This window comes from Notolepis coatsorum, assembly GCF_963971535.1.
Source record: "Notolepis coatsorum genome assembly, chromosome: 16".
In the NCBI taxonomy this organism is placed as follows: domain Eukaryota; kingdom Metazoa; phylum Chordata; class Actinopteri; order Aulopiformes; family Paralepididae; genus Notolepis; species Notolepis coatsorum.
Window position 1 is genome coordinate 113,018,787 of NC_140180.1, and position 144,179 is coordinate 113,162,965.

Sequence of the window (144,179 nt, forward strand, 5' to 3'; positions counted from 1 at the left end):
GTTGGTCTAGATGATCAACTTCTCTGTATTGGCTCAGAATACTGAGCTCTCTATTTATCTATTTAAGAAAAGAATATTTTGGAGCCACTTGTGCATTTTCATTTAGTGTCCACATGGGGGCAGAGCTCGTCTTCCTTTAGTATAAAAGTCACAGCTTCCTGTGTGACCAAGGCGGAAGTAACTCAGAGATAACGACGGAGCAGGCAGCGAATTATAATGATAGAAGGACCTTACTCCAGTTAAATTAACTACCCTTGGTAAAGCGGAATAAGTTTTCAAGGTGCAAACGAGGTGCAAACGAGGTGCAAACGGGGTGCAAACGGAGCAAATGAGGCAACCGTCACTACCTGTACAAACGACAAACTACCAAAGAAAAGCTACAGTACTGCTAAGCTGAAATGCAAAAGAGAAAACAAATAAAAGCATCTGTACGAAACATAACCGCATCTTTATTTCAACACCAAGCCGGGGGGCAGTTACAATGATTATACGCAAAAGTAGCCTAGTTTTAAGTTAAAATATTATAAATCTACATGCATTGAGGATGTCATTCTTTATATAGCTCTCAACGTGCACCAAATTGAATTATTCCTACATTGCAAAAAGAAGAAAACGACTACAAGAAGGGGGATTCGAACGCGGGTCGTCCGCGTGAAAGTCAAAACAACCAACCGTCACACCACAGTGCAGATAAGTAAAACATCCACCATACATCAATCAATGGGTAAGAGAGCCGTATCCTTATTCTGAAACAGTTGAACTAATTATTTTCGCTAGCAAGATCTCATTTGATTATTCAACCCATAAACCTACTGCCAGCAGGCACATTTAAAGAAATATAATCTGATTGATTGGGGTAATGAGGGATTTAAAATTAGCCTATAGATTATGCATTTAACTTGTCGGCGAGGCTACTGAGCCGCCTGCAATCTGTTAATAAAGTTTTAAATCAATCAATCAATCAATGCCGTTAGAAAATCAGGATTTCTGCTATCGACACCTGCTGTCTTTTCAACTGAAGCGGCCGCGCGCACTTATCCTGGGTATCAAGTCTGGTTCGAGTTAACGAGACTGAATCAGCGTTCGGGGAACAGGAAAATCCCGGCTTCAAACATCGGGTTAATTGAATCTGGATAATGGGACTCTTGATCGACTTAGTTGAACCAGGTACGGGGAATAGGGCCCTAGGTCAGAAGGTTTGGCTCTCGTCTCGAGACCTCCCCCTCAAATCTGTCTCCCGGAAACTCTCACCCCGTTTCATTGGTCCATATGAAATCCTGTCTGTCATATTTTTTGTTGTACATTTGTATTGTATTTGTTTTGTCCAGGACCCACATGGGCAAAACAGAGTCCATTCTCTTCGGTTCAAATAACAAACTCAGCAAGACCGACGGCTTCTCAGTTACAGTGGGTGACAATATTGTCACAAGGAAAGAAGATATTACCTACCTGGGCTCCATCCTAGAGGCAAATCTTTCCTGTGACAAAACTTTCCTGTGACAAAATGGCATCCAATGTAATAAAAAAGTCAACCAACGAACACGATTCTTGTACCGGATCTCCTCACTGGTAAACAAGAATACCCTGAAGACTCTGGCAGGAGCACTCATTCAAGGGTACTACGACTATGCGTGCACCTCATGGTACCAAAGCACCTCAAAGGCGCTAAAAACAAAATTACAAACATCTCAAAACAAACTGGTCAGACTACTGCTTGACCTTACCCCTAAAACCCACCTCACCCCTGCCCACTTTGACAACCTAGGATGGCTTAGAGTAGACGACAGAGTACAGCAACTTGCAATGGGCCTGGTCTACAAGATACACTACACAACCAAGGTACCCATGTACATGTCAAAATACTTCCCAACGGTCAGTGAATACCACAATCACAACACCAAAGAGAGCTCCACAAATCATGTTAAACCCAGATTTGGCTCAAACAAGGGACTAAACACGTTTCGCAATTATGCCACATCAATGTGGAACGCCCTACCCAAAGCTGTAAAGGAATGTGAATCACTACCCACTTTCAAAAACACTCTCAAAAAACACCTACGGGAGACTGCAATTCGAAACTGGCCCCTGTAAATGTCCTAACACAACCCCCTCCAATGTACAGTAAATGACCAAGTATGGTCTTGTCAATATTCCAATGTACAGTTTTGCTTGTTCAGTTGTACAGTGTCCCCCACCCACCCCTCCTACCCACCCCCCCCCCCCCCCCCCCCCCACCCACCCACCCAACCACCTCCAATGTACAGTCCCCCCCACCCCCCCCCCCCCCCACCAACCAACCTCCTCCAATGTACAGTTTCTACGTCAAATGTATATACTCTCTTTTCTGGACTCTTTTTGTATCACAAACAGTACTGTATTTGCAAATCTGGTATGTCATAAATGTATAGATGTAGCAGTACTGTCTATCTGTATGTCATGTGTGTCATATATGTTATGATGAATTGAAAATGGGGGACCCTGATGTAAACAAGACGAAAGTCTTTCTCAGGTCTGCATCCCCTTAACAATTGTATGTATTGAGCTGTACTGTACTGTACCCATTCTGCAATCTGTTAATAAACTTTTCAATCAATCAATCAAAACCCCTCAGTAGTCAGACTCACGCTCCTGTCTCATATGAGAATACATCCTTCGTTTCATGTATCGCAGTTGAAACCGGTGGTCTCTAGCCCTCTATCCCCTCCAGCTCTGGTTCCTCCTCCCCCTCGGATCATTGATGAGCACCCCGCCTACACCGTCTGGCAGTGGCTGGATGTATGCCGCCGCGGCCGTGGATTCCAGTACCTGGTGGACTGGGAGGACTATGGTCCGGAAGAACGCAGATGGGTCTCCCGCCAGCTGATCCGGGACTTCCCCCGGAACAACCGTAGCAAACCTGGAGAGTCGCCAGGAGGCGCCCGTAGAGGGGGGGGGGGGGGTCCTGTTACAACCACAGCCAGGGCCTCTCTCTCTCCTGTCTGGCAGCAGGCCTCCACGCCCTTATATGGGCTGCTTCCTGTCTCTTCATTCCCACGCTGTCTACCTGGGTCATCCTACACACCTGAGACTCATCATGTCATCACCGAGCCTGGATATGAGGCCTGCGCTCCTGCCACTCCTCGTCCGAGTGTTGCTTCACCTACCGTGGATGGCACAACCCCGGACTACTCCCCACCCGTGGACGTCTCCAGCTTGGACGCTGACTGGGATCTCATGGAGAGACCTGCTTCTGTACATTTCAATATTCAACCTTGTCAAATGCCTGGTACCTAATTAAATACCCTAAACCGCCTCATTCTCCTGTACCTTGTGTTCTGCTCTTGGGTTCAACCTAGACGGCACCCTAACAGTACATAGATCTGTAAATCTGTACATACTGTAGATATGTAAATCTGTACATTATTATGTACATAGATCTGTAAAACTGTACATACTGTAGATATGAAAATCTGAACATTATTATGTACATAGATCTGTAAATCTGTACATACTGTAGATATGTAAATCTGTACATAGATCTGTAAAGGAGTACATATATCTGTAAAGGAGTACATAGATCTGTAAAGGAGTACATATATCTGTAAAGGAGTACATAGATCTGTAAAGGAGTACATAGATCTGTAAAGGAGTACATAGATCTGTAAAGGAGTACATATATCTGTAAAGGAGTACATAGATCTGTAAAGGAGTACATAGATCTGTAAAGGAGTACATAGATCTGTAAAGGAGTACTGTTATGGAAAATGTCAAAGGACAAAAAGATGAGCCGTTTGTATAAATCATCCTGAGTCGTTATTAAAAATAGGAAACATAGTTTATTTCATCTGTGGCCACAAATTAAAGTTCAGTTTACAATCAGAGACCTCATGTTCGAGAGTCTGACCAGCAAAGTGACCAAGAGGTCTGGGCAGAACATAGTTTATACACACTTGCAAGACGTAACATTATACATTAGATATGATGATGAAAGTATAAGCAAACTGGGTTCTCAGTAGGGGAGTAATAACACGACCTTGCTTTGGCTAGCTGGGTACTTTGGACCTTTTAAAGAGACACACACACATTATACTAGCTGGCCATAACCAGTCAAGCTGTACAAAGATAAAATGATATCTCAACACAGATCTATAATGACATGATGATATTTTCTACGACACTACATAGATCTGTAAAGGATGCTTTACATGTGCTGTATAATGACAATACATTTGAATCTAATCTAATCTAATGAACATTCTTATTGAGACGGTATATATTCTTTGATTATTTTATTTTATTTATTTTTTACAATTTGCATTTCTATTCTATTTTATTACCTACTAAACTACCAGACTTACCAAAGGGGTGACAGACTCCTGGAACTGTTATTTAAAAAATATCTCTGTGGAAGAATCGCTTTTGTTTTTTTTAGACAATAGCTTAAATCTCACACTTCACCCGCTTCCCCCTCACTAGCCCCCACCCTTCTCAGACCACAAGGGAGCTGGGTGCCTCGACCTCTCAGTGTGGTTTCAGTGCCACCATGAGAACACACTCCTCCTAGCCAAGCTCATTTGACCTACATGTACGTTGGTCCATGTGTTGCACTAATAAATCTACATTGATCATGAAGATCTGTCCACAAGCGTAAATGATTAATACGGTTCCAGCACATTTCCTAGCCGCTAAAAATAGATGGTAAAAAAAATAAAAAAATATAGATGCAGTAGCCATGCATGCCCCTAGATGGCACTGTGTACAGTCATCCTATAATCTGTAATAACCCTACAGATGAGTAGTAAATCGTCCTCTGTGATTCTATTACATATATTATGGTAAAATCACGTCAGTGTCCTCACATCACCCTTCTGCCTAGTTTTGTTATGGATCCCTTTTCCTGTGACGTTTGGCCACAACACACCCCACACAGCACAGCACAGCACAGAGCAGCACAGCACAGAGCAGCACAGAGCAGCACAGAGCAGCACAGCACAGCACAACACAGCACAGCACAGCACAGAGCAGCACAGAGCAGCACAGAGCAGCACAGAGCAGCACAGAGCAGAGCAGCACAGAGCAGCACAGAGCAGCACAGCGCAGCACAGAGCAGCACAGAGCAGCACAGAGCAGCACAGAGCAGCACAGAGCAGCACAGCACAGCACAGACTGGTTGGACATCTCAAGAAGACTGTATCAGACCTTTTTAGACCACGTTTTTTTTAATACTCATTCCTTGAAACATATCCCTGAAATCAAAGAAAATATGAGTAACATAATAACATTGTTTATCTTAACCTTTGTCATCAACACCATTCACGGTAGGATCATTTTCAATGTAAAGGAACATGCCAACATTATGGGAAATGCAGAAGAGAGAAAGAAGATAGATACCAATTTCCTCTGTGCATTCAGTAGGAAGCTATCCGGCTGCAAGCTAACCTAGCTTAGCCAAAGTAATCCGTGTGTGAACCTCAGTTTCATGTGTTCATGTTGTTAAGTGAGACACAGTGCCTGCAAAAACTTTCCTCCACTTCATTAGACTCTATTATATCACCACTTCATTAGACTCTATTATATCACCACTTCATTAGACTCTATTGTATCACCACTTCATTAGACTCTATTATATCACCATGTCATTAGACTCTATTGTATCACCACTTCATTACTCTATTGTATCACCACTTCATTAGACTATATTGTATCACCACTTCATTAGAATCTATTATATCACCACTTCATTAGACTATATTGTATCACCACTTCATTAGACTCTATTATATCACCACTTCATTAAACTATTGTATCACCACTTCATTAGACTCTATTGTATCACCACTTCATTAGACTCTATTGTATCACCACTTCATTAGACTCTATTGTATCACCACTTCATTAGACGAGACATTTTTCTTCTCTCCGATGTGATAGAGGTGAAATGTGAAGCATTTGTTATCGCCTAGGGAGGTCCCACCGTAACTCCTAACGAGTTATATGATCACAGAGATGTGGTTGAGTACCGCTGTGAGCAGCTCACACTCATCAGCCCCAGGTTCTTAGTCAGCTCTTCAACTGGGAAGTGTGAGTCAGATCCACCTACATACAGGTGCAGTAGATCACAAGTCAACTACAAATCTCTGCCAGGCGGCATGATATATCTCTGTCATTTATATGATGAATATCTGTTAGATTGTGAAAGAACACATTTTCCTTGAGCGCACACCGTGCCTCCCCCACCCCCCACACATGTATATTACATACGTGACGCAGACAGATGGGACAAGATGGAAAAGAAAACCCCTTCATATTAAATCTCCTGTGCAGCTGCTTCACAATAGAGCATGGAAACATAATAATAGGACAATAAAATACTTGTCCAAAGAATATTTGAGGATTCAGATACTTAGCCTGCTGTCTGTTTATGTGGAACGTTTCATCCAAACCGACCGTGTAGTTTGCAAGATTAGCTGCGGATACACACACACACACACACACACACACACACACACACACACACACACACACACACACACACACACACACACACACACACACACACACACACACACACACACACACACACACACACACACACACACACACACACACACACACACACACACACACACACACACACACACACACACACACACACAAAGACACACACAGAAACAGACACACAAAGACACAGACACAGACAAAGACACACACACACACACACACACACACACACACACACACACACACACACACACACACACACACACACACACACACACACACACACACACACACACACACACACACACACACACACACACACACACAAAGACACACACAGAAACAGACACACAAAGACACAGACACAGACAAAGACACACACAGACACACACACACACACAGACACACACACACACACAGACACACACACACACACACAGAAACAAACACATACGTGTGCGACTAAACACATCATCTCCCCAGGCATATGCCGAGAACCAATTTATCCTGCCACACATAGACTTACACAATTAGACTGATTTATACAATATAAATTCTATTGATACACAAGTCTCACTGAAGGACACAATTCTCGCTGTTGCTGATTGTGAGCCACAGATGTGACGTGCAGCTCTCTCTCCTTTGACACTAACACTGTGTTGCTGACTGTGAGCCACAGATGTGACGTGCAGCTCTCTCTCCTTTGACACTAACACTGGGTTGTGGGAGACAGGGCTCCTCACAAACACAGCTCTGTAGTTTCCTGTCAACGTGACAAAGTACTGGACTGAGGGGCAAGTCAGTGTTGTCACAGAAATAAATAGAAACTGGTCAAGTCCACATCCAAAATGCACAGTCAAGGATTTTTGTCATCTGTTTCACAAAGCCTTTTTATTTTTAAATGGTAAATGGACTGCATTTATAATTGTTTTGCACTTACCTTGCACTCTGGTTACTCAATGACACTACATTTTAATCTAATCTCTAGCGTCGCATCATGTCCACAATGTACCTTTGAACATTGTTTGGTTTTCACAGAACAGCTCCAATGCACCACAGTCCACAACTCTCACAGACAAACAAAGTACAGAGATCAGTAAACTGTACCGCACATTATCTTTGATATTGTTTTATTGTGATTGTTATGGATTACATTTAAGCATTCATTATGGGTTAGGTCTCTGTATTCTATCATATTTCCATTTACCTGGTCATTTATTTGGTTATAGATCATTTCAGATGGCAGTCCACACCAATCAATATTCTAAACAAAATCACAAAATAATTAATTTGTAATAAGGAACAAGTGTTCTTGCTTTACCGTCATTTCAGACATTGTTTCTGGTTCTCAACACAAAAAGCTGACCTACTGATTGCTATAAATACATTTTATAAATCTATAAATAACTGAGTTATCAGCCTACCCAGATCAGGGGCTCTCATACTCCCATTCAGTTTGCGTTTATATATCAGCATTATTTAGTCACCTCCCTGTTAGGAGGGAACAGTTGATAAAAACAACAAATTGGAGAATATATAGGTTTTGACTTTGTTAACTCTTGATTTGTCATTTGTATCTTTATACTCCACTTGTCAATCTCCTCTTTGATTAATTTTTTATTCAAATTTAATTCACTGCAATCACAGACCCATCATCAAAATGTCATATTTAACTTAATTTCTCATGTTATATGGGCCAATCCAAACTCCTTCAGTTTTAATTAGATTAAGTTTAATTAACACCTGCAGCCTGCTTCTACCAGACATCCATCTCTAGCTGGTTCCTTAAGGGGAGACACTGCAGGTGAATAGGCAAATATACTTTTTTTGTTGATTTTGAGATTTTGTTATATTTTGCTTCCTAAACATGTCTTCTATGAAACTAGTGACAATAAAACGTCAATAACACACATTTAGTTGTTTATTTTACTTCATTTTGCCTTATTGCATCCATAAATGTGCACATATTTAATGGGGAAGTGCCTCATTTGCATATATAAACATAAAATTCTGAAAACTTGCAATATATTTTTTCTTAGTTTATATGTACATAACAAACTGGGAAAGTTTCATAGTGATATCTATTCAAATATTTTTTGCCTATTAGGGGGTACTACACTGTACTACACTGTTTGTAGCCTGTGTGTAGTTCTGTTCAGTTCAATAACATCATTATTATTATTATTATTATTATTATTATTATTATTATTATTATTATTATTATTATTATTATTATTATTATTATTATTATTATTATTATTATTATTATTATTATTATTATTATTATTATTATTATTATTATTATTATTATTATTATTATCATTATTATTATTATTATTATTATTATTCAGTTATCAGGCATGTGTTTAGGTTGTCTATTACTAATGGTTTGATTAGGTATTGTGTTTGTAAATATCTGTTTCAAAAAAAGAAGTATGGCATTTTACAATACAGAACTTTAAAGGCGTTTTCCCAAAAATGAGTTTTAAGAGTTTTTCCTCATACTCTGAGCCAGAAATCTCCACTTCAGTAACACTCACATACACCAAACCTTCCAGTTCTATTCATATCTATGTTCTGAAGGTATTTACAGAAGGGTTTGTTGATATCGCATTCATACCCTGATTTATATCACATTTTATTCCTAAAAACATGGCGAAATATGGAATTTTACCATAAAAATGGACTGAATGGAGTATTTTCTGATTTATGGAGTGATAAAAAGAGATATCCAAAATCCCCTCTGTAATAACCTTTGGCTCTAATATGTCAACAAAATGAAACTATAATTTTGAAAATGGCTTTATCCAATGTTCAGATTTCTGTCCCGGAATTATATGCAAATTAGTGCATATTTAAGTAGATCATGCCTCATTTGCATATTTAAACATACAATTTCAGAAAACTTGTAATACAAAAAAGTCTTGTCTTAATATAAGTAATCAACTGGGGAAGTTTCATTGTGATATCTATTAGTTAAATTCTTTACCCTATTCACCTGTAGTGTCTCGCCTTAAAACGATGACATCATCCTGAAAGGTAAGTGCTGCCACCTAGTGTCAGCGTTCTATACTTACACCGTCCATCATCATTTATTCTCTTGATCAAGGGACTAATGCAGGGCTATTCAACTAAATTGTTCAGGGGGCCACATTGTCAGAAACCCAAGGGGCCAGGGGCCGGACTGCCACGGCGCCTCCCCGTGCTATGAATATATGTACACTTGACACAACACGCAACCACATTTTCACAACTTTTATTTAAAGGGGAACTATTTTACTATTTCTTTCACTATTTGGGCACTTTTACACAATTCCTGTGGGTTTATGGAACACCTCTGTAATTTTTTTTTTTTTTAATTCATTGTTTTGTATTTCTAATCAAGTACTCAAAAACAGCATTTTTCTACCTCAAGATCTTAAGCCGTTTTGAGCCTGGGCTCCAACCACAGTGGGAACTGTGTGGAAACTCAGCTGATTATCATGCAGCGGTGTCTCTCTGACATCACAAATCAGCACATTTTCAGATGACTCAGTTCAGTGAGGGTGAATATTGTGAGAGGAGAATTGGAAGAATGTGCCAATATGAGAATTAGAGACATAGATCATATTAATATAAGTCCACATAGCTAGGAAACAATGCTAAACACTGAAAAAGGCCATTTATAAGATAGTTCCCCTTTAACTACATTGCAAAAGTAGTATACTTTTCAAAAAAAGTGCTTCATTTATGTGCCACATCTGCAACATCTCCTGCAAAAAGTGCTTCATTTATGACTGTGCAACAACTGCAACATCTCCTCTTCAACATTTCAATATAAAAATAAAATAAAAAACAAACAAGTGCATGATGTGCATCTGAACATTCTAACATCAACACTTGAACAAAAAAACACATTTATAGTGCAGCTGAGCTTATGAAAAAGTGCTTCATGTCTGTGCAACAACAGCAAATCACAGCATCTTATTAGCACTTATTGTCGACTCTTAACGCTCAAACATCAGGGGGGTGGGGGGCAGACAGGCCTAGCCTACATACACACATCTAATGAGAGCGATTGCACTTCTTTGACTGGGCAATGGCAGAGAAAGAGGGTTAGGAAGTGAGGGCTACCCGCAAACAGTGATGCAAATGCTCATTTGTCAAGGAGGCACGGTTGCTTGTTTTAATGGCATTCATGTGAGAGAAACTGGATTCACAGGTGTATGTTGAGCCAAACATTGTTAGCACAGATATTGCCAGCGTTTTTATTTTGGGGAATGTCTTGACATGAATACACTTTATCCAAAATGTTGTGGTGGATTCATTCTCAAGTGCCTGCTTCAGAGCAGATGATGCTTGCATGTCAATTATTTCAAGTTGCAGGAGACCTTCATCAATGTGAAGTGATGCAAGGAACTCTTGTCCTTTTGTGGAAATAGCAGCTACATTGGCAAATGGGTTGCTCACAAAATGCATCAATTCTCTGGACAATTCATCAAATCGACTTGCAAAGTTTTCCCTCAATTTATCAATGAAATCTGTCATTAATTGAGTGACTTTTGGCTCAATTGTGCGTGTTAACGTTGACATGAAAAGAAAAAAGTAAAAAAAAAAAAAAAAAAAAAAAAAAATTATATATATATATATATATATATATATATATATATATCCCTTGTGCTGTCCTAGTCGCTTTTTCTACTTTTTTGAAATATTTTGAGTGTGTGTGTGAGCACAGCGGTGTCTGTGTTTATTATTATTTCATGAAATTGGGTAAATATCTTAATTTTACATATATGTTCATTGTGTGAAAAGCTTAGAACATGAAACACAATAGGAGAGACAGATTTAGTGCCTTCTTCACCCCTAGTTACTATTTCTACTCCCATCCACTCCAACGTTAAAATGGCATTTTTAAGCATTTTTAAATCTGCTCTTATTCGTTCAATTCTCTATATATCTTGCCATGCATTGAATATTCCACGAGACAAGGACCCTGCCATTGCTGGGGTGTGCTGTTACCGATGTAAAACTCATGGTGGCGTCATTGCTCCACAGATAACTTTGCCACAAGTCAGGGGAGGTGAATAGACTGTGGCGGGCTGATAGTGATTGAAACTCGGCACACAGGTTTTGTGGTGGGGGGGGGGGGGGGGGCGGCGAGTGGATTTTCAAGACAGAACCAGAGGCGACCGGACCGCACAGTCTGCAGCGCGCCACACGCCGAAAAAACAGGACCCCCATAGGCGGCACGCGCCAACGAGGAAGTGTACTGCGCGGATCACCTCTGGTCCTTGTTTCACCAGCGAGCCGAGCCGAATATTCTGGCCGGGGCAGTACATCGAGCGCCCGGAGGATAATGCAGGTCAGTGGCCCACTTGGTAAAGTTTCGCCTCAACTGCGTTTGTGGTCGAACTAATGAGCGAATCTTTAATATTTTTTTTTATTCATATTCAGAGGTAATTTGTCGAGATATTCCTAATTGGTATTTATCAAAAATAAATATTAGAAATATGGTCAAACAACATTTCGAACCGCTGAGCGCTTCGTAACGTTCGCCTCAACTGCGTTTGTGGTCGAACTAATGAGCGAATCTTTAATATTTTTTTTGATTCGTATTCAGGGGTAATTCGTCGAGATATTCCTAATTGGTATTTATCAAAAATAAATATTAGAAATATGGTCAAAAACAACATGTAGTCGTTTCTTTTGAAACGCAATTCGCAGTTGCCCACTTGGTAAAGTTTCGCCTCAACTGCGTTTGTGGTCGAACTAATGAGCGAATCTTTAATATTTTTTTTGATTCATATTCAGAGGTAATTCGTCGATATATTCCTAATTGGTCTTTATCAAAAATAAATATTAGAAATATGGTCAAAACAAACAAGTATCCGTCTTTTTCGATGAAAAGACATATTTTTTCAATAAAAACTGACGTGGTATCAAACAAACACTAATTTAAGTGGTTAAAATTCGAAAATATGTGTAATTTTTTACAGATATCTTGAGAATAGGCTATGAATGTTAAACATGGGTAAAAAAAATTTTTTAAATAGTAAACAGTTAAAATGATATGGCTTTAAACATGATGTATCTTTTCCTCTCCCTAAGCCCAGTGAGCTCCCTCATCGTTAGGACAGCACAAGGGATATATATATATATATATATATATTTTTTTATTATCATGTAATCTTTGGCGGGCCGGTCAGAATCATCCCGCGGGCCGGATCTGGCCCGCGGGCCGCCAGTTGAATAGCCCTGGACTAATGGCTAAAACATACAGGGCTGTAATTAAAAGGCCCCATGTGAAAATTCAAATTAATCTCTTTATATTTAATTGTACCTATGATTTGGCATGCAATAACTTATTTATATAAATTAGATTAGATTAAAATGCATTGTCATTATACAGATTCAGATTCCTTTATTGTCACTTATTTCAGTACTTTACAGCAAGAACAGTGAAATTCTATTTATTGTGGTCCCTCGACCATAGCAGCTTCTATCTTAATAATAAGATAGATTCTTAATGATAAAATAAGATAAAAATACAATACATTTAGCATAGAATAAAATAAGATGACTAAAATAAAGATGACTATATACAGTTCTAAAAGTGTGCAGTGCAGATCAGGATGTAGATATTATACATTTTAAATAACAAAGATGGCTATGTACAGTTCCAAAAAAAAGTGGTTTTGATTATTCACTGATGCATTATTACAGAAGCCTCGCAGCACAATAACTGTGGTCATTTGGGATGGAGACACATTCACTGAAATAATCATTCAATTAAATAATAAATTAATGCATAACCAGTAGTAATTCAATGTTATGAACTGTGCTTTTTTATCAGTAGTAATTAAATGTTATGAACTGTGCTTTTTTATCAGTAGTAATTAAATGGTAGAACTATGCTCTTTTTACCAGTAGTAATTAAATGGTATGAACTGTGGTATTTTTTTTTAAATCTCAGGTAATGTCAGCGTTTGTTTCCTTCAATATCCCAAAACGTTGTGTCTTAATGGAGAAAAGGCCAAAGCTGCTGCTGGAAGTCTGCAGGCCTGTGTACATTACCACCTGCTGTACAGAGCCTGGTGGAGCCACAGTGTCCTGCCTACAGCAGGAGGAGAGAACGGGTCAGGGAGCAGCAGCCAACCAGCCAACCAGCCAACCAGCCAACCAGCCAACCAGCCAACCAGCCAAACAGCCAACCAGCCAACCAACCAGCCAGCCAATCAGCCAACCAGCCACAACAGATTAGGTAGCAGCCAACCAGCCAACCAGCCAACCAGCCAACCAGCCAACCAGCCAACCAACCAACCAACCACAACGGATCAGGTAGCAGCCAACCAGCCAACGAGCCACAACAGCTCTACAGCTGGAGACGAGGCAAAGAGTGAAGCAACTAACGGCGATCCATCAGCGTCCAGAGTATCTGAGAGCGCAGTGATGCCGGCTGGTTGTAAGATGGGTGATGCGGGTGGGAGGAGTGATTTCGATGCCTGGATTCTGCTGTCCGAGGCTCATGCCGGCCACCAGGCCACCCAGAGGGCCATGGCGGAGATCCAGGAGAGACTGGCCTCCATGCTGGCTGAGCACAGCCGAGCCCAGGGAACAGAGGCCAGGACTGGGGAGAGCCAGGCAGCGGATGCCCCCATCCAGACCTTCTCCACCACCACGTCCACAGACGGCCCAGGCTCTGCTGATACCGGGAGACGGTACGAGCTTCTAGCTCCAAGTTTGTTTCTTCCTTACATTCTTTTGGAAAAAGTACAAAATGGTTGGGTGCCACACTCACCATAAGAATGAATGTTTAATTCACTAAGATATACGGCGTAATGACATATCATGACATGTCAACAGTGGGAGGGACACAAAGTCAGACACAAATCCTGTTTCAGCATTTAAATAATAAATGAATGCATAATAAATAATAAATTCATGCATTTCAGCATTTGTCCCACAAATCCAGTATCGGTCAGGCTCTTGGTGTAAAGATGACAGCCATATGTCAGTGACTGGGAGGGCACCACTGCATGTGTAAAAGGCCCAGGTGAACACATGCACATTGATCAAATAGCAAAGGTCCATTGTCCATTGTTTGTGTTTTTCTTAATAATAATAATAATAATAATAATAATAATAATAATAATAATAATAATAATAATAATAATAATAATAATAATAATAATAATAATAATAATAATAATAATAATAATAATAATAATAATAATAATAATAATAATAATAATAATAATAATAATAATAGATTCAATTTGTACCGCACTTTATATTTGTGAGAATCTCAAAGTGCTACAGGACTCGGGAGATAAAGACAAAAAGGTAAATGAACAAAACAATTAAAATGAATAAAACAACTAATGAAATGGAAGAACATAAAAGTTAAATAAAATAATAATAAAATGAATAGAAGTAAAAAATAAAAGTAAAGGAAAATTTCAGGCAAAAAAGTAGGTTCGTGGCTGCCACAGGCTTGCGGCTCTGCAGATACCCCGGCCTATTGGAGTGAGAGGATTCTACGGCGCTGCAGCTGGACCCTATTGCCGTGAGCTCAATGATGTAACGCGGAAGTGCAGTCAGTGGTCTATTGCGTTTCGTAGTATTCGTACCGCGTCTCTACAATTCGTAGCCGCATTTCTGCAGACCCCTCTCTGATTGGTTGAACTCCATTTTTGCAGACCCCTCCCATTTCTGCAGACCCCTCTCTGATTGGTTGAGCGAAGCCCCTCTCTGATTGGCCCCCCGCATGAGCCGAGACAAGCTCCTCTAGCCAGGAGTCGAAACTCCGTTAACTCCAGAGAGAGAGGCTGAACGCAATTTATACGCATGGAAGTATTGATTACGCCATAACGAATCATTAAAAAAATATACCGTTAACTGGAATATGTTGTGTGTGCCTTTACACATGTTGGATAGGATTATGTAATTGGTTTGTATAGCGTCGCGTATAACGTTATTTCGCGTGACTTCACGGTTTATTCACATTTCACAACACAGCCAGCGGTCAACTTGTTTACACTCCCCACTTACTGTACAATGTAACATTTAGATTAACCCAGTTGTCTATCTGTATGTCATATGTTACGATGAATTGAAAATGGGGGACCCTGATGTAAACAAGACGAAAGTCTTTCTCTGGGGTCTGCATTCCCTTAACAATTGTATGTATTGAGCTGTACTGTGTACTGTACCCATTCTGCAATCTGTTAATAAAGTTTTCAATCAATTCAATCAATCAATAACTAGACAGTTACAATATAACATTTAGATTAATTAACCCAGTTAATGCCTTAAGAGAGAGAGGCTGGTGGTCAAGTCAAGTCAAGAGTTATTTGTCACAAGTTGTTTATTAGCCTAGACATTTTCAATTCATCATCTTGTTTACATCAGGGTCCCCCATGTTCAATTCATGATAACATATATGACATACAGGTAGACAGATGGACAGTACTGCTACATTTAGACATTTATGACATACCAGATTTTGAACTTGTGGTAGGCCTAGACATTTTCAATTCATCGTCTTGTTTACATCAGGGTCCCCCATGTTCAATTCATGATAACATATATGACATACAGGTAGACAGATGGACAGTACTGCTACATCTAGACATTTATGACATACCAGATTTTGAACTTGTGGTAGGCCTAGACATTTTCAATTCATCGTCTTGTTTACATCAGGGTCCCCCATGTTCAATTCATGATAACATATATGACATATATGTATGGGCCACTCTCCAGGTGACCTGAGGACCAGAGAATACCCTGAGGACTCTGGCAGGAGCACTCATTCAAGGGTACTATGACTATGCGTGCACCTCATGGTACCAAAGCACCTCAAAGGCGCTTAAAACAAAATTACAAACATCACAAAACAAACTGGTCAGACTACTACTTGACCTGAACCCCAGAACCCACCTCACCCCTGCCCACTTTGCCAACCTAGGATGGCTTAGAGTAGACGACAGAGTACAGCAACTTGCAATGGGCCTGGTCTACAAGATACACTATACGACCGGGGTGCCCATGTACATGTCAAAATACTTCCCAAAGGTCAGTGAATACCACAACCACTACACCAGAGGAAGCTCAACAAATCATGTTAAACCCAGATTCGGCTCAAACAAGGGACTAAACACGTTTCGCAATTATGCCACAACAATGTGGAACGCCCTACCCAAAGCTGTAAAGGAATGTGAATCCCTGCCCACATTCAAAACCGCCCTTAAAGAGCACCTACGGGAGGCTGCAATTCGAAACTGGCCACCGTAAATGCCCAAAACCCCCACCACCTCCTAATAGACAGTCTCCTCCCCACCGCATGTATATATTCCCTCCCCGCCGTATGTATATTCCCCTCCCACCCACCCACCCCCTCCTAATGTACAGTCCCCTCCCCATCATATGTATATACTCTGTCAGGATCTAGGGGTAACAGTACTGTATATTTGAATACCGCCTATGTCACAAATGTATCAGTACTAAATACCTATATGTCCCTATGCCATAAATGTCATGTATGTTATGTATGTCATAAATGTCTATATGAATTGAAAATGGGGGACCCTGATGGAAACAAGACAAACGTCTTTCTCAGGTCTGCATCCCCTTAACAATTGTATGTATTGAGCCGTACTGTATTGTACCCATTCTGCAATCTGTTAAATAAAGTTTTCATTCATTCATTCATTCACCTGCATCGACCTTGCCCACACCAGGATCTCCTCCTCAGACTGGTGAGTCATTCGCACAGTGGCCTCAAAAGAGGTATGGTCAACGCAGGTCCAGGATGGGTTCACCGCACGTCTGTACGTGCAGACATGATATGTGTAACCCTTCGGTAAAAGTCCTTCAACACACAAGCAACAAGATGTTATTTTTTTGAAAGCCAGTAAATACTGACAAAAAAAAGCATAGACACTTAGAAGAAGCAATGTATAGTCCCCCCCACCCACCCAACCTCCTCCAATGTACAGCTTCTACGTCAAATGTATAGCCTTTCTTTTCTGGACTCTTTTTGTATCACAAACAGTACTGTATTTGTAAATCTGGTATGTCATAAATGTCTAGATGTAGCAGTACTGTCTATCTGTCTACCTGTATGTCATATATGTTATCATGAATTGAACATGGGGGACCCTGATGTAAACAAGACGATGAATTGAAAATGTCTAGGCCTACCACAAGTTCAAAATCTGGTATGTCATAAATGTCTAAATGTAGCAGTACTGTCCATCTGTCTACCTGTATGTCATTGTCATATATGTTATCATGAATTGAACATGGGGGACCCTGATGTAAACAAGATGATGAATTGAAAATGTCTAGGCTAATAAACAACTTGTGACAAATAACTCTTGACTTGACTTGACCACCAGCCTCTCTCTCTTAAGGCATTAACTGGGTTAATTAATCTAAATGTTATATTGTAACTGTCTAGTTATTGATTGATTGAATTGATTGAAAACTTTATTAACAGATTGCAGAATGGGTACAGTACACAGTACAGCTCAATACATACAATTGTTAAGGGAATGCAGACCCCAGAGAAAGACTTTCGTCTTGTTTACATCAGGGTCCCCCATTTTCAATTCATCGTAACATATGACATACAGATAGACAACTGGGTTAATCTAAATGTTACATTGTACAGTAAGTGGGGAGTGTAAACAAGTTGACCGCTGGCTGTGTTGTGAAATGTGAATAAACCGTGAAGTCACGCGAAATAACGTTATACGCGACGCTATACAAACCAATTACATAATCCTATCCAACATGTGTAAAGGCACACACAACATATTCCAGTTAACGGTATATTTTTTTAATGATTCGTTATGGCGTAATCAATACTTCCATGCGTATAAATTGCGTTCAGCCTCTCTCTCTGGAGTTAACGGAGTTTCGACTCCTGGCTAGAGGAGCTTGTCTCGGCTCATGCGGGGGGCCAATCAGAGAGGGGCTTCGCTCAACCAATCAGAGAGGGGTCTGCAGAAATGGGAGGGGTCTGCAAAAATGGAGTTCAACCAATCAGAGAGGGGTCTGCAGAAATGCGGCTACGAATTGTAGAGACGCATTCGTACCGTCGGCGCGTTCAACGTCTTCCTGGATTCCTACAAAACGCTTTGTGTGTTTACAGTGTACATATTCTCTTATAGCAGAACTCTACTGGACCAAGACTTCACTTCTGGATCAAAACGTTCTTCCTGAGAAAACAGACTTCAGACTGTGGACACCACAACATCTGTAAGTACATTATGTTCACATTGTGTTCCTCTCTTGTGCCGCGACGCCATCTTGTTGGTTTCATTGTGTTCTTTGTTCACTGTGTTCAGCCAGACCGACGTTACGGGGAGCTGCTGCCATTCGGTAGCTAAAGTCAACGTGATATTAACGTTAGTTTGATTGAAATGTACGGGGGCAGGTTTCGAATAGCAGCCTCCCGTAGGTGCTCTTTGAAAGCACTATGAATTGAATGGGAGAGACCCTGATGTAAACAAGACGAAAGTCTTTCTCTGGTCTGCATCCCCTTAACACTTTCGCGGCCACTTGGATCCGTCTAAAATCACTCTAGACGGCCAGCATTTCTAAACCGACTTGCATAGTCTGGACTCTCGATGCTCCTTGTGTTCAAACGTTGCTATTGGTACATATGCATATAATAATAATAATACATCTATCTTATATAGCGCTTTTCCAGGTGCTCAAAGTCGCTTTACATGGGCAGGAGAGACAAACTATGGCAAAACAAAAAACAGAACAAAACAGAACAAAATAATACATGACAAAATTAAATAAAACCGACAGAATTGGAGGTCACAAGCAAGATTGAAAAAAGGTGAGTTTTGAGGGCTGATTTAAAAGATGTCAGGGTGTATGTATTGGGATTGCCATCCTGTCAAGACTTTCTGGGAAAATGTAACCAATCAATTATCAGAATTTTTGTCTCTGACCATACCTACACTGCCTTCTGTATTGTTGTTGAATGATGTTTCTCAGTTATCAACCTCTGTACATGTAAAGAGACTCATTTTGGCGGGTCTTACGGCTGCCAAAAAGTTGATAGCGTCACGCTGGATTCAACCGGATAAAATGTGCCGGAAGTTATGGGTTCTTACCTATCTCGATGTGATTTATCTAGAAATATCTACTGCACGAATTTTAGGTGTTAATGAAGCCAGCATAGCAATCTGGTTAGCTGTGGTGGAGAAGATAAAGGAACGCATATAAATTTGTAATTTTCTGATGTTAAATGAAGTAGTGGATGTATAGTCCAAGTGGGGGTCCTGAGGGGGGAGAAGGGGGGGGGGGGGGGTGATGAGCGAGCAAGAGCCCATGTATTGTATTTATTATTTTTATGTCTTTTAATCTACTTTCATTCTGATTTAATGACTGGACTGTTATTATTTCTGTTATTGTCCTGTGATTTATCGTTGATTATTACTGTTATTTTATTGTTTGTCTTGTTTTATGTAAAAAAGGGAAAATAAAAAACATTTGACAAAAAAAAAAAAAAGACTTGCATAGTCCGTGGGGCTGTTGGTACAGCTAAATCTATACTTTATAGTATTGCTATCTGTCCATTCTCATTGTCAATTGACACCATAAACCGTCCCTTCAAAATGAGTTAAAGAAATCATTTTTTCATCAATACGTTCTCATTTTATAGCGTCTTGAATATAAGCGTTATAAGGGATTTGGACTAGTATATTTCCTGGAAGGCGAGATACAGGCCGCTAAGCTACTAACGTTAAATCCAATAGCATTTCGGCACTACAGAAGCTACAGTTAAAACTCAAACTGCATATGATCGGTATGATGGTCCACCATGAATGCATGAAAGGGGGGGGGGGGCGGGGGACGTCGTTTCTGATTATTGATTACCAATAACCGCGCTAGCCTCAGTAGCCACATTCGCTGATCGGGTGGATGGCTATCATAACAAGCCGTGATCAGCTTGTAATTTACGTGAAAAAGATCTTACCGTGGGCCGGTTGGATCCCCCAAAGGATTTCCCAGTTATCGATCGCCATCTGGTAGATCGATATGTCCATTGGCTGATGATATATTCCTTTACTGCACACTGAAATCCACGTCCCAAAACGTATTCCAAGCTACAGGCTATAGGCATCGCTTCATGTTAGCAGAAAATTACATTGGAGGTCCAGAAAAAACAAGACCACTTCTGCCACAGGGAACACTGCATTATCGAGATGGCACCCCTAAGAGGATCTGGCCGGTAATGCACTTTTTCGAATTCAAAGAGTAGGGTACTTCTGCAGTGCTGCTCGGTGACATCGAGTAGGTTATTACAATGGAATAAAAGCCAAAACAACCTCAACCGTTGGATTCGAAACACGGATTTATCCGTGGTCGGGCGCCATTGTGTTAACAATTGTGTGTATTGAGCCGTACTGTATTGTACCCATTCTGCAATCTGTTAAATAAAGTTTTCATTCATTCATTCACATTATTTTACGGCTGTGGGCTATGTGAGACTGTTGTTCATTGACTACAGCTCAGCGTTCAACACCATACAGGGCTCTACAGTGCGACCATATTGCTTGCATATGCCCCTAAAATATGTGTGTGCGAACCTGAAAAATCAATTACTCGCACGGCGTGCGACTGCAGATTACAGCCTCATTCGTTCTTTTTTTTCTCCGCTGCGAGAATCGTTACAAAACTACAAGTCCCACAGTTCACAGCCGCATAAACGTTCCAATCACAGGCAAGAAAAGCCCCAGACAGTTTACTAATTATATCTGTGTCTATCTGTTAGAGCCATATGAAATCCGCGTTCACGGAATCGCGGATGGAATCACGGAATTTACCAATAAAAATGGAAGCAGCTGTAAAACATGGAATATTGCAGAATGTGCCCTAATCTGGACTGAAATTCCGTTTTTGGGTGGAACGTTTGTTGCAAGGAGGGAGGCGGGGACCACTGCGTGTTACACACAACACAGGAGAAATGTCCAACTCCAAGCGTCTAGCTGCTTCGGTGCGTCGTTAACGTTGATGTCGGAAGAAATTCCCCACTAAGCCCTAAATTCAGAGCAGAGCAGTATCCTAATGATTTTTATGCTTCAGTCGATAAGGTGTTTTGCAAATTCTGTCAACATACCCCGTGGACTGGACCCGCAAAAACACATGCGAATATCACTTCAAAAGCCATGTCACTAAGGATGGAACAAGGACTGTGCTTCCCAAAACACACCAGCTCTCTAACGATGATCTCTGGTGATCACAATAGATACAGCTAGAGGGCGAGGCTAATCACTGACACTATTGTGATTTAAATAGCTATGTAACGTTACAGTACATAGGACTATAGATGGAAATTATAGCTTCTTGCTAAATCTGGTGCACCCATCTACAGTATTTGCTAATTATTGTCAGTAGGCCTAAACTGTCCTTTATAAATGAAATAAACTAAAGGTGCATAAATTATGCATTACTATATTCCATCACAATAGAATATATATAGCTAGGCTACTGACATTGTGATCACTTGAAATGTGTATTTTAATTGTCACAATATTATTTGACTGTTATATCTTATTAAATTGTGGACATTTATTCATTCCCACTTATTAGACACCATTTCTGATGGTAAAATGGGCGTAAAAGGCAAAATACAGAATTCTGAAATATTAAAATGGAAAACTTAATTTGGGAAAAAAATATAATGGAATTTGGAAAATAATACAAATGGATTTCATATGGCTCTACATCTGTGTGTGTCTCGCTCTCTCTCCCTCTCCCTCTCTACATCTCTCTCTCCTGAACCTATTTAATTCAAAAGGAAGACATTGATGGACAGTAGCTATAGTATAAATTATAGCTCAGTTGTAGCTGTAACTAGAGATGTTCCGATACCATTTTTCCCTTTCCGATCCGATTCCGATACCTAAGCTAGGGTATCGGCCGATACCGATATTTATCCGATGCCAGTGCATTAAAAAAAAAAAAAAAAAAATTATATAAATTATACTTTTTTTTTTTTTTTTTTTTTTTAGATACTGTTATACTGTTTTTTAGTAATAACTAGAAAGTATGGTATTTATTCAACAACATGTGATTGTATAGATTTGTATTAGTATCATTAATCAATGAGTATGGGCTGCAGCACTGCAGATATACCCTACTCCAATGATCCACACGGACATTAAACGGTGTTGCACTCGCTACTCAGTGGCTCTGCAGATATACCCTATTCAGTCTGTAAGCTAGTGGCAGATAGAACGTTCATGTTGTGATTTTTGATGCAAAATAAATATTCAACATTCTCTTTTGAAACTCCGCCTCAGACTCTTATCCTTTGGCACTTGCTGTACTTTGCTTGCAGGTCTGCAGCCATTATTGCTGGATTATGAGTAGCACCAACTTTAGACACGGTAACGTTATCAAGCTAAGCTAACTGACCTAGCTCGTCTTCCCGCATTGACATTTGATAACGTTAGTAATAGTCAGCTAACGCTAGTCCGTAGCTACTTAACTTAAATACAATTCACAGTGGGTGCATTATTGTTGATAGACGGTCACGGACAGTGTTAGGTCCTGGAGAAAGGACAGGCGATCATCTGATTTGATGTAACGTTAAAGCGGATGTTGTTCCAACTAGCTATCTTTCCAGCTAATGCTATCATAACACCAGCCAAACACATCCCGATTCCCGTCCAAGCTCCCCGTCACACCGCACTGTCGGGGACAATGGAATTTAAGAAAGTGTATCTGCTGTTAAAATGACACAGCATCACACTTTAAAACATGTTCATTTTATAATCCTCACTCTCCGCAGGACTCGGCAGGAGATAAATTACATCATGGGATCGGAGGCTAGAATTTACGTGTACTCGCCGATACCGATACCAGCATTTTAGGCAGTATCGGCGGCATTTCCGATACTGGTATCGGTATCGGAACAACTCTAGCTGTAACAGAATAATTGTATTAACTATTAATGAACTATTATTCAATAGTGTTTCAATTATAATGAATTAAAGAATTTTATAAAGAATTTTCATTGTTCTGTCATCTAATAATATATTCCATTGCCTTTCCTATCTGTATCAAAGTCAAAATGTTGGTATCGTAACAACACTACAACATACAAAAGCAGCTTGACAACCGATATCCTTTGCGTCTAGTAGGCATGGGCCAATTTATGATTTTGGTGGTATGTGCTATTTGCACAGATGTTTAGCCCTTGAATGAATGAATGAATGAAAACTTTATTTAACAGATTGCAGAATGGGTACAATTAGGGCTGGGCGATATGGCCTAAATATGATATCACGATATTTTCTGACCTTTCGGCGATACACGATACACATCACAATGTTTTTCTTTTTTACCCCAAACAATTCATTATGAGGCTTACCAAGACAGTATTTGAGTTTGCAAGCTAACATTAAAGACAAAATAAAATACCCATGCATTTAGCATTTTTATATTATATATTAGATTTAGATTATTAGATTATATATTGCATATGAGATATTATATGATTTAGATATGAAATATGATTAATTGAAAATGGGGGACCCTGATGTAAACAAGACTAAAGTCTTTCTCTGGTCTGCATCCCCTTAACAATTGTATGTATTGAGCTGTACTGTACCCATTCTGCAATATGTTAATAAAGTTTTAAATCAATCAATCAATCAATCAATAAATAGCATTTTAATGAAACTACTGTATATATGTATGTCTCTAAATGTTTTGATGAATTGAAAATGGAGGACCCTTATGTAAAAAAGCTGAAAGTCTTTTTCTGGTCTTCATCCTCCTGTACTGTATTGTACCCATTCTGCAACATTTTAATACAGTTTTCATTCATTCATTCTGACGGAAACATAATCATTTTGATTGACAGTCGAGTCTGCCAATGACGTCACACCGCTTGCACCCGCCCTGCTGTTCTTAGCACCAATCGGCAAGCGCTTAGTTTTTGACTTCCTGAATGTCCTGTGTGCTGAACAACAACAAAGCTACTAACGTTAGCTCCCCGCGGCCGTCGAGTAGGAGACCAGTGCTCCACAGGATGACTAAATGAGGCATAATGATTTTACTACAACGAATGTTATAATAAAAGCCTTTCCATACATCTGTCTGATTGAAAACTTTATTAACAGACCGCGGAATGGGCATATCTCAGCACGGGCTGAGATATGAACGAGTAACGTGTGGACAGATTGACGCGACACAATCCTTTTGGGCAAAACATCACGATATCCACGATACGTTGAAAAAGTGTATCGTTAATGAACTGTACCCGATATTTATATAATATCGTCATATCGCCCAGCCCTAGGTACAATACAGTACGGCTCAATACACACAATTGTTAAGGGGATGCAGACCAGAGAAAGACTTTCGTCTTGTTTACATCAGGGTCCCCCATTTTCAATTCATAGTGTGCACACGCACAGTATAATATGCATGTGATAAATAATTTGTTAATAAACTCTTTTTTTTTGTATTTTATTTTTTTATTCTTTTTTAAACAAACATATAAACAAACATGACAACACACGATAAGATATACAAGCATTAATTGTCAGGGCACATCCAATGAGATCACCTTTTGGTTAGTTGTTTTATATAAGATATACCCATAATACCTGTTATCTAAAAAAAAAAAACCCTACACACATATGCTCAGCTCGAACCCCCCCCTCCCGGACCCCACCTTGAGAAGTACCTCCACTATCCCTTGCACCTAACCAGACACTACCATTATAAGCTAGCTTTTATTCTCTCCACCACTTCTAACCACATTGACATTTTGGATTCATTGAGACCCAGAATTCTTGCTGTAGATATTTCATGGTAAATTACATAGAGATATGTAAGAAACCAAACTTTACGGCACATTTTTTCCGGTTGAAACCAGCGTGATGCGATCAGCTTTTTGGCTACTGTGATACCCGATAAAACCAATCTCTTTAGCTGTGGATTCACTGCAAACTCAAAAACATCATTCAACAGCAATACCGAGGGGTGTACAGGTATATTCCAAGATACGAGTTTTGATATTTGTTGGGTCACATCTTTCCAGAATGCCTTAACTGGTGAGCAGTCCCAATACATGTGCATAAATGTCCCTTCGTCCCCATTTGTACATTGGGTGCATTTGGAATCTTGTTTGAGCCCCATTCGGCACAGTCTTATAGGAGTCAAGTATGTCCTGTGAATATAGTTAAGATTGATTTGTTGATGATCCGGGTTCCTTGATGTAAGTCGGACATTTGCCCAGGCTCCTTGCCAATCAAAGTCATTTTCCAGGTCTGGTATATCCCTCCTCCAGACAGAGTCAAGTTGGAGGGTTTCATACGAGGACGTTAGTAATTGATGATAAAATTCTGAAACAAAACCTCTCGATGTCTCTCTTGAGTAGAAGAATTTGTGGTATCTGTGGTGTTCAATTGGTCTGTCTAATGGAACACCGTGAGACTTCAAACATAGCTCTAACTGTTTGTGAAAAAGCCATGTGGACTTGGTGAGATTAAATTTTTTGCGTATTTCTTTATCACTACAAAAACCCTGTTTGTTAAAAACATCCCCTAATGAGTGTATGCCTTGCTCTTCCCATATAGGGAATCTTATAGGTCGTTTTCCAATTAAGAGAGCATTGTTATTGAATAAGGGAGTATGATTGTGCCATTCTTGTGGGTTAGGATTTTTTTTTTGTGATTCACGCCATATCCGGATCGCATGAGTAATTATGGGGCCAAATTTTCGTTCACAGTGCTTGATTGGTAGTTTAGTGTATGCTATGTCCTTCAGTCTATGTGGGGCTACTATGTTTTCTTCTGAGTTTGTTAATAAACTCTGTTACTTGAACAATTTTCACTGTGCTCCTAAATTTCTTTGTGTGCTCCTAAATTTTTATTTAGATTTTATTTATTAACATTTTATTTAGGAGCACATGTGCTCCTTGGGAAAAAGGTTAGCGTAGAGCCCTATATATGGAGACATTAACATTACGTTATCAAACATAGGGACGAAGACTGTAAAAAAAGTGTCGACAATGTTTTATAATCTTTATGTTAATCTTCATCATAAAAATGATGTGCCCCCGAAATACAAAAAAAAGCCCCCGAAAATCAATTAAGGGGGGCAAAAAAAGCCATGAGAAAAAATGTTAATTTCTAACCCTGCGATATGCCATACTCTGTTACTTGATTTTATTGCACAATGTCGTTCTATTGGATTCTATTATATGTTATTACTATTGTATTATGCACATCGTTGCGGGCAAGACCACCCGCATTTCATTGTATACCCGTATGCCGTGACAAATAAAACTCTTGACTTGACTTGACTTGGTAGGGCAGTGGTTCCCAACCTTTTGAGTACTGTACCCCCAAAGCATTTCAAGCCAACCTAAAGTACCCCCTACTACACAATCAATCGTGGTGATCCCCAGGATATATAACTAATAGTCTCTATATTGTGTGTGTGGGTGTGGGTGGGTGGATGGATGGATGACCTGGATAAAGTCACATGGTCACACAGGTTGGCAGTTTATTGAAGTAAAGTTTTAGTTCTGAGGTCTGACATCATCACCTCATTCCCATTGTAACATTAAGTTAACAAACCACTGAAGACTCAAAACTAAGATAACATGAGATGAGATACGATGCGATATGATACAATCAGAAATATTCCTTTATTGATCCCCTTGGGTAAATGTGGGTGTCATAGCAGCATGGGGGAGGGGAGGTATAGGTATGGGCAGGGTAATAGCAGAAAGACATAAATATAGGCAATAGAATTAGATCTGAATATAAAAAGATGTAAATGGGATGGTTTCATGCTATTATTCGAAAGCATGTCGCCACAGAGGAAACACATTTGCTGTGGTTGCTCTGTAGTTGTGACAGTAAATCCAGAAAGCACATAATGTTCACCAAACTGATGATTCTTCACTTTCGCCGTTTTGTTTTTCGTCTGAATGAGTTCTCCTGATTCAGCAGTATCACCTGTGCTGTTGTTGCTGGATGAACCAGCTCGACTCAGCCATTGATCCATAATGTTAACAGAAATTTTGAAAGAGGCTTGATATTTTGCTAACTAGCTACAATGATGATGCTCGGTGTAACACCTGACAGTCCGGTGGGAAGCTGAACGTTACAAGTATAGCCAATAATAATATTATATCCATCAAATTATCACCTAATTTGAATTCCCCCAATTTTGGCATGCATTATTCTTTATTTGGGTACAGTTTTCCTGTACATATATATATTTTTTTAATTAAGATGCGACTGCTGTTACCTCGAGTATCGGAGGGGACTCGTGCAATGTATGACTTAGTCCACATTGCAGCTGGCTTGTGGGAGGCATGAAACGGCGTTCAAAGACAGGGGAGGGTTGAATTGGACGATACGAAAATTGGGATGGGAGACAAATAGAAAATGGGAGTAAGTGGATTAAAAAAAAACATACATTTATAAATCTGTTGAAGTGTGTCGCAAATAGGGGTGCACGATATTGATTTTTTGACCCCGATATCGATAACTTTCTGCTCCTCAAGGTCGATACCGATAACCGATATATATTTATTGTATTATACTTTATTTTTTTTATGTATATTCCTGTAGTGTTGACCTAACCAGATTTATCATGACATGAGCGTTACTACTATGAACAAAACAAAGCCAAGAGAACAGTTTTGACTCTTCAAATAAAGTGACTATTTATTTTTCCAAATAAATATAATTTGAGTCAATCAAAATTCACAATCCGTCAATGTCATTAACAATGTGTTTCCCTGAACAATGAGTGAACTAAAAACCAACGGGTATTGTGCTTTGTCAGTAGGGATGGGTACCATTCACATTTGTTGTTGAATCAAGTCAAATCCTAAGTAAGCATATATTGTGCGTGTGAACGTTGACATAAAAAAAAAATATATATATATATTTTATCAGAGCTATCAATCATTTTATCGGGTTTACCGGGATGACATCATAATTGCTGATATCGGCCCGATAATTATCGACCCAATAATTATTGTGCATCCCTAGCAGGCCATGTGAGCGGCGCGGGGCGCGGAGCGGGCGGTTTTGACGTGAGCGAGGAGTGGGTTTTAAAATGAGTCGGCGCGACGTCCGGAGCGAGAGTTCTCTTCCACTCCAGGCCGCTCACAGTGGTTTAACACTGTTGATGTAATATACATGTAGATGTAGTACAATGCCAAAGCAACAGATGGCGATGTACAAACATGAAGGCCATTTTCAACCAATGAGAAGGGTGAACCTGTGATATCCTGTTCAGGCTTTGTCACTCACATCCTGTTAAAAAAAAGTATCGACGCCATTGTTGTTGTCGTTAGCTTACATGCTAACGTTAATGGCAGCGACCATAGCATTGTGGCTAGGCTAGCTATCATCGCTTAATAGAGCTAGTGAATGGATAAACAACGTTATTTAACATTGCAGAATGGGTACAATTACAATGCGGCTCAATACAAACAATTGTTAAGGGGCCCAGGGGGTGTAGACTGTTGTAGTTTGAGCTAATTTACACCATGATCAAAAAAAAATTAAAATCTGCCGAGCGATGTGGAGCGGGGAGTGCTCGATTCAAGGTGAGCGGTGAGCGACTTGGGGGCGGGGTCAACATGAGCGATTAGCGGAGCGGACCAAGCTTTAAAGAGCGAAGAGCGGATTTCTCGCCCGCGCCGATCCGCTCACGTGGCCTGATCCCTAGTCGCAAATGCTACGAGGACCTGAGGGCGTCATGATCCCAACAGCTCAAGTTAGTTAGCGTTACAACTAAACATGTTTTGAGTCCGAATAGCGGTTTCGGCAACTGCTTCGCACAACAGATCCAGTGAAAAAATGCTCACATGTTTTAAATCCATAGAGAACACTATTATAAAGCAGTAAAAGAAAACAAAACTCACCGAGTTCAGTACTAAAACTGTCAGCATTTTGCTGCTTGCAGACCGAGAGAGTAAGGTAAATCTGCAGTGCCGCAGCCCGGGGCCTGTACTGTGCGTCGGGGCCTGTACTGTGCACTACTGCGCATGCGAGAAACAAAGTAACACAATGTTTCCCCTGAAAAAATATTTAACAGCGGTGCTGTGCTGCGCGCACTCTACCGGAATCCATATATTTGTGTGTGCGCACGTGCCGCCGGAATCCATATTAGCGCACGCTGCTGGAGAAATAACTTAAAACTACCTTCGAATTGTTTGAGATAGGATGGAGTCATGTGCGTGTGAATTTGCTAGGATGTTTTTGGTGTGTCCGCTGACACTAGAAGTGCTCTGGAGGCCCAGGTAGCTGCATATTTGTACACTGCAAAAAACATAATCTCATCAAGTGAAAATATCTTGTATTTGGTACAATAAGTCCAATATTGAGTAGAATTATCTTGAATTATCTTATTCCACAGATAATTTTGCTTATTTTTTTCTTGATTTTGGTCAATTTAATCGTGTTTTAAGAAAATGTTAATCTTGTTTTCTTAAAACAAGATTAAATTGACTAATCGGAAAAAAGCTAAATTATCTACCAGTGGGATAAGATAATTCAAGATAATTCTACTCAATATAGACTTATTGTACCAAATACAAGATATGTTCACTTGATAAGATACATTTTTTTGCAGTGTAGTTGTAATCAAAGTTAATGTCAAGATTAATGACATGCCTCAACACTTGTACACTATTTGTATTGAACATAGATATAGATAATTTAATAGATAATATAAATACTAACATACTAACTAGGGCTGGGCGATAAAACAATAACGATAACTATCGCGATAAATTATTTCCTCGAAATAAACATGAAACGTGGTCGCAAAGTTTCGATATATCGATTTTCCAAGCTTGGATATGAGCACACGCACTAACAACCAATCAGTGAAGGAGATTGCCGACAGCGAAGGAGACCCGCGCTGCACCTCTGGGTAGAGAGGTAGGACTCTAGTAGTAAACAAGGCTGGCTAGGATAATTAGCTTGCACGCCGCTATTTTATAGTTTACGTGCCGAGTGGGTGTGTGGCGTGAATTCTGAGGCCACGGTTAGAGTAGTGTGGGGTATGCGGTGGACGTTGTTGCAATGTATTGGGGCGAAACGGAGTATTTTAGGGTGATATTTAGTACATTGGAAACAAGGCTGGCTAGGATAATTAGCTTGCACGCCGCTATTTTATAGTTTACCTGCAGAGTGGGTGTGTGGCGTGAATTCTGAGGCCACGGTTAGAGTAGTGTGGGGTATGCGGTGGACGTCGTTGCAGTGTATTGGGGTGAAACGGAGTATTTTAGGGTGATAGTTAGTACATTGTCATGGGATACACCGCTTGCTCTGGCTAACTGCTAACGTGCGCGCACTGATGACGACATCAACTCGAGACATTCGCAGCAGCAAAACAAGTCTATTAATAGCCCGTCCATCGGCGCCGGGCATAAGAAGTTAATTAAACTTGACAGAAATTATATCGATGATAATTATCAATATCGAGTTACCGGTATATGAAAATAATTTTCTAAATTTATCGCGATAACGTTTTTGGCCATATCGCCCAGCCCTAATACTAACTGTCTAACATACACAAATCATAACACTACAACAGCACTTTACACCTAAGAAGTCTCAGTGGCATAGGCTTCATTCTGCCTTAGAGCATTTCATTTTCCTGGGCTTTTGAAAGAAAAGCTCCAGGGCTCTTTGGTGGGGAATTCACTGGTAGGGGCCCATTGATGCTGAGACTCATACAAGCGGCCAGATGGTCTCCCTGCAGCCTGTTCCTCAGGTCAGTCTTTTACATTAAGCACCCTCACAGCCCAAATGAAATGATACAAATTTTTTAATAATTATACTTAAAAATAAATAATTGTCTAGTTCATAGCAGCGGCAGTCCCGCTCCTGAATGCATATAAGGGAAACACTGATATAATATAGGACACTAGAAACATATGGAAAATAGGACCTAATGTCCAAAATAGCTAAATAGGTAGGTACTTACATTTTCACTGAAAGACATCTTTGGTTCTTTTTCAACGAAGAATAATGAATGCTTAAAGTAATACTATATAGTAGGTGTAACTGAGGGGTACAATTCCCTGACTGTATTAATAAGTATTGGTATCATTAAACCACTACCGTCTTATGTACTTTACTACTGGCCATACAGTACATGTGTATATGATGATAACACCTCCACAATGATACGGTTTCCACACAAAGTTGTAATTAAGTATTTATTGCAGCAAAAGGTACATAATATACTTCTCTATTTTACTTTGGATGCTCTTGTAAGGCAAAGGAATGTGCGTAGGCAAATCAATAATGAATGTTCATTCTCTGGTTACGCAGGAGGTAATTATACAACCTGAATATTAGGAATTCTATCTATGGTACTCTGGGGAGGCAGCGGGAGATTCTGGTAGGGGGTTCCCACCGGTTGTAAGCCAGCAGGGGGAGGAAATGTTCGAATGCAAAGTCTGGTTCCACGGGGACTCAATAAGCTCCTGCTCTGGGAGGCGGTATTACTCCCTGGATCAGCAGACGAAAAGCAGCAGCTGTAATCCCCGTATGCTTGCAGCACAGGTGAAAGCCGACCAGCCTCTCCAATAGAGACGGGCTCGAATGATGTTCCTCACGGGCAGATCCCACAGCAGTGGGTGTAGACGATTCTTCTCCGCTCCAACAGCCTGGTCCAAAGCAATAAGAATAATAATAATCCAGCCGGAAAGGGGCTCTGCATTCACCGGTGTAGATCCTCCGGTGCGCGGTGGTTCACATTAACTAAGTTGAACTTGACGTTATTCAACTAATCTCTGACACTTTACTATCCTATTCGCATGCGGCTATAAGTGCTCTATTTAGACACACGGTTGCTCACTTCACTTGGTCGTTGACTCGTGATGAAGGCTTTACTAGTAAGGAGCGAACGATACGTTGAACAAACGTATTAGGATAAGACAAGACTCTATTTTGGGGCAAAACGGGCCCTACTTCACCGCACGTTGGATCGTGGGTGAGGCTTCACTTGGGTAACTCGAACTCGAACTTCAACTAACTGAACTATAGACTGAGTGCTTCTGTATTCACCTGCGCCATATTTATATGTACGGGGAATAATCTAGTGCCAACCTTATTTCTGTCTCGTATTCCTGGGCAAAGCCGGGCATGTACAGACATGTCTTGACGGTGGCTTTGAACTCGGCTCTGGGGGCATGGTCGCTGGCGCCTGGGGGGCGCTGTCCAATAGGAGAACGAAATATTATGGTCTGTACTAGGTTAAAGGGATATTCCGTGTATATGTACAAAGAATACACAAGGGATATCAAACGATATACAAATATTATGCAATATATATCAATCAGTAAATATATATATTCGGTTTAATCTGACCCTTTGTAACAGCCGCCTCCTAATTAGTCCCACCTAATTAGATAAGCAGAGACAGATTAACCGCACTGTCCACTACTCATTGTCCGTTGTGAGGGTCGGGGCAGTTCACAAAGTTAGTGGGTCATGGTCGTCATTAAGCGAGTCGGGGAGCCTTGGCGACTCTTATCAGCCTCGCCACGGGTCGGTTGTAGGTCCGCCCTTGGACGAGCAATTCTGCCGCTCTGACATTTCCGTCGGCACCAGTGGTCACTTTGCTTACGCGGCCGGCCGGCCACGCAGCTCGGGGTAGTGACTGGTCTATGGTCATGACGACTGGACGGGATGAAGGGGGGCTTAGGAGGAAGCGGGCCTGAGACTGCTTTGATCTGTGCTTGGCTGTGCCCCCTCCTCCATCTGTTTCTCTTGTTTGCTCTGTACCCCGTCTGAGGAGGGGCCTGTGCCGGCCGCCCCGTCAAGGAGTCGCTACGTCTGGAGCGCAGCTGAGGGGGGTGGAGTTCCGAACTCCCTCTGGTGCCCACGGTTCTCTCACGGGCCTCTTGCTTAATGTCAATAGCCTCTGCTGTACGAGGGAGTGGCCGGTGTCGCTCGCCTTTGTGTGTAGGCAGCGTGTAGACGTGGGTTGACTGTCAAGTCCGTAGAGGGGGCCCTGGAGCGTCCATCCCAGTCGGGTCTGAACCGCGACTGGGCATCCTTTGGGTCCGATGTGGGCCGCCTCAATTGGGAGAATGAGGTCCGCGTGGTCGGAGCCGATGAGCAGGGTCGGTGTGGCGCCGTCGATAAGCGGTATAGGTAGTTGACGTAGGTGCACATACTTAGCCATCAGCTGTGGGATGGGGTAGGTGTACTGAGACAGGCCTATGTCGTAGCTGGTGAAGACGTTGGTTATACTATACTGCTTCTCGGGCTGGTCCACCGCTGCTATCTTGAAGGAGACCTTTTCACCTTTTATGGTCTTCTGGTCCCTTCTGATGGTGCGTATGGTCATGGTATCTTTGACACCCCGCAGGCCCAACTGGGCTGCTGCGGAAGCGAGGAGGAGAGTCTTTTCAGACCCATCGTCCAGGACGGCGTAAGTGTCCAGGACCTTGTCCTCGTAGCTCAGGAGCACTCTGACCACTTTGAGGAGCACTCGGGGGGGGTCCCGCTATGCTGGTCAATGTGGAGCACTCCTGTTGGTCGGTTGCCTTGGATCTTCTGGTGGGCTCCGCACAGTGCTGCGCGGTAAGCGGGGTTCAGTGTCTTATATTCGGCGCACTGTGCCAGCCAGTGTCCGCCGTCGCAGTAGGTACAGTAGGGAGCGGTCTGGTGGCTCTTCGGTACTGGTGCCACCGCCTCGGCATGGTACATTACCGCGACGGGCCCACTCTGTTGTCCTGGCTGACGCCTGTTGATGTCATGCAGGACCTCCAAGTGGGTGCCACCGCACCTGCTGCACTTCTTCTTCAAGCGGCACTCAGCTGCTAGGTGGCTGCGCGCGCAGCGGAAGCAGCGGCGGTGGTCCTTGATCCACTGACTCACCTCGTCCGTGGTCAGCTTCCCGAAAGTGTCGCATTGGTACAGCCGATGTTCTCCCTCACAGTACTGGCACTCAATATTCCACTGGTCCTCTTTCGTCGAGGGGGTGTTGTGGTTCTTGTGCTGCGGTACTGATTCGGCTTGGTGCATAACGGTCACCAACCGGCGGTTATCTGTTGATCCCCGAGGTCCTGGTCTTGGGCTTGGTCCACTCCATACGAACGTGTCGAGTCGTAGGCTACTGACCTCCCTGGCGAGGAACTCAGATAGGTCTAGGAGGGATGCCTCTGGGCCGCTGGGGTCGCGGTGGTCTCTCTGCCGCCTGAAGCGCTCTTGTCGGGCGGGAGGGAGCTTCTCTAGTATCCTCTCTACATTAGAGTTAGCGTACAGTTCATAGATCCCCTTTTCCTTTTGGGACCCCAGCATCCCTACCAGGGACTGTACCTTGATAGAGAGGTCATCTAATGCTCTGTTGTCTCTGGCTGGGGGGAAACGGTCAATGTCTCTTATCTCCTGTATCACGTAGTCCCATATGCGTCCATAACGTTGGTCGAGGGCTACTAGAGCCGCGGTGTATGGGGTAGTAGAGCTGGAATATGCCAGCGCTATATTGTGCGCTCTGGGCACCTTCAGGTGCTTGAGTAGGATAGCATACTTGTACGGTTCATCTGGTACGTCGGACAGCATAGTCTCTAAGCACATTCGTAGCTCTGTGTACTGTGCTCTGTTCTCGTGTGTGAAGTCCGGGAACGTCGGTGTGCCAAGGTACGATGCCATGGATGACTGGCACATCGGTGAGCGTTGGGGGAGAGGCCTCCTGGGCGAGTCTCCCCGTGCGTGCCGTCTTGGGCTGGTACTTGGTGGGTACCGAAGGTCGGGTACCCAGGTGCTGTTCCTCGGGGCTGGCGGTGCGTCAAACTCACCCGTGAGTTGAGTCGGGGGTTTGTAGCGCAGGGCCTCGGGGCTGACTTCTGGGCTGTACTGGGCCTCCTGGTCCAGAGTAGGTTGCTGCTGGTCGGGGCTGTACTGGGCCTCCTGGTCCAGAGTACGTTGCTGCTGGTCGGCTTGACATTCCTCCTCTTCCTCCTCCTCTTCCTCTGCTAGGACCTGGAGTCTTCTGTTCAGTCTCTCGGCGTGGTCCGGTTCTTCCCGGTTGCTGGGTCTCGTATGGACCGGCCGGGGAGGGGGTTCGGAGACGTGGACAGGATCCTCCTGTTGGCGGGGTCCCGGGTCGCTTGGTCGGGTAGGGGAATGTGTCCTAGACCCTTGTCGTGACGATCTCCGGGAGCTCCGTGCGGAGAGAGGGGGTGTCGCCATGGTGATCAATTTGTCCATCAGCTGCGCCTGCAGCCGGTCGCGCTCTGCCTCGCGCTGGGCATGGGCAGCTTCGCGCACTGCTTCGCGCTGGGCATTGGCGGCGTCGCGCTGCGCATTGCCGCTGGCATGGGCGGCGTCGCGCTGTGCATTGGCGGCGGCGCACTGTGCATCGGCGCGGCTTCTCTCAATGTTCTCTTCCGTCTGAAGGCGTCTGGTCTCCAGTCTTATGCGGTCGTCTTCACTCCTTTGTTGCGCCTGGAAGCGCTCTCGCTCGGTTGCAGAATGTTCGCGTTCACGGAGGGCTTGCGCTTGGAGTTGCGCGTGAAGGCGCTCTCGTTCGTCTGCAGCTTGTTCGCGCTCGCTCGTCTGTTGCGCTTGGAGTCGATCGCGTTCACCCTGAAGTCGATCGCGTTCGGTAGAGGCTGCCAGGGTGGCGATGAGTGCCTGTGCCAGCATCTTGTCCGCCTCGCTGGGGGAAGACGCCGGTCGAGGCGATCGGCTCCCGGCAGTACTCGTTGGAGATCCGTTCTCCTGTCGCGTACCGAGGAGATCCATCTCCTGGGTGCGCGTCTCTTCTTGTGGTGGGTCGGGTTCCGTCCCGGGAGGGCTTTCTTTATCCTGGAGCTCTCCGGGGACTGTCCCGTTGGCGTTGTCTGGGGGTAAAGTCATGTCATGTCCCTCCTGGTCCCCCCCGTGAGCTTGGTCAGTTACGTTAGAACCCACTAGGGTCTCTACTGGCGGGGTAGCCTGGTCGGTAGGGTTGGACATAATTTTACTATCCGCTTTAGTTACTTTATCCGTATTTAACTTCCTTTTAAAGCTAGGTATTGGACTGACAATGTAGTCCTCTAGGTGAAGAGGTGGCTGCCGTCTGTGCTCCGGGCGATCTAGCTTAGGAGAACCGTTTGTGGAGTGTTCATCATCGGCCATGTTAATATTAATATTATATTAATATTACGCTAATTCTTATCCGGGGCTCGAAGGACCAATTGTAACTGAGGGGTACAATTCCCTGACTGTATTAATAAGTATTGGTATCATTAAACCACTACCGTCTTATGTACTTTACTACTGGCCATACAGTACATGTGTATATGATGATAACACCTCCACAATGATACGGTTTCCACACAAAGTTGTAATTAAGTATTTATTGCAGCAAAAGGTACATAATATACTTCTCTATTTTACTTTGGATGCTCTTGTAAGGCAAAGGAATGTGCGTAGGCAAATCAATAATGAATGTCCATTCTCTGGTTACGCAGGAGGTAATTATACAACCTGAATATTAGGAATTCTATCTATGGTACTCTGGGGAGGCAGCGGGAGATTCTGGTAGGGGGTTCCCACCGGTTGTAAGCCAGCAGGGGGAGGAAATGTTCGAATGCAAAGTCTGGTTCCACGGGGACTCAATAAGCTCCTGCTCTGGGAGGCGGTATTACTCCCTGGATCAGCAGACGAAAAGCAGCAGCTGTAATCCCTGTATGCTTGCAGCACAGGTGAAAGCCGGCCAGCCTCTCCAATAGAGACGTGCTCGAATGATGTTCCTCACGGGCAGATCCCACAGCAGTGGGTGTAGACTATTCTTCTCCGCTCCAACAGCCTGGTCCAAAGCAATAAGAATAATAATAATCCAGCCGGAAAGGGGCTCTGCATTCACCGGTGTAGATCCTCCGGTGCGCGGTGGTTCACATTAACTAAGTTGAACTTGACGTTATTCAACTAATCTCTGACACTTTACTATCCTATTCGCACGCGGCTATAAGTGCTCTATTTAGACACACGGTTGCTCACTTCACTTGGTCGTTGACTCGTGATGAAGGCTTTACTAGTAAGGAGCGAACGATACGTTGAACAAACGTATTAGGATAAGACAAGACTCTATTTTGGGGCAAAACGGGCCCTACTTCACCGCACGTTGGATCGTGGGTGAGGCTTCACTTGGGTAACTCGAACTCGAACTTCAACTAACTGAACTATAGACTGAGTGCTTCTGTATTCACCTGCGCCATATTTATATGTACGGGGAATAATCTAGTGCCAACCTTATTTCTGTCTCGTATTCCTGGGCAAAGCCGGGCATGTACAGACATGTCTTGACGGTGGCTTTGAACTCGGCTCTGGGGGCATGGTCGCTGGCGCCTGGGGGGCGCTGTCCAATAGGAGAACGAAATATTATGGTCTGTACTAGGTTAAAGGGATATTCCGTGTATATGTACAAAGAATACACAAGGGATATCAAACGATATACAAATATTATGCAATATATATCAATCAGTAAATATATATATTCGGTTTAATCTGACCCTTTGTAACAGTAGGGATGTCCCGATCATGTTTTTTTGCTCCTGATCCGATCCCGATCATGTGATTTTGAGTTACTATCTACCGATACCAATATTTCCCGATCCGATCAAAAAAAAAAAAAAAAAATATATATATATATTTTTTTTTACTTTATTTTTTTTATTCAACAAACATGACCATGTTCACGTCTTAAACTCATACTGAGGCCTTAGTTTTGGTTTTAAATTGCATATCATCATTCATTTATTTATTGTCACACAGAGCAGAAGAATTTTACCAAAACAAACCAATAGTATTAGGGGTGCACCGATATGAAAATTGGCCACCGATACCGATACCGATTGTTCAACTAACACAATCGGCCGATACCGATACCGATACCGATAATTGTGGCAAAAAATAAGTATTTTTAATTTTTTTTAATATTTTTTTTAATTTTTTTTTTTAATTTTTTTAAATTTTTTTAATGAAACTACTGTATATTTGTATGTGTGTTTGTATTTGTAGGCCTCTTTACTTACTTAAAAAAGGAAACATCAAGAAATATGTTTATGGTATCACTGATCCCTCTCCCAGTATCGTCTGGCGGCCTGCAGAGGGATACTATTTTCTCAACCAGAGCTTTCAACCAATGCAATGGAACCATTCTGGCGGCCTGCAGCGGGATACTATTCTCTCAACCAGAGCTTTCAACCAATGCAATGGAACCATTTTGATTGACAGTCGATTCGGCCAATTACGCCACACCGCTAGCACCCACCTCCTGCTTACCACCAAGCGTTTATTCATTTTTCTACTTCGGGGCATGCCGCCATTGATCTGCTATTCTGCTTGCGAGAATGCGAGTCAAACTCAGAACCACAACAAGCTAATACGTTAGCTGCCCGGCAGTGCCCGCCGACCAGCGCGCTCCACAGGATGGCCAAACGAGACACAATGATTTTACTGCAACAAATGTTATAATAAAACAAAGCCTTTCTATACATTTGTCTGGTTGAAAACTTTATTAACAGATTGCAGAATGTGTAGTTGGGTACGGAATGAGCAACGGAATGTAACCGAGCTATGCACGGCTTGCTTGCTATCTTCGGGTAAATACTATGCTGATGTAATTGAACGTGTAACTAACTATAATAACGTTAATGCCACAAAACGAATGTTTGTCATTTTAACAGCAGATACTTTCTTAAATGCCATCCTCCCGACAGAGCGGTGTTGATGGGGAGCTCTGATGGATTCGCTTGGTTGTGTTATTAATAGCATTGAACAGCTAACCGAAAGCTAGGGTTAACTAATGTTAAAGGTTTAGCCATAACGTTACGTTGGCTAAAGTTGGGGCTATTCTTAATCCAGTAATAATGGCTGCAGACCTGCAAGCAAAGTACAGCAAGTTGGCAAAGGAGTATTCCAACGTAAATCACATTTTCACCAGTAACGTTAGTCTTGCATCTAATAGCTAATAACGTAGCTACGTTAGCTGCCCGGCCCGCCGACCGGCGCTCCACGCATGACCAAATGAGACATAATGATTTTACTGCAACAAATGTTATAATAAAACAAAGCCTTTCTATACATTTGTCTGGTTGAAAACTTTATTAACAGATTGCAGAATGTGTAGTTGGGTACGGAATGAGCAACGGAATGGAACCGAGCTAATGAACGGACTCGGAGTAATGCCTTGCTGCTATGGGTAATATGCTGATGTTATTGTCCGTGTAACACTAACTATATAACGTTAATGCCACAAAACGAATGCCTTGTTAATCATAAATAGTAACTTTGATGCAGTAGCTTGTGTGTGTGTGGGGGGGACGGCGGGCGTTGTGCAGGTGGGTCGCGAGTGAACTTTTTTTTTTTTGCCTTTTGACGCTACACAAATGGATGGTTAGTTATCGGCGACTGCTATCGGCACATTTGAGCTTATAGGCCGATAGCAGTAAACAAGGCACTTATCGGCCGATACCGATACCCGACCGATATATCGGTGCACCCCTAAATAGTATCCAGCTGCAGAACGGCAGACCAGCCACAATCTCAGACCCAAACGCATTTCCTTTGATTTAATTATACATCAAATGATTTATGAAGTTAACTTTTCACCTAACGTCAACATTCAGGGTTAATGTAATGTGAGAAATTGGGATTAAAAAAATAATAATAATTTGGGTCAGAGTGTGGCTCGTCTGCCGTTCTGCAGCTGGGTACTATTGGTTTGTTTTGGCAAAATTCTTCTGCTCTGTGTGACAATAAATAAATGAATGATGATATGCATTTTAAAACCAAAACTAAGGCCTCAGTATGAGTTTAAGACGTGAACATGGTCATGTTTGTTGAATAAAAAAAAAAGCAAAAAAAGAAAAATAATTTTTTTTCCCGATCTTCGGAAAATCACGTGATCGGCCCCGATCACGTGATCGGATCGGGACATCCCTACTATATAGGTTAATTAAACCAGAGCTAGAAAAAAACTTTAATGCCCCTTTTCCACTGCATGGTAATTAAATAATTAAATAAAAAGTTTCCAAAAATTTACTAAGAGTAGTCTACTGACACACTAATACTTTTTATTTTAATTAAAAATAAAATAATCTACTGTAAGACAATTTATATAAACTCTTGGGTGCCTAAGACTTTTGTACAGTACTTTGTTTTCTATCCACTTTAGCTAAAAACACACACACTTTATATATGCACACTACTGTGAGACAATAATAATCACACACAAAGGGATAATGGCTTATAGCAGACTTAATAAAGACTTAATTTGTAAACTATTTTTATTTGTAAACTATTTTTATTATTTGTGTTACTGAAAACTGTAAGCGGAGAGCCTATTGGGATGCTAGATCCTAATGTGAAACACTGTGATTTGCCATACCTTGCTACCCGTCTATCTTTTTTATGCCCGCTTATGCCTGTATTTTTTACTGTTGTGAAGCACTTTGAACTGCAACCTCTGTATGAAAAGTGCTATACAAATAAAGTTATTATTATTATTATTATTATTATTATTATTATTATTATTATTATTATTATTATTATTATTATTATTATTATTATTATTATTATTATTATTATTATTATTATTATTATTATTATTATTATTAATGATTTTATAATATTTCAGATGATGAAATTAAATGTGTATCATCAACTATCCAGTTAGTATTTATATTGTAACCTTTGGCCACTTTCAATCATTGAATGTAGAGAGAGAGATATAATGAGAGAGAGAGCGTGTTTGAGTTTGAGCGTTCTGATGTGCCGTAGCCCGTAGTTGACCACACCAGGATTTTGTCAACACAGTTGGAACCTGGAAGCGATATAAAGAAACAAATTGCCAATACATGTGTAGTTATCAACCTCTGTTGTCAAGCCTCCTCAACCCCCCCTTTCCTCACTAATGGAACTGGTATCGCGGAATCACGTTAGTTAGTTAGATAGTTTAACGTTATCTGAGTGGCTAACAGCGGCTAACGTTAGCCCGTTGGTAAATTCAATTCGATTGCATGTCATTGAAGGTCCGAGCTGGTCTGTGTCTAATGAAATGACAATTGCTCGTCATTGAAGGTCCGTGCTAGTCTGTGTCTATAATGAAATGAGAGGAAAGTGCTGCGCTAAAGCAAGTCGGTTCGTGTTGATAGTTTGTTTTTAGCCTAGCCGCGGTGGCTAACTGACGTTACAACATATATACTCGATGTTCACGATATAGTAATTTACTACATCTCATGTAGAACAAGCCACGATACATCGAGTATACTCGATATATTGCCCAGCCCTTCACAGCCCAAATGAATTTTTTTTATATTTTTTATTTTTTTAATAGTCTAGTTCATAGCAGCGGCAGTCCCGCTGCTGAAGGGAAATACTGATATATAGGACACTAGAAACATAAAGTAACATATGGAAAATAGGACCTAATTTTTCATCACGAAAAATGAAGGCTCTAATTATTATTATTCATAGAGACTCTCGAGCAATAATAATTATTACATCCTCCATTTTTCGTGGATGAAAACTACACCAGACTATAGATATCAATTTCCCCGAAATAACGCTACCGGCCTTGACAAAATCCGTGCATTGGTTATCCAGATACATGAATTATCATCTCAGAATAAGTGGCTTTGTAGCGTTTTAGCTTATCTTTTACAGCTTACGTTTTGCATTAAATGCATTAGAACAAGAAACCAATGTATATAGCAATGGCAAAAAAATTGCCAGGCCTAATGCGAGCCAGGGGCTTGTAACGAGGCTTCATCTCGAAGTTTTCATCATCCACTGAGCCGTGAGGCTCAACATGCTTGTTTGGTTGAGGTCTGAACTTACCAAATTGCCCATAAATATCGTTTTTGTGGGTATTGTCCAGTTCTTGCTGTATGTTATCTGCCCAAAATTCAAGCATGAAAGCATTACAGTAACACTGTAAACACTGTTTACTTGTGTAAGGACATGGTTCCTTTTCAAACTGTTGATCGAAAGGGCTTTAAAGACATGGTCAAAGCACTGGATCCAAGATACGCGTTACCTGCCCGCAGACACTTGAGAAAAGGTTTTGTATTCTTCTATTGCAGTTTTGCACAATAAATGTTCTTAAAATACCTAGGGGTGGGAATCACCAGTTTCATCACGATACGATATTGATTCTTTGGACAACGATACGATATTTTCCGATATCACAATGTCGGATGCAGTAACCCCCCCTCCTTTACAAACGGTTTGGTTTATTACAAGCATTATTAACGTGGCTATGATTCAAGCGGTTTGTAAAAAAAAACATCTTTAATTTTTTTTATAAGTATGCAGTATCATAACTACATCTTTGATGCTTATAGCAAACCAACCCGTTTGTAAATCCGTCAATATTTCAGCGAGTTATGAGTATTTTTGTCTGTGCAGCTCACTCACTCTCACTCAAGGCTGACCCTCCCAAGATGCCGGCGGTTCAGTGACGCTGGTGACTCCGCCTTAACAGGGCTGTACGCTAAGCTTTTTCACTAGGGGCACACTTGCCCCTAAATGAGAAATTTAGGGGCAAAACAAATTTTTTAGGGGCAAATTTTTAAATAACAATTTTACCATTATTTATATCGATTGTTTTTGATTTAATTTTTTTTTTTTTTAATTATTTTATATAATTTTTTTTAATAAAATATATATATTATATAATCATACTTGTAGTTGTATTATCTGCGAGACATCGCCACCACGCAATAAGTCAAAATGCTCGCTATATGCAACCAGCTCCACTGTCTGTGTGTACTCGAGTAGCCTCCAGCTACGGCCAGGATTCTCCGGAGCTGCAGCTGGACCCTATACTGTAGCCTCCAGCTACGGCCAGGATTCTCCGGAGCTGCAGCTGGAACCTATACTGTAGCCTCCAGCTACGGCCAGGATTCTCCGGCGCTGCAGCTGCGCCCTATTGACTATATTCAGCGTGCCCTCAGCTGGAATACGCATCGACTCAGTGTTATAAGACATTGATATCAGGAGCTATCTGTAGCTATTTAGTTTAATGGGACGTTTCGTTTTGAACAGTGAGCTAATGCGAGCTATCATGCACTACTAGACTTGCTGGAGCATTTGTTGATATCAGTAGCTAGCCGGCTGGCAGGCTCACCGAGGTCCCAGTGTCCCACTAGAGACTAGTGTTTACAACAGCCACGGGTGCGGGAGGGAGGAGGAGCAGCAGATGCCGCAGCTCTCTCTGTGTGTCTGAGTTCAGTTCAGTTCGGCTCACTATAGGAGGTCGAACGCGTCGAAAATATGAAGCAATACTAACTTTACTTTTCTTCATAGCTAAATGAATCAGCCAGTCTATCAGAGTGAGTGCTCAGTCGATTGTTCCCGCTGATCATACCTGCTGAGTGCTCACTGCTCAGCTCGCGTGAGTGACGTCATCGCGTCATCACACGCCTTGGATAATTTAGGAGTGAAATGCGAATGCAAGGCTTGAAAGCACTACTCGCAAGCCCGCCCCCAGATAATATTTACCAATCACAACGGCCAATTAAAGGGGCAATTCGCGATCATCTAGTCGCAGTGTACAGCCCTGCTTAAGCTATCTAGTGTTCTATATATATCTATGGTTGCAGCCAGCCGGGCGGATATGCTCACGAGGGGATTTTCAAAATAAGAGTATCGCAATATGAATCAATCTTTTTACGTTGCATCGATCCTATTTGATAATTGATAATAGATCGATATATCGATCTGGATCGATGTATCTTCCCACCCCTAAAAATACCTCTGTACTATGTGAAATATGTAGTAGTAATTAGGGATGCACGATAATTATCGGCAATTATGACGTCATCCCGATAAACCCGATAACGTTATTAATAGCTCCGATAATATAATATATTTTTTGGTAAAAAAAAATGCTGTGTGGGTGAATTGGAATGAAGTGCGTTTGTTTTGACTGTAGGCTCATCCCGTTTTGCTAACTGTGGTACGACTGACAGCGTGTGGTTTAGGAACAGGGCGTTTTACACAAATCCAGCGCTCCCTTTCTTGGCTGTGACGTAGCCACGTAAGTTTCTGAATCAGCGCGGACGTTAAAACAAAGATGGCCGCGTCGGTACTCGGAATTTCAGAGGAAAAAGTTTGCTTGCTATTTGTAATAAATGCAATGCAGAAGTTCCACAAGGAGGGAAAAGGGCAACAACTTGTAATACATCCAGCCTGACGGGTCACCTGCGGCATCACCACCGCTACAACGGTGTGTTATTGTGTTAACTTAGAAGCCTACGACGACGCGAGGAGCTAAGCAAAGCTAGCCCCTTCCATGGCTGTGATGCAACCCTCGGTTGAACGCAGTCACTTATTGCTCTGTAGTAGCCAGGTTAATTTGCACCACCAAGGACTGCTTAAAAGCTAGCGGCTTGAGCCCTTGGGTCATTTCTGTCAAACTTCTTTAATTTAGCAAACGACTCGTCAATAGCTGGCTTTGGATTCACAGCAGCTTCTAGCTTCTAGCGTCGTAGGCTTTTAACGCCATCATAGCGGTGGTGATGCCGCAGGTGACTTGTTGTTTGTTTGTTTGTTTATTTACACATATAAAAACAGTTACATATATAATACAATATAGTCCACAAGGGATGTGTAGGAGAATTGCCTAAAAACCCTCAAGGGGCTTGCATGTGGCATTCACCAGGAAGCAAAATTACATTATATCAAGATAAATATAAAATATAAAATAAAATCCCCCCCCCCCCCCCCCCCCCCCCCCCCCCCTCTGAACAAACAAACACACACAAGCAGGCCTACATAGACACCGAAGTAGGCACCCCATGCCATACGATTTCTGGTATAGAGAAAACAATCAATGACAGTAAGAATATATAATAAAACGAAAATACAATAACACAATACATCAAGCCATCAGACTACAGTTTGTAAAGGAAGTCCATATGGGAAATATTGGTGATCTAGGAGATGAGATTTCAGTGCTCTTTTGAATTTCAGAAAAGAAAATTCCAAAATATGTGGAGGCAAAGAGTTCCACAACTTTGACCCTCGGTAGAGCAAACAAAACTGAGATTGGGAAGTGCGGGAAAAGGGTGGTCTAAGCAAACAGGAACTACGTGTGGGGTAATTATGAATTTGGTGATTGTGGGCAAACATGTCATGAAAAAAAGGGGGAAGGGCTCTGTTTAAAGAACTATGCACAAATAAACCAGTCTGAAGATGATTCACTTGATAAACACTGAGGATACCTAACTTATGGAATAGAGGCTGAGAAGAATGACTTCGATGTACACAGCTGATTATTTTTAGAGCTCGTTTCTGCAGACGGTATATGGGCTCAAGTTTGGTCTGATGCGTACTACCCCAAACTAAATTACAATAATTGATATATGGGTAAACCATAGAGTAATATAACATTGTGGCAACCTCGGTGCTCAGCAAGTGACGTGTTTTTCCAAGAATACCAATACTCTTGGCCATTTTTGTAGTTATGGCTGTGATATGAGGTTTCCATGATAGGGATTCATCAAGCAGAACACCAAGGAATCGTGTAAAACCCACCCTAGCTATGGGGATGTCATTGATCACTACTTTAGATGAAGAGTTAAAAATCACAGATTTGAGACAAAAAAAAATGAAATTCGTTTTTTTAATGTTTAGTGATAATTTGTTGCATTTAAACCAAATTGATAGTTTGTTAAGTTCTTCATTTATGACCCTAATGATGGTATCAGGATCTTTATGTGAATAGAATACACACGTGTCATCTGCAAATAAAATTTTCGACAGCCTGTCTGAGACGTTAGGGAGGTCATTGATATATAACAAAAATAATAAAGGCCCAATAATTGAACCTTGGGGCAGACCGCTTTGAAAAAAGAAGAACAAAAAGCTTCGAGCATCTTAGGTTGGATGTATTACAAGTTGTTGACGGATTGTGAATTTTCATTTGGAAAAATAAATATGGTCACTTTATCAGTCAAAACTGTTGTCTTGGCTTTTGTTTCTGTTGTCTGGTTAGGTCACATTTAAGTTGGTGTTAAGTTATTGTCCTGGGAAGTCTTTTTATGTATTATTATTGTATTGTGATATGTTTTGTTTCATGTTAAAAAAAAATTGATAACAAAAATATATATATACATTAATTTTTTTTTAATAATACAATAAATATCGGTTATCGGTTAGAGGAGCATAAAGTTATCGGTATCTGTGTCAAAAAATCAATATCGTGCATCCCTAGTAGTAATACAAGAGTACAGTAATAGCTGCCATACCAGTGTTTTACCCCTTCAGAAGCATTTATATAGACATTTAAAGATAAGTTAATATACCGTGATATATACCGTTACGTCTATGCTTCAAATTATACCGTGATATATATTTTAGACCATACCGTCCAGCCCTAATAGGTACTTACATTTTCACTGAAAGACATCTTTGGTTCTTTTTCAACGAAGAATAATGAATGCTTAAAGTAATACTATATAGGTTAATTAAACAAGAGCTAAAAAAAAAACGGACTCTAATGCCCCTTTTCCACTGCATGGTACCTACTCTACTCTGCCTTTTCGGTTTTCCATTGCCAAAATACCTGGTACCAGGTACTTTTTTGGGTAATTTTTTAGTCCCTGCTCTGTCGAGGTTCCAAGCGGGTAGAACTGGTACCAGAAAAGTGACGTGAAACACTGCAGACCACTGATTGGTCAGAAGAGAGAAGCGTCACACGTTGGAGCGTCCTGCACAAAACACAACACCGCCATCTTTATTTAGCCTCGCTAAATTTATTTCTTATTTGTTTGCAGCAGGAACAAGTGCAATAAACAAAAGGATACATTCACTGTGTATTCTGCCTCATTTATTGAAGAAACAAAACCAACATCAATACAATTGACCACCAAGAGCGGAGAGTTTAGTCTCACAATTTGTCTCACTGATTTGTTAAGCTTGTTGTTAGCTTACCTGCTAATGTGATTGCGTTTTACCATGGCTAGCGTACATAGCGTGATCAATATAACTCGCTATTGATTGTTTGTACTAGTAACGTTAATGCTAGTAGAATAGACACAACGTGAGGTAATCATCATCCATTTTAAACCGGTTATTACCTAATGTTAACGTTAGCAGAATAGACACAACGAGAGGTAATGTTAACGTTAGCAGAATAGACACAACGAGAGGTAATGCTAACATTAGAACAGACCCAACGAGAGGTAACGTTAACGCTAGCAGAATAGACACAACAAGAGGTAATTGTTACAAAGGGTCAGATTAAACCGAATATATATATTTATTACTTGAGATATATTGTATAATATTTGTATATCGTCTGATATCCCTTGTATATTCTTTGTACATATACACGGAATATCCCTTTACCTAGGTACAGGCCAGACCATAATATTCGTTCTCCTATTGGACAGCGACCCCCTAGGCGCCAACGGCCATACCCCCAATGTCTAGTTCAAAGCCACCGCTAAGACATGTCTCAACATGCCCAGGTTTGCGCAGTAATACGAGACAGAACTGAGGTTGGCACTAGATTATTCACCTTACGTATAAATACGGCGCAGGTGGATACAGAAGCACTTAGTAACTAAAAGCTGAAGCCTTCACCACGATACAACGTGCTGTGAAGTGGGCCCGTTTTGCCCCTAAATAGAGCCTTGAGACCGCGTGCGAATTGATAGCTAAAGTGTCAGAGTTTAACGCTGTATCGTCGAGTTCGACTTATTCTATTATAAAGTAATAGTCTATTATGTATAGTGTATCGTGCGGCTACCGTTCTACAGTGACCAGCATTACCACCGGTTCGTCGTACCGAGCTAGTGTGCTTATCCAGGCTGGGCGGCCTAACCTTGTGCTGCCATCCGAGGAGTCCTAGACGAGAACCGTGTGGATATGTACACTGGATAACCTACACCGTCGAATGCAGAGCCCTTTTCGGCTGGATTATATTGCTTTGGTACTGTGGCTGCTGGAGCAGAGAACCGTCTACCCCACTGCTGTGTGGGATCTACCCTGTGAGGAGCACCGTCGAGCCCGCCTCTAGGACGCTAGCTTTCATCCATGCTGCAATGCATACCGGAGTATAGCTGTTGCTTTGTCTAAGGACCAAGGGATTATTGCACCGTCTCCTGTACCTGGAGTTTCTTTATTCCTCGTTGATCCAGACTTTTGCTCCCGACAATTCCTCTCCCCTGCTGGCTTACAACCGGAGGGAACCCCCTTAGTATCTCCAGCTGACCTACGAGTGTGCCTTATATAATTCTTATGCTACAGGTGGTATTAATTATACTCATCATAATATGCTCATGGACTTACGCTCTTGACCTATTTAAGTGTTCTTCGCCATATAAGCGCGACTCATAATTCTCAATACTGTAATCTACTATTGCTGCTCTTCTAATAAATACTTATAAATATGACTTTCTTTAAGCCGTGTTATTGTGTGGGTGTTCACCATATATACCGTGTACTGTATGGCCAGTAATTAAAGTACATAACTAAGTAGTGGTTTAATGATACCATACTCTCAATACAGTCAGGGAATTGTACCCCTCAGTTACAGTAATGTTAACGTTAGCAGAATAGACGCAACGAGAGGTAACGTTAGCAGAACAGACACAACAAGAGTCTGGTTAATGTTGTTATTGATTGATTGATTGAAAACTGTTTACTCTGGTTTGCTCCAAGCCCTCACGGACATAGCTATGCTCACGGAGCTCTCATTCTGTACGCCAGTGGCCCCGCCTCTCCACACAGAGATGAAACGGAGTACTACCTGCAGTGGAAAAGGAACGAAGTACCAGGTACCTAAAGCGAGTAGAGTAGAGTAGAGTAGGGTAGAGTCGAGTAGGTACTATGCAATGGAAAAAGGCATTATACTCTCACCTGCCTCCAATGTAGCCCCCCCCCCACCCAACCACCTCCAATGAACAGTTTTCCCCACCTACCCAACCTCCTCCAATGTACAGTTTCTTCCCCCTCAAATGATAGACAGTACTGTTACATATGTATATACTGAACACTGTCTACGTACGTGGCTTCTTTTTACTTCTATTTTTACATGCTATACTATTTTATTTTATTACATACTTATCCTTTGTCTAGCACAGTCTCTGGAGCGTAACAGAAAGAAGCATTTTGTATAAAAGTATTCTGTACTTCTGTATGACAACTATTAAAGAAACTTGAAACTTGAAACTACATCTAGACATTTATGACATACCAGATCTACAAATATACAGTACTGTTTTAAGAGTATAAAAAGAGAGTACATTTGAGGGGGAAGAAACAGTACATTGGACGAGGGTGGGTAGGTGGGGCGGGGGGGCTTGGGTAGGTGGGAAAACTGTACATTGGAGGTGGTTGGGTCGGGGGGGGGGGGGACTACATTGGAGGCAGGTGAGAGTTAGAGTTGTTCCGATACCAGTATCGGAAATGCCGCCGATACTGCCTAAAATGCCTGTAATCGGTATCGGTGAGTACACGTAAATTCTAGCCTCCGATCCCATGACGTCATTTATCTCCTGTGGAGAGTGAGGATTATAAAATGAACGTGTTTTAAAGTGTAATGCTGTTTGTCATTTTAACAGCAGATACACTTTCTTAAATTCCATTGTCCCCGACAGAGCGTGTGACGGGGAGCTCGGACGGGATGTGTTTTGCTTGCTGGTGTTATGATAGCATTAGCTGAAAAGCTAGCTAGTTGGAACAACATCCGCCCGTTACATCAAATCAGATGATCGACTGTCCTTTCTCCAGGACCTGACACTCTCCGTCTATCAACAATAATGCACCCACGGTGAATCTTATTTAAGTTAAGTAGCTACTGACTAGCGTTAGCTGACTAACGTTATCAAATGATATCAACAAATGCACATTTCAGTTTAAGAATGATAGGGATGCGCCAGCATATGACCTCCGTTAGATAGGTAGCTCACATTAGCTCACTGTTTTAACTAAATGACCCAGTAAACTAAATAGTTCACTTTATTTTAATACATGATGCATTGTCTAACGTCATCTAGCCGGCTAGCAGTAGCTACAGATAGCTCCTGATATCAATGTCTTATAACATAATTGACATTATTCGTTTTTTTCAGCTGAACATTGGCTAATTAGCTATCATGCTTCATAACACGCTTCAGACCCTGTTGAACTATCGCTCTGACTGGGGACGCTGAGGGCATGCTGAATGTGATTTGACCAAAGCAGAGTATACACACAGACAGTGGAGCTGTTTGCAGATAGCGAGCATTTTGACTTGTTGCGTGGTGGCGATGTCTCGCAGATAATACAACCACAAGTATAATTATATAATATATATATTTTATATAAAAAAAAAATATATATATAATTTTTTTTTTATAAAACCAAAAACGATCGGTATTGGCCGATATGGCTCATAGATGATCGGTGATCGGTATCGGTGGCAAAAAAACGTGATCGGAGCATCCCTACAATTTACTCAAGCCTAGTAACATACACAGTATTTCTGACACTGGGAATACATTCCCTGAGATCCATAGATGTCCCTAGAATCAGATACCAAGAACATGCAAATGGTCCATATAAAAAAAAAAGTCTGTAAATGTGTATTCTACGTTATTATGGAATGAATGAGATAAAAAAAAACTTAAAAAATCTATTTTTTAATTTTAAATTTTTTTGTAATTCATTTTGAGTTAATTTTCATAACGTGATAATTTGCTGTGTAATTAATTAATCTAATTAACACGATAAACTGACAAAAATTACCCTTGATTGTGTTTAATTTGCCGTTTTTCCGATCCGTTTTCTGCACTAAATGTAGCGTACACAATGTACCCGGGGTGAATGTTTCCCCCAAGCCGTAGTTGCGTAGCAACAACAGACAGGAAGTTGACTTTGAGTTCTATCCGACCACAATTGTATTCTAAGTTTATTGCATGCTGTCGCCCTTAACACATTAACTGCCACGCTTATATCCATCAATGTTTGATCACTGCCACCAGTCTAAGCCTATGGAGATGTTTACCTTCTTTGCAGGGCTATAACTTTTTTAATTGTATTGCTAAATTGACATTACTATGGCCCATTCAACATCGATTATCTATCGTTCAGGATGTAGGAACGTTTTACTTTTTCATTCACACATTCATACAAAAATACCGTTTAGAATATAAATATGTTTTTATCGTTTTCTGCAGTAATTCCTAGAACGTGAGATATAGGCATAAATGCATATATAGATTATCAAATGCCATTTGTTGCCGATCCACGCTATATTAAAAATGTCAACTGTACATGGTCCTAAGCGTTATGACTGATCATGCGCGGGTGAACGGAGGGGGGGGGGGTCGTTTATAATTCCGTGATCGTCGTTAAATGCTTCATGTAGTATGGGTGATATATAGATCAGAGCAGTTTGCATGGATAATAATAAACAAAAACGCTGAAAGTCACGGCAGCCTCCTCTTACCGTTGGGCGATGATACTGGAGCAAAAATATCCCAGTTATTTGATGGGGATCGAGGCGATCCATTTCCGGTTTGTATAATACTAATACACGCCCAAATCATGTCGATTATTGAGTTATGGCAGCGATCCATATCCACTGTGTGTGGCTATAGTCCTGCAACGATATGCGAGTGGCCGGACGTATTTAGGAGACACACCGATATCCAACCGGCATATCCGGTTTGGCAACTCACCGATCATCCACCAGGGGGAAGTATTGAAGCGTTGCAGAGTTGTGCCGAGTCCCACAGCATCAGACAAGGCTCCATGAGAGAAATATGAATACCATGGCGAAAATATGAAATATTATCAAAATAACGTTGTACGCCGCGATCTGGCAGAATTCGCATGAACTTGAAACCCGCAGAAAGTGTTAATACATTTATTCATGTCTATCATTCCTATGTAAAATATTAGCCTCTGTTGTGTAGCAGTGGTCGACAGCTATTTCTGACCAGAAGGCCACGGTCTGGCAGCTGTTGGTAATAATCACAGACGGAGGACTGCAGAGACGGCATTTTTTTGGCTAACTAGAGGAAACTAGCGACAGTATCTACAAATGTATAATAATATGAATCAATCTATTTATCCGTTTATCTATTGTAAGAATGTATAGACAAACATCTACAAATATGTGTACTATTACGAAATGGGCTGTTTACTGTATTAAAACAGGCAATTGCCTGTGTAGAAATTCACTGATAACCCTCAGTCTGTCCTTCACAACTGAACCACAGGTGACAAAACAAACTCTAGATTCTTGCTATTTTAGCTTGTTTCCTTGTTTAGTCGTATTGCATGCTGCAGAATTTAAAGAAAGCCAGTAGGGACGCTCGATATTGGCTTTTTTACGATACCGTTATACCGATATTGTCCAACTCTTAATTTCCGATACCGATATCAACCGATATCACATTTTAATGCCGATATCGGCCGATAATATCGGTAGGCTGATAATATCGGACATCATTTCTATAGAAATGTTTTTTTTTTTTTTTTTGAAAACAGATACAGATATTTTCCGATATCACATTTTAATGCCGATATCGGCAGATAATATCGGTAGGCCGATAATATCGGACATCCCTAAAAGCCAGGCCCTATTTATTAAAAATAAAATTAATTGTTTCTTCCCCAGCCCCACCTTGCAGAGTCCAACGTTAACTCCTGGGCCCTCATTCATCAACGTGTTCTACGCACAGATCTGTGCTTACCCTGTGCGTACGATCATTTCTAAGCAAAGAGTGGGATTCATCAATTTCGATTTGAACTTGACTCCGTGCTTACATCTACGCACAGGTCAGACCAGGCGTACCTGGCGCCCAGTGGTAGAATATATTATTACAACAAGGAAATGAGCTTCTGTGCATAATAACACTGGCATGTTCTGTACGAACCGTAGTTCATTATAGTTCATTGTAAAATAGCAACAGTAGTGTAATTATGGTCAAAACCCTATAAATAGCATTTGGAATAATAGATCTTTCTCTCAGAATGAATGCAGCATGGTTCATATAGCGTTATCGGAATATACGGGGTGTAGGCTACTGACTGACTGCGCTCCGCGTAGCTTGATTGATTGATTGATTGATTGAAAAGTTTATTAACAGATTGCAGAATGGGTACAGTACAGCTCAGTACATACAATTGTTAATTGGGGATGCAGACCAGAGAAAGACTTTCGTATTGTTTACATCAGGGTTCCCCATTTTCAATTCATCATAAATCATAAAGCTCAACTCGTTATTATTTTGCGCAGACCGCAGAAACACGGGAACGTTTTGATTATATTTAAAAGGCTTTACGTTAAACGAAACAAGTGGAATTTCGAAGCTGTAAGCAGAATACAAGTCATATGAATATAGTGTTCTTCCCCCTTTTTACTGTATAAGAAAGAATAGAAAACGCATTGCAATGACACCAGATAGTGGACAGACTATGTATATGATGGGATTCAAGTTCGCGTTTTTGTTGATCATAGGCATGCTGTCAGAGTATGATATCAGAACATTTGTCGTCACAGATCATGTCCTAATAGAACATAGGCTATGGCATGGATTGTGATATTGTGTGGACTGTTATTATTACTGTCTGTACCGGTACCACCCATTGTGACAACAGCCTTGTGAGTCCCGCACACAAACATGATGGAATTCAAGTTCATGTATTGAAAGGCAGGCTACATCATACATGCAGTGAGATTCATTGCTACCCAATACTGACATCAAAATAGATTGTAGTATGCCTCTAGAAATCATATGCAGCAGGTAGAAAATTGACGGGAGATCCATCGCGATTTGGAATAAAATTGAGGAGAACTTTAATCCCTGGGTATTAATCAAACAACACGGGAAAAGGCAGTCATATTCCAGCGCGGTATTTATTAGTGTTTGCGCTGCCCAGGCAGCAATGGTTAATAGATATCATATCCGACATCACCGTAAGTGTACACGTCTGTCAGCCTGTCTCATGACACGCTTCCCTCGGCTTAGTCCATTTTTCCACATTTCATGGGTGTATTCCATTACCGTATATGGTTAATCGGGGCGTTTCTGGTATGCAAATACGTGAAAGCGTGCACGAGCCGCGCCGCAGAGCCAAGGTGGGATTCATCATGACAGGTGTGCGTAGAGCCTGCGTACGCACATGTGATGAATCCCGACTTCCCTGTGCGTACACTAGTTCTACATTCCGTGCTTACGTGTGGAAATAGAACATGTTCTACGCACACATTGATGAATGAGGGCCCTGGAGTCCCGGTAAAGGCTAGATCCGAGAACCAGGACAAACATCTTGGGGTAAAGCAACATTTGAAAAAATAAATGAAATGGGAAAAGAGGACCCCCCCCCAAAAAAAACAACAGCCAGAAACTGAACACTGTTTTAAAAGGTGATGGAAGAAGCAAAGCTTATCCGTTTCCATCCCCCATCAAATAACTAATTGCAAGATTATATATACTTCAGCAAGTACAATACGACACGATTTACAATACACAACATTATGATACAATACAATTTGCAAATACTTCAACTACACACAACACAATCACACACGCACACACACTAGACCAGGGGTCAGGAACCTTTTTGACTGGGAGAGCCATAAAAGCCAAATATTTCTAAATATATTTCATTGAGAGCCATATAGTATTTTTAACGTATAATAAATTAAATATGTCTTACTTTTAATGCGACTTCTGGTGCTGCATGGTTTTGCTGATGGCCTTGTAATCTGGTTTATACGTGGTGAGGTTGAGCTTCATGCAGGCGTTGAGGCTTCCATCAGTTAAACGTGAGCGTAGGTTGGTCTTAATGTTCCTCATATGCGAGAATGACTGCCCACATGCATATGTAGAGCCAAACATGGTCAATACGGCAATACTCACGCTAGGGCTGGGCGATATGACGATATTATATAAATATCGGGTACAGTTCATTAACAATACACTTTTTAAACGTATTGCGGATATCGTGATGTTTTGCCCTTGCGTTAGAGGCCGCCGCGGCTGAGATGAGACTTACAAGCGCAGTGCTAAATGCTTTCCTCTCTCTCTCGCCTCTCCCTCTCTCAGAAAAAAAAAGTCAGTCACACACACACTTGCCAAAATTACGTCATCTACACGCACATACACGCACGCAAGCGCACACACCTAGCCAGAGACAGAGAGGCGGTGGCTCGGTGCTAGGGATGCCCCCTGAAACCCAGGAGTAAGCTCCGGCGTTAACTATCTGTAAGTTAGTTTATGAGCGGATTAGCTACGGAGCTAACAGAGTGTACCATCCATCTGCGACGCAACAGTGGCAGCAACAGTGGACACGGAGTAATGTTAACGTTATGTGGAGTTCATACTACACTACACGTATGAACTCGACATAACGTTAACGTTACTCCGTTTCCATGAAGTGTTTAATTAGCAGCAATCTGTTGTTGAAAATGTAACGTTAACCGGAAAACCGGAAATGGAATGCGAGGACAGGAAGCCGTCATGAAGTGGGCTTCTGGCCCTTGTAGTCATATATATTGTAGTCTTTTAGTCTTATTAACTAAAAGATTTTAACAAAATAAAAAGCAGCAGCACTATTGGATAACTGAGTCATGTTTGCTATGTATTTCTTTCTTTAGGGGAGTAGGACATTTGTTTCACAGTTTTAGCATGATGTTTTATAGATGGCTAGGTTAAACACAGGTTTTTGTTTTTAAGAGGGGGGGTTTGATTTGATTGAAGTTTATTTCAAGTATGCAACACAACAAACAAACATCAAGTACAGATATAGCCTTAAGCCGTTCAAATAATAAATGTATACATACATGTAAATAAATAAATAGTTACAATATGTAATCTAATCATCTAAATCTAATCTAATATATAATATAAAAAAACGAAAGGCTAAAATGCTAAATATATAATCTAAGAATCCAGTAATCTAAATCTAATATATAATATAAAAATGCTAAATGCATGAGTCTTTTGTCTTTAATGTTCGCTTGCAAACTCAAATACTGTCTTGGTAAGCCTCATAATGAATTGTTTGGGGAAAAAAGGAAAAACATTGTGATGTGTATCGTGTATCGCCGAAAGGTCAGAAAATATCGTGATATCATATTTAGGCCATATCGCCCAGCCCTAACTCACGCTGCATTGTGTGGTATGTCACAGGAAGCTCGTTCCAAGTTTTAAGAATCAGCTGGTCTTCAGGTTGATTTCTGTCCACTTGTGTTCCCTCGCCAGCTCTGCTCGCTATATCTTCAGCTACAGATACTATTAGCTGTATCTTCAAAACTAATTTCTGTTTACTTTAAAATGACACAGTATTATTAAGAAATATCACAAGTATTATAAAAAAATATATATATATTTTTTTTACTCAAACATTTCTGGGAGCCATATGCTGTCACCAGAAGAGCCATATATGGCTCGCAAGCCATATGTTCCCGACCCCTGCACTAGACTATACTCTCATGTCACCCTTCCCCTCAAATCATTCTCATACAATAAGTTGGACTTCCTCCCTGGTATACTTTGCGAACACCATCTTTTTGAACTTCCTCTTTAATATACTTATAGATTTACTGGATTTGGTCTCCTCCTCCAGATCATTCCACAAGTTAACTCCACACAGAGAAATACACATAGCTAGGACTGACCTTAATATTTTTTTGGAATTCGATGCTTCAGGGCCGAGATTCGATTTTAACACTTTAATCGCCGGAGACGCCGAAACTAGTCATTCCCCGCCATGCTCATTCTGCCGAAGACGCCATAACACGTCTTTGATATCAATATTTCAAAAATCTGTGATCGAAATCATATTTCTCCCCCGGAGACATGATATGTACTGTTGAGCCCCACTCAACTCTCCAACGGTTCAAGAGCGCCATCTGGTGGCTGATCAGCAGATTGCCAAACAGGAAGTGATGTGGATGAAGTGGTGCTCACCCATATTTCGTCCGGGCACTCGCTATCGTTAGAGGGACTCCATCTTGACACACTGAACATCGATCGGTTACAAATAACTCGATAAACAACATGATTTGGACGTATATACTATTATACAACCAGGAAATGGATCGGGTATTTCGACATCCCATAATAGAAAAAAATGTTCCACGCTCATCCCCCAACGGCGCGAGGAAGCTACGGTGAGTCCCAGCGTTATTTTTTAATGTCTTCGATACTAACTGCTCTAATGATCATATCACCCACACTAGATGAATCATATAATGTTGTCCACGGAATTATAAACGACCCCCCCCCCCCCCCCCCCCATCCGGTCATCATCAGATCATACTTAGTAACTTCTAGAAGTATGTCCAGTTGACATTTTTTATCTGGCACCGATCGCTATCAAACTGTATTTCATCATCAATATAATGCATTTGGGGCTATAAATCATGTTCTGGAGAAAGCTGCCGAAAACGACAAAAACATACTTATACTTTAGACCGTATTTTAGTATGAATATGTGAATGAAAAAGTATAACGTTGCTACACCCTGAACAATAGATATAGGACGTTGAATGGGCCATAATAATGTCAATTTAGCAATACAATTAAAAAAGTTATAGCCCTGCAAAGAAGGGGAACTTCTCCATGTTAAATAGGGCTGGCGAAGGATGGTAAATTATGAATTTAACCATGGCGATCAAAGTGTTAATTCGAAGCTTCAAAATAATATATATATATTTTTTAATAATTATTACATTTTTTTTTAAATTTTTTGTTGTTGTGGGACTTGTACAGCACTTTGTTCAACTTTGTCAGTGCTGTAAAGTTTAAACCTTTTTAAATCTTAGACAAACGAAACACTTTGCTTTCATGAAATATTGTAAGCCGTCATTTGAGGCTTTATAAAAGCAGCACAATGAACACATCTGTCAGTGCCGAGTCCGACCTCATCTTAAATAACAAACAGCATTGCTTGTTGTAATTAACAAAGAGAGGCAGAGTTGATTTTGCAAAAAAAATCATATTTAAATTTAAAAAAAAATTTATTTATAATCGATTTTTTTTCTTCATATTTGAATCCCATGCCCATCGAACGAAGCTTCGAAGCTTCGAAGTATTTAAGACAGCCCTACACATAGCCTTCCTGGTTGTTCTTGAAGATTGCTCTTCCAGTTTGAGTTTCCTTCTAAGGTTATATCTTTGGAGTCCCGCTCTCTCACAGAACATTTTCTGTATCTTGTCAGGAAGGCTGTGATGTATGACTCTGTACATGAACTGGGTGGTTTTGTAATCCACCAGGTCCTTTAATTTCAGGACTGAAACTTTTAAAAACAAAGAATTTGTATGTGCTTTATAGCTCTCATTGGTTATAATCCTGATTGCTCTTTTTTGGAGCATAACCAAAGGAAGTAGGTTGGTTTCATAGGTATTTCCCCACACCTCAACACAATGATTCAGATATGGAAGGACCAAAGCATTATATAAGATAAAAGAAGATAGTTGGTTCAGCCAATACCTTGACCTCCACATAATACCCACACTCTTTGAAATGTTTGCTCTTAGGTGGCTTACGTGAGGCTCACCCCTAAAAAAAGTGGTTTGCTGAACTCTTTCAATAACGGTATCATCTATCATAACTTGGATCGTTGTGTCATAACTACGATTTCCAAAAATCATTAGTTTTGTGTTGTTCAAATTTAGAGACAATCTGTTTTTGTCAACCCACTTTTTTAATTTTACCAATTCAGTTATGGTTTCATTCAAAATCTGTTGTAAACTCTCACCAGAGCAAATCATATTTGTATCATCTGCAAAAATCACAAATTTCATTGTTTCAGATACTTTACAGATCTCGTTAATGTACAAAATAAACAAAACTGGACCCAGAATTGAACCTTGTGGTAAGCCACACCTAATATTCATGTTTGTTGAGATGGCACTGCCCATTTGAACAAATTGATTCATATTACTCAAGTAACTTTTAATCCATTCCAAGGCTATACCCCTAATGCCATATCTTAACCATCTTTTTAATTAAAATACTATGGTCAATTGTATCAAAAGCTTTTTGAAGGTCAATGAAAATTCCCAGCACATGGTGTTTTTTGTCAATTGAAGTTGTTATTACCTCTATTAGCTCGACGAGGGCCATGGTAGTGGATCTATTCCTCCTGAAGCCATGTTGAGAATGCTACATGCAATTTGCTAATGTAAGGAAGTCAAAGTCAACTTTATTGTCAGTTTTCCATTTGTGCAAGACATACAGAAAATAGAAATTGCGTCCCCCCCTTCCCATGGTGTATATACAAAAAGATCTAGACAAGATATAGGACATACAACACACAATACAATGCTTTGTGTGTTTACAGTGTAAATATTCTCTGTAGCAGAACTCTACTGGACCAAGACTTCACATCTGGATCAAAACGTTCTTCCTGAGAAAACAGACATCAGACTGTGGACACCACAACATCTGTAAGTACAATTATGTTTACATTGTTTTCCTCTCTTGTAGCTCCTTCCTTGCAGCAGTGGCACTCGAAAGGAGCCTTGAAGTTGTACAATCCCAGTTTAATTCAAAACAAATACCAAATGTTTTACATTTGTAATACTTTACCATCCATAAAAAAATCAATAAATGTGAAAACCCTGCAGTGCGTGCCTGGACTTGTTTCCCTATTTTTTATGTATAGTATCAGAGGTTACAGCACCCAGTGTCAAGTCTAGTGAGGTGAGCGCGTTCTACTACTTTTTTCACTTAGTACTTTACCATCACCATGGTCAACTAACTGCTAACTATCTGCAGCGACATAATTCTCTTCACAATATCATACATTTCTCCTGATACCGGAAACTACCTCTGTTAGCTCTATCGTAGCTGTAGTTTCATGTTTTAAAAATTATTTTATTTGTCACATATAAGGTACAAGTACATTATAGTGAAATGCTTGGTTCCGTATGGTTCCGTTCCTGAGATTGTGCTTCATACAGTAAAAAAGTAAAAATTAACTAAATCAAGCACAATTTCGACGGAGCCCACAGAGCGGGACAGTGCGGCGCCATCTTGTTGACGTTTATTGTCAATGAATTGGTCATAATAGATGGCGGGCCGAATGCGTTTACAGTGAACTTGATTGATCTGCGTCGATTGAGGACACAATTCTTTGTGTGATATCTAGTTATGTTAAGTCAAAAACATTTAGCTGGGAGCTGATTTGTGCTCATAATTTTTCTCAATCTTACATTTAAATGAAAGGTTTGCTCATGCATATCTTTGGACACATCTAGCTGATAAACCAATATTATATTGCACACAGGGATTAAGGACCCCCAAAATGTAAACATTGGTGATCTGGATGAATCTGGAATGCTAGCTATTAGGGGTGGGACGATACATCAATCCTTTCCCTTAACTCTTGCTGGTACCTTTCTATCGCAGATCACCCCTGTCCTCTTTCTCCACCCGCACCACCCGGCCTGCGCTCTCTTCTTCACCTCCCTACCACAGTCCCCTCCCTACCACAGTCTCCATTACTTTGGACTGTTGACCCCAAGTACTTAAACTCGTCCACTTTTGGTACCTCTACTCCTTGCATCATCACCACCACCCCTCCGTCTTCCTTCCCATTCACACACATATACTCTTGCTTCTGCTCACCCTCATCCCCCCTCAGTTTGTTGGTGTCCCTCGAGTTGATGTAGCCCCCCAGCATGCCACAGCATAGAAGAGGACGCTGGCCACTACAGACTGGTAGAATGACTGCAGCAGTCTATTGCAAACATTGAAGGACCTGAGTCTCCTCAGGAAGAACAGCCTGCTCTGTCCCTTCCTGTAGAGGGCCTCTGTGTTGTCCGACCAGTCCAGTTTATTGTTCAGGTGTACCCCAAGGAACTTATATGACTCCACCTCATCCCCTCGGATGGTAATGGGAATCGGGGGGGGGGGGGGGGGGGGGCTCTTCTTGTCCCTCTTGGTTTTACTGGTGTTGAGTTGGAGGTGGTTGCTGTCGCTCCACTCCACAAAGCTCTCCACCAGGGCTCTATACTCCTCATCATCGTCGGTGATGTAGCTTACGATGGAGGAGTCATCAGAGAACTTCTGCAGGTGGCACCCGCTTGAGTTGTGGCAGAAGTCTGAGGTATAGAGGGTGAAGAGGAAGGGTGACAGCACAGTTCCTTGGGGGGCAGCGGTGTTGCTCACCAGTACGTCAGACTGACTGTCCTTTAGTCTGACGTACTGCGGTCTCTCAGTGAGGTAGTCCTTCATCCAGGCCACCAAGCCGTGCAACGCACATGCTTTGAGCACCCTGGGATTGGTGTTGTCCGGTCCTCTGGCCTTTTGAGGGGAGCCCATGTTGTTTAGTATTGATGAGAATTTGGTTTTGAAGCCACGTCATGTTTCTTCAACCATTGTGTACCTACACTCCTTTACCATCACTTATTTTTTATGGAACTGGATAATTCCTGATAGGCTATGTTTTAAAATATCATATCTTACACCTTTTACAAGTGATGGTATAAAAAGCTGAAAAGATGCATATGTTGCAGCTTTTATTTTGAAAGATTCTGATAGAAAGTAATATTGTTGTTGTCGCTAGCTTGACACAGGTCTTTGTTACGAAGCTTGTGTTACAATCTCTTGGAAGATTCAAGCCCTTTAATTCCACCTTCCAATAAAGATTGATAAAGTAAGTGACGATGGACATTACCATTGAGCATTAATTCACAATACGTAAATTAACACTTGTGTCTGTGATCAATACATAGAACTATCCGACATGTGGTCAGTACATACTTTATGTTGCATGGTTTGGAGAGCTAGGAGGCTACTTTACGCTCTAGCCTAAAGCTAACATTTCATTTTTCTTTTCGTTTCAAACCTTTATTTCAACTTGTTAGGAAGTGGAGGTTTCCCCTCATTTAGATTCGATTAGCTATCATTATACAGCACAAGTACAGTACAACAAAACATTTGGCAGATTTAGGCTATTGTTGATACATTATGAACCATGACATGAAGGTATCTTTCGCTCCTAACCTTCTGTAATTTAGCCTTTCGTTTTTTGGCAAATAATCCACTGCGTCCACCATGATGAATTTGTTTTGGACATCTTTGTGTCAACGTCTAGAGAAACCCCTAATGGATTGTCCAGATGTCCACACGCTTCCCATCACCCGTGGCAACAAGGATGGGCTGCTGAACATAGATGAACTTGCCAGAGGTGATCATTTGACCACTTTATTTACATTCTTTAAAGTAATTTTGTTCTTAATTTCTATCATTCATAAATACCTCATGGATGTCAATCAATCTACATTTTATTACGGACTCGGGGTCCATATAAAAGACAATACATAGAATAAATTACATATAAAAGCACCATAAAAACATTGTTTAAAAGATAAGTCTTACATAAAGACAACTGTCTCTGTGTTTCCACTGCTGGGATTGAAGGACAAAACCAAGATGATCTCATTTACCTGGCAAATACATTTCTACATACGATTTCTTAAGGCAGCTTGGGATGGAAGTCCTGCAGCCACAAACCTCTTCCTTGCACTACACCATCTAGCCCTCCAACACTAGCACAGCCGACAAGGGGTCAGATGACCCCTAGGCATTTTCAATAAATGTATCCTCGTCACTCGGTCGAGCTCCAGCTCTGTCACTCAATGACTTTTCCTAAAAGTACCCGTTTTATCTGGCACGGTTTCTGAAATTTCAAAATGACTTCAGGAAAATGTAATTAGAACGCATCTAGCGCAGGGGTGGCCAACCCAAGGCTCGCAAGCCGCATGTGGCTCTTTGCCCGTCAATGTGTGGCTCTTCCATCCAAAAAAAAAAAATATTATAATATCTTTATTTATCATTTATTATTATTATTAAAAAAAAATGTGTCACTCAAACCTGTGGTAAACCTCATATTTTTATATTAAGAGGTAATTATATAGTTTACACTGTTTATTTTTCTCATATTTCTCATATAAGCTGTGGGGTCATCTGACCCCTTCCGGCGGGAATCAGTGACATTTTCTCCATGGCTGTTCTAGTGTTAAGTAATATTATCGTTTATGGAGAGTTTATTATGGAGATGGTTAGGGCTGTCTTAAATACTTCGAAGCTTCGACGCTTCGTTCGATGGGCATGGGATTCGAATGGGAAAATAAAATTTGAATATATTAAAAAATGTTATTGCAAAATCAACTCTGCCTCTCTTTGTTAACTACAACAAGCAATGCTGTTATTTAAGATGAGGTCGGACTCGGCACTGACAGATTTGTGTTCATTGTGCTGCTTTTATAAAGCCTCAAATGACGGCTTACAATATTTCATGAAAGCAAAGTGTTTAGTTTGTCTACGATTTAAAAAGGTTTAAACTTTACAGCACTGACACAAACTGCTGTACAAGTCCCACAACATAAAGACAATTTAATATTTATTTTTATTTTTTTAAATGTCGAAGCTTTGAATTAACACTATGATTTACATTTACATTTACATTTAGTCATTTAGCTGACGCTTTTATCCAAAGCGACTTACAAGTTATGTACGACAAGCCATCAGGAAGGGCACAACTCTATCAGCTGAGCAACAATGTTCATCAAAGTGTTGAGTGCTACAGTGTAGGTTAGTTTATTAGGACAAGTGCATGACAGTACGGTTAGTTAGGGTTAGATTTTTTTTATTTTTTTTTAAATTCAGATAATGGTTGAAGAAGTGCGTCTTTAGTCGACGGCGAAAGATTGGACGTGATTCGGCTGTCCTAACTGGGGTGGGTAGTTCATTCCACCATTGTGGGGCAAGGACTGAGAATAGGCGACTTCTCTTTGATGACCCTCCCGGAGCTTGGATAGGAGTAGGTCTGAGGCGGCCAGAAGATGCAGAGCGTAGGGGTCTTGAGGGTGTGTAGTTAGAGACCATTGACCGGAGGTAGGCGGGAGCGGTTCCCTATGATCGCCGCGGACGAGTTTTCACATCATTCCGAGCCATGCTCATTCTGCCGAAGACGCCGTAACTCGTCTTTGATGTCAATATTTCAAAAATCTGTCATCGAAATCATATTTCCTTTCCGGAGCCCTGAGACACAGTGCTGATCTCCTCTTAACTCTCTAGCGGTTCAATAGCGCCATCTGGTGGCCGATCGGCAGATCGCCAACCGGATATTAACCTTTGAACCGGTAGTGCTCATCTATATGTGGTCCAGCCACTCGCTATTGCTCCCGCGACTCCATCTTGAAACACTGGATAATGGATCGCTCGCCCTAACTCAATAAACAACGTTATTTGGACGTATATACTATTATACAACCTGGAAATGGATCGGGCATTTCTACATCCCATAATAGAAAAAAAATCTGTTCCACGCTCATCTGCCAGCGGCGCGAGGAAGCCACGGTAAGATTCAGCGTTATTTTCTAAAGTCTTCTATACTAACTGATCTGATGAACATATGACCCACTCTGGATGAATCATCTAACGCTGCCCACGGAATTATAAACGATCCCCCGCCCATCCGGTCATCATCAGATGATGCGTAGAAACGTCTAGAACCACGTCCAGTTGAAACTTTTTATCTCGCACAGATTCCTACCAAACTGTATTTGATCATCAATATAATGCATTTTGGGCTATAAATCACGTTCTGAAGAAAGCTGCAGAAAACGATAAAAACATACTTATACTTTAGACCATATTTTAGTATGAATATGTGAATGAAAAAGTTTAACGTTGCTACACCCTGAACAATACAGGACATTGAATGGGCCATAATAATGGCAAGTTAGCAATAGGATTTAAAAAGTTATAGCCCTGCAAAGAAGGGGAACTTCTCCATAGACAAATAGAGCTGGCGAGGGATGGTAAATTATGAATTTAACCCATGGCGATCAAAGTGTTAAAATCGAATCTCGGCCCCGAAGCTTCGAATGCCAAAAGAAAATTTGAAGGTCAGCCCTAGAGATGGTTGTGGATTACAGAAGGAACCCAGCCCCACTCAACCCCATCACCCTGTGTGACTCCCCAGTGGACACTGTGGAGTCCTTCCGCTTCTTGGGAACCATCATCTCCCATGACCTCAAGTGGGAGCTGAACATCAGCTCCCTCATCAAGAAAGCACAGCAGAGGATTTACTTCCTGCGGCAGCTGAATAAATGCAACCTGCCAAAGACGATGATGGTGCACTTTTACACAGCCATCATTGAGTCCATCCTCACCTCCTCCATCACAGTATGGTACGCTGCAGCCACGGCGAAGGACAAAGGCAGGCTGCAGCGTGTCATCTACTCTGTGAGAAGGTGACCATAGGGCTGGGCGATATGGCAAAAAATCATATCGCGATAACGATATGATAATGTTATCATATTTCTCGATATCGATAATTATCGAAATTGTTATAAGTATAAAAAAAAATTTAAATTTTTTATTTTTTTTTTAACAACAGATGTATGTTTATTTTGCAGCAATTCTTTGTCGTTGCCGCCATCTTTAGTGTTACATCCCCTCACACTCCAGTTCTCAGGCTGCAGCTGGTTTAAAAGCTAAAGTAAACCGGCTTCTCTGCTGGCTGTGGCTCCAGGGGAGTTGAACAGTTCTGGCTCTGCTAGTTTATTTTCGATCTTTTGGCGCTTTTTTGGTGGACAAACCACCGCACATGTGCACCGTGACTCGTGACTGGAGTCTAGTTCTGCTAGCACACATAGCCTACTGTGTACAGACGGTTTCAAACTGTATTTTAAATTAGAAAGCAAACAAAATAAATGGACAAGAGAAAAATAAATCTCAATTTGGTCAGTATTGTCATTTGGACAAGCAAAGCCATTACTTTAAGTTGCAGGCAAGAAAGACAAGTCTGTCCACTGTCTCTGGTTTTAAAACTGCCCTGTTGCAGGTCACAAAAAAAAATAAAAAATAATAATAAAAAAAGGGGAAAAAAACGATTTTTCGTTTTATTTTTATTTCGATATTCGATATCGATTATTAAAATATATCGCGCTATTTATCGTTATCGTTATATCGCCCAGCCCTAGGTGATCAGCTGATCTGCCATCTCTCCAGGACCTGTACGCCTCCAGAACTCTGAAGCGTGCAGGTAAGATTGTGGCCGACCCCTACCACCCCGGTCACAACCTGTTCGAGTCACTCCCCTCTGGCAGGAGGCTGCGGTCCATCAGGGCCAAAACCTCACGCCACAAGAACAGTTTCTTCCCCTCTGCAGTGAGCCTCATCAACAAGGCTCAGGACCCTCAGTGACACCCCCCCACTGTGTTACATTAACACACCCTACTGGACTATATACTTGCCCACTGTATTGTTACTCTTTCTAATTAGTGTGCTAACTATTGTGCTTAAAGGAACACTCCAACATTTTGGGAAATTAGCTTATTTAATATCTTCCCTGGAGTTAGACAAGAAGATACATATCTTTTTTGTCTCTCTGCATTAGGGCTGACCTTCGAAAAAAATTATTGGAATTAGAAGATTCGGGGACGAGATTCGATTTTAATTCGAAGCTTCGAGATGAAATTTATTTTTTTATTTTTTTATTTTTTTAGATTATTTTTTTATGTTGTGGGACTTGTACAGCACTTTGTTCAACTTTGTCAGTGCTGTAAAGTTTAAACCTTTTTAAATCTTAGACTAACGAAACACTTTGCTTTCATGAAATATTGTAAGCCGTCATTTGAGGCTTTATAAAAGCAGCACAATGAACACATCTGTCAGTGCCGAGTCCGACCTCATCTTAAATAACAAACAGCATTGCTTGTTGTAATTAACAAAGAGGCAGAGTTGATTTTGCACACAAAAAAAGAAAATAAATCATATTTTTTAATCGAATTTTATTTTCATATTCGAATCCCATGCCCATCGAACGAAGCTTTGAAGTATTTAAGACAGCCCTACTCTGCATGCATTAGGCTTGGGGAACGCCTCGACCGTTAGCCTAGCTTAGCTTCATCACTGGAAGTGGGTCATACATTTACCCGAGTTCCCAACAATAATGTATTTATTTTTTCATGCTCTGTCATTTATCAATTATGGTGAAGTGTGTGACGTCCAGCAGGATCCACCAGAAGTCTCCCAGTCTCCTAGTCACACAAGTCTCCCAGAGTCTCCTAGTCCCACAAGTCTCCCAGAGTCTCCTAGTCCCACAAGTCTCCCAGTCACACAAGTCTCCCAGTCACCCAAGTCTCCCAGTCACACAAGTCTCCCAGTCACCCAAGTCTCCCAGTCACACAAGTCCCAGTCACGCAAGTATCCCAGACACACAAGTCTCCCAGACACACAAGTCTCCCAGTTACAAGTCTCCAGTCACACGAGTCTCCTAGTCACACAAGTCTCCCAGTCACATGAGTCTCCCAGTCACAAGTCACACGAGTCACACAAGTCTCCCAGACACACGTCTCCAGTCATACAAGTCTCCCAGTCACACGAGTCCCCTAGTCACACAAGTCTCCCAGTCACACGAGTCTCCCAGTCATACAAGTCTCCCAGTCACACGAGTCCCCTAGTCACACAAGTCTCCCAGTCACACGAGTCTCCCAGTCACACGAGTCTCCCAGTCACACAAGTCTCCCAGTCACACGAGTCTCCCAGTCACACGAGTCTCCCAGTCACAAGTCTCCAGTCACACGAGTCTCTTAGTCACACAAGTCTCCCAGTCACACAAGTCTCCCAGTCACACAAGTCTCCCAGACACACAAGTCTCCCAGTCACAAGTCTCCAGACACACAAGTCTCCCAGACACACAAGTCTCCCAGTCACACGAGTCTCCCAGTCACACAAGTCTCCCAGAGTCTCCCAGTCACCAGGTGGGTGAGAGCAGAGTGAGGTACCTGGGCTACAGGGTGAGAATACAGCCTTCCATCTAAAAACTTAAATGAAAACTTACCACAGTCATCGTAGCCATAATAACTTCAATCGGTTCGGATCCTTTGAATGAAACGAAAATATAAACACTGACCTTGACGTTAGAAAAAGTAGCACTGGTGATGTGAAATCACTGCACCCAGATAGGAGTGGTTAGGCAAAAAAAAATCAGAGTATATCTGCTTAGAAAACGGAAATGTCTAATTCAATTATTTTGTATTTCTCCATGTGGTAAATACACAGGTCACAACATGTTTACAGGAATGTTTTGGAGTTGTATTTTGATTGTATGCGAGGATACAATGCGACCCTCTCTGTGCCGCGCCTTTGCCTCAAATAGATCCGTTATCAGTTCTATCTTTAATCTTTCAAAAAGTTCAGTTGCTATCGCATGCACTTATCTGCGTTTCACTACGCATATGAGTGCATGCCTACCAACTGTTCGCCTGTTTTACTGCAACACTACTATCACAACATCTAAGAAGGGAGATCCCCCCCTTGAATTGGCCCTTCTAAGGTTTCTCTCCTCCACATTGCCTGTGGTGCATTTCTTCCTATTGCTAGGTTTTAGTGAGTTTTTCCTTACCTTCGCGTGGGGTATGTCTGGGAGTGTTGCATTTTATTATGCATTTATTTAAAAAAAAATTTACTTTATGGTGTTCTTGTTTTGTTCTTGACTTGTTTAAAGAAGACGTGTCCGGCCCATGGGGACATTAACGTGTGTTGTCGGGCCTTACAAATACATTTGATTTGATTGTATTTAGAGTTTCTTTTCTGACTGTTTGGGAACTCTGGTAAATGTATGACCCACTTCCAGTGATGAAGCTAAGCTAGGCTAACGGTCCAGGCGTTCCCTAAGCCTAATGCATGCAGAGAGACAAAAAAAGGTATGTATCTTCTTGTCTAACTCCAGGGAAGATGTTAAATAAGCTAATTTCCCAAAATGTTGGAGTGTTCCTTTAACGTAGCTCATATTTCATTTATTTTACTCTATCTGTTAATGTCTGTCCGCTAATGTCGCACCAGTAACGTCCAAAGCAAATTCCTTGTATGTGAAAAGTATACTTGGTAATAAAGACCATTCTGAATATGTATGTATGTATATAGTGTGTGTATATGTATACGTTAGGAATGCTCGATATTGGCTTTTTTACAGATACCGATATACCGATATTGTCCAACTCTTAATTTCCGATACCGATATCAACCGATACTGATATATGCAGGGTCCCCCCCCCCCCCCCCCCAAAAATGGAATAATTTCAGGTAATTAACATTACATATCTCTTGTTGTGGAATTAACACAACATTATGCATACTTTTGACAATAAATAAAATCAAAATGTGTTCTTACTTGCTTGCCTGGGTAAATAAAGGTTATAGAAATGTAAAAAAAGAAAAGAAAAATTGAAAACCGATACCGATATTTTCCGATATCACATTTTAATGACTATATCGGCCGATAATATCGGTAGGCCGATAATATCGGACATCCCTAGTATACGTATGTGCGCGTGTGTGTGTGTGTGTATATATTTATATGTGGGACTTCGGACCCCAGGAAGACTAGCTGGTGCCATTGGCATCAGCTAATGGGGATCCTTTTTAATAAACAAATAAAAAATATGTCTTTTCTCTCAGTTTCAGAAAAGGACACAGACTGGTTTGTAATCCAAGGTTATGAGGAGCTTGGAGAGAAAAGTGGAGCTAAACTACAGACAAGACTCTTGGAAATCCCGCTCAAGAGATTGTCAGTGGTAAGATTGTAAAGAAAATATTACATTGGGAGTTGTTTTGCATAATCCATTTGCAGATTTTAGACAAAAACCTTTACATAAATTATGATAAAAATATAGCTATACTGTATAAAAAATTATAATAATTGCTTGCCTAGTCTCGTTCTTGGCTGGGTCTTGCTTAAGTAGGCTGGCCTAGTCTTGTTCTTGACTGGGTCTTGCTTAACTAGGCTTGCCTAGTCTTGTTCTTGCCTGGGTCTTGCTTAACTAGGCTTGCCTAGTCTTGTTCTTGCCTGGGTCTTGCTTAACTAGGCTTGCCTAATCTTGTTCTTGTCTGGGTCTTGCTTAACTAGGCTTGCCTAGTCTTGTTCCTGGCTGAGTTTGGATTGACTGGGTGTCTGTCTGTAAAGTGCTAGGAGTGTCTAGAAAAGCACTATACAAATACAATGATGATTCATAATTCATTCAAGGTTCTCCCAGGCAGCATGTCGAAGTGTCCTTGAGCAAGAAAACATAACGTACTGTAGATTGTGAGACAGTAGGTCTCTTAGTGAGAGAGAGAGGTGTGGAGAGAGACACTCTAACCAAACACACTCAGTTTAGTTTGTGCAGCAGATTAAAGTAGACACTTTTATAGTGGGATGTACAATGTACCCCTGTTGTGTACCTTTAACCAATCTCAGACCAAAACCCTGCTCAGACTAAAACCCTGCTCAGACTAGTGTGAGTAAAACCCTGCTCAGAGAGATTTGTGTTGGATTATGCCTGATTCTTGGACGATTAGTCGGTTAGCTAAGATACATCCAAATAAATCAAGCAAATCAATACAAAATGTAGATTGTGGTTGAGGCATCATCTAGACATACTATCTGTTCTAGTGAGTGTAAACACTTTTACTTTTAACAATACAAGTCAGGGTTCTGAAGTGGTGTTTTGACTTTTGTGTCGCAGAGAATTAGAAAATCAGAGTGGTTTTAAAGCCCAACAGTCAAATCTGGGTCGGATAAGAGTGTTACTTTATCTCTTTAGGTCTCTTATGTTTGTGTTAAATGGTGCATTTATATAGCGCTTTTATCCAAAACGTTTTACGATTTTGTTCCTCACATTCACCCATTCACTCACACACCAACGGTGCAAGGTGCCAACCTGCTCATTGGGAGCAATTAGGGGTTATGTTTTCTTGCTCAAGGACACTTCGACATGCTGCCCGGGAGAACCTTGAATGAATGATGAATTATCATTGTATTTGTATAGTGCTTTTCTAGACACTCCTAGCACTTTTCAGTTTAGGATGTAAATTGGGACCAGGTAAGTTTGCAGGACTGAAGTTTTGAGAGAAACGTTGGTCTCTGTTGACCAGGTGGACAATGTCAGTCTGTGTGACACTGTGGTTCACCAGGTGGAGAGCATTAGTCTGTTTGACACTGTGGTCTTGATTGATCAGGTGGAGAGCATTAGATAATCTGTTTGACACTGTGGTCTTGATTGATCAGGTGGAGAGCATTAGATAAGGTCTTAGCGCCACTTAAGACATTTTCAGGCCGATTTTGGGATTGACCAATGGTCCCTTGTCTTTGATTCGGTCTTAAGTCTGCCTCAGGGCAGCTCTGGCTGCAATTGTAGCTTACCACCACCGGTATGACTGTGTATGAACGAATAATGGACTCTGTGAAGCGCTCTGGGTCTCATGAAGAGCGCTATATAAATCCAAGTCATTATTATTATTATTATTATTATTATTATTAAGTAAGAGCAGTATTTAGGATCCCTGAATAGCAGTCGTAAGTTGACAGACTGGTGTACGCCGTGTTCTTAAGGGCATTATTTGGGAGGAATCATGGTGATTTCGTTCATGTCAACTTTACAGGCCTCCTTGGAATTAATTAATCATAATTTTAATAAATATGTCAATATTTGCATGATTAAAAAATTACGTTTTATATTTAAAGTCATACCTCAACGACGCATTTGATATCCGAAAATAAATAATAGCACTACACCAACACTGCAAATGACGGTGGATAAATAAATAAGAACTAAAGCTAATCGTGTGGATATATCTATAGTGGAATAGACTGTATTAATATTAGGGGTGCACCGATGTATCGGTCGGGTATCTGTATCGGTCGATAAGTGCCTTGTTGACTGCAATCGGCCTATCGGCCGATAAGCTCGAATGTGCCGATAGCAGTAGCCGATAAATTCAGTCGCATCCTGCACAACGCCGGCCCTGGCCCAGTCCCCCACACACACACACACAAGCTACTGCATCAAAGTTACTACTAAATATTCAACATTCTCTTTTGAGACTCCGCTTCTGACTCTTATCATTTGGCACTAAAAGCTAAACATTGTCACCGATATGGCTGTCCGCAACATGTCATTAATTGTGTACGTGAGGTGGTCGCTCAGTGACGACGTTAACATGAGCTAGGTTAGCTAGCATTAGCTACCGGGAGATGCAAGACTAACGTTACTGGTGAAAATGTGATTTGCGTTGGAATACTCCGTTGCCAACTTGCTGTACTTTGCTTGCAGGTCTGCAGCCATTATTGCTGGATTATGAATAGCCCCAACTTTAGCCAAGGTAACGTTATGGCTAAACCTTTAACAATAGTTAACGCTAGCTTTCGGTTAGCTGTTCAATGCTATTAATAACACAACTCCCCGTCAACACCCTCTCTCAGGAAGATGGCATTTAAGAAAGTATCTGCTGTTAAAATGACAAGTAGAAAATGAATAAACTCTTGCCGATTGGTGGTAAGGACAGCAGGAGGTGGGTGCTAGCGGTGTGGCGTAATTGGCCGAATCGACTGTCAATCAAAATGGTTATATTGCATTGGCTGAGAGCTCTGGTTGAGAGAACAGTATCCATCTGCAGGCCGCCAGACGATACTTGAACTGATACAGGCTACTGGGAGAGGGATAGTGCTACATAGCATGGTGGAATTAATACCATAAACATATTTCTTGATGTTTCCTTTTTTTAAGTAAGTAAAGAGGCCTACAAATACAAACATACACATACAAATATACAGTAGTTTCATTAAAAAAAAATATATTACAAAAAAAAATATTAAAAAAAAAATATTAAAAAAAATTACAAATACTATACAAATAATACACAAATATCGGTATCGGCCGATTGTGTTACTTGAACAATCGGTATCGGTATCGGTGGCCAATTTTTATATCGGTGCACCCCTAATTAATATTCCATATATTAGTGCTACAGTGTAGGTTAGTATATTAGGACAAGTGCATGCCAGTATGGTTAGTTAGGGTTAGACATATATATTTTTTATTTATATAATTTCAGATAATTGTTGAAGTGCGTCTTTAGTCGACGGCGAAAGATTGGACAGGTTTCGGCTGTCCTAACTGTGGTGGGCAGTTCATTCCACCATTGTGGGGCAAGGACTGAACACACACACGCACACAGCACACACACGCACACTGTATAGCAAATACAGTGGCAATGACACCAACACTGCAAATGACAGTGGATAAATAAATAAGAACTAAAGCTAATCGCGTGGATATATCTATAGTGGAATATCCACTGTCATTTGCAGTGTTGGTCAGTCAGTGCCACGCTTGGCTCTGAATAGAGCTGCCGCGGTATTGATGTTTTCCTTACCGCACAAATTTGCGAAATATTTCCTACCGCTGCGGTTATTACCGCACACACACACACACAAAAAGAAAAAAGTTTGATTACATTTTTTTTTTGTAGTCTACTCTTTATAGTAGGGGTGTCAAACTCGTTTTCACAGAGGGCCACATCAGCATTATGGTTGCCCTCAAAGGGCCAAAGACAGTATAAATGTTAATGTAATGTAAAATAAATGTAGCTACTCATTTACATATTGTTAAACATGTTGTTTCTGTATTTATTACTTATTCAAGTTATACATATTGCATATGCATTTGCATAGATGTAAAAATATATGTTAGCTTATGTTATTTTAACAAATAATTTTAGTTTATCAGAACCCCATATTACTCCATCAATCAATGATCAAACCATTCAAGTAAATAACAAAGAAGAATATCATCAAATACAAGCTATGACATTAAGTTTGTTCAAAACCTTTTTGTCACAGTCAAGAGGGGCAGAACTAACTGAGCTGCAAAGAACGCGTGGGACAGATGTAGCAGATGTTACAAAAACAAATGGCTGCACACAACCTTGCAGAGGCCATACATCCAACTAATGGATGATAGTTTAATTAACTTTAATTAACAGATTGCAGAATGGGTACAGTACAGTACTGCTCAATACACACAATTGTTAAGGGGATGCAGACCAGAGAAAGACTTTCGACTTGTTTACATCAGGGTCCCCCATTTTCAATTCGTAATGAAATTGCTATTATGTGTCTGCATGAACACACAACTGTAACTGTACTCAAAAATAACAAAATAAGGGTTGTCTCAGTTCACAACTATATTGGACTAAGTTTTGGGTGGGACTTGTTTGCGTCCCTACAGCTTCTTATTCAATTGAGCGAGATGCTCGGTTATGTCACACAGCCAGCTTGCATCTGACAGTTCAGACAATATTTCTTCAACCCTTTGTTACCTATTCCGCCTGGATCTTTTTTGTATTTTGGGCTGTAAAATTGTCAAAGAATGTCTGAGGAGTAAGTGCTTTTGGCTTTTTTCCTTTGTTACTTCATCAATACCTCAGATGTTCAACACACATGTATGTGTAATAACTAAGGCTGTCAAAGCTTTATTAACGCATTAACCCACAATTATTTTAACGCCGCTATTTTTTAACCCAAGATTAATGTAAAAAAAAAAAATGTTTTACCAGAGCTCTTGGGGGGCCACATCAAATGACGTGGCGGGCCGCATTTGGCCCGCGGGCCATGAGTTTGACACCTATGCTTTATAGCATATAGCCTGCCTCTAGTCTAAATGTCTATCTTTAGAGGATGACTTTGCAGCATGAATATTGTTTGGGATTCGGCAAGCACGCATTCGTTATTAAAAGTGAAACACGGATTCGAAGTCTCCCCTCTGGTCGTGCGCCGTTCACTCTGTGTCGCGGGCAGGGGTGGTAGCGGCGCGCCTGGCTGTTACCCCCCCGACCCTTTCTTCTTATTATTATTATAACGTTACTACTTATGATTACAAAGGCATTTGTTTTGTAGTTACACGTTCAATAACATCAGCGTATTTACCGGACCATAGCAAGGCAAGCGTTACTCAATTCATATCTCAGTTCCTTTCTTTGCTCAGAGTGTGCCGAGTTGTACCCATTCTGCGGTCTGTTAATACAGTTTTCAATCAGACAAGTGTATAGAACGAAGGGCTTTTATTATAACATTTTGTGAAGTGCCACAGAACAAGTGACACTTTTGGACAATGACATCCTGAGTCGTTCCTATATGACCAGTATAAATCTTTAAACTGAACTCTGGAAAGATAGCTCTATGATGGCTCTACTTATAAAAAAATGGAACTGAGCCTTTAATGTCTCCATAGAAGGGGCCTGTTCTTCACAGTTCTTCACAGACAACAGGCAAAAGGGAGTCAACCTGCGGAATGTGGGCCTCAGCAGAGGAGAGAGAGCTGTCAAATGTTAACCCTTTCAGACGGGAAGGGAATTAAAGGTTGAGGGTTGAAAGACAGGGAGTCCGGAAACTATTGAGGAAATCTTAAAAAAACTATATAACAATTAAATGTTTAATGTGTACAGTAAAAGTTTTCATAAATGGCATGCTTATAATTGACTGTCAGTAGAGAATTATACTAAAAGAATCATGTGTAAAACTGTTTGTCTGGAGGGGATCTTTAAGAAATCTTGATAAGAAATCCTATGGAGGGCCTCGTGCATGGTACCATGTCACGTGGTCACCACAGACAAAGCCGTTGTCTGTTTTGAAGGAATAAGGGACTTTCTGTTACTTAAAACCACTAGGTAACTAGAAGTAACGTCAGTACAAAGAAGGAGGAGTTCATACGAATTATGTATTGTATTTTGGTTTGCTAAACAAAAATGACATCCCTGTGACATCACTGTGTTTAGACCAATCGGAAATATGGTACAATGTCGATATAAAAGAGACGGTTGCCCATTCAAGGAACAGACTTTTTTGTGAGAGATGAAGATGCTGCTGCCAGACACGGGGCACAAGCCGTGCAATGATGAGATGTTCTGTTTTCTGCTTATTTTAAACTGAATTGGAAATTTTCCACTTCAGTCTCTTCTTGTAACTAGCTTTTTCTAATTAAAAATACCTCTTTATAAATATCCTTTGTATCCTTTATTCTGACCAGACGACCGGGTAAGCATGAAATGTGTTTTGCCTTGTAACTTCACCCTTTGCGTTTTGATTAATGAAGACGGAGTAAAAGGAGAAATATGTCAACCACGCGGTCCAGTAATGTGCCTGATTTATGATGTAAAAAACCTCCTGAGTAAGGCTTTAGCCAGACGGAGGAAGGGTTCTGTATAACTGATATTATCAAGTAATGCCATACAGTGATAATACGTGTAACGGATAAGGGAAATGGACCTCATCTGAATAAAGAGAGTCCTTCCCAGTGCAAATAAAATAAAAGATTCCGCAACTTCAATCACTCGACCTAAGGTCGATGACTGACGGGGGTCGGAACGGTGCATTCGCTATCTCTTGTCGGTCAGTAGTAACAACAACATTTTGTAGACTCGTTCGGTTCTGCATGTCAACCACTTCGCAGTAATACGGCCAACCGAGTAGATTAAAGCAAAATAAAGAAAAGTAAACTCCGCAACTCCAATCAATCATCTGTATGACTGGAGGGGACGGGGGGTGCCTGTGTGTGAGCCGAGGTCGGCTGAGTTTAAGCCCTGAAGTTTATAGATACAATTGAGTCCTAGACGTCCCAAACTTCGCAGGACGCTGCTTGAAGCTGGGATTCGGACCAATGAGTTATGGGATAATCAATCTGCCCTCGGTTTATGACCGGTACTTAACATGGCGTCCCTGGCGATGTGCATTTATACTAACCAAAATAGGTGCTAAACGGCCGAAGGAGACAGGACAACTGTCAAAAGCCTCTGAAGTAAAATTAAATTACAGATTTGGCAAAATCAAAATTGTAGACGGTTCTACTCGAAGAAAGAATCGCATTTAAAGTATATATTTGTGATTACGGTGACAGATCACTTATGACTAAAAAGTTACGTAATGTTTTCTTAAAGTCAAAATTGTAGAAGGTTCTACTCGAAGAAAGAATCTCATTTAAAGTATATATTTGTGGTTACGGTGACAGATCACTTATGACTAAAAAGTTACGTAATGTTTTCTTAAAGTCAAAATTGTAGAAGGTTCTACTCGAAGAAAGAATCGCATTTAAAGTATATATTTGTGATTACGGTGACAGATCACTTATGACTAAAAAGTTACGTAATGTTTTCTTAAAGTCAAAATTGTAGAAGGTTCTACTCGAAGAAAGAATCGCATTTAAAGTATATATTTGTGATTACTGTGAAAATTCTACTGGGTGAAGTTACAATGCAAAAATCACTTTCATGCTTTGCTCACAGAAAGGCGAACTGGAGAGCCAACTAACCAAAGATACTGTTTGTGAGGAGGGGAGACTGGATGTGAAGCGAAGTCAAAACGACCGTTCACAGAAAGGCGAACCAAAGATACTGTTTGTGAGGAGGGGAGACTGGATGTGAAGCGAAGTCAAAACGACCGTTCACAGAAAGGCGAACTGGATGGCTCCCTAGCCCAAAGACACTGTTTGTGAGGAGGGGAGACTGGATGTGAAGCGAAGTCAAAACGACCGTTCACAGAAAGGCGAACTGGATGGCTCCCTAGCCCAAAGACACTGTTTGTGAGGAGGGGAGACTGGATGTGAAGCGAAGTCAAAACGACCGTTCACAGAAAGGCGAACCAAAGATACTGTTTGTGAGGAGGGGAGACTGGATGTGAAGCGAAGTCAAAACGACCGTTCACAGAAAGGCGAACTGGATGGCTCCCTAGCCCAAAGACACTGTTTGTGAGGAGGGGAGACTGGATGTGAAGCGAAGTCAAAACGACCGTTCACAGAAAGGCGAACTGGATGGCTCCCTAGCCCAAAGACACTGTTTGTGAGGAGGGGAGACTGGATGTGAAGCGAAGTCAAAACGACCGTTCACAGAAAGGCGAACTGGATGGCTCCCTAGCCCAAAGACACTGTTTGTGAGGAGGGGAGACTGGATGTGAAGCGAAGTCAAAATGACCGTTCACAGAAAGGCGAACCAAAGATACTGTTTGTGAGGAGGGGAGACTGGATGTGAAGCGAAGTCAAAATGACCGTTCACAGAAAGGCGAACTGGATGGCTCCCTAGCCCAAAGACACTGTTTGTGAGGAGGGGAGACTGGATGTGAAGCGAAGTCAAAACGACCGTTCACAGAAAGGCGAACCAAAGATACTGTTTGTAAGGAGGGGAGACTGGATGTGAATCGAAGTCAAAACGACCGTTCACAGAAAGGCGAACTGGATGGCTCCCTAGCCCAAAGACACTGTTTGTGAGGAGGGGAGACTGGATGTGAAGCGAAGTCAAAACGACCGTTCACAGAAAGGCGAACTGGATGGCTCCCTAGCCCAAAGATACTGTATGCAAGGAGGGTAGACTGGATGTGGAGCACAGTCAAAACGACCGTTCACAGAACTGCAAGCTAACTAGCTCACCATCGGCTAACAAACCAGTGCTAACACGATGTCTCACAATCATTCCCACATCATAGAGGAGGAATTACCCTCGGAGGAGGGATTGGGAGTGTTTATACCCGACCTGGGTCTGGACTACCCAGGAGAACGGGAGGAACGCCCTGAGTCCCCTGATACGTTTGCGGGAAGTGAGGAATTCACAGAACCAAGCGAATCCCTATATCCAGAGCTGCCAGCTGTACAGCAGGCCGTAATTGGAACACGAACGGTCCCGACGGCTACGGCCCCTGCATACTGGCCCGAAGGCCTGGGACTTCAGGGACAGTGGAGCCCCCTGCCCCAAGTCCCTACAACAAACTCTACGCCAGAGGAGCAGACCATGCCCCCTGGCATGTCAAGGTTGAATGAAATCTCATGTACTATCAAACCCAGATCTCAACCAGGAAACCCTAAGCATATACAGCACCTATGGGTCTGCTCCATATGGTTACAAAACTTTGTACCAAAAGGAAACCACACATTTGTGGTTAACCCGGCCAACAGAGGCCTACGTAATGGGGGGGGAATGGCAAAAGCCATACAAGACATGGCAGGACCCGGCTACGCCGACTGGTGTGCAAGAGAAGTGGCCAGACAACCTCATAACCTCCTTAAGGATGGCACAGTGCTGGTAGGAGTCCCCTACCTACTTAAAAATAAGGGTTACGAGGGGATACTGACAATTGCCATGCAAGACATACTGCCCGGAACAGACCTTGAAGGCCAAACCCGAGTACTCCTGGCATATTACAGGAGCATTTTCAGACAAGCCCAGAGAGTAGGCATAACAAGCCTAGTCATGACACTGTTCGGAACAGGGATTTGGCACTATGACGTCAACACGAGCATATGGTGCTTCTTGGAAGCCTACCAAGAAATACCAGCTGCATCCATGGCAGTGGTCTTGCTAGTCCCGGACAAATACCAAGCAAACACAGTGCGCAGAGCTCAAATGGAGGCATGGCCATCACATTACCGTAATGGCTGGGGAAATCTGTTCGAAGAAATTGAGCCCACTATGGTCGGAGACCTCACACAGGTCATGAACGAGGTGGCATACAGAAACCAGACATGGTCTGGTCCTCAGGGAACACCGCGGGAAGCGAGTCACTCAGAACAGAGGGCCCAAATCACGTGGCCCCCGTCTGGACCCGGGAGGATGTATGAGGAAATACCAGACACTCGGCCTCCCAGCACTGAGAGAGAAGGCTCAGGGGGTTTCACTAACCCTGGAAGCCCTGCACTCCAGTTTTCCGGTGCGAGGCACACCCAGGAGGGGGTGACGCAGGAACGTAGTCAGGACTCAGGAGCAGACGCAGACCAAGCACGGCCTGTACCCCCTCACAAGTACATCAGCCAGAGGGAACCCCGCTCCATTAGTGACCCCTCTGGATGTGAAATGAGGGAAGTTACTAGCGGGGGACAACTACAGACGCTGGGGGGATCAGCTACACCAATGGCTACATCAACCCCAGGGCGAGATTACTCCCTGGGGTGCTTAAGCCCAGGACCACGTGTTCACGAGGAAGTGAAACAAGCGAGAGCAGCCTACACCTCTCGCCGTGGTGAACACTCAGGGGCGAGAGGAATATCTACAGACTCTCACAAAGAAACACCAGACATAACAGTCACTAACTACCCAGTCTGGACCGACAACTCTGACGCACCATGGTCAATTCTCACCTTCACTGGACCATCTTTGACGAGCTATGGTAGATGGGAAACAAGCATGGTAGCGGCACGAGGCGCTTATTACCGGAACCTGAGGAAACAGGTGATGGAAATAAGGACCAAAGAACCCCTGAAACCGGGCAAGGCAGTAATCACTGAGTGTGATTATAATGTGTTTCACGCGGAGAAAGTTGTCCATGTGACACTAAGCCAAAACAGGTACAATAAAGTACAGTCCTCACAAAAGAACTGGGACAATCTGGTGTCCCGGATGAAGGATCTACTGCAGAGAAGAGAAATCTATGCTGGCCATGGTACCAAGGACATGCCCTACCGACTAGCCATAAACCTGATGTGGGGCAGGTCTCGAGTATATGGCCAAAGAGGCATATGGTTGGGGGAGGCAGTAGTCCGCGCAATCTCAACCATAAGAAGTGCAAAACACACGGAAATCTGCCTCATGGTAGAACCCAAGGACCATGAGGGAATAACCCAGGCCTTGACTGAAGCAGGAGAGAGTGAGGAGGATGAGGACAGTGAACCGGCATCGGTACCCCTCGATCCCCCTCCAAACCCTAAGGGGTCGGGAATTGGACCCAGGAAGGAAAAGTCCAATTCCCAGAGCTCCTCCCGAACAACAGAAAGAGGGAGATCATCCACTCCCCGGAAACCAACAGTACAGTTCGAACCAGAAAGGGATGGACTTGCCAAATCCCGGGCTAAGAGTATTCTTAGACGACTAGGCTGTCCCCAGGAGTCAGGGGACGACCCAACAGATAGCGGACCGGAGTATACTGATCCAGATCAGGACTCAGAAGAAGAGGGAGACCGGGATCGGTCAAGCTCCAGAGCCTCAATGTCCTCATCTCGGTCAAGATCTAGGGAGAGAGTTCGGTACCCAAGGGGCGAACCTCCTAGGCCTCGGAACAAGAGAGCCAAACCGGTCAAACTGAGACCTATAGGCCCCGGGCCCCCCCTGAAGGGCACCGCCTTCCAGTCACCTTCAGGCTTGACCTGGAGCTCAGGATTGGAGGACGTCTCCGACGAAAGTGAAGGAGAATTGGCAGGAGAAGAAACGGGATATTATGCCAGCATATCCCGTGACATGGAGGAAGGCTCGGGCCTTAGCACGGTCACCTGAGGCAGAGAAAGTGTTGTCTCACCCGGGAATAACGGAACCATACAAGCATGCATATTTACATGCTGGCTATGACGTACTGCACGAACAAGTGTACAAACGGGACAGGGCCATGGCCGAAATAGCCAGGAGAGAAAGACACTGGTTGAACAAAGCCCCGTCCATAAGCCCAATCTGAGCCCTGAGACACAGCACAGAGGAACACCGCCCGGAGGTAAGCCCTCACTCCATACTGGCCCAATCTCCCGGAGACATATACCGACCAAGAGGAAAGAGTTTACATACCGACAGGAGTCTGTATGACAGTGCCCAATATGGAGAAAGCAACAAAGCACAAGAATTATTGAGCAAAACCCAAGTGCTCAAGAAACTGGCCCCAGAAATGATTCATGGGGAGACCCAGGCTGCTTATATCCATAGGATTGCTCAGATTTTCCATGGGTCACCTCTCTACGATGACCCGGATGCCGCTCGCATTTTGCGACACCTCAAAGGACTGGAGATCCCCGAAGGGGCGTCTATGGCCCAAATGATGGAAATAGAAGTGAGAACCCCCGGTCAAGATCCAGGGGAAAATATGGTGGAGAAACTAATCCCACAGGTGAAAGACGGGAGTGTGTCTCTCACTGTTGCAGCGGAATCAGTCATACGTGGAGGACCTATGCAAGGATCATGCTTACTACTTGAAAAATTGTTCATAGGAGTACCAGGGGGTAACCGTCTTGCAGCCAAATGCGCAGCATGGTCCCGAGACCAGTTACGGACGGAATGCATGCTGTATGACCAAGTCAAAATGCTTTCTCAAACCAAATACAATAAAAAGTGAAAGGAAAGGGGAGAACCCACGAGAGGAGAAGGCTCAAATTCGGCCTCCCAGAGCCCAGCAACAGCCAGCGGCTAACGTTAAACCTACCTACTCAAAAAACGACAAAAGGGGGGGCTCCCAGGAGTTCCCCCCGAGGATAACCAAGGACAAGGAAGGGAAGAAGAATTACATGTACCTACCTCCAGACGAGTGGGCCGCATTAACCCCAGAAAAGCAAGCAGAAAGGAGGGCAACAAGGGAGGAATTCAAATCCCGGAAGGAGAGAGAATAGAATCCTGGCCTCCTGGTGATGTGACACATGACACTCGAACATGGGAAGAAGACAGAGTGACAGAGAGTCTATTAACCCTCAATATAGATCCCCAGGAGAGGCCCCTACTGAATGCTATTGCACTCAAGACACAGGAGACTGATGGGAAGTTAACGTGTCAAGTGGGAAACGACCAATACCTAGTAGACACCGGGGCGGAAATTTCCCTGCATGTAAATACACCCATTACCGGATCCATAGAAGTGGAATTAGGTAATGGGACCAGAGCCCTCATGGGTACAGGGGAGAAGCATGGGATATCAGGAGTGGTAGGACCACTTAATTCGGAACCCCTGTTATCCCCAAAAGACTTGATACTACTGTACGAAAAGGAAAAATTCATACCCAAGGGTGACCCGCAAAGGCCACAGCACAGAGTCCGTGTCAAATATATGAAGCCAGTGGACATACGGGGCGAAATGGAAAAGGTTGTGGAAGAGTCCGAAAGCCACGAGAAAACCCTCATACGAGAAATACTCAAGAGAGGCTTATATGCTGCCCACAAGAACGACGTGGGAAGGGTGGACCCCAAGTATACACACACTATAAAGGGGACCATACCACCGAGACAAGCACAGCACAGGGTGGACCCGAGGTGCAAAAAGGAGCTGACAGAAACCATCACGGAATTGGAAGAAATGGGCGTGTTGACTATGTTGGACTCTGCTCTAACAAATACCCCTGTAATGGGAGTCCCCAAACCTGATGGGTCATGGAGATTAGTGCACAACTTAATTGCCCTGAATGCTAGAACATGCTCAGATACCAGGACAATGATAAACATAGCACAAACAACCAGGAATCTGCCCAACAAACGTTGGAAGTCTAGCATTGACCTGGCTAATGGATTCTGGTCAGTACCTATCGACCCCCTATCCACCCAAAAGACGGCGTTCACCTGGAACGGGCTGTCCTATGGATGGACAGTTTTACCACAGGGGTATAAGAACTCCCCGAATGTGTTCCAAGGAGTCATAGAGGACATCCTAAGAGGCCTGGATGTCACCATATACATCGACGACGTGTATTGGACCAATGACTCGGAACAAGAACACTTGGAACTACTGGACCAGGTAGTGACCCGCCTCTCCAGGGCCGGGTTAAAGATAGGCCTCAAGAAGTGCGAGATCGCGAAACATACCCTGAGGTATCTGGGTTTCAACATCACGGACACCGGAAAGTCAGTCAGCAGGGAATACCTGGATCAGGTAGCGGCCATTGAGAAGCCTGTGTCCCTGAGTCAGCTGGACTCTGCCATGGGAAAATGCGGCCACATTATGACCCATGTGCCTGGCTATGCGACAAAAGCATCCCCGCTCCACAAACTGAAAGGCAAAGCTCTCGAGGGAAAAAACCCTAGGAATAGGAACATCCCCATAGAGGAAGTGGAGCCAGGCTGGACGGTGTTCAAAACCCATGTGCTGGAAAACTGCAAAGATCTGGAAAAAAGAGACCCCACCAAACATCTGGAAGTATTCCCACAAGTGGAGGGTACGCAAGGGATAACTCTGAAATGTCAGAATAGAAAGGGGAAGACCCCTTGTCTACTTTTATCCATGCAGTTCACCAATACGGAGGAGCGGTATACGGAAGAAGAACGAATCCTATGTGGAGTATTTCGATTCTGGAATGCCCTGAAGGACTTGGCTCAAGACAAAGATATAATAGTAACCACAGAATTTCCTGCCCTGCAGAGTGCCTCGAAGGGAACTATTACAGGCTCGAGGGCCATGACCTCACGATGGGGACATTGGTCAATGATGTTAACAGATCCTAAAATGAGATTTATCACAACAGGAACCAAGTGTCCCCTAGAAACGAAAACCAAGCTCACAGAGCCTGAGGCCGAACCCAACTGGGTACTCTACACAGACGGAAGTCAGCACAAACAGGACGGAACAAAGGCCAAGTGGGCCTATGTTCTAAAACACAACAATGAGAACATCAAAACAGCGAGTGGCTGGACCGAGGGATCAGCCCAAACGGCGGAGGTAACAGCTATACTGGAGGGCATAATAATGGCCAAAGGGAAGCACATACCGAAACTACTTATTGTAACCGATAGCCAATACTGTTACAACGGAGGAACAGAGAACCTGGAGTACTGGAAAGCGAAAGGATTTGAAACCAGCACAGGCAGACCAATGGCCCATGGTGACCTCTGGGCCCTCATAGTGGAACAATTCCGAGGCATGAAAATAGCTTGGAAATGGCTAAAAAGCCATACGGAGGAAACCGGGGTCCACTACCAGGGAAACAAAGAAGTCGACACCCTGGCCCAAAACCGCCCTGAGGTCAGCGGGCTAAAACTCAAAAGACTGGCCTTAGTCACGCCCACAGCCTGGGAAGACAAAGGCACGGTGAGAGTACCGGAGGACGAGGCTACTCACATGATCCGACTGGTACATGATAACCTTGGACATGTTGGAAGTAAGAGGATGTTGGTATACCTAAGAACCAACCACATTCACATACCTAAAGCGAAACAAAGAGCGATAACAATCCGGAAGGCCTGTGAACGATGTGCGCTGGTAAGAGGGACAAAACCTGAGCCTGTGCCACTGGGACAAATAGCAGTATCGGAAGCAGGGCTGCATTTTTCCGCCGACGTGTTTGGACGTGTTCGTCAGAGGGGACGAAAAAGAAACACAGGCAGGGACTGGTGATAGTGGACAATGGGCCAGGTAGACTCAGAATGTACCCTATCCCCACTCCGACGGCTGCAGTAATATGCAACTGCATATCACAGTTCCTAAGGGAAGAGCCAAGGGCTACATCGCTCAGGATGGATAATGCCACCTACTTCACTCACGGATCAGTGAAGACACTACTGGAGGAAGCGGGTGTAATGGCCCAATACTCGGTACCCTACCAGCCCAATACGAACGGAGTGGCTGAGAGGGCTGTGCGCTCTATAAAAGAGCAGATAATCAAGGAGGATATGTTGCGATCCTGGGATGAACCAATCTCTCTCCTTAGGATACACCAAGCTGTGAACTTGGGAAGAGAGGATAAGAGATGTGTTTCAGAAAGATAACACGGCTGTCTCTTCTCCCTTCTCCTTAGGTGAAGCCGTGTGGGTGCTCCGAAAACCCCTGGCAGGGAATCCCAGCAAGAAGTGTGAAAGCAAAGATACCATCGTTGAAATACTTAGTCCCAGGCGACTTAGATTACAGGACCTAGGTATAGTGCACGTAAATCAAGTCCGCAAAACCGGGTGAAGAAAGGGGAAGATGGCTGGAATCTCAAGCTCTACACCACAGGAAACGGGAAGCAAGATGGCCCAAAGGGGTGTACCGGGACTTAGAGAGTCCATGCCTTTCGCCTTGGAGTGCGCCAGGCACAAAATATTGATCTGTATGGCGCCAGGATTGTCCCCTTTGAATGGGGACGCTGGAAACATACGAGGCGCCAGCGTTTTTATGGGTGTGGCTGATGGAGCAGTTAAGGCGGCGAAAAAGGGGTATCTGTCGGATAACAGATCACTAGTACGTCACCCCGACACCCCGGAAGCAGAACCTGTGGAGGGACCAGGAGGAAGTATAATCAGATGGACGAAATGGGGACACAACCTGGATAAATGCACCTTGTGCCTCGTCCAGGTGACTAACCTACTATGGCACGGACCGTCACGGAATCGTCCAGAACAGGTCCCCACGGATCACAAACCTCTATATCGCCCAGGCGATGATACCTACACATTTGGGCCAAAGGAGGGCCCGAGGGGATGCAGAATAATTGTCTGCCAAGCATGTTATATGGAATACGGACCCCGTATAGTACTGGCAGCGTACCCTCCTATGACCCCACAGTTAGCATCCAAGTGCGGGTGCTCATGGCTGGGTTATGCTCTAGCCAAATGCCAAGACCATACGGAAGTGAAACTAGGGTCAGGAATATACCTGACAAAGGGCAGTGGATACCTGCAAGATGGGGATGCTCCAGTCCGCAAAGGGGCCGCGGGCCGAGGAGGTATAGCCTTCAAGGGCAGCACGGAAAACCTGGCCAGCCTGATGGAAACCTATCTTGAGAAAACCATAAACACCTGTTTCCCCAGGGCAATGCCTTCAAGGGGGGACAAGATGTTCCTGGTGAAAGGACCAGACACATTCTGGGTGAAGGATACGGAGGAGAGGTCAAGACTGTTCACCAAGGGACAGGAGGTCATGACCAATGATAGACTAAAAGGAAATTACCTTCTACTGGATGTAGCCAGCCTGGTGCGCATGATGTTGGCTAAAAGGGCTGTGCTACTAACCTCGGGACTGATCTCCTTGCCCTTCCCCAGCTCTGGACACAGACACGGTGGTGAATTCGATTGGTTGACCACTATAAGTGGAGAGCTCAGAGAAGGGTTCCGTGAAACCATATCACTAGAACTACTGGTGAGGGACGGGCCTGGAATAACTAAAACGGGCACGAAAGGGAAGTCTATATCCCCAGGAGATACAGAGAGACCCGTGAATGGGAAAGAATACCAATGGGTGATACTCTCTGTCACGCTGAGTGTGGGGCATATGCCACATCCTATCAGAGGCCTCTCTGTGGAGATTGCCCCGGGGAAAGACACTCCTGTGATCGGAAGCATTAGGAAGGGGTCCATGATCAAACCAAAGAGGGTACACTACCCCGACGGCATGGGACCAGGCTCGAGGGCGCCCAGTATATGGGATCGCATCAGGCGAAGATCAGAAGCCTGCATCACTATAGCTAGCATGCACTTATTCTATTTCCTTAACACGGTGCCCTAGCGCCCGGTTGTCACTGATAAGACTTTCCACAGAGACATTTAGAGAGTTCAACTTGAGTTCCATCATGGTTTGTATTCGGTCTAATACTTTTTCCAGTTCCCCAAGAAACCATGCCGGCGGGGTTTCACTGCTGGCCTCGGTGTTAGCTAACGTATTAGCCAGAGAGTTGGCTCCTTGTGGTTTCACGCTAATGCTAGCGCCACCGTTGGGCGATGCAGTTGGCTTCTTGCATTTATCTTCCTTCACTTCAGGTTTTTTGGGTGGCATTTCTTTGTTAGAGATGTGGTTAATAATATTCACCCGTCAGAGTTTTGTGTAGGAGCCCGTTCCACTACGTCCTTCCTCTACGCCGCCATCTTCATTCATGCAACTGTTGGGTTTTATCTCAGTATTTTATTAATGTTGGCCAGTTTTAAATAACCGCCCTTGGAGCAGATTCACATTTGGAGCATAAAACATTTTTAGAACTTGAGAACGAATGCAAAACGCACAAAAAAATCTACGAATGCAAAACGCACAAAAGATCTGAACTCTTAATTGGTGTACTTCTCTCTTCTCCAGGTACAATTGCTGCATTGCTCCCCAACAACAAGCAGAGATATGAAGCCTTACCACTGTGACCAGTGTGAGAAGAGCTTCAGTCAATCTGGAGACTTAAAGATTCACCAGCGTATTCATACAGGAGAGAAGCCCTACCACTGTGACCAGTGTGGAACGCGCTTCATTCAATCTGGACACTTAAAGGAACACCAGCGGATTCATACAGGAGAGAAGCCCTACCACTGTGACCAGTGTGGAACGCGCTTCAGTCGATCTGGAGACTTAAAGAAACACCAGCGCCTTCATACAGGAGAGAAGCCCTACCACTGTGACCAGTGTGGAACGCGCTTCAGTCATTCTGGAGACTTAAAGATTCACCAGCGCATTCATACAGGAGAGAAGCCCTACCACTGTGACCAGTGTAAGAAGAGTTTCAGTCAATCTGGAGCCTTAAAGCAACACCAGCGCATTCATACAGGAGAGAAGCCCTACCACTGTGATCAGTGTGAGAAGAGCTTTAGTACATATGACCGCTTAAAGATTCACCAGCGCATTCATACAGGAGAGAAGCCCTACCACTGTGACCGTGACCAGTGTGAGAAGAGCTTCATTACTTTGGCAAAATTAAAGATTCACCAGCGCATTCATACAGGAGAGAAGCCCTACCACTGTGGCCAGTGTGGAACACGCTTCAGTCAATTTGGATACTTAAAGATTCACCAGCGCATTCATACAGAAGAGAAGCCCTACCACTGTGACCAGTGTGGGAAGAGCGTCAAGACCTCTGGAGAATTAAAGCAACACCAGCGCATTCATACAGGAGAGAAGCCTTACCACTGTGACCAGTGTGAGAAGAGCTTCAGTCAATCTTCGGGCTTAAAGGAACACCAGCGGATTCATACAGGAGAGAAGCCCTACCACTGTGGCCATTGTGGAACACGCTTCAGTGCCTCTGGAGGCTTAAAGATTCACCAGCGCATTCATACAGGAGAGAAGCCCTACCACTGTGACCAGTGTGAGAAGAGCTTCAAGACCTTTACCGAATTAAAGATTCACCAGCGCATTCATACAGGAGAGAAGCCCTACCACTGTGACCAGTGTGAGAAGAGCTTCAGTCGATCTGGAGACTTACAGATACACCAGCGCATTCATACAGGAGAGAAGCCCTACCACTGTGACCAGTGTGGGAAGAGCGTCAAGACCTCTGGAGAATTAAAGCAACACCAGCGCATTCACACAGGAGAGAAGCCCTACCACTGTGACCAGTGTGAGAAGAGCTTCAGTAACTCTGGAAACTTAAAGAAACACCAGCGCATTCATACAGGAGAGAAGCCTTAACCTCTTAAGCCCGACGAGACCGGTCCCAAAAGCGTCTATTTTTTTCCCAAGCGGTGCGTGCGTTTTGCGAATCTGATTGGCCACTGACGTTTCTGGTCATGTGACATGTGCGCCCAATCGCGGGACGCGGCCATTTCCGGCTCTTAACAGCCTGCAAACTACCTAACGCCTAGTTTATCACTGGTTAAGCTTAGGCGAAGCTTAGGCGGCATAACTCTTTCGAAGTTGGTTATGGTTAGAGTTTGGAATCAGGGCTGGCATTCTATCGCCCTGCTCTAACACAAACTCTAACCTTAACCAACTTCGAAAGAGTGCCTAAGCTTAACCGGCGAAGAACTTGCCGTCACACGATTGGTGCGACCAGAAACAGCAGTGGCCAATCAGAGCGCTAAACGCGAATGCGGAAGCATGCACCGTTTGGGTAAAGATATGTGGCTCCCCAAAATGACATCACGTCATAAATCAACCTCTCCAGACTGTCTTACAAAAGTATAGTTTTTTTTTCTCAAACGTATTCAAGTATAAACATCATAACCATGCCACAACAGCAGTTATAATGTATATTATCATCAATACGTTAGTTTACAAATAGGTTAAAGTGTTATTAGATAGATTTTCGTTTTTCTGTTTTTTAGTTAGCAAAAGTCAGCCATTTTGAAAAATTTTACCGACCGTAATTGTAGTTTTTTTATGCCATTTTGAAGAGGACATCGAGAGCTATCAATGAGCATTGGAATTTTTTTTTATATATCTTGTTACTCGGGATAATAACTAACTGTGCCCCAATATATGCCAATAACGTAACTTTTTGTGGTGTATAATCCTAAAATGTCTTTTTATTCATACACAAGTAATTGCTTGCAGGAAGCTAGAATCCGTTGGGTAGTGTAGTTTTTCGAAATTCCAAAGCTCATTGAGAGCTCTGGATGTCCTCTTCTCATAATGACTACACCGCTAATTCAAAATGGCGGATCTCCACGGAAAATTACAACACATTTCAAAGACAAAAACTTCACTAACTGTTTCAGCGCCAAGCACGAAAAAAGTCCGGTTAACTCGCCATCGCTTGAGCGCCAATCACGAGAAATGTTGAGTTTTAATCGTTATTTTGTGGTGACCTATATTAAGAGACATTCACCAAGGTGGGCTTGTGCCTTTAAGAGTGTGGGTTGTACTGTTTAGGGGACAGGTTAAATACCACTTCCGGTTCCGGGTTAACTTTGTTGTTATTTGTAAATGCTATGTGAGTGAGAAGTAAAGTACCTCAACTCGAACCACGTCTCTGGCTCGCTACTTTCTTATCGCCACAATTTCTTTTATTTGCTATATCCATAAATTTTTCATCCATCCAGCCTGACGTTATCATTGGGAATGGGTCTGAGCTCGCAAAAGGCCAATACCGCCGCCTAACACCTTGCGGCCGGTATTGCACATCATTGGAATCCCTCTGGCTGGGGCTGTGCATCGATCTAAGAAGTCCGGTCCAGGGCCCTCATTTATCAACAAAGAACGTGTTCTATTTCCGTTCCTACGCACAGAATTTAGAATGTGTGTACGCACAGAAAAATTGGGATTTATCACACGTGCGTACACAGGTCCTACGCACACCTGCAAGTACTCCGTGTTGATAAATGCCACTTGTTCTATGCTTCGTGCTCGTGCACGATTTTAAGTATTTGCATATAGAACCGCCCGTAATTAACCATATACGGTAATGAAACACCCCCATGAAATGTGGAAAAATGGACTAAACCGAGCGAACGCGTGTTATGGGAGAAACACTAATAAAGACCGTTAACCACTGTTTGCCGTTGGTGTCATTAATAACCATGCTGGAATTTTTCGTTTAGTTTGATTAATACCCAGGGATTAAAGTTCTCCGTCAATTTGATTCCAAATCGTGACGAATTTTCCTTAAATGTTCTACCTACATATGATTTGTAGAGGCATACAATCTATTTTGATGTTGGTAGGTAGCCTATATAAATTATATATAATAGCATAGCCTACATTATGCAACAGTAATTTGCGCATAACGCAGCATGGCACAGACACGTCACACAGAGCCCTGTGAAGCCTGCATACAGTAAACTAACTTGCTCGTTAATATAACTGTTGTCCTTGTATCTTTACGCCAGGGTTTCCGTTAGAAAAAATTGTTGCCGGCCTCAGTGTCCGGTAGATTTCAATCTACCGGTCAAATGAGAGAAATTCCGGTCAGAGTTTATTGAGCTTAAAAACAATTGATAGGCAAAAGAATGACAACAAAACAAAAGAATGACATCATCAAGGCATGTAGATTTATAATATTTTTACTTAAAACTAGGCTACTTTTGCGTATAAAGTCAATATATTCCAAATAAAATAAGTCCCGAGACTCGTGTCTGTGGGCAGTCGCCCGACATTAATAAACAACAGTCTGTTATAATCACATTTTTATGAGCTAACGAATTCCGTTATATTGGACATTTGTATTAATTATATCAAGCGAAGAACTGAGAAATTTGGCAGAGAGAGACGGCAACATTATCGTGGGTTTGCGTGACGACTCTCTCTCTCTCCACCTCCCAATGACTTATTTGCGAGAGTATGTCGATGCAGAGCAGCAGATTCAGCTGTTATTGGCTCTTTTCTGGGGACCGCACAGCAGCGCCCCCCACCCAACATTGAATTGAAAATGGCTGAATTGGAGTACTGCTGGAGTACTGCATTGTGCTGCTGCTGCTCCGGCTCTGCAGCTTCACAAAAGTTCGCACACCCAGCACTAAGCTCTCGCTGACAACGTCGTTGTCATTATTAGAAGCAACGATGAAACAAATGTAATCATTGTTTCGTTCATCGCATAGGCTATTTAATTTTCGCCTATTTTAATACAATTCAAATAATCAAATTGTGCTTAGACTCAGGGAATTATTTTCACCGGACATTAAGACCGGAGAGATTAAATATGTCGGACTTCAACAGATTTTGCCGGTCAAATACCGGTAATTACTGGCTAACGGAAACGCTGCTTTAAGCTTATGAAAACATTTAATAATATTTATAGGCTATAGGCCCTCGTTTGGCCATAATAGCCTATTCTCAAATGGCTAAATCTCCTCGCTGACGGACCCAGTATAGCCTATATCATATATGTCTCCAAGGAATCGTGGGGCTCTGGGGAAGAAAGGTTGGGAACCCCTGCTATAGCCTATATCCTTTATAATGTTATAGGCTATTTTATTTACAGTAGTCTATTTATGATTTGTTTCCATAGCCGGTCTCAGTTATGCTGTGGCTGAGACGGATTGGGATTAATGAAGCTGATAGGAGACTGCTTCTCGGCTACGAATTAAAGCCACGATTGAAAATAATGTACTTCCTTTCTTGACAATAGCCTACTATAACAATAATACGAGAGCATACAAGAACAATGAATCTCACTGCCATGTAGCCTACGCCAGGGGTTCTCAACCTTTCTGCTGCCAAGGCACCCCTGTGTTCAATAAAATATTCCAGGGCACCCCTACATACGATAAAGACTTTTTCGGTCCTGTCTTTTTTGCTACAATGATGATACAATGATTCTTTATTTGCCGTGCTGTCGTTGAGATGTTTTGTTGTTTGTTTGTCTTTGTTGCTTGTTGGTGAATCTGCAAATATGAATTGCCCCACGCGGGATCAATAAAGTTGTCTGAATCTGATGACAAAAGTGCTTGCTTTCAAAATAATGTTTATTTAAGAAAAAACTGAAAATCATGTATTTTTTTTTTAATACAGAAAAGGATCACTAAAGTGCTATCTGTTGCAGCTGCACTGTTCTCCATAAAAATAGCATATTTGGATAAGTTTGACAATTTCTCAAAAACAGAAAATCATGTATTTTTTTTAAATACAGAAAAGGATCACCAAGTTACCATTTCTCAAAAAATATAAATAAATACAGAAAATAAGCACTCGTTCACTCAGTGGACATTTCTAGCTCAATGCGAGGTCCGCTGCTGCTGGCTAATAATACGGTCAATACGTGGGGAGATCTTTGACAAGGCAACACGCATGTCATCATCAAGGCTCAACTTGGCCCTATATTTTGTTTTCAGAGCTGTCATGGATGAAAAGCCAGCTTCACACAGATATGTGGGGCTGAATGGTATCAACACCTTAACTGCAGCATCATGAGATACTTGGTACTCAGCACCACACTCTGAAACTAGCTCTCCAGGTGGTATCAGATGAGATTTCAATGAGTTCTTCCAAGAGTTTGGATGGAGATGTGTCAGGAAGCTTTGTCTCAATGTTGTCTGTAAAGTCTTTTTTTATCCAGAGTGACTTAATGATTTTCAGATTTTTAGAAATGGTCAAACTTATCCAAATATGGTATTTTCATGGAAAACAGTGCAGCTGCATCAGATAGCACTTTAGGGATAATTTTCTGTAATCCAAAAAATAATTTGGATTCACTATAAAGTGCATGTTCACTATAAAGTGCCACGTTTTGATATATTGAGCTTTAAACTTTAAGTAAATTTTTTGGAACACGCAACCTAAAACACCTTCCTCGCCCAAACCGTTCCTGCAATTGTTTTATGTTGCATGATGATCATGGATACATTTATTATGTATTGTATTTTTTATGTTTAAATATCAACATAATCTGTCTGTCCACCCTCAGTACATTTACTATCAATATAATATAGTAGTCTGACTTCATCATATCTTTTCAAACGCACACACATAGAGGGAGAATGCCCCCCCCCCCCCTCCTTCCCAGTCCTCCTTCCAAGTCCCCACCCTGCTGTTCTCTGTCGCTCTGAACAGGGCTTGTTGTTAGCTTATGCTAAAGGGACATTAATTCCGGTCTTAAACACAACGTGGCCACAAAGGAATGGCAAGGATTGCAAAGCATGTTATATGCATTTGACCCGTTGCGGAATAAAACAGCAGGGATTTGTTTTGGGTCGCAAAAACACTATCCTTGCTGTGTTTCAATGTCCGCGTTCCAGATCCAGAGTACGCTACTACTGCTGAGCTGAGAGACGCTAAGCTCACTGCTCAGCCTGCTGTGTTGAGATGCATCCTTATTGGCTGTGTGCTGTAGAGCGGATATGAGTCACGACACCACGGAGTTTCAAAATAAGAGTATCATAATGACCTAAATGTTGCTAGCTTTCGGAGCCTAGTTATTTAGCTGGAGCTGCGCGTGGGCAGAAATGAGACCCGCTATAGGATTTTCAAAATAAGACTGTTATTATTCTATATTTTTAAAGAACATTGCCAGGCATCTCGCGGAACCCCTGGCAGCTCTCCGCGGAACCCCTGTGTGCCGGGGAACCCCTGTTGAGAACCGCTGGCCTACGCCATGTGTAGCCTGCCTATATGTGATCAATACAAACTTGAACTTGAATTCCATCACGTCTGTGTGCGGGAGCTCACAAGGCTGTTGTCACAATGTAAATAAAAACGTGCACTGAAAAGTTACAGTATGTAGATGGTTGATTATTTCTATGGCAGTCAGTCAACCCTTGCAAAAAGTATGAGTTTTATTTAATGAATTGCAAACATAGCATTGATATATGCAAAAGCAAACTGGCAATAGAAAATATGTTAATAATCTAGTTCCCTTAAAACGCTAACGCTATTAAATAAAAAAAATATACAGTTTAGGTTAAAATAAGAATATGACTTTGCCTGGAAAAAAAGCAAATTGCACGCTCCATGGTGACTCTTTCTTGTGCACGAGTGTGCCCGGTGTAGATGCACTCCTGTTGGGGTTGATCAGAGGAGTCATCCATGGCTTCAGTAGATAGCCCCGATCCCCTGCATTTAAGCGATATTTTAATTACAGATACCCCAGTAATAACATTACAATTTAATTCAATACAATGCGTGCCTTCCTCCCGGCATGCAGTAACGACATGTATCAGGCAAATGCGCATCGCAACATTGACTGAGTGGAATCCCTTTCTATTCACATAACTGAATTTGTGATGGAGCTTTGACAGCTACATGGGTGGTACAGTAACAGTCCATTGCTCAATCCATCTCCAATATATCACAATGGACCGTGACGGTGGCCAAAGACCCAAGGGTGGAGAGGACTTGAATGTGCACGGGGATGGCATTTGTGCGTTTTTGTTCCACGCTCCAATTTGGGTCCCAAATTGCGGTACAAATCAAGGAGGTGTCTCGGTATAGCGGACTCTAGTTAATATTATGTTCTCTCTGCAATTAGACTGCCCCTCATTCATTCATTCCTATCTGCTATCTCTGAAAACAGTTCCCCGCGGAGCGCAGTCAGTGCACCCTGTAGTATTCCGATAACGCTATATATCATCATCATCATTTATTTATTCGTACATGGAATTACCACAGTCCAACAGTACATATTCATATAATTCACCAAAAATACCATGGCCGAAAGGAAAAAATCTTATATATACCTGCCCCTACACACAACACACCGATAGACATATTGTGTAAAACCAAACAGAATATACCCATTTTGCAAAAAAAATTAACATCAACACAACCAAATTAAATCAACATAAATAAACCCATTTTGTCTATCTATCAGTCAAACTACATATTTAGGTTCATTCATTTACACACACACACACACACACACATATAAACCATGCTGCATTCATTCGGAAAGAAAGACCTATTCCAAATGCTATATTTATAGGGTTTGACAATAATTACACTAATGTCGCTATTTTACAATGAACTATAATGAATTACGGATCATATGAACACGTCAGTGTTGAAAGTAAACGAATGAATGAAAGTCCGTCTCATGGTGCGTGCAGTCTTCATATTCTACCGCTGGGCGCCAGGTACGCATGGTCTGAGCTGTGCGTAGATATACGCACAAAGTCAAGCACACGTTCAAATTGATAAATCCCACACTTTGCTTAGAAATGATCGTACGCACGGGTTACGCACATATCTGTGCATACGCACCATTGATAAATGAGGGCCCAGGTTTTCCTTCTCGGGCAAGAGTAACGTTATAACACACGGATTGGGGGACACTGGATCAGCGTGGATTCATGTGTTTTGGTTGAGAAACGTTGGATCAATAAACGCGATCAATATTTGGAATGGCGATCAGGAATTGGATTAATCTTTTTGCAGTACATCAGATGTGAGGTAAAGACTCTGTTACCAATCTTGGGTTAATCCGATGTTTCTTTCGTAACGATCACAAGTGTCAGTGTTAAGGCTGTCAAAGTTAACACAGTATTAACGCGTTAACGCCCGATTCTATTAACGCCATGAGTTAAGGTCAAGGTCAACTTTATTTATATAGCACATTTAAAATCAACAGAAGTTGTACCAAAGTGCTGTACAATACAAAAACAGAAATACTAAAAGAAATATAAAATACAGTACACACAAAGTCATATAACTACAATAAAGTTTAAAAAAAACAATCACGACACGACCAAGGGATGTGTGGCTTACCAAGCCTCAGAAAGCCAATAAAAACAGGTGAGTCTTCAGCTGTGCCTTAACACTCTGTAGAGTCTGGGCAGACCTCATTTACAGTGGAAGACTGTTCCATAACTTAGGGGCAGCCAGCGCAAAAGCTTGATCGCCTTTAGTCTTTAGCCTAGACCTCGGGACATCTGAGAGCAGTTTACTTGCTGACCTCAGTGCTCTAGCAGGGGTACAACGATGGAGGAGTTCAGCTAGATACTGAGGGCCCAGACCATTTAAGGCCTTGAACACAAACATGGCAATTTTAAAATCAATTCTGAAACCGAACAGGGAGCCAGTGCAGGGAAGCCAGTACTGGTCTGATGTGCTCACGCCTCTTTGTGCCAGCGCGGCATTGCTACAACGGGACCCGTCTAGTGCCTGGTACTGATTGAGTTAAGTTAAAAAAAATTTAAATCCTTTTCTGGCTGGTGGTAATTGCATTTTATTTTTTGAAAATGTATTGAAATTCTATCATATGTGCTAAATATAGATGCAACTGGTATGCATTTTTATGTTTTGAAAGATTGCGTCCCTCCCAAATATTCTTTGACATCTGTAAGCTTTGCAACTGGACTCACTAGTAAATACTGCATGTGGTTTAGGAGGGGTGGCTCCTAGGTTGAGCAGGGCAGGACGCAGAAAGAGACAATATCTCCTCTTGTGTTTGAAATTTAAATTAAATGAATTAGGATCAATGGTATTCAATAAAGTGAAATAAGCAAACAACATTGCAAATTTTTTTATTTTACATTGTGAAACTACCGTAAATCCTCAAATATAGGACAGGTCTTGTATTTACCTCAGCTGCAAAGAGAGCACCAGGCCTGTATTTGTCTGCATGCATCAAACCCCCGTCCATTTTAAGAGGCCCGTCCTTTAATCAAGTACCCTCCACTATTAGAGGATTTACGGTATATACATTTTTTACAATCCAAAATGTTTGTATTACAGAATGAGATATTGTAGAAAAAATTAGAATTTTGCAGTATTAATTAGGGGAGCCAATGATGGTTTATCTTGTGTCTCAGATTGGTTCCAGACTAATAAGCTATCGTTAAATGTAGAAAAATCTAATTTTATTGTATTTTGTAATAAACGTAAAAGTTATTCGAAAAAGGAGGCAAAGCTATTAATCAATGACACCGAAATCAAATAAGTAACTTCAACAAAGTGTTTAGGGATCTTATTTGATGATAAACTCAATTGTAAAAAACACATGGATCATGTTTGTAAAAAAGCAATGAAGTCACTAGGTATAATTAGGAAGGTGTGTTCATTGATAAATATACGTTTTTTTATCCTGTATTATAGTCTGATCTTTCCTTACATATCTTATTGTAACATAATATGGGCTAGCACTCATTCATCTCATCTTCAAAAAAATATTTTACTTCAAAAAATCCTATGAACTCAGTTCCCTCGGACAGTGCAACTGTGTTTGATCATTTGCCTGTTTGATAACTTGCCTGAAATTGGAGCTTGCTGTAAATGTTTTATCTGTATTTTATTGTGATGTTCTTTTTTATGTTGAAACTTTCTGCTGCCTTGCTTGGCCAGATCGCTCTTGAAAAACAGATTTTAATCTCAATGATGCTTATCTGGTTAAATAAAGGATTTGATTGATTGATTGATAGGGCGGCCGGGTAGCGCAGCGGACTAAGCGTCTGTCTACCACCGCAGAGACAGTGGGATCGAATCCAGCTGCCGCGGTACCTCCGGCTTGGTCGGCCGTCCATACTGACACAATTGGCAGTGTCAGCGTTGGCAGTGAAAGCCGGTGGGGTGGGTCCTGGTCGTTGTAAACAGCGACTCCTACAGTTCGGTCGGGGCGCCTGCACAGCGAGGGAAGGGTCTGGGGAAGGTAGTGTGACCCTTCCACACCTTACACTCCCCAGTGAGAGTCCGCGCTGCCAGGTCAAAAGAAGCGGTGGACTGGCTACACATGTGTCGGAGGAAGCATGTGATAGTCTCCGCCCTCCAAGACCGACGGTAGGGGGGGGGGGGGGGGGGTAAGTACGCAATGACCAGGAAGGGGATTTTGAATTGGCATAACGACTAACATTGGGATAGGAGAAAAACGGAAAAAGGAGGGGGGAAAGATAATACAAAAAAATATATAGATTTGTTAGACTGGCAACCCTCTCAGATCGATTTGAACGATCTGCTCCTATTTTCAAGAAACTAAAAATTCTGATTGAGGTTAATTATTTTCAGATATGTATATTTTTGTACAAATGCATTCATGATCATCACAATCTATCAAATGGTTTTAATATTTTTTTTTCTTTTAATTTGGATGTTCATTCATATGTTACATGTCAGTCCAGGGACCTGCATATACCTTATTGTGGTACTTCCCTTAGGCAGTTCTCTCAGTGAGGTATAGAGGGTCCAATCTTTGGAATGCAGCTGATCCTATGCTGAGGAAATATCCATCTCTGCTTATTTTTAAAGCAAACTACAAAAAAATTCTCATATCCAAAAGTAGTAGATAGATAAATAGGTCATACATGTAGGTATGCATTTGTTTATGTGGGTGGGTAGGTTTGTAGGCAGGTGGGTGGGTGGTTATGTATTATTATGTACGCAGTACAGTATTATGCATGTATGTACTGTGTGTATGTTTGTGTTAACACATCTTTTGAAGGTATTACTGGTATTTTAAAAATAATATGTACCGTACTTTTCGGACTATAAGCCGCGGCTTTTTTCCCCATTTTTCGACCCTGCGGCTTATATAACGGTGCGGCTTATATGTGGACAAAACCCGAAAATCTAAATATTGCTTTTTTTACTGCATTGAAATGTTATTTATCTGAAATGTCATTGCTCTGTTCCCTTATTTGCTAAACTTAATACAACTTGTAAATGAGTTAATTCTTGTTATTTGTCCGACAGTATTGTGTCCCAATGGGAGTCATTCTCTGTAGAGGTGGGAGTCATTCTCTGTAGAGGTGGGAACTTAAAACTCAATATAAGAACGGCACCACCACCCACAGAATCGAGAAAAAGCAATCAATCTGTCAATCCTTTTTCCGTGTCCGGGCCGGGTGAGGTTTCCCGTGTTGAGTCAAATTAAGCCGCAGGCTCCACTCCTTACATATGGTAATTAAACATTAAAACACATGCGGCTTATAGTCCAGTGCGGCTTATATATGTACACATCATTCAATTTAGCTGCTGCGGCTTATAGTCAGGTGCGGCTTATAGTGCGAAAAGTACGGGTATGTTTGATTTTACAAAACGGGAAGTTCTTGTTAAGCCTCTAGGCTTGTAAACTTCTCCTTCACAATATGGTTATTATGTTGTTTTTTTAACTTTTGTTTAACTCTGTGTTAATAAATAAATACAAATACTCATGAACGGTTCATTTTGGATGACGAGCAATCAGTTCACATACAGCCCCTCTGATTACTGTGCAGGTTGTCAGGAGTCCAGTGCATGTGTGAAAGGGGCTTCAGTGTGTTTTGGGGGGACAAGCATGCTACAGATCTTTTCCCCTCAATTTACTATGTGTGTGCATGCGTGTATCTAGTAATTCATGCATGAAAATAATCTCTTAGTTACATCAAGATTGTGCCATGAAGGCACTGTTATAGGTTTATATTAGAGCTGGGCCGTTAACGTGCTGCATTAACGCGATACTAGTATCGCGCGATAATATAATTAACGCATTAATCTAAAAAAAAATAGATTTTTTTTTCTTTTTTTTTTTACCTTTATTTACCCAGGGTAGGTTCGCTGAGCACAGATGCTCTTTTTCAGGAACGCCCTGCTTCACATTCACACAGTTCCATTCACACGTGGGAGCTGCCCAGTACAACCACAGTTGACACCATTGGCCACTGAGCAACTCCATAGTTCAAGTTTGAAATGCTTCTTTCTGTTTTGCTCCTGAGAGTTTGCTAGATACTGTACTGTACTGGTAATATTATTTATTTGTGTTAACTTCTGAATAAAACAACTTATTAAACACAAGTACATCTTATTGAACATTATTTTGATATTTCATTACCAATTATCATAGCAAAACAGCTTTTTCAAACAGTCTGTAATGCATTTTGGAAACGGGAGATGGGCTCATGGTGTAATGGGCCACCTGGCCTAAGAAACATGAGGAAAGAAAAAGTAAGGACTTACTTCTGGTCATTATTTGGGTAGAACGCACATATTTTGAATGCCTTCAGCATTTTTTTTTTTTTTTTTTTTAGCCATTTTAATCTAGATTAATCTAGATTAAATCCAGGATTGCAGATAGATTAATCTAGATTAAAAAAATTAATCTATGCCCACCTCTAGTTTATATGTGATGTATTTACAATGATGACATGTCTCTGCATTTATAGTTTCTCATTGGGCACCTTTCACGAGAAAAGTTGGGTTAACTCGCCATCGCTTGAGCGCCAATCACGAGAAAAGTCGGGTTTTAATCGTTATTTCTTTTATTCGCTATATCCATTCATTTTTCATCCATCCAGCCTGATGTTATCATTGGGAATGGGTCTGAGCTTGCAAAAGGTCAATACCGCCGCCTAATGCCTTCCGGTTTTCCTTCTCGGGCATGCAGTATCATTATAACACATGGACTGGGGAGACTGGGAGCAGCATGGATTATGCGTTTTGGTGCTGACCAAGGCACAGAGAAGCGACTTTTCAGCCCCCGCTTCTGTTCATGCATGAGGACACATATAATACCGATAATCTAGCGTTTATTTCAGAACGATTCATAAATCAAGCGACAAATGCCACGATTTCTAAGGAAATGCATTGAAGCACGGTCTGCTCGAGTTTCTTGAGATTAGACAGACGCTCTGGAACTATACTCATATTCACCACGGTATAAAAAACGGAAATGTATGTATGAAAAAAGTATCTGTTTTTTGCATGTTGACTGGAAGAAGAAGAAACTCACTGACAATCGACGTGTTTATTAGATCCATAGCTATAATATTTAATATAGTTTTAGCACTCGCAAACACGGCATTCTCCCCATTGCATTACAGCGATGGCCTTCTAACCAGAAGGTAAACAGCGCCCCCTTGGCGTCCATTGAGTTAATAGTGCAGAGTGGAATATATTGGAGCACATAATCCTCTCAAAGTAACTCTGAAGTAACATGTTTATGCATTTAAGATAGATCTCTTTTAATGGCTCTCTATCTTACCATACAGGAAATCTATTATATTTAGGGATGCTCTATATTGGCTTTTTTACCGATACCGATATACCGATATTGTCCAACTCTTAATTTCCGATACCGATATCAACAGATACCGATATATGCAGGGTCCCCCCCCCCCCCCCCCAAAAACGGAATACTTTCAGGTAATTAACATTACATATCTCTTGTTGTGGAATTAACACAACATTATGCATACTTTTGACAATAAATAAAATCTGAATTTGTTCTTACTTGCTTGCCTGGATAAATAAAGGTTATAGAAACGTAAACAAATATATATATATATATTTTTTTTAAACCCATACCGATATTTTCCGATATCACATTTTAATGCCAATATCGGCCGATAATATCGGTAGGCCGATAATATCGGACATCCCTAATTATATTACAATATATCTTTCACGTTTTGTTTATAGTGAATAGACATTAAACAATACATATAAATTGTATTCTCATCATTGAGCAGTCCTTGAATATAAGGGTACTAATCTTGTAGTTCCACTTAGATGGAAAGACATGCAGGACACAACTGCCATAGAAAATATTGTATTATGTGATGGAAGAAACTTCTTGATTTAAAACAATACAGCACTTTGGCAGAACATTTTCAATCTTTAGCAATCAAATGTACTGCAGTTCAGAAAGAGTCAACCATCAATATATTGTCCGCTCTGGGAGTGGAGACCACTAGTCACCTCCACTAACTTGTGTTTCAGAAACCCTGTTTAAATATGCTGATACTGGGCGGTCGGGTGGCGTAGCGGAGATTGCGCTCGTCACCAATGCAAGAGGCTGCGGTCTCGACTCCCGGAGTCAGCATTGCCTGGGGCTTGGGCCGATCGCTGTGACGGATGCATCTGTGCGCCGCACCCGCACATATTAACTTGTTCCCTCACCCTTATTGTTTGTTTATTTAGTTAATGTTTGTACACGTTTACATTCATGATGCACATACACAATTTATATTTCACATAATTATACACGACAACTTGCGTACTGATATCATATACATTTTATCTGACTTACATGGTTTAAGTTTGAGTGCATGCATCTCGTTCATTTGTTTGTTTCTTCAACTCTGCAGCCAGCCGTCCTCACTCTGGGCAACCAGAGCAGCTGCGACTGGTCCACCCTAAATAGCCGGATGGGGGTGGTGGACCAAACCATGTCACAGGAGATGTCGGGGGGGTTCATTGTATTGTAATTTAGTTTTGTTATATGTATTTCCTTATTAATTAAGATTATTGGTTGTTCAGTTTGGTAGTTATGTTGTGTGTTTATTGTTTATTAGATTAATCAGAATTGTAAGATATTATTTAGTAAAATATGAATGATCAATTAGCCCACTTAGGTTAATGTATCTGGCCAGGGCCTATATATAGTTTTGAGTTCTCATTTGTCTTGGTCTTCTGTTCTGTTCAGGTCTGTTTTTGTCCTGCTGTATTATTTGGACCATTTATGTTATATTTAGTAAATTATGTATTTGCATGGGTAAATAAAACACTTATTCTTTGACTGTTTTTGAAATTGGTAAAATAAAACCCTTATTTTTGCCAAAACCACTGTGTCCTCCTTGTCTGGCTGCTTGGTCCCTTACAATCGTCATACTAACTCGTTTGGCTGGGTTAGGGGCAGGGAAGCCGTGGGTGGTAATCTGGCGTTGTGGACAGCGACACCTACAGGTCAGGTCTGGGCGCCTGCTCAGCGAAAGGCAGGAAGTGGTGAAGGCAGCGTGACCCATAGATATATAGAACACTAGATAGCTTACCCGCGCTGCCGGCCAATGGAGAGCGACGTCGTCGTAGGGCGGCCATCTTGCCCCAGGCAGCTCAGCTACTGATAACATGTGCATGTACTATTTGAATATCCATAGATTGCTCAATTCTTTACCGATTTTCAAACGGGTTGGTTTGCTATAAACATCAAAGATGTAGTTATGATACTGCATACTTATAAAAAAAAATTTAAAGATGTTTTTTTACAAACCGCTTGAATCATAGCCACGTTAATAATGCTTGTAATAAACCAAACCGTTTGTAAATCCGTCAATATTTCAGCGAGTTATGAGTATTTTTGTCTGTGCAGATCACTCACCCTCCAACAGCTACCATAGAACGTAACAGAAAGGCTGACTGGGGCAAGATGGCGGCGGTTCAGCGACGCTGGTGACTCCACCTTAAGCTATCTAGTGTTCTATATATATCTATGGCGTGACCTCCCACGCGTTACACTTCACCAATGAGAGTCCTCGCTGCCAGGTGAAAAGAGAGCCACTGGCTGTCTCCGCATGTGATGACATGTCTCTGCATTTATAGATTAATAGTGCCGAGTGGAATATATTGGAGCACATAATCCTCTCAAAATAACTCTGAAGTAACATGTTTATGCATTTAAGATAGATCTCTTTTAATGGATATCTTACCATACAGGAAATCTATTATATTACAATATATCTTTCTTTATTTTTTATATTTAATTTTTTTATTATTTTTTAAACAAACACATAAACATAAACATAACAACATAAAATGAGATATACAAGCATTAATTAACAGTGCACATCCAATGAAATCACCATTTCAATAAATGTATTATACAAGATATACACCTAATACTTGCTATCTAATACCCTACACACATATGCTCTCGCTCCCCCCGTTCCCCCCCCCTTGGATAATCCATCCATTATCATTCGCTCCTAACCAGGCAATTCATATGCTAGCTTTTATTCTCTCCACCACTTCTAACCACATTGTAATTTTGGATTCACTGAGACCCAAAATTCTTGCTGTAGATATTTCTAGATAAATCACATCGAGATATGTAAGAATCCAGACCTTCCGGCACATTTTTTCCGGTTGAAACCATCGTGATGCTATAAGCTTTTTAGCCGCTGTGATACCAGATAAAACCAATATCTTTAGCTGTATAGGTACTGCAAACTCAAAAACATCATTCAACAGTAATACAGAGGGGTGTACAGGTATATTCAGAGTTAAGAGATTTGATAATTGCTGGGTCACTTCTTTCCAGAATATCTTAACTGGTGGGCAGTCCCAGTACATGTGCATAAATGTACCCTCATCCCCATTTGTACATAAGGAGCATCTGGAGTCTTGTTTACAATATATCTTTCACGTTTTGTTTATAGTGAATAGACATTAAACAATACATATACATTATATTCTCATCATTGAGCAGTCCTTGAATATATGGGTACCAATCTTGTAGTTCCACTTAGATGGAAAGACATGCAGGACACAACTGCCATAGAAAATATTGTATTATGTGATGGAAGAAACTTCTTGATTTAAAACAATACAGCACTTTGGCAGAACATTTTCAATCTTTAGCAATAGAAAGAAAGCAATACGCTTGGACCAGCACTCTCAGATTTTGGTAGATTTAATCGCAGCCTGAAACTGTAATGCTAGCCATCAACACTGAAGAAGGAACATTACAGTTCCGAAACATGTTTGTTTCAGGCTGCGATTAAATCTACCAAAATCTGAGAGTGCTGGTCCAAGCGTATTGCTTTCTTTCTATTATACTCGACGGGATTTCAGCACCCAGTGTTATAATTTGTGAGCGCAGTCTATCTTGACTTTTCAATCTTTAGCAATCAAATGTACTGCAGTTCAGAAAGAGTCAACCATCAATATTGTCTGCTCTGGGAGTGGAGACCACTAGTCACCTCCACTAACTTGTCTTTCAGAAACCCTGTTTAAATATGCTGATACTAACACATAATGTGAAAAAGTAGAGCCAGGTACTAATATTGAATTGTGTGCCCAGGTAAACGAGAAGCCATTCTTCCTGTTTTCAATGATCAATATTAAGATCTGGGGGAAAGTCCAATGCCAGTGATGTATACAGATATCCAGGAGAGGTCATATTCCAGGTCGAGTTAACTCCTATCAAGCGGAGCATGTAACGCCTTACTTTTATAAATAATAAATTACCATGGACCTAAATGTTAACAAAGTATATTAAACTGGACATTGAAGAAGTCTTTATTCATTGCACACATTGACAATGTCGTCATGCACGCACATGCGATGGGCGGCAGACACAGATAAACACACATGCTATTCTTTTTCTTTTGGGTCGCCGATGAAACGCTCCTCTCTGCATTTGACACATCCCGTCGGCGTGTATGCTTTCTACAACGCAGTTGTGCAATTTGCAAATCTGATTGGCCACTGACGTTTCTGGTCATGTGACATGTGCGCCCAATAGCATGACGAGCTGTGTCTTTGCCCATTTCCGTGTCGAACAGCCTGCAAAGCACCGGGCGTTCTATCGCCATGCTCTAAGACAAACTCGAACCTTAACCAACTTCGAAAGAGTGCCTAAGCTTAACCGTCGAAAGAAGGGCAGGCGTTCTATCGCCATGCTCTAATACAAACTAACCTTAACCAACTTCGAAAGAGTGCCTAAGCTTAACCGTCGAAAGAAGGGCAGGCGTTCTATCGCCATGCTCTAATACAAACTCTAACCTTAACCAACTTCGAAAGAGCGCCTAAGCTTAACCAGTGTAGACACTTGCGGTCCCACGATTGGGCGTACATGTCACATGACCAGAAATGACCTGGCCAATCAGATTAGCAAATCGCACAACTGCGTTGTAGAAGGACACATAACATCCCGTCGTCCTTCCCCCCCCAAGGGCAGCCGGGAGCAGACATGGGCCGCGCCCGGGGACCAATCCAAGTGCTGAGGGACGCGACCGCTTCAGCGATCTGTTCTGCATGTGTTTCCATTGGGTTTATCTTATCTGGAGGGGAAACCCTTGCGAGCGCGGGGAGAACATGCAAACTCCACACAGAAAGGCCCGGGAGATACCCCACCTGGGTAACTGGCAACGCGGCAACCTGGTACCCAAGCGGGAATCGAACCCTGGACCTTCTAGCTGCGAGGCGACCGTGTTAACCACTACTACACCATGCCACCATAAAATATTATTCACCTGATGGTTTTCACTTTGAATTGGAGGTAAACGGATGGACAGGTCTTTACTGAATGTGTCATTAGGAAGTGGAAGGATTTCAGGTCTGAGACTTGAGTAACGATAATCAATAGTTTAACATCAAATTCCTCAATAGGTGCTTAATCATGATTATTATGCCCTCTAAAGTAATTGCTTAACATAGAAATAATATACAATCCATAAAATAAATGCAACACAATAATTGAAATGGTAATATAAACAATAAATAACTAGTGGTAATTAATTAGATCAAATAAAATGAGCATGGTGAGACACAGACCAGTGCAGCACAGTAAAAAGAGTCAAATTAAAATAGAATGCAAAACAACCATTTAAAATGAGCAACTGGTTGGGCTGATCTAATCCCAGCAACTGCAAATAACCTAAAAGGTGAACATATTCTCTGTGATATCAACAACTTCCACATGCCCATCGCCCAGCATCATAATAATATAATAATAATTGTAACTGAGGGGTTACAAAACCCTGACTGTATTAAAGATTGTGATAGATTAAACCACTACTACATATTATTATTACTTGCCAGACAGTACAGTTAATTATGGCAGACACTCAATAGACGGCACGGTGACAAAGAGATAACGTTTACAGTATTTTATTATCAATAGCAAATATACAACTGAGAATTACTTGGTCGCTCTTTTATGGCGAATGATATTAGAATGTCAGAGTATCAAAGTCAGTGGGAATGAATAATTCCTAGGCTAAGGATACTAGACCGGAACGCTGCATGGTGTGAGATGGCGATATAGGGGGGCAAACGAGGGTATAGCTGGAGACTGGTGATTTCCCCCCACGGAGTAGTAAGCTCCAGAGGATTGAAGAATAGACGGATACTCCGGCTGGTCACTTGAAGAAAGGGGGTCTCATACGGATCCGGTCCTTGTAATCCAAGTGCTCGTTAGCAGGGTAATAGCTCTTAATCCAAAGCCCGACGGCAGTGATGATAGCTAGCCAGCTTCGTCCTCGAAGCTAGCCCGATGCAGATCTTCAGGGTAGTTAAATCCAAACGACAATGGTATTAACGATGCTCTTCTCCACGGTACTACGTTTCCACAAGTCACTATAATCCACCAACAATGGTTCTACAATATCAAGGTAGTATCTAAGGAGCTACTAGTTATCCGTAACGATACACCGCCGTAGGTTCCAATGCTCACATGTCCAATAGTTCTGCTGCTAGGTTCACCTCGTGTTCTGATACTAATTACGTTAAGTCCACACACACTTGCTAAGGTTCACACTAGTTACTAGACGAACTTACTGCTGCATTAGATTAGGTCGAACTGCTGCTGCTTGCGCCTTCCACAATATATATACTTAGAGTGCTTTCTAGGGCGCAACCGAATCTCTTGTCCGGAATCAATGCGCTGGCCAAGGGCATGTCTCAACTTGTCCAGACTCGTCTTTGAACTTGTCTGGGGGGCACGATTCTTGGCGCCGCCAGTGTCAAGGGCGTTATCCAATGAGGAAAGCGAATAATGCTATGATTCAAACGGAGGCTTAGAGGGATATAGCTTATATATATAAATAATATACAAGTTATATAAAACAATAAAACGTAGATTCTCAGTGTTAATCTGGCCCTTCAGATCAGCCGCCTCCTAATTAGTCCGCACCTAATTAGTAAATAAAGGGGGCACAGATTAATATTAATGTCCAGTCAACTTCTCCATACTTTGTTATGAGGAGTTGGAACAATCTACAAAGTCAGTGGGTCATGGTCGTCGTCAGGGGAGTCAGGGATCTCCGGCAGCTCTATCAACTTAGCTACAGGTCGGGTGTAAGTCCGCCCTTGGACGATGACTTCTGCCGCTCTGACCTTCCCATCGGCACCAGTAATCACTATGCTCACACGGCTGGCCGGCCACGGAGCTCGGGGTAGTGACTGGTCTATTATCATGATGACTGTATCCACCTTCAGGTTGTCCTTGTCCTTTACCCACTTCTGACGGGCTGGAAGGGATGGTAGGTAGCGTAGGAGGAAGCGGGCCCAAGACTGGTCGGCCAGTACTTGGCTGTGTCTCCACATCCCCCTTGCTTTCATCTCGTCCTGTCTGTACACCGTCTGAGCAAGGGCCGGGTCCGGCCGCCCCATCAAGAGGTAGTTTGGGGTGATGGGTTCAAGGTCAGCTACGTCGCTTGGAGCGTAGCTGAGGGGGGTGGAGTTCGGAACTCCCTCTTCTTGAGCCCACGGTTCTCTCACAGGCATCTTTGTCCGCTTCAAGAGTGGGGTTGCGTGTCTGAACACTCCGTCGACCTTGACTCTCGTAGTCTTTTGATCTAGTAGAGCGATGGCGTACTTGTCCTCTTTGGGCCGAACCATCTTGCATTCGGTCTTGAATGGCATCGCGTCTAATGTCCATAGCCTCTCAACGGGCTGTAAGAGAGTGTTGTCTGTGTCGCTCACCTTGGTGTAAAGGCAGCGTGTGGTCGTTGGTTGGCTGGCAGGTCCGTAGAGGGGGCCCTGGAGCGTCCACCCCAGTCGTGTCTTAACCGCGGCTGGGCATCCTTTGGGTCCGATGTGGGCCGCTTTGGTTGGGACAATGAGGTCCGCGTGGTCGGAGCCAATGAGTAGGGTCGGCGTAGCTCCGCTGATGAGCGGTATGGGCAGTAGGCGTAGGTGGTTGTACTTCTCCATCAGCTGTGGGATGGGGTAATCGTAGCTTGACAGACCTATGTCGTAGCTCATGAGCGCCTTGTTGATGCTGTACCGCTTCTCAGGGTGGTCGATCGCTGCTATGGTGAACGAGAAGTTTTCACCCTTTATTGTCTTTAAGTCGACTAATGGTACGGAGGGTCATCGTCTCCTCTGGGCCCCGCAGGTCCAACTGGGTCGCGGCGGAGGCGAGGAGGAGTGTCTTCTCCGACCCGTCGTCGAGGACGGCGTAGGTGTCGAGTACCTTGTCTTCGTGGCTGAGGAGTACTCGTACTACCTTGATGAGCACTCTGGGGCTCCCACTATACGCGGGGTCGATGTGGAGCACTTCTGTTGGTGAGTTGCCTTGTAGAGCTAGTCTTCTCTTGTGGGCCTCGCGCAGTGTATCGCAGTAAGCGTGATCCTGCTTGTTAGTCTTACTCCACTGATCCATTTCGGCGGGGGTCAGTTTCTGGTGTGCGTCGCACCGTAACTTGGAGTGTCCGCTGCGGCAGTAAGTACACCAGGGGGGGGGGCAATGGATCTTCTGTAGTGGTGGGGGGTAAATATTCCATTCCTCTGTGGCTGGGGAGTTGTAACTCGTCTGTGGTGACACCGCCTCGGCCTGGTACATCACTGTGATGGGCCTACTTTGGTTTCCTGGTGGGCATTTATTGCTCTCATGCAGGACTTCTAGGTGGGCGCCGTCACACTTGCCGCACCTTTTCTTGAGGCGGCACTCTGCTGCCATGTGGCCGCGCGCGCAGCGGAAGCAGCGGCGGTTATCCTTAAGCCACTGACTTATTTCGGCTGTAGTCAGTCCTTTGAAGGCGTCGCACTGTGACAGCCAGTGTTCACTGTCGCAGTACTGACAGGCAGCCTTCCATTTCTCCTTGGCGTGGGGGTTGTGACTCGTCTGCCGTGACACCGCCTCGGCCTGGTGCATCACGGTGACGGGCCTGCCGTTGTCTTTAAACCTTCTCGGTCCATCTTTAGGGTTAGAGCCGCCCCACACGAAGGTGTCGATCCATAGGCTGCTGACCTCTCTGGCTAAGAAGTCAGCAAGGTCTAGGAGTGATTGTTCTGGGCCGTGGGGGTCACGGTGATCTCTTTGCCGCCGAAAACGTTCTTGGCGGGATGGGGGGAGCTTCTCTAATATCCGCTCCACGTTGGAGTTGGCGTACAACTCGTACATCCCCTTCTCCTTTTGTGACCCGAGCATCCCTACCAGGGATTGTACTTTAATGGATAGGTCATCCAGGGCTCGATTGTCTTTAGCTGGGGGGAGACGTTCAATCTCCCGTATCTCCTGAATGACATAGTCCCATGCACGTCCGTAACGCGCGTCGAGGGCCACCAGGGCATCAGAGTAGGGAGTCTGGGAGTTAGAGTATGCCAGCGCTATGTTGTGCGCTCTGGGTACTTTGAGGTGCTTGAGGAGGATGGCATATTTGTAGGACTCGTCCTGTACTCCGGACATAATGGTCTCTAAACACATGCGCAGTTCGGTATACTGCGCTCTGTCTTCACGCGTAAAGTCTGGGAATGTGGGTGTCCCAATGTAGGATGCCATGGATGGCTGTGACACGGATGCGCGTAGGGGGAGAGGCCTCCTTGGCGAGTTTCCCCGTACGTGGGGTCGTGGGTTCGTGCTGGGTGGGAACCAGAGGCCGGGCCCCCAGGTACTGCTCCTCGTGCTGTCTGTTGCTCAAACTCACCCCTGGGACGGGTTGGGGGTTCGTAACGCAGCGTGTCGGGGCTGAGATCGGGGCTGCACTGTTCCTCTTGGTCTGAGATGGGTTCGTGCGTGTGGGCTTTATGTCCTCCCTCGTCCTCCGCTAGGCTTTGTAGTCGCTTGGTTAGTTTCTCGGCAACGTAAGCAGGTTCTTCCCATTGGCTGGGTCCCGTGTAGATTGGTCGGGGAGGGGAAGGTGCCCTCGACCCGTGTCGTGATGATCTCCGGGAGCTCCGGGTGGAGGAGTGGGGAGTCACCCTCTGGAGCGATTGCTCCATCATTTGCGCCTGCAGACGGTCTCGTTCCGCCTCGCGCTGGGCATTGGCTGCGTCGCGCTGTGCCTCGCTTTGCGCATTGGCGCGGTCTCGCTGGATGTTTTCTTCAGCCTGGAGGCGCCTCTCTTCCAGTCTAGAATGTTCACGCTCACTCTGTAGGCGGTTACGCTCACTCTCTTGTTGCGCTTGGAGACGTTCTCTTTCCATTGAAGAATGTTCACGCTCACTCTGTTGTTGCGCTTGGAGACGTTCTCTTTCCAGTCTAGAATGTTCGCGTTCACTCTGTTGTTGCGCTTGGAGACGTTCTCTCTCCGTTGAAGCGGTCAGCGTGGCGATCAAGACTTGCGCTAGCCTCTGGTCGGCCTCGCTTGGGGATGATGCTGATGATGGTGATCTGGAGTTGACAGGGCTTGGCGTTGACCTGTTCTCTTTACGCGCTCCGAGGTCCGTCTCGGAGGCGCGGTACTCTTTTCTTTGGTGCGCGCCGAGGTCCATCTCGGGGGCGCGCTCTTTATCCTCTTGCTCTCCGAGGTCCCTCTCGGGTGCGCGTTCTGTACCTTCTTGCGCTCCGAGGTCCATCTCGGATGCGCAGTCTTTATCTTCTGGCGCTCCGAGGTCCATCTCGGTGGCGCTGTGGTCGTTGGGCATAGTCAAGTCATGTCCCGCTTGTCCCCCCCGTGAGCTAAGTCAGTTTAGCTTAAACCAGCTTGGGTCTCTACTAGTGGGGCCGACAAGTCGATAAGGTTGGGTATATTTAAGCTATTCATTTTATCCGTGCTTAACGTCTTTTTAGATAAGCTAGGAGGTAGAACTACAGCGTAGTCCTCCAAGTGTGGAGGGGGCTGACGCTGGCGCTTAGGGCGCTCTAGTTTGGGAGAGCCGTTTGGAGAGTGTCCGCCGCTGGCCATATTATTATTAATATGATTAGTATTACTGATACCCTCCGGCTCGAAGGACAAATTGTAACTGAGGGGTTACAAAACCCTGACTGTATTAAAGATTGTGATAGATTAAACCACTACTACATATTATTATTACTTGCCAGACAGTACAGTTAATTATGGCAGACACTCAATAGACGGCACGGTGACAAAGAGATAACGTTTACAGTATTTTATTATCAATAGCAAATATACAACTGAGAATTACTTGGTCGCTCTTTTATGGCGAATGATATTAGAATGTCAGAGTATCAAAGTCAGTGGGAATGAATAATTCCTAGGCTAAGGATACTAGACCGGAACGCTGCATGGCGTGAGATGGCGATATAGGGGGGCAAACGAGGGTATAGCTGGAGACTGGTGATTTCCCCCCACGGAGTAGTAAGCTCCAGAGGATTGAAGAATAGACGGATACTCCGGCTGGTCACTTGAAGAAAGGGGGTCTCATACGGATCCGGTCCTTGTAATCCAAGTGCTTGTTAGCACGGTAATAGCTCTTAATCCAAAGCCCGACGGCAGTGATGATAGCTAGCCAGCTTCGTCCTCGAAGCTAGCCCGATGCAGATCTTCAGGGTAGTTAAATCCAAACGACAATGGTATTAACGATGCTCTTCTCCACGGTACTACGTTTCCACAAGTCACTATAATCCACCAACAATGGTTCTACAATATCAAGGTAGTATCTAAGGAGCTACTAGTTATCCGTAACGATACACCGCCGTAGGTTCCAATGCTCACATGTCCAATAGTTCTGCTGCTAGGTTCACCTCGTGTTCTGATACTAATTACGTTAAGTCCACACACACTTGCTAAGGTTCACACTAGTTACTAGACGAACTTACTGCTGCATTAGATTAGGTCAAACTGCTGCTGCTTGCGCCTTCCACAATATATATACTTAGAGTGCTTTCTAGGGCGCAACCGAATCTCTTGTCCGGAATCAATGCGCTGGCCAAGGGCATGTCTCAACTTGTCCAGACTCGTCTTTGAACTTGTCTGGGGGGCGCGATTCTTGGCGCCGCTAGTGTCAAGGGCGTTATCCAATGAGGAAAGCGAATAATGCTATGATTCAAACGGAGGCTTAGAGGGATATAGCTTATATATATAAATAATATACAAGTTATATAAAACAATAAAACGTAGATTCTCAGTGTTAATCTGGCCCTTCAGAACAATAATAATGCAGGACCTCTTTTAGTGGGTCTTTATTCGGCATGCAACAAACTGGACATGCAATTGGAGTGGCACACACACACACCGGGATACACACACACACATGCATTGTCTTTTTCTTAGTCGCCGATGCGATTGAGTCTCTGCGCCTAACCCATCCCGTCGTCCTTCCCCCCATGGGCAGCCGGGAGCAGATAGGGCGTCAAAGTGAGCCGCGCCCCGGGGACCAATCCAAGTGCTCCTGCCCGTCTTCGTCAAGGACGCCACAGCGTTAGCGATCTGTTGTTGTGCATGTTTTTCCATTGGGTTTATCTTATCGGGAGGGGAAACCCTTGCGAGCGCGGGGAGAACATGCAAACTCCACACAGAAAGGCCTGGGAGATACCCCACCTGGGTAACTGGCAACGCGGCAACCTGGTACCCAAGCGGGAATCGAACGCTGGACCTTCTTGCTGTGAGGCGACAGTGTTAACCACTACTACACCGTGCCGCCATCTGGAGACTAGATGCACCGATGGGGCCTGCAAGCCCAGTATATGTTTACATGTATTTAAACATTTTAGGGAGTGGTTAGGGATAGGGTTATGAGGGTGGTTACTAGGTTAGGGTACACTGTGTAGGAGGTCGTGCAGCAGGTGATGGCTGTTCATGATTAATTTACATTACAGGGTGTCCCAGGTGGGAGGAAGTTTCCCTTCCTGTACCATTCCATTACATAGGCCCAAGGCGAAAGTGCAATAGTAATATACTACATATACAGGTGATTAAACTGGGTATAAAATATAAATGAATACTACTGGGTAATGGTGCTAATCAGTAAGCTACATCACTGTGCAGACCTCACCCAAGATGGTCGACAGTGCTGCCGTGCATTGAAACCTCAGCTACCACCATCAGGCTTCACCAGCTCAGCTACCACCATCAGGCTTCACCTGCTCAGCTACCACCATCAGGCTTCACCTGCTCAGCTACCACCATCAGGCTTCACCTGCTCAGCTACCACCATCAGGCTTCACCTGCTCAGCTACCACCATCAGGCTTCACCTGTTCAGCTACCACCATCAGGCCAACATCTAACCATGGCACGGAAAGGAGAGGACTACGTCAGCCTATCACAGGTGCGTGATCTGCTAAAACAACAACAAGATGCCTACGTGGAGTTACTAAAACAGCAAGGAAACAACTTTAAGAGCTTCCTCCAAATCCTGGTTGATTCCACTAACAAGCAAATGGACGGTATGATCAAAAAGGTCCAGGACCTAAAGAGCAGTCTGCAGTTCTCCCAAAAAGAAGTGGATGAACTAAAAGAGACTGGCAAGGAGTTGACTAACAAGAGCAAAGAAGCACAGATATCAATACTGTGTGTGAATCAGTCTTAACAATGAGTGGAAAAGCAGACTACAGTACCTCGAGGGTCAATCTAAACAGAACAATATAATTATAGCCGGCATTCTTGAGTCCCCACGGGAGAGCTGGGAGGAATCGGAGGACAAGGTCCGTGAGATGCTCACTGTAAAACTACAGATGGATGAGAGGAGGATTGAGGTGGAGCGGGCCCACAGAACGGGAACCAACTCGAGTGACGGGCCCAGGCAGATCGTGGTGAAATTCCTACAATTCAAGGACGAGTCACATTCCTGTTAAGTGCAGAGAGGACTTAATGTCAAGTGCTGTTGAGGCTCTGAGGCTGCAGGTTCACCTACCTCCTTTAAAACCTTTGTTGCTGGGATGTTGTTACAGGCCACCCAGATCTGATATCAACACCTGGATCACTTGTGTGAAATGATTGATAAAGTATGTGATGTAAATAGAGAGATTTATCTACTGGGAGACCTGAACATACATTTTCTCTCATTAGGCTGTCTGTTAAAAAATAAACTTTTTTACTGTAACAAATGCTTTTGGTTCAGGTCATTAATCAACCGACCATGGTGATGACTAATAGGAGGGAGTCACATCATCCACCTGCATCTATCACATTTATACTAACGCTGGGGAACTGTGCTCAGAAGCTGTATCTGTACCTATTGGATTCAGTGATCATAATCTAGTAGCTATATCCAAGCCAAAGTCCCAAAGGCTGGGCCTAATATAGTGTTTAAGAGATCATACAAGTCATTCTGCTGTGATTCAGATGTGGATGATGTTAACAACATTTGTTGGTCAGATGTGTGTAAAGAGAGGGACCCAGATGCTGCACTTGATGTGTTCATGAAATTGCTGCTTCCAGTTATTGATAAACATGCACCTGTCAGGAAGCTAACTGTCAGGACTGTTAGTGCACTGTGGATTGATGAGGAGTAAAGAAATGTATGGGTGAGAGAGATAAAACAAAAGTGGCAGTAATTAAGTCTGGCAGTTCATCTGAATGGCAGACATATTGTAGAATAAGGAACAATGTGACTAAACTGAATAGGAAAAAGAAGAAAATGTATTATGAAACTAAGATAAATAATATAAAGCATGATGGGAAAAAAGCTCTGCGGTACTTTAAATAATATAATGGGCAGAAAGACCAATTTGACCAATTTGATAGTTTATCAGTGAGCTGGATACAATCCTACCTGGAGGGGAGGGAACAGATGGTGGAGGTAAACGGTACCCTATCCCCCCCCCTCACAGTGAGCTGTGGTGTTCCACAAGGAAGCATACTAGGACCGCTACTATTCCTAATTTATGCAAATGACATGTCGTCAGCTTGTGACTGCAACTTGTTCCTGTTTGCGGACGACTCAGCCCTGCTGGTCTCTGACAAGAACAAGTTACAGGTTGAAAAAGCCCTCAGCTCGGAACTAGGCAAAATCTGCATATGGCTCGCCGACAACAAACTATCATTACACATGGGCAAAACAGAGTCCATTCTCTTCGGTTCAAATAACAAACTCAGCAAGACCGACGGCTTCTCGGTTACAGTGGGTGACAATATTATCACAAGGAAAGATGAAATTACCTACCTGGGTTCCATCCTAGAGGCTAATCTTTCCTGTGACAAAATGGCATCCAATGTAATAAAAAAAGTCAACCAACGAACGCGATTCTTGTACCGGATCTCCTCTCTGGTAAACAAGAATACCCTGAAGACTCTAGCAGGAGCACTCATTCAAGGGTACTACGACTATGCTTGCACCTCATGGTACCAAAGCACCTCAAAGGCACTAAAAAACAAATTACAAACATCTCAAAACAAGCTAGTCAGACTACTGCTTGACCTGACTCCTAGAACCCACCTCACCCCTGCCCACTTTGACAACCTAGGATGGCTTAGAGTAGACGACAGAGTACAGCAACTTGCAATGGGCCTGGTCTACAAGATACACTACGCGACCAAGGTACCCATGTACATGTCAAAATACTTCCCAAAGGTCAGTGAATACCACGATCACAACACCAGAGGGAGCTCCACAAATCATGTAAAACCCAGATTCGGCTCAAACAAGGGACTAAACACGTTTCGCAATTATGCCACATCAATGTGGAACGCCCTACCTAAAGCTGTAAAGGAATGTGAATCACTACCCACTTTCAAAAACACTCTCAAAAAACACCTACATGAGACTGCAATTCGAAACTGGCCCCTACAAATGTCCTAACCTAGTTGTACAGTAAATGACCAAGTAAAGCTTTGTCAGTATTCCAATGTACAGTGTAAAATGTGTGTGTGTCCCCTACCCAACCCCCCCCCCCCCCCCACCTCCAATGTACAGCCCTCACCCACCCACCCAACCCCACACCACCCACCCAACCTCCTCCAATACAGTTTCTACGCCAAATGTGTATACACTCTTTTTCTGGACACTTTTGTATCACAAACAGTACTGTATTTGCAAATCTGATATGTCATAAATGTATAGATGTAGCAGTACTGTCTATCTGTATGTCATGTATGTCATATATGTTATGATGAATTGAAAATGGGGGACCCTGATGTAAACAAGACGAAAGTCTTTCTCTGGTCTGCATCCCCTTAACAATTGTATGTATTGAGCTGTACTGTACTGTACCCATTCTGCAATCTGTTAATAAACTTTTCAATCAATCAATCAATCAATCAATCAATCAATCAATTCAACACCATCCTTCATTGAATCAGAAGGGGCGTTTATTACTAAACCTTTAGACATTGCCACGCACAATGTGTGTGAGGGTGAATGTGTGTGAGGGTGAAAGTGTGCGAGAGAGGAGAGTGTGTGTGTAAGTGTGTGAGAGAGGAGAGTGTGTTTAGGTGTGTTATTCAGAATGAAACGTATGACTAGTGATGAGCTGCTCTGCCCCCTAGTGGCGGCTCACAGGAAATACTTTGTGTAAAGAACTTTGCATCTATGACTTGTTTAAAAAAAAATAAAGACTCTATTGCTTTGCGTTAATTGGTAACATAATCTCCATAAATACAATTATCTTAGTATTTCACCTGTTGGATGACTCCATTTCCCAGGGATTATTACCAGCCAGCTTCCTCTGAATTTATGATAAAATACAGTGTTTACTTATGATTTTGTAATGAAAGCTTTTATTTAACATAATGATATACAGTATAAAACATGGCATTATGACTAGGTGCTTTCCTTTGTATTTCCTGCTGCTAAGTATAGCATAGAGTCAGACACTAATACAAAATAAACAACCTCAGACTTATAAAGTTTATGTCAAGGAAATATGACTTGTTTAAAGAGATAATCATGAAAGAAATCCTTAACATAAAACATATTTGAGGTGAACTTCACATAAAACATATTTGAGGTGAACTAAACATAAAACATATTTGAGGTGAACTTAACATAAAACATATTTGAGGTGAACTTAACATAAAACATATTTGAGGTGAACTTAACATGAAACATATTTGAGGTGAACTTAACATGAAACATGTTTGAGGTGAACTGCAGTTGTTTAAAGCCATTTTGATGAAAAATAAGACTTAACTTAATAAAATCATCTGTTGCCCTTTCTTATTTTTTAATTAGTTTATGTTTCAATGATTGCCACCCTGGACTGTACCCACGACACATTCAGGAAAGGAGCGAACGGGAGGCTTTTTGGAGGGAACTGGACGCTCTGTATTTGTGGAGGAGCTCCTTGGCCACACGCTGCTGGGAGTCAGAGACCAGGAGGAACATCTACTGAGGTGCAGGAGGAGCAAGCAACACTCCATAACATCTGAGGAGAGGAGACATCTGAGGAGAGGAGAGAGAAGGAGAGGAGAGAGAAGGAGAGGAGGGAAGGAGAAGAGATGAGAGGAGGGAAGGAGAAGAGATGAGAGGAGGGAAGGAGAAGAGAGGAGGGAATGAGAAGAGAAGAGAGGAGGGAATGAGAAGAGATGAGAGGAGGGAAGGAGAAGAGAGGAGGGAATGAGAAGAGATGAGAGGAGGGAAGGAGAAGAGATGAGAGGAGGGAAGAAGAAGAGAGGAGGGAAGGAGAAGAGATGAGAGGAGGGAATGAGAAGAGATGAGAGGAGGGAAGGAGATGAGAAGAGATGAGAGGAGGGAAGGAGAAGAGAGGAGGGAAGGAGAAGAGAGACGTTTGTTGTTACCGTAGTATCTATAAAAGTGCACCAGGTCTGTATAGATGCTCAGAAGATGCTTCACTGTCAGGCAGCTCAGACCTCTACTGTATGTTTTAGAGTTGTACCTTCACTGTCAGGCAGCTCAGACCTCTACTGTATGTTTTAGAGTTGTACCTTCACTGTCTGGCAGCTCAGACCTCTACTGTATGTTTTAGAGTTGTACCTTCACTGTCAGGCAGCTCAGACCTCTACTGTATGTTTTAGAGTTGTACCTTCACTGTCAGGCAGCTCAGACCTCTACTGTATGTTTTAGAGTTGTACCTTCACTGTCAGGCAGCTCAGACCTCTACTGTATGTTTTAGAGTTGTACCTTCACTGTCTGGCAGCTCAGACCTCTACTGTATGTTTTAGAGTTGTACCTTCACTGTCAGGCAGCTCAGACAGCTCCTTGCTGTATTCAGACATCTTGGTTGACAGGGACAGCAGGCTCTCCTGCTCAGCAGCTCTGGAGCAACACAAAGCACACATTTAGGACTTGAACACAACTGAGCTTAAAAAGGAAAAGGAAAATAATAAAAGGGAGACGTTTTGACTTGTGTATGGCTGTCATCTTTACCATAAGAGCCTGACTGATACCGGATTTGTGGGACAAATGCTGAAACGTATGAATTTATTATGTATTATGCATGCATTTATTATGTAAATGCTGAAATGGCATTTGTGTCTGACTTTGTGTCCCTCCCACTGTTGACATGTCATTACGCCGTATATCTTAGTGAATTAAACATTCATTCTTATGGTGAGTGTGGCACCCAACCATTTTGTACTTTTTCCAAAAGAATGTAAGGAAGAAACAAACTTGGAGCTAGAAGCTCGTACCGTCTCCCGGTATCAGCAGAGCCTGGGCCGTCTGTGGACGTGGTGGTGGAGAAGGTCTGGATGGGGGCATCCGCTGCCTGGCTCTCCCCAGTCCTGGCCTCTGTTCCCTGGGCTCGGCTGTGCTCAGCCAGCATGGAGGCCAGTCTCTCCTGGATCTCCGCCATGGCCCTCTGGGTGGCCTGGTGGCCGGCATGAGCCTCGGACAGCAGAACCCAGGCATCGAAATCACTCCTCCCACCCGCATCACCGATCTTACAACCAGCCGGCATCACCGCGCTCTCAGATACTCTGGACGCTGATGGATCGCCGTTAGTTGCTTCACTCTTTGCCTCGTCTCCAGCTGTAGAGCTGTTGTGGCTGGTTGGCTGTTGGCTGCTACCTGATCTGTTGTGGCTGGTTGGCTGGTTGGCTGGTTGGCTGGTTGGCTGGTTGGCTGGTTGGCTGGTTGGCTGGTTGGCTGGTTGGCTGGTTGGTTGGCTGGTTGGCTGGTTGGCTGGTTGGCTGGCTGGTTGGTTGGCTGGTTGGCTGGTTGGCTGGTTGGCTGGTTGGCTGGTTGGCTGGCTGGTTGGTTGGCTGGTTGGCTGTTTGGCTGGTTGGCTGGTTGGCTGGTTGGCTGGCTGGTTGGTTGGCTGGTTGGCTGCTTGGCTGGTTGGCTGCTGCTCCCTGACCCGTTCTCTCCTCCTGCTGTAGGCAGGACACTGTGGCTCCACCAGGCTCTGTACAGCAGGTGGTAATGTACACAGGCCTGCAGACTTCCAGCAGCAGCTTTGGCCTTTTCTCCATTAAGACACAACGTTTTGGGATATTGAAGTAAACAAACGCTGACATTACCTGAGATTTTTAAAAAGACCACAGTTCATACCATTTAATTACTACTGGTAAAAAGAGCACAGTTCATACCATTTAATTACTACTGGTAAAAAACCACAGTTCATAACATTGAATTACTACTGGTTATGCATTCATTTATTATTTAATTGAATGATTATTTCAGTGAATGTGTCTCCATCCCAAATGACCACAGTTCTTGTGCTGCGAGGCTTCTGTAATAATGCATCAGTGAATAATCAAAACCTATTTTTTTTGGAACTGTACATAGCCATCTTTGTTATTTAAAATGTATATAGTATAATATCTACATCCTGATATGCACTGCACACTTTTAGAACTGTATATAGTCATCTTTATTTTAGTCATCTTATTTTATTCTATGCTAAATTTATTGTATTTTTATCTTATTTTATTATTAAGAATCTATCTTATTATTAAGATAGAAGCTGCTATGGTCGAGGGACCACAATAAATAGAATTTCACTGTTCTTGCTGTAAAGTACTGAAATAAGTGACAATAAAGGAATCTGAATCTGTATAATCTAATCTAATTTATATAAATGGTTAAGTTATTGTATGCCAAATCATAGGTACAATTAAAAATAAATGGCATTTTAAGAGATTAATTTGAATTTTCACGTGGGGCCTTTTAATTACAGCCCTGTATGTTTTAGCCATTAGTCCCTTGATCAAGAGAATACATGATGATGAACGGTGTAAGTATAGAACGCTGACACTAGGTGGCAGCACTTACCTTTGAGGATGATGTCATCGTTTTAAGGAACCAGCTAGAGATGGATGTCTGGTAGGAGGAGGCTGCAGGTGTTAATTAAACTTAATCTAATTAAAACTGAAGGAGTTTGGATTGGCCGATAACATGAGAAATTAAGTTAAATATGACATTTTGACGATGGGTCTGTGATTGCAGTGAATTAAATTGGAATAAAAAATAAATCAAAGAGGAGATTGACAAGTGGAGTATAAAGATACAAATGACAAATCAAGAGTTAACAAAGTCAAAACCTATATATTCTCCAATTTGTTGTTTTTATCAACTGTTCCCTCCTAACAGGGAGGTGACTAAAATAATGTGATATATAACAGCAAACTGAACGGGAGCGTGGCAGCCTCTGATCTGGGTAGGCTGATAACTCAGTGTGTTAAACATTTATTTATAGCAATCAGTAGGTCAGCTTTTTGGGTTGAGAACCAGAAACAATGTCTGAAATGACGGTAAAGCAAGAACACTTGTTCCTTATTACAAATGAATTCATTGTGATTTTGTTTAGAATATTGATTGGTGTGGACTGCCATCTGAAATGATCTATAACCAAATAAATGACCAGGTAAATGGAAATATGATAGAACACAGAGACCTAACCCATAATGAATGCTTAAATGTAATCCATAACAATCACAATAAAACAATATCAAAGATAATGTGCGGTACAGTTTACTGATCTCTGTACTTTGTTTGTCTGTGAGAGTTGTGGACTGTGGTGCATTGGAGCTGTTCTGTGAAAACCAAACAATGTTCAAAGGTACATTGTAGACATGATGCGACGCTAGAGATTAGATTAAAATGTAGTGTCATTACGTAACCAGAGTGCAAGGTAAGTGCAAAACAATTATAAATGCAGTCCATTTACCATTTAAAAATAAGAAGGCTTTGTGAAACAGACGACAAAAACCCTTGCCTGTGCATTTTGGATGTGGACTTGACCAGTTTCTATTTATTTATGTGACAACACTGACTTGCCCCTCCATCCAGTACTTAGTCACGTTGACAGGAAACAACAGAGCTGTGTTTGTGAGGAGCCCTGTCTCCCACAACCCAGTGTTAGTGTCAAAGGAGAGAGAGCTGCACGTCAAAAGGGACTAAACACGTTTTGCAATTATGCCACATCATACATCAATGTGGAACGCCCTACCCAAAGCTGTAAAGAAATGTGAATCACTACCCACTTTCAAAAACACTCTCAAAGAACACCTACGGGAGACTTCAATTCGAAACTGGCCCCTACAAATGTCCTAACACAGTTGTACAGTAAAGACCAAGTATGGCCTTGTTAGTATTCCAATGTACAGTGCCCCCCCCCCCACCTCCAATGTACAGCCCCACCCAACCCCACCCCACCTACCCAACCTCCTCCAATGTACAGTTTCTATGTCAAATGTATGTCAGTATTCCAATGTACAGTGTACAGTGTGTGTCCCCCCCCCCCCCCACCTCCAATGTACAGCCCCTCCCAACCCCACCCCACCTACCCAACCTCCTCCAATGTACAGCTTCTGTCAAATGTATATCTCTTTCTGGATTTTTTTAGTATCACAAACAGTACTGTATTTGCAAATCTGTTATGTCATAAATGTATAGATGTAGCAGTACTGTCTATCTGTATGTCGTGTGTGTCATATGATGAATTGAAAATGGGGGACCCTGATGTAAACAAGACGAAAGTCTTTCTCTGGTCTGCATCCCCTTAACAATTGTATGTTTTGAGCTGTACTGTAGTGTACCCATTCTGCAATCTGTTAATAAACTTTTCAATCAATCAATCAAACACATCTGTGGCTCACAATCAGCAACACAGTGTTAGTGTCAAAGGAGAGAGAGCTGCACGTCACATCTGTGGCTCACAATCAGCAACACAGTGTTAGTGTCAAAGGAGAGACTCGTCCCATCTGTCTGCATCACGTATGTAATATACATGTGTGGGGGGTGGGGGAGGCACGGTGTGCGCTCAAGGAAAATGTGTTCTTTCACAATCTAACAGATATTCATCATATAAATGACAGAGATATATCATGCTGCCTGGCAGAGATTTGTAGTTGACTTGTGATCTACTGTACCTGTATGTAGGTGGATCTGACTCACACTTCCCAGTTGAAGAGCTGACTAAGAACCTGGGGCTGATGAGTGTGAGCTGCTCACAGCGGTACTCAACCACATCTCTGTGATCATATAACTCTTTAGGAGTTACGGTGGGACCTCCCTAGGCGATAACAAATGCTTCACATTTCACCTCTATCACATCGGAGAGAAGAAAAATGTCTCGTCTAATGAAGTGGTGATACAATAGAGTCTAATGAAGTGGTGATACAATAGAGTCTAATGAAGTGGTGATACAATAGAGTCTAATGAAGTGGTGATACAATAGAGTCTAATGAAGTGGTGATACAATAGAGTCTAATGAAGTGGTGATACAATAGAGTCTAATGAAGTGGTGATACAATAGAGTCTAATGAAGTGGTGATACAATAGAGTCTAATGAAGTGGTGATACAATAGTTTAATGAAGTGGTGATATAATAGAGTCTAATGAAGTGGTGATACAATATAGTCTAATGAAGTGGTGATATAATAGATTCTAATGAAGTGGTGATACAATATAGTCTAATGAAGTGGTGATACAATAGAGTAATGAAGTGGTGATACAATAGAGTCTAATGAAGTGGTGATACAATAGAGTCTAATGAAGTGGTGATATAATAGTTTAATGAAGTGGTGATACAATAGTTTAATGAAGTGGTGATACAATAGAGTAATGAAGTGGTGATACAATAGAGTCTAATGAAGTGGTGATATAATAGTCTAATGAAGTGGTGATACAATAGAGTCTAATGAAGTGGTGATACAATAAAGTCTAATGAAGTGGTGATACAATAGAGTCTAATGAAGTGGTGATACAATAAAGTCTAATGAAGTGGTGATACAATAGAGTCTAATGAAGTGGTGATATAATAGAGTATAATGAAGTGGTGATACAATAGAGTCTAATGAAGTGGTGATACAATAGAGTCTAATGAAGTGGTGATACAATAAAGTCTAATGAAGTGGTGATACAATAGAGTCTAATGAAGTGGTGATATAATAGAGTCTAATGAAGTGGTGATACAATAGAGTCTAATGAAGTGGTGATACAATAGAGTCTAATGAAGTGGTGATATAATAGTCTAATGAAGTGGTGATACAATAGAGTCTAATGATGTGGTGATACAATAAAGTCTAATGAAGTGGTGATATAATGGAGTCTAATGAAGTGGTGATACAATAGAGTCTAATGAAGTGGTGATATAATGGAGTCTAATGAAGTGGTGATACAATAGAGTCTAATGAAGTGGTGATATAATGGAGTCTAATGAAGTGGTGATACAATAGAGTCTAATGAAGTGGTGATACAATAGAGTCTAATGAAGTGGTGATATAATGGAGTCTAATGAAGTGGTGATACAATAGAGTCTAATGAAGTGGTGATACAATAGAGTCTACTGAAGTGGTGATATAATGGAGTCTAATGATGTGGTGATACAATAGAGTCTAATGATGTGCTGATACAATAAAGTCTAATGAAGTGGTGATACAATAGAGTCTAATGAAGTGGTGATATAATGGAGTCTAATGAAGTGGTGATATAATGGAGTCTAATGAAGTGGTGATACAATAGAGTCTAATGAAGTGGTGATATAATGGAGTCTAATGAAGTGGTGATACAATAGAGTCTAATGAAGTGGTGATACAATAGAGTCTAATGAAGTGGTGATATAATAGAGTCTAATGAAGTGGTGATATAAAATAGTAATGAAGTGGTGATACAATAGAGTCTAATGAAGTGTTGATATAATAGAGTCTAATGAAGTGGTGATACAATAGAGTCTAATGAAGTGGTGATACAATAGAGTCTAATGAAGTGGTGATACAATAGAGTCTAATGAAGTGGTGATATAATAGAGTATAATGAAGTGGTGATACAATTAGGGTGACCAGATACAAAAAGTCCAAAAGCAGGACAACAGTAAGATTTTGGTGGGACAAAGTGGGACAAAGTGGGACAGATAGATAATGTAATTTTTTTTATTATAATAACTTGTCTTCACCGAATAGATAAAGGTTAAATCTAAATAAATACAAATTAAATACAGAATTATATCTCTCCACATTCATCTTGGCACTGGCAGCCGGCTTGTTACCACCTAACATCTGTTTTAAATATTCAAACTTTATCACTTGACAGGAATGTCTTGTGTTCGATATTTTTTTTTTGCTTCAAAAAGAGGGACATCCTCTCAATATGTGGGACGCGGTCTCAAATGGTGGGACAGTACAACCAAAAGGGGGACACCTGGTCACCCTAGATACAATAGAGTCTAATGAAGTGGTGATATAATAGTTTAATGAAGTGGTGATACAATAGTTTAATGAAGTGGTGATATAATAGAGTCTAATGAAGTGGTGATACAATATAGTCTAATGAAGTGGTGATACAATAGAGTCTAATGATGTGGTGATACAATAAAGTCTAATGAAGTGGTGATACAATAGAGTCTAATGAAGTGGTGATATAATGGAGTCTAATGAAGTGGTGATACAATAGAGTCTAATGAAGTGGTGATATAATGGAGTCTAATGAAGTGGTGATACAATAGAGTCTAATGAAGTGGTGATATAATGGAGTCTAATGAAGTGGTGATACAATAGAGTCTAATGAAGTGGTGATACAATAGAGTCTAATGAAGTGGTGATATAATGGAGTCTAATGATGTGGTGATATAATAGAGTCTAATGATGTGCTGATACAATAAAGTCTAATGAAGTGGTGATACAATAGAGTCTAATGAAGTGGTGATATAATGGAGTCTAATGAAGTGGTGATACAATAGAGTCTAATGAAGTGGTGATACAATAGAGTCTAATGAAGTGGTGATATAATGGAGTCTAATGAAGTGGTGATACAATAGAGTCTAATGAAGTGGTGATATAATGGAGTCTAATGAAGTGGTGATACAATAGAGTCTAATGAAGTGGTGATATAATGGAGTCTAATGAAGTGGTGATACAATAGAGTCTAATGAAGTGGTGATACAATAGAGTCTAATGAAGTGGTGATATAATGGAGTCTAATGAAGTGGTGATATAATGGAGTCTAATGAAGTGGTGATACAATAGAGTCTAATGAAGTGGTGATATAATGGAGTCTAATGAAGTGGTGATACAATAGAGTCTAATGAAGTGGTGATACAATAGAGTCTAATGAAGTGGTGATATAATAGAGTCTAATGAAGTGGTGATATAAAATAGTAATGAAGTGGTGATACAATAGAGTCTAATGAAGTGTTGATATAATAGAGTCTAATGAAGTGGTGATACAATAGAGTCTAATGAAGTGGTGATACAATAGAGTCTAATGAAGTGGTGATACAATAGAGTCTAATGAAGTGGTGATATAATAGAGTATAATGAAGTGGTGATACAATAGAGTCTAATGAAGTGGTGATACAATAGAGTCTAATGAAGTGGTGATATAATAGTCTAATGAAGTGGTGATACAATAGAGTCTAATGATGTGGTGATACAATAAAGTCTAATGAAGTGGTGATATAATGGAGTCTAATGAAGTGGTGATACAATAGAGTCTAATGAAGTGGTGATATAATGGAGTCTAATGAAGTGGTGATACAATAGAGTCTAATGAAGTGGTGATATAATGGAGTCTAATGAAGTGGTGATACAATAGAGTCTAATGAAGTGGTGATACAATAGAGTCTAATGAAGTGGTGATATAATGGAGTCTAATGAAGTGGTGATACAATAGAGTCTAATGAAGTGGTGATACAATAGAGTCTACTGAAGTGGTGATATAATGGAGTCTAATGATGTGGTGATACAATAGAGTCTAATGATGTGCTGATACAATAAAGTCTAATGAAGTGGTGATACAATAGAGTCTAATGAAGTGGTGATATAATGGAGTCTAATGAAGTGGTGATATAATGGAGTCTAATGAAGTGGTGATACAATAGAGTCTAATGAAGTGGTGATATAATGGAGTCTAATGAAGTGGTGATACAATAGAGTCTAATGAAGTGGTGATACAATAGAGTCTAATGAAGTGGTGATATAATAGAGTCTAATGAAGTGGTGATATAAAATAGTAATGAAGTGGTGATACAATAGAGTCTAATGAAGTGTTGATATAATAGAGTCTAATGAAGTGGTGATACAATAGAGTCTAATGAAGTGGTGATACAATAGAGTCTAATGAAGTGGTGATACAATAGAGTCTAATGAAGTGGTGATATAATAGAGTATAATGAAGTGGTGATACAATTAGGGTGACCAGATACAAAAAGTCCAAAAGCAGGACAACAGTAAGATTTTGGTGGGACAAAGTGGGACAAAGTGGGACAGATAGATAATGTAATTTTTTTTATTATAATAACTTGTCTTCACCGAATAGATAAAGGTTAAATCTAAATAAATACAAATTAAATACAGAATTATATCTCTCCACATTCATCTTGGCACTGGCAGCCGGCTTGTTACCACCTAACATCTGTTTTAAATATTCAAACTTTATCACTTGACAGGAATGTCTTGTGTTCGATATTTTTTTTTTGCTTCAAAAAGAGGGACATCCTCTCAATATGTGGGACGCGGTCTCAAATGGTGGGACAGTACAACCAAAAGGGGGACACCTGGTCACCCTAGATACAATAGAGTCTAATGAAGTGGTGATATAATAGTTTAATGAAGTGGTGATACAATAGTTTAATGAAGTGGTGATATAATAGAGTCTAATGAAGTGGTGATACAATATAGTCTAATGAAGTGGTGATACAATAGAGTCTAATGATGTGGTGATACAATAAAGTCTAATGAAGTGGTGATACAATAGAGTCTAATGAAGTGGTGATATAATGGAGTCTAATGAAGTGGTGATACAATAGAGTCTAATGAAGTGGTGATATAATGGAGTCTAATGAAGTGGTGATACAATAGAGTCTAATGAAGTGGTGATATAATGGAGTCTAATGAAGTGGTGATACAATAGAGTCTAATGAAGTGGTGATACAATAGAGTCTAATGAAGTGGTGATATAATGGAGTCTAATGATGTGGTGATATAATAGAGTCTAATGATGTGCTGATACAATAAAGTCTAATGAAGTGGTGATACAATAGAGTCTAATGAAGTGGTGATATAATGGAGTCTAATGAAGTGGTGATACAATAGAGTCTAATGAAGTGGTGATACAATAGAGTCTAATGAAGTGGTGATATAATGGAGTCTAATGAAGTGGTGATACAATAGAGTCTAATGAAGTGGTGATATAATGGAGTCTAATGAAGTGGTGATACAATAGAGTCTAATGAAGTGGTGATATAATGGAGTCTAATGAAGTGGTGATACAATAGAGTCTAATGAAGTGGTGATACAATAGAGTCTAATGAAGTGGTGATATAATGGAGTCTAATGAAGTGGTGATATAATGGAGTCTAATGAAGTGGTGATACAATAGAGTCTAATGAAGTGGTGATATAATGGAGTCTAATGAAGTGGTGATACAATAGAGTCTAATGAAGTGGTGATACAATAGAGTCTAATGAAGTGGTGATATAATAGAGTCTAATGAAGTGGTGATATAAAATAGTAATGAAGTGGTGATACAATAGAGTCTAATGAAGTGTTGATATAATAGAGTCTAATGAAGTGGTGATACAATAGAGTCTAATGAAGTGGTGATACAATAGAGTCTAATGAAGTGGTGATACAATAGAGTCTAATGAAGTGGTGATATAATAGAGTATAATGAAGTGGTGATACAATTAGGGTGACCAGATACAAAAAGTCCAAAAGCAGGACAACAGTAAGATTTTGGTGGGACAAAGTGGGACAAAGTGGGACAGATAGATAATGTAATTTTTTTTATTATAATAACTTGTCTTCACCGAATAGATAAAGGTTAAATCTAAATAAATACAAATTAAATACAGAATTATATCTCTCCACATTCATCTTGGCACTGGCAGCCGGCTTGTTACCACCTAACATCTGTTTTAAATATTCAAACTTTATCACTTGACAGGAATGTCTTGTGTTCGATTTTTTTTTTTTGCTTCAAAAAGAGGGACATCCTCTCATTATGTGGGACGCGGTCTCAAATGGTGGGACAGTACAACCAAAAGGGGGACACCTGGTCACCCTAGATACAATAGAGTCTAATGAAGTGGTGATATAATAGTTTAATGAAGTGGTGATACAATAGTTTAATGAAGTGGTGATATAATAGAGTCTAATGAAGTGGTGATACAATATAGTCTAATGAAGTGGTGATACAATAGAGTCTAATGATGTGGTGATACAATAAAGTCTAATGAAGTGGTGATACAATAGAGTCTAATGAAGTGGTGATATAATGGAGTCTAATGAAGTGGTGATACAATAGAGTCTAATGAAGTGGTGATATAATGGAGTCTAATGAAGTGGTGATACAATAGAGTCTAATGAAGTGGTGATATAATGGAGTCTAATGAAGTGGTGATACAATAGAGTCTAATGAAGTGGTGATACAATAGAGTCTAATGAAGTGGTGATATAATGGAGTCTAATGATGTGGTGATATAATAGAGTCTAATGATGTGCTGATACAATAAAGTCTAATGAAGTGGTGATACAATAGAGTCTAATGAAGTGGTGATATAATAGAGTCTAATGAAGTGGTGATACAATATAGTCTAATGAAGTGGTGATACAATAGAGTCTAATGATGTGGTGATACAATAAAGTCTAATGAAGTGGTGATACAATAGAGTCTAATGAAGTGGTGATACAATAGAGTCTAATGAAGTGGTGATACAATAGAGTCTAATGAAGTGGTGATACAATAGAGTCTAATGAAGTGGTGATACAATAGAGTCTAATGAAGTGGTGATACAATAGAGTCTAATGAAGTGGTGATACAATAGTTTAATGAAGTGGTGATATAATAGAGTCTAATGAAGTGGTGATACAATATAGTCTAATGAAGTGGTGATATAATAGATTCTAATGAAGTGGTGATACAATATAGTCTAATGAAGTGGTGATACAATAGAGTAATGAAGTGGTGATACAATAGAGTCTAATGAAGTGGTGATACAATAGAGTCTAATGAAGTGGTGATATAATAGTTTAATGAAGTGGTGATACAATAGTTTAATGAAGTGGTGATACAATAGAGTAATGAAGTGGTGATACAATAGAGTCTAATGAAGTGGTGATATAATAGTCTAATGAAGTGGTGATACAATAGAGTCTAATGAAGTGGTGATACAATAAAGTCTAATGAAGTGGTGATACAATAGAGTCTAATGAAGTGGTGATACAATAAAGTCTAATGAAGTGGTGATACAATAGAGTCTAATGAAGTGGTGATATAATAGAGTATAATGAAGTGGTGATACAATAGAGTCTAATGAAGTGGTGATACAATAGAGTCTAATGAAGTGGTGATACAATAAAGTCTAATGAAGTGGTGATACAATAGAGTCTAATGAAGTGGTGATATAATAGAGTCTAATGAAGTGGTGATACAATAGAGTCTAATGAAGTGGTGATACAATAGAGTCTAATGAAGTGGTGATATAATAGTCTAATGAAGTGGTGATACGATAGAGTCTAATGATGTGGTGATACAATAAAGTCTAATGAAGTGGTGATATAATGGAGTCTAATGAAGTGGTGATACAATAGAGTCTAATGAAGTGGTGATATAATGGAGTCTAATGAAGTGGTGATACAATAGAGTCTAATGAAGTGGTGATATAATGGAGTCTAATGAAGTGGTGATACAATAGAGTCTAATGAAGTGGTGATACAATAGAGTCTAATGAAGTGGTGATATAATGGAGTCTAATGAAGTGGTGATACAATAGAGTCTAATGAAGTGGTGATACAATAGAGTCTACTGAAGTGGTGATATAATGGAGTCTAATGATGTGGTGATACAATAGAGTCTAATGATGTGCTGATACAATAAAGTCTAATGAAGTGGTGATACAATAGAGTCTAATGAAGTGGTGATATAATGGAGTCTAATGAAGTGGTGATATAATGGAGTCTAATGAAGTGGTGATACAATAGAGTCTAATGAAGTGGTGATATAATGGAGTCTAATGAAGTGGTGATACAATAGAGTCTAATGAAGTGGTGATACAATAGAGTCTAATGAAGTGGTGATATAATAGAGTCTAATGAAGTGGTGATATAAAATAGTAATGAAGTGGTGATACAATAGAGTCTAATGAAGTGTTGATATAATAGAGTCTAATGAAGTGGTGATACAATAGAGTCTAATGAAGTGGTGATACAATAGAGTCTAATGAAGTGGTGATACAATAGAGTCTAATGAAGTGGTGATATAATAGAGTATAATGAAGTGGTGATACAATTAGGGTGACCAGATACAAAAAGTCCAAAAGCAGGACAACAGTAAGATTTTGGTGGGACAAAGTGGGACAAAGTGGGACAGATAGATAATGTAATTTTTTTTATTATAATAACTTGTCTTCACCGAATAGATAAAGGTTAAATCTAAATAAATACAAATTAAATACAGAATTATATCTCTCCACATTCATCTTGGCACTGGCAGCCGGCTTGTTACCACCTAACATCTGTTTTAAATATTCAAACTTTATCACTTGACAGGAATGTCTTGTGTTCGATATTTTTTTTTTGCTTCAAAAAGAGGGACATCCTCTCAATATGTGGGACGCGGTCTCAAATGGTGGGACAGTACAACCAAAAGGGGGACACCTGGTCACCCTAGATACAATAGAGTCTAATGAAGTGGTGATATAATAGTTTAATGAAGTGGTGATACAATAGTTTAATGAAGTGGTGATATAATAGAGTCTAATGAAGTGGTGATACAATATAGTCTAATGAAGTGGTGATACAATAGAGTCTAATGATGTGGTGATACAATAAAGTCTAATGAAGTGGTGATACAATAGAGTCTAATGAAGTGGTGATATAATGGAGTCTAATGAAGTGGTGATACAATAGAGTCTAATGAAGTGGTGATATAATGGAGTCTAATGAAGTGGTGATACAATAGAGTCTAATGAAGTGGTGATATAATGGAGTCTAATGAAGTGGTGATACAATAGAGTCTAATGAAGTGGTGATACAATAGAGTCTAATGAAGTGGTGATATAATGGAGTCTAATGATGTGGTGATATAATAGAGTCTAATGATGTGCTGATACAATAAAGTCTAATGAAGTGGTGATACAATAGAGTCTAATGAAGTGGTGATATAATGGAGTCTAATGAAGTGGTGATACAATAGAGTCTAATGAAGTGGTGATACAATAGAGTCTAATGAAGTGGTGATATAATGGAGTCTAATGAAGTGGTGATACAATAGAGTCTAATGAAGTGGTGATATAATGGAGTCTAATGAAGTGGTGATACAATAGAGTCTAATGAAGTGGTGATATAATGGAGTCTAATGAAGTGGTGATACAATAGAGTCTAATGAAGTGGTGATACAATAGAGTCTAATGAAGTGGTGATATAATGGAGTCTAATGAAGTGGTGATATAATGGAGTCTAATGAAGTGGTGATACAATAGAGTCTAATGAAGTGGTGATATAATGGAGTCTAATGAAGTGGTGATACAATAGAGTCTAATGAAGTGGTGATACAATAGAGTCTAATGAAGTGGTGATATAATAGAGTCTAATGAAGTGGTGATATAAAATAGTAATGAAGTGGTGATACAATAGAGTCTAATGAAGTGTTGATATAATAGAGTCTAATGAAGTGGTGATACAATAGAGTCTAATGAAGTGGTGATACAATAGAGTCTAATGAAGTGGTGATACAATAGAGTCTAATGAAGTGGTGATATAATAGAGTATAATGAAGTGGTGATACAATTAGGGTGACCAGATACAAAAAGTCCAAAAGCAGGACAACAGTAAGATTTTGGTGGGACAAAGTGGGACAAAGTGGGACAGATAGATAATGTAATTTTTTTTATTATAATAACTTGTCTTCACCGAATAGATAAAGGTTAAATCTAAATAAATACAAATTAAATACAGAATTATATCTCTCCACATTCATCTTGGCACTGGCAGCCGGCTTGTTACCACCTAACATCTGTTTTAAATATTCAAACTTTATCACTTGACAGGAATGTCTTGTGTTCGATTTTTTTTTTTTGCTTCAAAAAGAGGGACATCCTCTCATTATGTGGGACGCGGTCTCAAATGGTGGGACAGTACAACCAAAAGGGGGACACCTGGTCACCCTAGATACAATAGAGTCTAATGAAGTGGTGATATAATAGTTTAATGAAGTGGTGATACAATAGTTTAATGAAGTGGTGATATAATAGAGTCTAATGAAGTGGTGATACAATATAGTCTAATGAAGTGGTGATACAATAGAGTCTAATGATGTGGTGATACAATAAAGTCTAATGAAGTGGTGATACAATAGAGTCTAATGAAGTGGTGATATAATGGAGTCTAATGAAGTGGTGATACAATAGAGTCTAATGAAGTGGTGATATAATGGAGTCTAATGAAGTGGTGATACAATAGAGTCTAATGAAGTGGTGATATAATGGAGTCTAATGAAGTGGTGATACAATAGAGTCTAATGAAGTGGTGATACAATAGAGTCTAATGAAGTGGTGATATAATGGAGTCTAATGATGTGGTGATATAATAGAGTCTAATGATGTGCTGATACAATAAAGTCTAATGAAGTGGTGATACAATAGAGTCTAATGAAGTGGTGATATAATGGAGTCTAATGAAGTGGTGATACAATAGAGTCTAATGAAGTGGTGATACAATAGAGTCTAATGAAGTGGTGATACAATAGAGTCTAATGAAGTGGTGATACAATAGAGTCTAATGAAGTGGTGATACAATAGAGTCTAATGAAGTGGTGATACAATAGTTTAATGAAGTGGTGATATAATAGAGTCTAATGAAGTGGTGATACAATATAGTCTAATGAAGTGGTGATATAATAGATTCTAATGAAGTGGTGATACAATATAGTCTAATGAAGTGGTGATACAATAGAGTAATGAAGTGGTGATACAATAGAGTCTAATGAAGTGGTGATACAATAGAGTCTAATGAAGTGGTGATATAATAGTTTAATGAAGTGGTGATACAATAGTTTAATGAAGTGGTGATACAATAGAGTAATGAAGTGGTGATACAATAGAGTCTAATGAAGTGGTGATATAATAGTCTAATGAAGTGGTGATACAATAGAGTCTAATGAAGTGGTGATACAATAAAGTCTAATGAAGTGGTGATACAATAGAGTCTAATGAAGTGGTGATACAATAAAGTCTAATGAAGTGGTGATACAATAGAGTCTAATGAAGTGGTGATATAATAGAGTATAATGAAGTGGTGATACAATAGAGTCTAATGAAGTGGTGATACAATAGAGTCTAATGAAGTGGTGATACAATAAAGTCTAATGAAGTGGTGATACAATAGAGTCTAATGAAGTGGTGATATAATAGAGTCTAATGAAGTGGTGATACAATAGAGTCTAATGAAGTGGTGATACAATAGAGTCTAATGAAGTGGTGATATAATAGTCTAATGAAGTGGTGATACAATAGAGTCTAATGATGTGGTGATACAATAAAGTCTAATGAAGTGGTGATATAATGGAGTCTAATGAAGTGGTGATACAATAGAGTCTAATGAAGTGGTGATATAATGGAGTCTAATGAAGTGGTGATACAATAGAGTCTAATGAAGTGGTGATATAATGGAGTCTAATGAAGTGGTGATACAATAGAGTCTAATGAAGTGGTGATACAATAGAGTCTAATGAAGTGGTGATATAATGGAGTCTAATGAAGTGGTGATACAATAGAGTCTAATGAAGTGGTGATACAATAGAGTCTACTGAAGTGGTGATATAATGGAGTCTAATGATGTGGTGATACAATAGAGTCTAATGAAGTGGTGATATAATGGAGTCTAATGAAGTGGTGATACAATAGAGTCTAATGAAGTGGTGATACAATAGAGTCTAATGAAGTGGTGATACAATAGAGTCTAATGAAGTGGTGATACAATAGAGTCTAATGAAGTGGTGATATAATGGAGTCTAATGAAGTGGTGATACAATAGAGTCTAATGAAGTGGTGATATAATGGAGTCTAATGAAGTGGTGATATAATGGAGTCTAATGAAGTGGTGATACAATAGAGTCTAATGAAGTGGTGATATAATGGAGTCTAATGAAGTGGTGATACAATAGAGTCTAATGAAGTGGTGATACAATAGAGTCTAATGAAGTGGTGATATAATAGAGTCTAATGAAGTGGTGATATAAAATAGTAATGAAGTGGTGATACAATAGAGTCTAATGAAGTGTTGATATAATAGAGTCTAATGAAGTGGTGATACAATAGAGTCTAATGAAGTGGTGATACAATAGAGTCTAATGAAGTGGTGATACAATAGAGTCTAATGAAGTGGTGATATAATAGAGTATAATGAAGTGGTGATACAATTAGGGTGACCAGATACAAAAAGTCCAAAAGCAGGACAACAGTAAGATTTTGGTGGGACAAAGTGGGACAAAGTGGGACAGATAGATAATGTAATTTTTTTTATTATAATAACTTGTCTTCACCGAATAGATAAAGGTTAAATCTAAATAAATACAAATTAAATACAGAATTATATCTCTCCACATTCATCTTGGCACTGGCAGCCGGCTTGTTACCACCTAACATCTGTTTTAAATATTCAAACTTTATCACTTGACAGGAATGTCTTGTGTTCGATATTTTTTTTTTGCTTCAAAAAGAGGGACATCCTCTCAATATGTGGGACGCGGTCTCAAATGGTGGGACAGTACAACCAAAAGGGGGACACCTGGTCACCCTAGATACAATAGAGTCTAATGAAGTGGTGATATAATAGTTTAATGAAGTGGTGATACAATAGTTTAATGAAGTGGTGATATAATAGAGTCTAATGAAGTGGTGATACAATATAGTCTAATGAAGTGGTGATACAATAGAGTCTAATGATGTGGTGATACAATAAAGTCTAATGAAGTGGTGATACAATAGAGTCTAATGAAGTGGTGATATAATGGAGTCTAATGAAGTGGTGATACAATAGAGTCTAATGAAGTGGTGATATAATGGAGTCTAATGAAGTGGTGATACAATAGAGTCTAATGAAGTGGTGATATAATGGAGTCTAATGAAGTGGTGATACAATAGAGTCTAATGAAGTGGTGATACAATAGAGTCTAATGAAGTGGTGATATAATGGAGTCTAATGATGTGGTGATATAATAGAGTCTAATGATGTGCTGATACAATAAAGTCTAATGAAGTGGTGATACAATAGAGTCTAATGAAGTGGTGATATAATGGAGTCTAATGAAGTGGTGATACAATAGAGTCTAATGAAGTGGTGATACAATATAGTCTAATGAAGTGGTGATATAATGGAGTCTAATGAAGTGGTGATACAATAGAGTCTAATGAAGTGGTGATATAATGGAGTCTAATGAAGTGGTGATACAATAGAGTCTAATGAAGTGGTGATATAATGGAGTCTAATGAAGTGGTGATACAATAGAGTCTAATGAAGTGGTGATACAATAGAGTCTAATGAAGTGGTGATATAATGGAGTCTAATGAAGTGGTGATATAATGGAGTCTAATGAAGTGGTGATACAATAGAGTCTAATGAAGTGGTGATATAATGGAGTCTAATGAAGTGGTGATACAATAGAGTCTAATGAAGTGGTGATACAATATAGTCTAATGAAGTGGTGATATAATAGAGTCTAATGAAGTGGTGATATAAAATAGTAATGAAGTGGTGATACAATAGAGTCTAATGAAGTGTTGATATAATAGAGTCTAATGAAGTGGTGATACAATAGAGTCTAATGAAGTGGTGATACAATAGAGTCTAATGAAGTGGTGATACAATAGAGTCTAATGAAGTGGTGATATAATAGAGTATAATGAAGTGGTGATACAATTAGGGTGACCAGATACAAAAAGTCCAAAAGCAGGACAACAGTAAGATTTTGGTGGGACAAAGTGGGACAAAGTGGGACAGATAGATAATGTAATTTTTTTTATTATAATAACTTGTCTTCACCGAATAGATAAAGGTTAAATCTAAATAAATACAAATTAAATACAGAATTATATCTCTCCACATTCATCTTGGCACTGGCAGCCGGCTTGTTACCACCTAACATCTGTTTTAAATATTCAAACTTTATCACTTGACAGGAATGTCTTGTGTTCGATATTTTTTTTTTGCTTCAAAAAGAGGGACATCCTCTCATTATGTGGGACGCGGTCTCAAATGGTGGGACAGTACAACCAAAAGGGGGACACCTGGTCACCCTAGATACAATAGAGTCTAATGAAGTGGTGATATAATAGTTTAATGAAGTGGTGATACAATAGTTTAATGAAGTGGTGATATAATAGAGTCTAATGAAGTGGTGATACAATATAGTCTAATGAAGTGGTGATACAATAGAGTCTAATGATGTGGTGATACAATAAAGTCTAATGAAGTGGTGATACAATAGAGTCTAATGAAGTGGTGATATAATGGAGTCTAATGAAGTGGTGATACAATAGAGTCTAATGAAGTGGTGATATAATGGAGTCTAATGAAGTGGTGATACAATAGAGTCTAATGAAGTGGTGATATAATGGAGTCTAATGAAGTGGTGATACAATAGAGTCTAATGAAGTGGTGATACAATAGAGTCTAATGAAGTGGTGATATAATGGAGTCTAATGATGTGGTGATATAATAGAGTCTAATGATGTGCTGATACAATAAAGTCTAATGAAGTGGTGATACAATAGAGTCTAATGAAGTGGTGATATAATGGAGTCTAATGAAGTGGTGATACAATAGAGTCTAATGAAGTGGTGATACAATAGAGTCTAATGAAGTGGTGATATAATGGAGTCTAATGAAGTGGTGATACAATAGAGTCTAATGAAGTGGTGATATAATGGAGTCTAATGAAGTGGTGATACAATAGAGTCTAATGAAGTGGTGATATAATGGAGTCTAATGAAGTGGTGATACAATAGAGTCTAATGAAGTGGTGATACAATAGAGTCTAATGAAGTGGTGATATAATAGAGTCTAATGAAGTGATGATACAATAGTCTAATGATGTGCTGATACAATAAAGTCTAATGAAGTGGTGATACAATAGAGTCTAATGAAGTGGTGATATAATGGAGTCTAATGAAGTGGTGATATAATGGAGTCTAATGAAGTGGTGATACAATAGAGTCTAATGAAGTGGTGATATAATGGAGTCTAATGAAGTGGTGATACAATAGAGTCTAATGAAGTGGTGATATAATAGAGTCTAATGAAGTGGTTATATAATAGAGTCTAATGAAGTGGTGATATAATAGAGTCTAATGAAGTGGTGATACAATAAAGTCTAATGAAGTGGTGATATAATAGTCTAATGAAGTGGTGATACAATAGAGTCTAATGAAGTGGTGATACAATAGAGTCTAATGAAGTGGTGATATAATAGAGTCTAATGAAGTGGTGATACAATAGAGTCTAATGAAGTGGTGATATAATAGAGTCTAATGAAGTGGTGATATAATAGAGTCTAATGAAGTGGTGATACAATAGAGTCTAATGAAGTGGTGATATAATAGAGTCTAATGAAGTGGTGATATAATAGAGTAATGAAGTGGTGATACAATAGAGTCTAATAAAGTGGTGATATAATAGAGTGTAATGAAGTGGTGATACAATAGAGTCTAATGAAGTGGTGATACAATAGAGTCTAATGAAGTGGTGATACAATAGAGTCTAATGAAGTGGTGATATAATAGAGTATAATGAAGTGGTGATACAATAGAGTCTAATGAAGTGGTGATATAATAGAGTCTAATGAAGTGGTGATATAATAGAGTCTAATGAAGTGGTGATACAATAGAGTCTAATGAAGTGGTGATACAATAGAGTCTAATGAAGTGGTGATACAATAGAGTCTAATGAAGTGGTGATACAATATAGTCTAATGGAGTGGTGATACAATAGAGTCTAATTAAGTGGTGATATAATAGAGTCTAATGAAGTGGTGATATAATAGAGTCTAATGAAGTGGTGATATAATAGAGTCTAATGAAGTGGTGATACAATAGAGTCTAATGAAGTGGTGATACAATAGAGTATAATGAAATGGTGATACAATAGAATCTAATGAAGTGGTGATACAATAGAGTTTAATGAAGTGGTGATATAATAGAGTCTAATGAAGTGGTGATATAATAGAGTCGCACAGAGGAAATTGGTATCTATCTTCTTTCTATCTTCTGCATTTCCCATAATGTTGGCATGTTCCTTTACATTGAAAATGATCCTACCGTGAATGGTGTTGATGACAAAGGTTAAGATAAACAATGTTATTATCTTACTCATATTTTCTTTGATTTCAGGGATATGTTTCAAGGAATGAGTATTAAAAAAAAACGTGGTCTAAAAAGGTCTGATACAGTCTTCTTGAGATGTCCAACCAGTCTGTGCTGCTCTGTGCTGCTCTGTGCTGCTCTGTGCTGCTCTGTGCTGCTCTGTGCTGCTCTGCTCTGCTCTGTGCTGCTCTGTGCTGCTCTGTGCTGCTCTGTGCTGTGTGGGGTGTGTTGTGGCCAAACGTCACAAGAAAAAGGATCCATAACAAAATTAGGCAGAAGGGTGATGTGAGGACATGCATGGCTACTGCATCTCTCTTTCTTTCTTTTTTTCCATCTATTTTTAGCGGCTAGGAAATGTGGTGGAACCGTATTAATCAATTACGCTTGTGGACAGATCTTCATGATCAATGTAGATTTATTAGTGCAACACATGGACCAACGTACATGTAGGTCAATGAGCTTGGCTAGGAGGAGTGTGTTCTCATGGTGGCACTGAAACCACACTGAGAGGTCGAGGCACCCAGCTCCCTTGTGGTCTGAGAAGGGTGGGGGCTAGTGAGGGGGAAGCGGGTGAAGTGTGAGATTTAAGCTATTGTCTAAAAACAACAAAAAGCGATTCTTCGACAGAGATATTTTAAATAACAGTTCCAGGAGTCTGTCACCCCTTTGGTAAGTCTGGTAGTTTAGTAGGTAATCAAATAGAATAGAAATGCAAATAGTACAAAATAAATAAAATAAAATAATCGAAGAATATATACCGTCTCAATAAGAATGTTCATTAGATTAGATTAGATTGTCATTATACAGCACATGTACAGCATCCTTTACAGATCTATGTACTCCTTTACAGATCTATGTACTCCTTTACAGATCTATGTACTCCTTTACAGATCTATGTACGCCTTTACGGTTCTATGTACTCCTTTACAGATCTATGTACTCCTTTACAGATCTATGTACTCCTTTACAGATCTGTGTACTCCTTTACAGATCTATGTACTCCTTTACAGATCTATGTACTCCTTTACAGATCTATGTACTCCTTTACAGGTCTATGTACTCCTTTACAGATCTATGTATTCCTTTACAGATCTATGTACAGATTTACAGATTTGTGTACAGATTTACATATCTACAGTATGTACAGATTTACAGATCTATGTACATAATAATGTACATATTTACATATCTACAGTATGTACAGATTTACAGATCTATGTACATAATAATGTTCGGATTTACATATCTACAGTATGTACAGATTTACAGATCTATGTACATAATAATGTACAGATTTACATATCTACAGTATGTACAGATTTACAGATCTATGTACATAATAATGTACAGATTTACATATCTACAGTATGTACAGATTTACAGATCTATGTACTGTTAGGGTGGCGTCTAGGTTGAACCCAAGAGCAGAACACAAGGTACAGGAGAATGAGGCGGTTTAGGGTATTTAATTAGGTACCAGGCATTTGACAAGGTTGAATATTGAAATGTACAGAAGCAGGTCTCTCCATGAGATCCCAGTCAGCGTCCAAGCTGGAGACGTCCACGGGTGGGGAGTAGTCCGGGGTTGTGCCATCCACGGTAGGTGAAGCATCACTCGGACGAGGAGTGGCAGGAGCGCAGGCCTCATATCCAGGCTCGGTGATGACATGATGAGTCTCAGGTGTGTAGGATGACCCAGGTAGACAGTGTGGGAATGAAGAGACAGGAAGCAGCCCATATAAGGGCGTGGAGGCCTGCTGCCAGACAGGAGAGAGAGAGGCCCTGGCTATGGTTGTAACAGGACCCCCCCCCCCCCCCTCTACGGGCGCCTCCTGGCGACCCTCCAGGTTTGCTAGGGTTGTTCCGGTGGAAGTCCCGGATCAGCTGGCGGGAGACCCAGCTGCGTTCTTCCGGACCATAGTCCTCCCAGTCCACCAGGTACTGGAATCCACGGCCGCGGTGGATTACATCCAGCCACTGCCAGACGGTGTAGGCGGGGTGCTCATCAATGATCCGAGGGGGAGGAGGAACCGGAGCTGGAGGGGATAGAGGGCTAGAGACCACCGGTTTCAACTGTGATACATGAAACGAAGGATGTATTCTCATATGAGACGGGAGCTTGAGTCTGACTACTGAGGGGTTAATGACAGACAGGATTTCATATGGACCAATGAAACGGGGTGAGAGTTTCCGGGAGACGGATTTGAGGGGGAGGTCTCGAGACGAGAGCCAAACCTTCTGACCTGGTTGCTAGTCGGGAGCTGGGGTCCTGTGGCGGTCTGCAAATCGGCGATCCCATGAAGACGGAAGACATGGAGCACCATCAGATCTGCGGTCTCTGAAGCAGAGGGAAGTTTGGGAAGAGCAACGAAATGGACAGCCTTTGAGAATCTGTCAAGTTTCAAGTTTCAAGTTTCTTTAATAGTTGTCATACAGAAGTACAGAATACTTTCATACAAAATGCTTCTTACTGTTACGCTCCAGAGACTGTGCTAGACAAGATAGTATCAAATAACATAGTATAGCATGTAATTTAGAAGAAGAAAATGAGGTCACAGTGTTCGGTATAGACATATGTACAATGTTCTGAGTTACCATATAATATACAATACTATGCAGTGTACTAATGTACAGTACTATATAGTGCAAAGCAGAAATGGGATGAGGTACAATTTAGGTACAATTTACAGTAAGGTGTACGAGTTGTAGTGCAATCCTTCATCAATAAATATAAAGTGTGGGGAGTCAAGTCAAGTCAAGTCAAGAGTTTTAATTGTCACGGCATACAGGTGGGTGCTACAGTGTGTTTGTTTAAAGTGGGTGTGTGCTATAAAGTGTGTGGAGTGGGTGCTACAGTGTGTCTGTTTAAAGTGAGTGTGTGCGTGTGGATGTGTGTGCTATGTGCGTTTGGTGGTTGTTGTTGTGTAGTGTTCATTGTTCGTTTAGCAGTCTGATGGCCTGGGGATAGAAGCTTCTTCTGAGTCTTTCTGTGCTCGCCTTGAGACTCCGGTATCGCTTGCCTGACCGCAGCAGTTCAAAGAGGCAGTTGTTCGGGTGACTGGAGTCTTTAATGATTCTCTTAGCCTTGCCCTTGCAACGCTTGTTGTAAATGTTCTGGAGGGTGGGGAGCCCCCCTCCAATTGTGCGTTCGGCTGAACGTGTCACTCTTTGTAGTCTGCTTCGGTCTTGTGCAGTGCTATTCCCAAACCAGGAGGTGATGTTGCCAGTCAAGATGCTCTCTATTGTACATGAGTAGAAGTTCTTAAGGATCTTCTGACTGACTTGGAACTTCCTTAGGCGCCTGAGGAAGTAGAGGCGTTGTCGTGCCTTCTTCACAACACTGTCAATGTGTGTGGTCCATGTCAAGTCCTCGGATATGTGGGCTCAGAGGTACTTAAAACTGTTGACTCTCTCAACCGGTGCCCCGTCGATGCTGAGGGGGCTGTAGTCCTTGACCCCCGACCTCCTGAAGTCCACAATCATCTCCTTTGTTTTGCTGACGTTCAGGGAGAGGATGTTATCCTGGCACCATCCCGCCAGGACCTTGACCTCTTCCAGGTAGGCCCTCTCGTCGTTGGCAGAGATCAGGCCCACCACCACTGTGTCGTCAGCAAATTTGATGATTGTATTGCTACTCCGCTGAGCCACACAGTCGTGTGTGTACAGGGAGTAGAGGAGGGGACTCAGAACACAGCCCTGGGGGGCCCCTATGTTGAGGGTGATGGATGAGGAGGTGCAGTTGCCTGCTCTCACCACCTGGGGTCTGCCAGTCAGGAAGTCCAAGACCCACTGGCAGAGGTCATAGTTCAAGCCCAGGTCCCTGAGCTTGGCTATGAGTATGGAGGGGACTATGGTATTGAATGCCGAGCTGGTGTCGATGAATAGCATTCTCACATAGTTCCCCTGCCTCTTGTCCAGGTGTGATGCTGCTGTGTGCAGCACATGGGCTATGGCGTCCTCCGTGGACCTGTT

At 41.6% G+C, this 144,179-nt stretch overlaps 1 long non-coding RNA gene across 1 annotated transcript; it reads left to right on the plus strand.

The window, feature by feature from the left end:
- The first annotated feature begins 18,612 nt into the window (after positions 1–18,612).
- On the plus strand, positions 18,613–103,121 carry LOC311243165. Its single transcript, XR_014620647.1, has 5 exons — positions 18,613–18,729; positions 59,794–59,899; positions 62,554–62,646; positions 69,933–70,048; positions 103,032–103,121. It is a non-coding gene; the product is annotated as an uncharacterized lncRNA (long non-coding RNA).
- The last annotated feature ends 41,058 nt before the right edge of the window (positions 103,122–144,179 follow it).